The sequence below is a fragment of the Dunckerocampus dactyliophorus genome, chromosome 6 (assembly GCF_027744805.1).
Source record: "Dunckerocampus dactyliophorus isolate RoL2022-P2 chromosome 6, RoL_Ddac_1.1, whole genome shotgun sequence".
NCBI lineage: Eukaryota > Metazoa > Chordata > Actinopteri > Syngnathiformes > Syngnathidae > Dunckerocampus > Dunckerocampus dactyliophorus.
Genome location: NC_072824.1, coordinates 8,381,411 through 8,525,589, shown reverse-complemented (window position 1 = coordinate 8,525,589; position 144,179 = coordinate 8,381,411). Strand labels below are relative to the sequence as shown.

The following is a 144,179-nucleotide window of genomic DNA, read 5'->3' as shown; positions in this document are numbered from 1 at the left end:
TCTGTCTGCCCCAATGCAAAGTTACTTTAAAAAAATTCTGAAGTGATTAATCTGTGGCCATTTTTTACATTGTAAAAAACAGACCTTTTTTTCAACGGGGTGTGTATACTTTTCATAGCTACTGAATGTGTCTTTAATTTATTGATATTCTGGGTTTGAAGATGCCACTGCTCCATATAGCACAGAAAGGACAGGGAGAGCTGACAGGAACAGGGAATTCATCCAAATATATCACTATAAGAATGTAATCACTGCTAGATGTATTACAAGCTTTTTGTTCCACCACAAGCACCATCTCCTGGATCTGGTGGGGCACTGTCCCCGTTGCCCCTAATGTTAAATGACCATAGCCTAAGCCTGACTCTGACGAGGGTTTCGGTGCTAAGATACAGGCTGTAGTCCATCCCAGCTTTAGGGCGTATGGTGGACTACTCCCTGGACTGGTCACTAGTGTGGAACTGTGAATGGAACGCTGAATGGGAATTGAAACCACGCCAACTGCACGGAAGTCAACGATGTGAAACACTGCGCTACATTTGCCTGTTATATGACTTTAGGTTGGTTCTAGGAAGCAAAATTGGTTTTTGATGTGGGCTACAAGCAACCTTTACACAAGAAAAAGTCTACGTGGTGTAGTATAGGGAGTAAGGGGTGGATGGGTGGCTGGCTGAGGTGGTTAGGGGCGGCGGTCATGGCGTGTAATAATGGCCAGTCATTTTTCATCAACATTCTCCACCATGCATGAGCCAGAACACACTGCAGAGAAATACATCACTTGGGGTCAGGGGGTCAAGCGTCATTATTGCAACTGGCGGATGATGACATTCAAGACCCTGTAAGACAGGGGTGGTCACCCCAACCCCCCACCCCACCCGACCATCTCCTCTCCACCGCTGGAACCTCACTCTTTTTCAAATTAGATCTAATCAGAGACAGCTTGGCATTGTGGGTGGAAAGGAGCCGCAAACCTCATCTTTAAATGGCTTCTGGTTGTTGTAAGGGGACGCCCCCCTCAGCCTGCCCCCGCTTCCCTTGTTATGTTGACTGTGCTGGTGGTGGATGGAGGTTCTGTTGACCACATACTGGAAACAGGACCACACAACAAAAGATGATTTCCAACACAGAGTTTGTAGGAGACTTCATTATCTCTGTCAAGTACAACTAGGAGATCGGCTTTTTACAACAATGGGTTTATTTATCTGTTTGTTTGTGTCTGGGATTATGCAAAAACTGCTTTACCAATCAATAAATATTAAATTAGGTTCTGTTTAAGTTTTTTGCCTTATGCCGAGGGAGTTTTTCTGTGCCTCCATTGCCAAAGTGCTTGTGGTCGTCACTTGGTGTTCTTTAATGTACAGCGGTGTGAAAAAGTGTTTGCATGTTTTTTTCACACTTAAATGTTTCAGATCATCAAACAAATTTAAATATTAGTCAATGACAACACAACTGAACACAAGTTTTTAAATGTGACATTTTATTATTAAGGGAGAAAAGAATCCAAACCCACATGGCCCTGTGTGGAAAAGTGATTGCCCCCCCATTAAAACATAATTTAAGTGAGATTAATTGAGGGCTATCACTCCAGCGAACCACAGTGAGAGCCATTATCCACAAATGGGGAAAACATGGAACAGTGGTGAACCTTCCCAGGAGTGGGCGGGCAACCAAAATTACCCCTAGAGCACAGCGACGACTCATCCGAGAGGTCACAAAAGACCCCACAACAACATCCAACAAGACACTCAGCAAAAATGGCCTACATGGCAGACTTTGTCTTGATGATCCCCAAGACCTTTGGGAAAATAGTCTGTGGTCTAACGAGACAAAAGTTGAACGTTTTGGAAGGTGTGTGTCCCATTACATCTGCTGTAAAAGTAACGTCGCATTTCAGAAAAAGAACATCACATCAATAGTAAAATATGGTGGTGGTAGTGTGATGGTCTGGCGCGGATTTGCTGCTTCCGGACCTGGAAGACTTGCTGTGATAAATGGAACCATGAATTCTGCTGTCTACCAAAGAATCCTGAAGGAGAATGTCGGCCATCTGTTGGTGTCCTCAACTTGGGTTCTGCAGCAGGACAATGATCCAAAACACACCAGCAAGTCCACCTCTGAATGGCTGAAGAAAAACAAAATGAAGACTTTGGAGTGGCCTAGTCAAAGTCCTGACCTGAATCCTATTGAGATGCTGTGGAATGACCTTAAAAAGGTGCTTCATGCTGGAAAACCCTCCAATGTGGCTGAATTACAACAATTCTGCAAAGATGAGTGGGCCAAAATTCCTCCACAGCGCTGTAAGACACTCATTGCAAGTTATTGTAAACGCTTGTTTGCAGTTGTTGCTGCTAAGGGTGGCCCAACCAGTTATTAGGTTTAGGGGGCAATCCAAACAAAAACTCCCATCCATGAAATCTAGTGTGCTATTTTCTTCTCCTTCAGTTGATTAGTGGTTGCTAATAAACTTAGTAATGCACATTACTGCCACCTATGGAACTGGAGTGGAATTTTATTCATGAACTTCTATTAACAGTAGTTTTAAACAACTTTTAACAATTTTAATTGAACTTGGCCTGTCTTTCTAATGTAATATATTAAATTATCTGCTAAGCTAGGAGGTCTGTGATATGAGTGTTTAGTTGTTGGCAGAGGTCTGCACTCTCTGGAATTATTATGAAACAAAATGTTTTCCTAATATTATTGTGGAAATACAGAAAAAAAGGGAATGTTTGCTTTCTCTGGTCAGAATAAAGGTGTTTGGTTTTAAAACGTGCAAAATCCAAGAAATCCTGAATTCATCACAAGCCACGTGACACAGCTGTGTTCTCTTATTGGACCGCAGGATCAAAACAGGAAGAAGAGTTCGCTGTATGAATGAATGAATTGCTAAGAAACACCAGTGATGTGTGTTTTCGATCCGATACTGAGTAAAATTCAGGCTGGTATCGGTGATACCGATCCGATACCGATATTTTGTACAAATTCACCTCATGTGTCTGGTAAATATTAAAAAGTAGTGTATACAAGACATTTAATTAATTAATGTATTACATAAATGCATTATTAATTTAAATAAATGAATAATTAAAACGTAATTTCATTTAATTATTTATTTATTTATTTAAAACCCTGAAGTATATTGCGGTAGCGGGGTGATTTAAAATACAGTATAGCCAAGCTAATGTCTAATAACAGAAAAAACAGAGGACTGAATCATGTCAAATATGAAAATAAAAAAAGAAAATACGTAAAATATTATTACGAACTACGATAACAGTGAACACTTTATTCACAATTCACACATGGCTCAGTTTATGATCGGTCATCAGTTTACATGACCTCAAATGACTGAAGTATGAAAAGTATCGATATTTGGATGTGAGAATTGATTTAAGAGCATGAAGAGCTGGTGTTGTAAGAATCAAAATTTTAGTACGAATCTGCTCATCACCAACAAACAAAACAAAAAAGATGACTGTACATGCTAAGCCAAAATCGGTAAGTCTCATTTGGTACACTTTACGTCTGTTTTACATCATTTAGTAGCAAACCCGATTGGTTAATTTGCCAGCATGACGCTAGTGCTAGCTGCTACTACTAACTGTCGGGTGTTGGTGTCAAAACACCTTAAGTTGCTGGGATGGAATGCACTAAAAAAAGCAGACCCCTCCCTTTGTGATTATGACTTTTAGCATGGAAGCATTCATTTTGCTCTCAGTCGTAACACAATTCATGTCTTCTAATGACACAGTAGTTTGTGCTACCGGCCTCCTGCTACTGCACCACCTACACTGCTAATTCCACAGCTGATGGCTCCGTATTTAAAGCTCATGGAGGGTGAAACTGGAGGATGAGCAAGCCAGTTATTACATTGCGGTGTGCAAAGTGTGATTCGGGGCACTATGTGAAGGCTTACAAGTGATACCACTTCTCAGAAGTGCATGAAATGGAAATGTAAAAATGTTCTTGTCGACATAGGCTTATCTGAAAGCTTATCTTCTGTTGTTCAGTGGAGAGCAAACGATTTATACCACTTATCCTCGGCTCCTGTCTCGTTCCGTCCGGTCCATGGTCATATTATTAACGCAATCGTTCCTCCTAGTAATAATAACTGCCACCTTGCACAACAAAAATGAAACAGAACAACTCAAAATAATCCATAAAGTCATAGCCAACAGCTACGCTTGCACATGTACCAGCACACATGCAACGTACTGTATGTGTCATATAACAAATGCGATCGCACCTCCTGCTTGTCATTAATGACAACTGCCACCTTACACAATAAAAATACACAATTGAACGACTTGAAATAATTCACAAAGTCAAAGCCAACAATAGGCTTGCTCATGCACAAGCATATGCGGGATGTAGATGCGTCATATAATTAATGCATTTGCTCCTCCTGCTAGATATTAATGATTAACCACCACCTTGCACAACAGAATTTGGCAGAATGACTAGAAATAATCAACAAAGTCATAACCCACAGAATGCTTGCCCACCCAGAAGCACATGCGTGATGTAAATGCTCTCGGCCAGTGGTTCCCAAACTTTTTATAGCGGTGTACCCCTTCAGACATTTGACCTGAAGTCATGTACCCCTTATTTCTGCACACTTAGAAAACATAACTTGAAAAAAAAAAACATACAACCAGCGATAAAGCCTCCTTTTACGGGGAACGCCCACTCACAGTGATGGGTTTTTCACCGCTGCGCCGTGCGGGGATTGGAACACAAATATCAATGAAATCTTCAAGATGAAACACTCTTAATGCACAAAATAATCATCAAACGTACTTATTTGTTCATGTGAGGCACACAGAGCAATGAACAACTTCATGCTCTGTATCGTTGCTCCTCTGTTCTGCGCCGTGGGGCATTCAGGCGCACTCATAATTGTGAGTGTTTGGCGCTAATTGTTTTTCATTTTTATTCACAACTGGCGTACCCCACTTTGGGAGCCTAGGCAATAGACCAACACTGACATCTACTTTGGCAGCTCAAATAAAGTGAATAAAGTGTACGTAGTAAAGTTTGTCATAACTCAGAGGGGAGGCCCTTAAATAACGTGTATGTCTTTTTTCCACACGTATGGCTCTCAACTGGAGAATGTTAAGCATAAAAGCGCTCGTTTCATCTGTTGAGGAGGTTCACAGATCAGAAGAGCCAGGCATGGAGAGTGAAGCCTCTTAACGGGCCAAAAACAGCAAAGAACGCCTCACTGTCACTCACAGTCACCCGCCGTGACTCATGGGTAATTAGCCAGAGACGCTTTCGCCACCGCGTGCTGGCTGGAAGACAAAACAAGCGCTCCGCGAGGAGGGACATGATGGTCGGAGGAAGGATAGGTCACACTTGGACCTCATGGGAATGACGTCTCCACATCTCGTCGATGAACAAGAGCTGTCATTCATTCCGCACAAGTTTCCACAATTTCGGGAAGCACGGTGGCGCGTGTGGTTAGCACGTCTGCTCACAGCCAGGTTGAAATCCTGGCCCAGACCTCCCACAGTTAGGCTAATTGGAGACTCCAAATTGTCCATTGTTTGTCTATAACTTCCCTGCCATTGACTGGCGACCAGTCCAAGGTATACCGAAATGAGCTGGGATAGGCTCCAGGTCACCCATGATGACTAAATGAAAATGTGGGTTATCCTGTGTTTCCTCCCTCTGGTGTCCTTGTCAGCTGTAAACGCTCCCGGTGGACGTTAAACTCTCCCGCCTGCACATCAGTTAATCCTCCTCCCATTTTCTCCGCAAAACAAAGCTCTCCTTTCACGTAACGCCGCCGACCCCGCTGAGCAAATAAATGTCTTCATCATCCTCATGCGTCTCCACTCGATGTTTTCTTTGCATTTTGCAGTTGCTTTGATTGACCTGTGGACATCATGGAAAATATAAGGGATATGAGAGGCCGAGTTTTTGTTTTTTGTTTTTTTTTGTACAGTATTTGCAGGGATGCCGCCGGGAAGACCTGACATAGGAGCGCAGGGGGAGTGCATGGAGGGATCGTCTGGGATCAAACTGAAGATATGAGTTTGAGCTCGCCCTGCAAGGAAGGGGGGTTGTCATAGCAATGGTGAGCGCACGTCTTTCCTCTGGCCTCTTGATGTTCTTTAGCTGCCAGGAACCTGCAGAATCTCACACAAGTGAGTACAAACCACACATTTCAGTCAGCCGTATATCTTGAATGAAAGCTGGATATACTTTAGCGCTTGTATGGCAGTATAGCTTTACTATGCACTGAAAATGAGTCAACAAACAACCATTATGGGTAAAAAGCCCAATGTGTCATAGCAACCAACAGTCACGAATGGTGGTGGTAGTGTCATGGTCTGGGGCTGCACGAGGGCTGCCAGCACTGGGGGAACTGCGATTCATTAAGAGGAAAGATAAATTCCAACATGCATTGCGACATTGTGAAGCGGAGCACCATCCCCTCCCTTGGGAAACATGATAAGGAGCCCAAAGAGACCTCCGAGATAAAGTGCCTTGCTCAGGAAGCCGAAGCGCGGCCAAGAAGACCTGAACCCAATTGAACACCTGTGAGGCATCCTCAAGCGGAAAGAAGGATGGTGTAGGAGCGCGAGGTGTCTAACATACACCGGTGAGGTCATCATGGATGAGGCGAAGAGGATTCCATGAAGTCCATGCCCAAGAGGATTAAGGCAGTGCTAGATCACACTAAATATTCTCACCCAGGACGTAATTTGGACATGGTAACTGTGAGGTGTTCTCGCAGGTGCTGCCACCTATAGATGTTTGTGTTAGCAGAGGAACAGCCAGACCAACTACATGTTTTTACACCGTGGTAAACTGTGACTTTGTAAGACGATATAACACTACACTTTAGCGCCACGCTGTCAGGGCCCGTCAAGAAGAACTTTTTTTTTTTCAAGCAAGTTTTAGAGAGCGTATTACAGTGTTTTAACATCATTTAAGTTGCATATCTGTGAGATGAACAAAGATAGATGCAACTGTTACTCCACGTGTCCACTATTACCTAAGGCTATACAGCGTTTTAAAGTGAAATAAAGATACTGTATCTGCACATATACACAGCGTCCCACTTCACTTCATACATCCATGCAGGATTTACAGGGGCTCATACATTCACAAGTTAATGTCTTCGTTAAAATCATTTTGAAAATCTTCAAAGCAACGTATTTAGTTGTAATTGTATTGCATGTTTTGAAAGCAGCTACATTGTGAGATAAAATGTTGTTTAGTCCCTTGTATTAAGTCTAAGTAGCGTGATGGATGTTTAGATTATTTCTTATTTTGTTTGTAGTCAACTTTTTTTCCCACTTTTTAACGTGGGCTTCAGCGTTTGGTTTTGAGCTGTTTGCAATTACTCAGTGGCTGCAGACAGAACTTTTTAATAGCTAGTAAATATAACGAATCGAAATTGGTGAGATGTTTTTGTAAATAAGCCTTTCATAAACACATACTATACTGTATTAGCTTAAAAACACCTGACATTAGCCTATGTATGATCACTTTCATCCCAATGCAGCCACTTCTTTTTATGCTAAAATGGTCAACCTATAGTATATCAAATTCTAGGCTAATGACCAAAATGCACAAAATGTATATATCTTAATTTCACAGGCAGAGGGGAAGAGTAAGGTGTGGAGCCACTTCACAAAAGATTCAACAAGTGTTACTTTAGATGCAAAATGTGCAGTGTGTAACTTAGCCAGGGCTTCACCACCAGCAAAGCATAGAACACTACAAATTTGTGACAACACCTGAAAGTATGTCACAAAAAGACATGTCCTTGTGTTGACAGTCTTACTAATTAACCTTCCTTATTTTCACTTAGTAGTCTTCTGCTCCTTCGTTTTGAATCGTATTTTGGGTATTATAAGAATTTATCTTCATATACAGTATATATCCTGCCCATATCAACTCATATATCAGCCGATATATCGGTTATTGGCCATTATATGGTACAGTACATCAGCTTTTTTCAGCCCCCAATATGGGTATTGGCTGCAAAAATCCCATATCGGTCGGGCTCTACTCACTTGTGCTACCAACAGTTTATACAGTAATGGCTGTGTTGACTCATTTTTAGAGGACAGTAACTCTGTACCGCTACACAAGCTGTACACAGACTGCTCTAAATGATATCCACGTTTACGTTCTGTAGTAATATCCCTTGACAAGGTACAATACAATGCTTGTTGAAATGTGAGGGGTGTACTGACTTTTAGGAGATACAAGAAGCTCCTTTCTGAGAGAGAGGCTTCTTTAGTGTACCAAATTAGCCGTCACGTCATCATGTAATCAAAGGTACTATGCAGGCTAACCAGGGGAGGTATCGCACTCGGTTTCGCTCTCTGTCCGACTTGTTACCTTCTTCTCTTGCGCTGTGTGATTAGGCCCACGCTGTGATCTTGACTCAGCATCAAGAATGTTCGCAAATCCCAGAGAATGACATCATCTTGTTCAGGCAGGGAGGGCGGCGGGAGCAGGGGGCGGCACCGAGTGCCGCGTCCTCATCCAAAAACCCTCAGCAGTCACTCACTGTCTTGCGCCAACAAACCTGGACACAAGCGGAGACAAATATGCCAAATCCCCCACCCCGTGCTCGTACCCCTCTATTATTCCTAACCCTGTGTCTGTTCTTAAAAGCGTGGTTACATCATCCTCAGTGTCTACATTTCAATAATGCCTCTGAAATCTCCCAGAATAAGCAGGGAGGGAGGAAAGGGGAGCAGGGATGGAGAAAGACAGGAGAATGTGAGACAAAGGACAAGAAATTTAAATTTGGGGGAAAAGTTTGGAATATGCCACTTCGTTATCCTTTCCAAGCGCTCAGGCTCTCTTTTTCAAGCCCCCTTTCTCTCAGCATGAAGGGCCGGGAGGAAGAGTGGTGGTGGTGGTGGTGGGGGGGTGGCAGTGTCGGAGTCCCATGCGGGCCCAGCCATAGCAGACATTTTTGTGGTGAAATCATTAAACCCACGTGCAGCTCTCCCTCTGTGGTCACTGGGGGTCGTGCTCCTCTGCCTTTAGCTGAATAAATCATAAAGTTTGCCGGGGGGACCACACAAGAAGCCCTCCCCCCCCACTCCACTTACCGCCTTCCACCCCCACCCGGTCCAGCAAGCGCATGCAGCCAGCACTGAACACATGCACACGCTCGGCCCCCGGACCTTGTTATGGCTTCCAAAAAACACACAGCGAAGAAGAGTGGAAGGGGAAACAGGGAATATGAGGATCATCTTGTAGGGATTACACGATATTGAAATATAGTGGCATTTTTGCATTGAGGGCAGTGCCTCGCCCCAGTCAGCAGACGGCACTGGCTGAAAAAAGGGTTCTTATCTTGCACTGGAGATTGGCTTGCGAGATGATATCATTTTCACATATTTTCATACTGTTGCCATTGTAAAACCTTTATGAATGGTCGAAGCATTTTCTTAAAAGTAATCTTTGAACATTTATTTTTAAAATTGTAATTTAATTGTTAGAATTGATTTATCAGATAGACTTTGTATATAATTAAGTATTAAGTTAAATTAATGAATGCATGGATTTATTGATTTTAATATTGGCTGTCACACATACGTACAAGCCTTTATTCATTCTAGACACGTTTGTTCAAGTAACATGAATTTTTTGCATTTTAACATTCCTAACTGTCATGTCAAAACATTTAACTCTAGTGACATTTTAACATTTCTATTTTTCAAATGTAATAAAAATGTTTTTTTGAATTAATATTAATATTATATGTATGAATTGCATTTTAACGTTCTTAACTGACACACTTGTGTAAAAAGAAGTTACCTGTAAAACATCAATGCACCCCAATAGCAACAGCAAGAATGGAAAGGTGTGCCTCTCACATCTCATTTTTTAAGATTTGTAAGTGTAAAAAGAAGCGAACTGACCACCGTAAAAACCATAAAACTGCCATAACTTTGACAACATGTGGTGTCACCAACATGTGACCCTTGAGTCTGCTTACGTAAACGTGTACAAAGGTGAGGATTTAGTCATTTTTGGGCACGTTTTATAAATTCACTGTATGGCTGTCCACCTCCTTGCCCAAAGTTGGTACACTCCTTTGTAACAGACTTTCTAACAGATGTTGTATAGTCCATATGAAAAGACCGAAAGGCTAGGAAAGTTGCGGTAATGCAGTGTTATGAAGTGATGGTGTAAGTAAACATGTTTAAAATGTGCATAAGTGCAGGACGCTGGGAGTGTGGATTTTCTGTAGTATAACACATTTCAGCAATAGTATTTCAAAACCATTAAGAGATGCAATATTTTCTTCCTCTTTGACAAACAGATGGAAATGTGCATTAGTGCCCCCTACAGGGCTTGAGTGAAACAACAGTACAGTGAGACCCTACAGTGGCTTACATTTGACCCTGAACATATGCCTTCAGGGAAAGCAGCAGACGCAGGGAGGCAATGAAAGAGACAAAAAACAGAAGCAGATGATATAAAATAAAGATAACATTTGCTAGTAACATCAGTTTCCTGAGCGGGCTCAAGAGCATCGTGGCGCTTCCCGCTCCGTCTGGACCGGCTCGCCAGACTGATCCCAGACAAGACCCGACTTAGGCCAGGAGGAAGCACTGTCCTGTCTGAGGATTGCACTCTGTCTCGGGAACACTTAACCAAGACCGGCTGTGTGTATGCGTGCGTGCGTGTGTGTGTGTGTGAGCATGTGTGTGTTTGCAGGATGCACCAATTAATGCAATAAATTGCTCCAACAGATCAACAGTAAAACCGTCAGTCATATTTTAAAGGGGATGTGTGGTTTGTGGACATCCGAAAGCAATAACAGATGAAATGTTGGGTACACCTGCATGAATGCTTTGCCTTTCGATATTGACTGACACTGTCACAGAGGTATTAAATCATAACAGCGACGAGCATTAAGTTAACGTTGGGGTCTTGTATCTTGTCTGCTTGCCTGGATTCTAAATTAGGTAGCCTGTCAGGTACATTTCTGGCCCTTAAGGTACTACGTTGCACACAAATGTGCCCCACAGGGGTCATTATTGGACTCCAAGCTAACTGTACAGCATGCAGGTAAAAAAAACGGTACAGTATGTTCCTAAGTCAAAACCCTTTCAAGCAGACACTGCAATGTAGTAGTTTTATACCCCAAAAGCTACAATAATGGTGTTTTTATGAGAGTGTGCAGTTATATGTCAGTCGGTGTATAGCTTGTAAGGTAGTATAGATTTACTATCCACTGAAAATGAGTCAACACAACCGTTATTGTCTAAATAGCTGGCAACGCAAGTGCGTAGCGATATAATTGGGTCTTGCCAACAGTCTCGCATCATGGCCGTGGCACTGACACTGGCGAGCTGTGGTTCTTTGTGGAAAACGTAAATTCCGTAGCTGGTAAGACAGGTGAGTTCTTCTACTTGTACTTCCTCTATGATGACGTAACTGGTGGAGTTGGTGGATGCTGGGCTCTGCCACCCTGAGCTCTTTCACCTTCCTTCCTTCCTTCTGCTTGAGGATACCTCAATTGGGTTCAGGTCTGGAGGACCCATACTTGGCCACTCCATCACACACTGACACTTGTCATCTTTGAAGTGTGTTTGGGTTCCTTATTATGTTGGAAAACCCAGTTTTTGCTTCACAGTGCCGCAGTACAAGTTGGAATTGATGTATAGAACGCAGCTTCCCAGTGGCGCAGGACTCGTGCAGTCCCCAGACCCTGACGCTACCACCACCATGATTGACTGTTGGCGAAACACCAGTATCTTGCTCCTCACTTGTGTTGCCAGCTATTTAGACAATAATGGCTGTGTGTTGAATCCTTGTGCAGTGTATAGTAAATCTATACCGCTATACAAGCTGTACACTGACTACTCTAACGCGTATCAAGGTTTCAGTTTGAAGACAGTACAGTACAGTACGTACAACGGATGCCGGCCGAGTATGTTGCTAAAACCTCACTCCCTTGCGCCTTAATAGTCATGCTGGACGTCAAGATGACCGCTCTGGCTTTTAGCTCGATGCCTATCTCTCTCAAATCTCATTCAGTGGACCGCTGTTTAAGCCCTGGTTACATATTGTCATAAAATGTACGTGCAAAAATACGTTTTACAATGGTAAGCTTACCGATGAGTACTGTACTTACTTTAGTCCTACTACTGTGATTACTGTTTCCCACTTGAGACCGGCTGTTTTAACTATGTTGTTTTTTGTGCTCACTCGTTCAAACAGTGGTAAATGTGGTAAAAAGTGAAAGTAGACTAGCAAATGTGCTGGAAAGCCTTGCTTCTACCATCCAGGTTTACAATGATAGGTTGTTTTATTTCACTATAATTAGTTGTATTCTGTTGTAGCATGGCTTGTTCTCATAGCTCATGGTGGTTTGTTGTCTCGACTTCCATGAAGGCCTCCCTCCATACCTGACAAAATGTCTCGGGGGGGGTCGTCATGCGTGTCACGCTGAGAAATGTAAAGCGTCAGGGGAAGCCTTCAGGAAGATGAGAAGGTGAGGCTGGAGGCTGAAACCCTATAGCCTCACTCGCCGTTAACGGAGGCCCGCGGCACCTATCGACCCCCCCAAACCCCTCTCCTCCCCCTCCCGGGCCACACATTTGCACGTGAACTCTGACCCTCCGTGACCACCCCGAGTCTCTCACACAGAACAAATCGTCAGACGCCCTCTGGCTTCCAAGCAAGCCGCCATTACCTGGAGATTGTATCAGTGTCAGTTTGTGGGAGGGGGGACGGGGTGGGGGGGACCCTAGGGCCTGATCTCTCTGTGAAATGTTAATGTGGAACAAAAGGATAAGAAAGTGTATGGCCTCTTGCTTCAATCACAAGGTGGCTTTGAGGTTCCAGCGGCCTCATTAGACAAAAATCTTCCATTGATGCTCATTAGAGGCGGTCGTTAAGGTTTGATGACAGTCAATTGGCCGAGGAATTCCGTTGAGTCCTTATCTCAGAAAGAAAGCAGGGCTCTGGAAGTGCCTCGCTTTTGTTTTCAGTTTATCTATCTCATAATTGCACATTGTAAAACTGTCGCTCCGGGATTCTTGCAATCCCCAGTGGCCATTGGAACCATCTGGCCCTCGCAAAGATCTGAGCAGGAAGTTATGTGAGACATCAGAGGATAGGAACTCTGATAATGGACATCTAGCCTCACATGGAGTCGGCGGGATTTTGGACATTCCTCGAGTGTCTGTTAGCGCACCGCCTACTGGGATACATCGATGAAAGGTGCCACTGAGGAGTGGATAAAATTTTGAAAAGGAATGATTGTACCTTTTGGGGGGTACTGGAAAGGCTGTGATTGATCGGATCGGTTAGATTTTTACATTACATTTTACATTTTTACATTACAGTCGTGCCTCGTTTATTGCGATTAATTGGTTACAGACCTGACCGCGATAAGTGAATTTCCACAAAGTATGATTCAATAGTTTTGTAGTTACAGCATAGAAAACTTGTTTATGACTTTCGAAATATGTGTTTTAACATTATCAGAGCCCTGCAGACATGAAATATCACCCTAATAGCCACTTTTACGCTCCTATTATTCTTTGTTTACCTCACATTGAGGTAAACAAAAACTAAACCATAAACTAAACCAAAACAAAACATTGCTCAGGCTACGGGATCACTGCAGGGACAGATGTCCGCCGCTTGCTAACTAGTTAGCCTCTCCAATTTACTTATTCTAACCTTCAGAAAGTGTTTCAAACTGAGTGGGGAAGGACAAACAACCCCAAAACTTGTAATTCTGCACAAACACACTGAATGAGAGGATAACCTTTTTTTCATTCCGTCTCAGCCATGGCACGTTGGCCCGGCTCTGCTGGCTTAGTAGCCAGTCTCCGTGCAGTGTGAAAGGTAGTAATCTAATGTCATTTCTCATAACATTACTGATGCCTAGTGACCACAATACTACATGTAACGTGTCTTTCAATATTTTTTGACTAATGATAGGCCATAGTCAACTACGAAACAGTGATTATTTATTAATTCTTAACTTTTTATACATTTCTGCTTTGCTTTGCTTTGTTTTGTTTTTAGTTCTGTTTATTTTATTTTAATCTGCCTTCTGTTCTGTTTGTTATTTAGCTTTATATTGTTTTTATCTTCCATTGTAAAGCGTTTTTGAGTACCTTGAAAAGCGCTATACAAATAAAATGTATTATTAATTCATTATTTTTTGAAAAACGCGATATAGTGAGGGAACGATAGTCAAAATGCGATAGAGCGAGGGGCGACTGTGTTTCCAATGTGTATACGAGTTGTTCAGTGGGGGTTCACATCAACATTGGTCACGTGCTCAACCCCATCGAAGATTATAAAGGGTCAAGACCAATGAACAGAACTACTCGGAAGAATTTTTATTTTTTTATTTTATTTTCATTTGTTAATAAATGTTTTCTTTTATAATTTGATTTCTCTTTTATATTCATATTTTCAATTTATTTGCATTAATTGTATTATTTTTCTTTTATTTTTCTTTTATTTATTTTTATTTACAAAATCATAGGGATGAACATTTACATTTTTATTGGCCCATTATTGGCACATTTGTAGAAATATAATGAAACCAAAAAAAAAAATTTTAAAGAAAGCAAAATGTTGACACTAATAACTAATAATAACACAAAAATTTGTCTTTTTTCAGCATTTTTAGAAAATTTTAAAATACTGTACATAAAAATATAAAAGTGGCCCCTCGCATGCTTTGATTTTCAATATGCGGCCCTTTGTGGAAAGGTTCAGACACCCCTGTTAAAAAAAAAGAACCTCCGCCGTGTAACTCTTGTACTCCTGAACCGCTGCACACAAAAGGGTGCAAAACATGCACTCCTTCTGTGTTGGCTGTGCTATTATTTTTTTGGTAAATAAACCACCTGGTGGCGCTGTTATTAAATCCCATAAGTCGTATTGACTTGACATTTCTCACTCAGCTCAACGCACTCTACAAAAACACCCACTCTAACTTCAGTGTGTTTATCTAAATTGCCATGAAAGTTGGTACACAACTTTAGGGGACTGATGAGCACGTGTGTAAAGTACGGGTAGAAAAACATGGCTGCCATGAAGCAAAACATATTTGCAACGACACAGCCAGGACTTAACAACTAATTGTCCATGATAAGTCATAGAGCATTTGTCTAATGATCACAAAACTTTGAGAATATCTGTATTACATGTATGCTACCATGTCTTAAAAATAATCAAATCAGCTGCGGACTTTGGCCCCCCCTGCCTTACAGTATCTGTGACAGGGCCTTGTAAAAGTGCAAGGGCATCATGTCTTCACCCCACTGCAGGTGTATGGACAACACAGCCTGGTCATTGTGCGTTATATCCCTGCTGTAATTCCACTCTGGAACACCTGCTGCTCCGCATGTCACTCTCTCCGAAATCACTCCTTTCATTATCTCGCTTTGATACGACCCCAACGGTGTCACTTGTGGCAGCCTGCAAGGTTATCAAGACACGTGCACTTTGTCTGTTGCCGTCTGGTCCCCGAAACAATAAATCACTCTGTTAACGCGCAAGAGCAGGTGGCGGACACGAGGTGCTCAGCATCTCCACCCGCAGGCCTGGAGACACATTAGGACAGGGAGAACCCCCAGCCGCCCCCCCATCCCACCATCCGCTTTTAAAACAGATCCCTCCTTTATGCTCCTGTTTATTATTGTCGCCAGTAAGCCATGCCTGGTGCTGTGCATATGTCAACATCTTACTGGTGGTTTGCAGGGCCTCCAAACAACAGATAGGGTGCACTGAACCTTCTGTGTAAACTTTAGAAAACACACATGCAGCAGAACTATAATTATTTACCATAGCGGAGCATGGGAGTAGTTTTAATAGGGGTGGGAGGGAGTGTGTTAAATGAAAGGAAAATGATAGCTTTTTTGTCAACATTTGTCAACAGTGTTTTTTGTGCCTAACGGGAGGTTCTGCAAAATGTTCTCCACCTTTCCTGGCGCGGCACAAACGGCTGCAGGGTTGTTACAGAGGCAAAGTGGAGGGGGTGTTGGTGGTGCTGGGGTGGGGGGCTATTTTTGTGAGCACCCCTACAATGCTCCACCTGTGCCTCAGCCATACCCCGGAGGACCACCCACTTAGGGAGAGAGCGGGCCACGGAGGATCCTTATAACCTCGTTGGGTGGGCAAGAAGGCCTCGCATTGAAGCAGAGCTGCAGCGAGACAAGTGAAAGACTCAGGAGGAACGATTCTCAGCAAACACTATCACACCACCAGCGAAGAATTGGCAACTGTTGCGGGAATTAAAAGAGGCTGCGTGAGAGAGTGCGGAGGGGGTGTGTGTGCTGACACGATCAGGACGCTAAAAATAGGTTTTTAATCAGCATCCAAACCACTTCAATATACACCAACAATGACACAACGTGATCAATACACAAATTCTGCCTTCACAAAGATAATATTTTTTAATTTTGGACTGACACGGTTAGAGAAGAGCAACTGAAGGGATTTGAATAAAATGTGCTGGCTTCTGTGTGTCCCAAAGACAGATTCACATTTAATCATGATCTGTATTCACATGTGGAATTAGAATTTGAATCATTTTGGGAATGTGGATATGACTTGAGAAATTTTGGTCAAATTTGGTGTTTTGGTAGCTAGTATGTCTATATAGCTACTCCGTGTGACTGACCCAAGGAGTAGCGTTTAGTCATGATCTGGATTTACACTGGATTCAGATCATTTTAGTATCAATGATGGTATTAACAAAACAAATTGGTGATTTGATTGATTTGGTACCACAGTATGAGCTGTCACTCATGAGCCAGTTCCGCATCAGAATAATCCAGATTTGGTGAAATTTGGTGTTTTATTTGCGACAGTATGAACCAAACATTGACGCATGATCCAGATCCATGTCAAGAACCTGGATCCAGTTCATTTTCGGAACACGGTTTTAACTGAAGAAATTTGGATGGTTTGTGATGTTTTGGCATACCTGTCAACCCTTCCGTTTTAACTGGGAAACTATGATATTATGCCCTTTTTTACACAGCGCCCTCCTGTTTTATTAGTTTCCCGTATTTTTCCTGCATTTTAACTTTAATTGTCATGAAAAAAAAATTATTTGCTGTTCTGCCGGAACACAGCTTCTGGTCTGCTCGGCAACACTCGCGCAACATTGGCGTAATACATCCTGAAGTAGAGCTACTTTTACAAAATGAAAATAGCCAAGAGCTACTCATTTTTGTAACATTTATTTTCAGAGCTTACTTTAAACCCAAACAAAGCGAATATGCTTGTTTTACCAGAACATGAACAAAATGCTGGTATCCACAACTCACATTTTGTATTTCAGAATGCATTTCTTTCTACTGTTCTTTCATTATTAACTGAAAACCTGAATGAAAAGCAGGCTTGCGGGCACCTCATGTGGTCGTGGGGGGCTACCTGGTGCCCGCGGGCACCACGTTGGTGACCCCTGCTGTAGCCGGTAATGTCAGGCCTAGAAAATAAAAGAAACACACTCGTAAAATAGCACGATTGCACCACAGTAGGCAGTGGGGTTGGTCAGAAAATGTCCAGTACAGTTTGTGTTTTGGTGGCTTCAGTATGTCCAAAAAAATAGTGATATTTGATACATTTGTTGTTTCTGATGTGCCAGTGTGACCCTTGGACAAAGGGCCCTTGGAAAAGTTTCAGGATCTGGATTGTGTTGGCATCATGAACATAACCCAAAGATTTGTCTGGAATTGTGTCTGTTGGTAGACTCAGTATGACCCGTGAAACTGATTAACTTTAGTGTTTTGGTTTCAGGATCTAGACTGGCATCTAAATTTGGATGGAAATTTGTCTGTTGGTCAAATCAGCATGACCCGTCAAATTGACCCATGAAAATGATTCACTTCAGTTATAGTTTTATAGGAATCTGGATCTGGATCATTTTGGTATCACGGGTATAACTCAAGAAATTTTGAGGACATTTTGTGTTTTGGCAGCTTCAGTATGACCATCGGGCAAACTAACTAGTTCAATTTCAGGCTCTGGATTAAAGTGATTGACGCACTGACAAATGTAAAACCCTCAGGTCCGCAAAAATACGGTTTGATTCGGAACGGTATAGTATGCATTTTTTTTTGGCCATTTTCACAAACAAAGTTTATCAAAATATCTGAACCGTTTGCTTGTGTCACGGTAACTATCCTTGTAGAGTTGCTGTATTATGCTATTTACGTAGCTGATCCAGTTATCGCAGTGTAAACACTGAAAGCCTGATTAGAATTTACATACCTATGTTTTGCCTTTCATAGCAGAGGCCATGGGTTTGATTCCTGGTTGCATCAGGAAAAACATCCAGCATCAAAACTAAGCCAAAACCATTCATGCAATTGACTCGCTGTGGCGACCCCTGACAGGGTGGATCCATCAACCAGAGTACTTGGGTTGATTCCTAAAAATGGGAATTTTTGTAAAGCTGATACTATGAACTTAGGTCCATACCATGACTATTTTGACAGTCAGAGAAAATATAGGATACTGCATTTCAGTGCTTGCTAATCAACCTTATTTTTCAGCCTTCCGAGAAGGTTTTCGTCCTACCTACAGTACCGACAACTTGCGTCTGTGTTTACTTGTTATCCACCTTTGCTTATGTATCTGTGAGTGATTGATGACTGAGGTGGAGAGGTGAAGCTCTTCCTCTCCCGGTGGTCCGGCTGGGCTCTTAGCCACTGTGCAACGGGTTGCCACTGACCCACGTCGCCAAACCACTGACACTAAACCGACCACCAATCTTCCTTTGGCCCGTCGCTGTTTAGATGGCGGCCACAATGTTAGTAAAACATACAGTTTGTTTACGTGTCGTTATTGTTTCAGCCTTGAAAATGTGGCACTTGCCAATCCTGTGGTGGGTGTGTTAAGTGGCAAACACAAGGGAGAGGGGGGGATAAAACAGCTCAGGAACACTATCCCATGTTCAAATAAACAGAGGTGTGTGGGGTCTGCAGCACAAACACACATTAGGTGTCTCCGTTAGGCATTTATGCACTTTCTTGTTATCTCTCTTTTTTTTTTTGCAGAAACCTCCCAATTAGACAATCAAACAGCGCCACTGACCCTTAGCTTCTCTCTGCGATTGGGAGTCTACACTCTGACATGGGGCTGCCCATTCCTGTTTAGCCGAGCAAGGCAATCTGATGGATTGTATTGTTTGGCCGTTGGCAGCCATAATTGACTGTGTTGTATAGGTTAAAGCTGGGGATATATTCCGCAGACCCTAAACATGCCACACATGGCCTCTGGGCCAATAACACTGGTATCAGCCCAAGGCCCCCTACATGGTAAAAGGGTTATGACTGAGCATCGATGACAGTGGCTATGACCTCACCATCTTAGTCCTGAACCAGAGCATGGCCAAGTATGCCTCCCTAACATACAGCACCCCTTCCCAAATCACCCAATAAATATTTACCCAGCCAGTCCAAACAACCTACTAAACAATTAACATTGGCATCATCTGTAATACAGCATGGCTCCTTTATTTGGGAGCCATGTGTCAACGTGTACTGTTGGCCTTGAAATGCATCAAGCTGTGAAGCCAAGGAGCTCATGTCGTCGCTGTAGTCAAATTCAGTTGGTACAGAAAATATAGTAATTGCAGTAATTTAACCCACCCCTCCCCTTCCATGGAGGGGGGGGGCATTTTGCACAAGGGGCCCGCAAAGGCGCAAAGAATGGGTATGCATCACTGCCATAAGGCAGACAGTGATTGACAGGACACTGCAGAATAAGACAAACTGGCACGGGCTCCGCTGGTTGTGTAATAGTACAGCTGCTGACTTTTAAGGCAGATGGTGTGGGTTCGATGCCAGTCCTGAACTTTTTTTTTTCTAAATTCTGTTCATTTGTTAGAGGCCGCAGATCTGGGTTCGATTCTCCGCTTGGGCATCTCTGTGTGGAGTTTGCATGTGCTCCCCGTGTGTGGGTTTGCTCCGGTTTCCACCCACATTCCAAAAACATGCATGTTAGGTTAATTGGCAAATTTTATGTATTTTTTGCCCATATTAAGCATTTTCCACCATAAAAAATAGCTAAATGACCTAAAATACATACTGTACACATTCAAAGATGCTGGTTACTAGGTGTCGTCGTGCACTCACGTTCGGTGAAACACAAACGCCAGACTTGATTGCCAGAACAACAAGCTTTAATTGCAGGTATGAATGACCTCACTGCAGGCACAGTAATCCCTACTAAAAACACCGGCTACTGTTGCTGCAGTATCTCACGCCAAGGTCAAACTCAACTCTGTACCCCCAACGTCACTTCCTGTCCACCCGCCACTCATCTCCCCTGAGGGGAACACATTTATAGTAACACACATGAGCAGGAGTCTTACTTATACAGTATATGTCTTATATGGCTTATACAAAACACAAGACATGTAAGAATTATATGGCTTATTTACTCTTATTACAATATATCTACTGTATTAAAGGTAACTGTAGGGGAATTAGTTAATGTCTAGAGGGCTCTAATAATGTTAAATACTGCAACTTTAGAAGGTCGTAAACAAGTTTTAGGAACTATGAAAATATTCAATTTCTAAATAAGGAATCCTACTTCGTGGAAATTCACTTATTATGGTTAACATAATTAACTGTGATAATCAAGGGATTACTGTAGTATAAAAATAGCTTTTAATGGGTGAGCTAGGTCCTAGAGATGTGGTGACCAGAGCTGTCCGTGTGGGACCCAATGTAATTTTTTTCATGGGGTCCAGAATTCCTGACGGCGTCCCTGTTTGTCCATCCATCCTTCCATTTTCTATGCCGCTTCTCCTCATTAGGGTCGCGGGGGTATGCTGGAGCCTATCCTAGCTGACTTTGGGCGAGAGGCGGGGTACACCCTGGACTAGTCGCCAGCCAATGGCAGGGCACATATAGACAAACAACCATTCACACTCACATTCATACCTATGGACAATTTAGAGTCACCAATTAACCTAACATGCATGTTTTTGGAATGTGGGAGGAAACCGGAGTACCCGGAGAAAACCCACGCACGCACGGGGATGCCCAAGGGAGATTTGAACCCAGGTCTTCCAGATCTCCTGACTGTGTGGCCTGTGTGACTGTGTGCTAACCACTCAGCCACCGTGCGACCGTGTTTGTGATACAGTCATTTTGTAATTCAGGTGGTGGTGGGAGCGGCCTCTAAATAAAATTCTGCTTACGGCCCCGATTTAGCAAGGGGCGGTCCTGATAGAGTGTACTGTAAAACAGCAACAAAAAAAAAATCCCTTTTCTTTGTGACAATATGCTGATTTTTGTATTTATTCATCCATACTAGAAATTACGCCAGTAATGATGTCAGTACAAAAAAATTATACAAGTGAGTATTCATTAAATAATGAGTTTGATATAAAATGAATACCATTTTCAAATATTTATTAAAGATACTTAAGTGAGTTTTACATCCAAATGCGAGCATTCTGAGTATCCGCAGCCTTATCTGACCTTACAGGTGCACAATATTCCTCATGTAGCTTGCCGTATTAATGTTCTGGAACAGGAACATGGAGTGCGTTGGCTCCCTCTGAGCAAATACAGAATTAAACTCCTCAGCGTGACAAAACATTTGCGCAAAACCGCGGCAGTCAGAGTTTGAGCATATTTTTGAATCCCATCGCTGATGGGATCCAACCTCAACACGGCTGTCCAGATGAGCATACACATATCTGGAGCACGCCACAAAGATGCTTGGCAGCGTCCTCCTTCTTTGAACAAGTATGCGAGATGCAGCCTATGAAAGATGTGGGGGGGGGGTGTTCACTCTCCCATGGAACGATGGGTTTTGAAATGCATTGAATCACAGTGCAGTGCATACTTGATTTATGAGCCTGTGTTGCTTTGGTTTCTGTTTCCTTCTGAGTAGCATTATCTGTGTTATTTGTCTGTATATGAATTAATACTTTAGTCAAATCTCTACATTTTCTTAAAAGTCATACAATTGGGAGTCAAATGTAAATTTGGGGGGAAAATATGACTTAAATATCAGAGAAATTTTGGACCATCCTAGTATGTAACAGCGGCATATTCCGCAACCATCTCACCTTAACTAGACCTCATTTTAGCTAGCATCAAAGCTTTGGTTTCTTTGGCTTTTGGTGCCACTCTTAAAAGAAGAACCATTCGCAACAAGAGAGGAAGAAGGATAAACACCGGAAGTTACTGTGAAGTACGTACATTCAAAGTGTTTGAATGAGCGTTGTGTTTCAGTGCTCGGGTAGGTTCTGTTCAGCCGTTACTGGTTTTATTTTGATGATTTTGTTTTTTGTCTCATTCCCATTAGCTTTATAGGACTTTCAGACAGCTTTTTGTGCATAAAGGACTCCAATTTGGTTCTTGTGCGACGGGTCTTGTGCATTTCAACCCATTTGTTTGACAAGAAGTAAAAATATACTTTATCAAATACTTCTTAGTTGCATGCATGTATTTATTTATGTACTGAAACATTTGTGCTCTTACCTTTTTGCACCCTATTCTTTGCCAGGAAAAACTCTGATACTTTGCTGTAAAAGTCTGATCACCCCCTGGTGAGTTTAAGTATATAATCCTCCGTATTGGCAGTCAAATTCATTCATTCATTTAGCAGAGCATAAAAATATTTTGCATTTGACTTGCTCTGCTGCTGCTCTGCTTTCTGTTGCTGCTGCCCCTTCAGGATGAGGAGAGTACTGCAAACACCTCCCGTATGACATTTCTCTCCATGTCACAAGAATAAAGATGTCACACTTACATTAAAGACATTACACAGGCTGTAGAAAGTCATTCTGCAACACTATATTAGTGACAACATGCTGACAAACAGGAGATCGGGAAGACCTGGGTCCAAATCTCCACTTGGGCATCTTTGTGTGGAGTTTGCATGTTCTTCCTGTGCATGCGTGAGTTTTCTCTGTGCACTCAGACGGTAGACAGCATTTGCGCGCTAAGCCAAGAAGACAGGCTCTTGGCAGCCTCATCTTAGGTTTCTGCCCTGTATATGAAAAGGAAATGTGAAAATTCAGCAATTCGCATTCAATAAAATGTTCAAAAACGACTGGAATCAGGAAAACACATGAAAAATACAGTTCAATGGAGAAATATTAATATTTATTTTATATTATCATTATTTGTTTTTACAGTATGAGCTGGTGAGCTGCCTTCCCTGACTGCATGTCACTGGTTTTAACATTGAACATTCCTTTAGTTGCTGTTTTTTGTCAACAGTACTGGGATGAAGTAATCTTGGCAATAGTATCAGAGCTGCAACAGAGGCGCATGTTGCTTATGTGAATGAGGGATTTCGGGTCACTTTGTGAAATCGCACATAAATTATATTTGTGGCCCCTCCTATGGGTTGTGTTCAAAATGCTTTGGAAGACTTGTTAGCATCCATGGAATATAGATTTCCTCAAAGTTTTATCATCATTAAACAAATGGCTAATGACTTATGGACAATTCGTTGCTAAGAAGCAAAGACCTTTTGCTTGGTGGTGGCCATGTTTTTCAACCAATTTTACACACATGGGTTTGTCAGTCCCCTATAGGTTTGTACCAAATTCCTATTTCAATAAAGTCACAGTGGGTGTTTTTTGTGGAGTGCACTGAGCTGTGTGAGAAATTTCAAGTCAATCCAACTTATCGGGGTTTAATAACAGCGCCGTAAAAACCATGCCGTACGACTTTGCCTTAACAGCCTTGTTAATAATCAAAGACATTATGTCCAAGGATTCCAGTTGTGCGCTCAGTTTCACACTCCGTTTCCTTTTTTATGTTCTTGTGCCAAAAGGCTGAGTCAAGCTTGCACATTTTTTACAACGTATCAGCAGACTGTATGTCCAACCAGCGTCATGCCTGTTTCACTGCCGACCACCACTGAAGCTCACAAGTACCTTGAGCATGACTTGAGCATATTATTGACTTCTGATATAGTACATGACCCCTAACCCCATACAAATAATATATATCGGTATCTCAGTAGTTTGTGTGGCCCCCACGTGCTTGTACGCATGCCTGACAACGTCGGGGCATGCTCCTCATGAGACTACGGATGGTGTCCTGGGGGATCTCCTCCCAGATCTGGACCAGGGCATCAATGAGTTCCTGGACAGTCTGAGGAGCAACCTGGCGGCGCCGGATGGACCTAAACATAATGTCCCAGAGGTGTTCTATTGGGTTTAGCTCAGGTGAACGTGGGGGCCAGTCAATGGTATCAATTCCTTCATCCTCCAGGAACTACCTCCATACACTAGCCACATGAGGTCGGGCATTGTCGTGGACCAGGAGGAACCCAGGTCCCACTGCACCAGCGTAGGTTCTGACAATGGGTCCAAGGATTTCATCCCGATACCTAAGAGCAGTCAAGGTGCCATTATCTAACCTGTAGAGGTCTGTGCGTCCTTCCAGGGATATGCCTCCCCAGACCATCACTGACCCACCACCAAACCAGTCATGCTGAATGATGTTGCAGGCAGCATAACGTTCTCCACGGCATCTCCAGACCCTTTCACGTCTGTCGCATGTGCTCAGGTTGAACTTGCTCTCATCAGTGAAGAGCACAGGGCACCACTGGTGTAGTTGCCAATTCTGGTGGTCTATGGCAAATGCCAGTCGAGCTCTACGGTGCTGGGCAGTGAGCACAGGGCCCACTACAGGACGTCGGGCCCTCAGGCCACCCTCATGAAGCCTGTTTCTGATTGTTTGGTCAGAAACATTCACACCAGTGGCCTGCTGGAGGTCATTTTGTAGGGCTCTGTCAGTGCTCATCCTGTTCCTCCTTGCACAAAGGAGCAGATACCGATCCTGCTGAGGGTTGAAGGGCCTTCTCCGGCCCTGTCCAGCTCTCCTGGAGTAACTACCTGTCTCCTGGAATCTCCTCCATGCGTCCAGGTACCACAGTGATGCCCTGGTCCAGATCTGGGAGGAGATCCCCCAGGATACCATCCGTAGTCTCATTAGGAGCATGCCCCGACGTTGTCAGGCATGCGTACAAGCACGTGGGGGCCACACAAACTACTGAGAATCATTTTGAGTTGCTACAATGACATTTTGGCAAAATGGACCAGTCTGCTGCATCATTTTGTCACTTTCATTTTTGGGGTCCCCCCTCTATAGGGTGATCATTTTCATTTCTATCAAATGTGGCCCCACATTGTATGTGGCATCATTTTGTTACTAATACATCACCCACTTATTATCAGGAAAGATATTCAAGATCATTTTTCCCCCAGTTTAGATCTGATGTGTTTTCAAAGTGTTCCTCTAATTTTTTTGAGCATTGTATATATATATACAGTATGTATGCTGTGACAGTATGCGACTCGTATGCTGTATACTTAGTAGGTATGAATTTCTCTTGGAGATAAATAAAGTATCTACAGTATCTACTCCACACCGTGGTGTGAAAAAGTGTTTGCCTCCTTCCTGATTTCTTGTTTTTTGCATGTTTGTTATACATTAATGTTTCAGATCATCAAACTAATTTAAATGTTAGTCATTGACAACACAGTTAAACACAAAATGCTGTTTCTAAATGAAACTTTTTATTACAGCGGCTATTAACTTTCACTAATACTGTGTTGTGAGGATTCTGATAGTGATAGCCGCTGACAGCTATCAGCTAGATCGATGCACACTGCAGACGAAAGCTGAAGACGAGTGACCGTGATTGTTGTTCAGTTAGCAATTTGGCATGAAAACCCATATTATTATTCTAATATTTGTTGTACACTCCTGATCAAAATCTTAAAACCAGTTGAAAAATTGCTAGAATTAGCATTTTGCACATTTGGATCTTAATGAGGTTTTAAGAAGAGCTACAATATGCAAAAACAAGAAGGGGGAGTGAGACAAAAAGCACTTTGAAGAAGTAATTTATTGGAAACGGCAATTAAACTGAAATAGGACGTTTATCAGCTGATCAGAAGTTTAAGACCATCGCTCAAAAAAATAACAAAAAACTCTCCAAACCAGAACAAAACATTTTCTCAGTAGGACTCAGTAATGAGTATCTCCACCGTTCTTGTTAATCACTTCAAAAATTGCTTTGGGCGTGCTTGATGTGAGTGTTTCCAGGAGGCTAGTGGGAACATTGCTCCAAGTGGTGAAGATGGCTTCACCAAGGGCATCAACTGTCTGGAACTGATGGCCATTTTTATAAACCTCCCTTGCCATCCATCCCCAAATGTTCTCTATGGGATTGAAATGAGGGGAACATGCAGGATGGTCCAAAAGAGTGATGTTATTCTCCCTGAAGAAGTCCTTGGTCAAGCGAGCATTGTGAACTCCAGCGTTGTCCTGTTGAAAAACCCAGCTGTTACCACACAGACGAGGGCCCTCAGTCATGACGTAAGCAGTCACCGTTTGACGACCCTGCACCACCTGAAACTCCGGTGTTCCACTGAATGAAAAAGCACCCCAGATCATGATGGACCCCCCCTCCACTGTGCCACAGAGAAAACATCTCAGGTGGGATCTCTTTGTCATGCCAGTAACGTTGGAATCCATCTGGACCGTCAAGGTTACATTTTTTCTCATCAGAGAATAAAACTTTTTTCCACCTTTCAATGTCCCATGTTTGATGCTCTCTGGCAAAGTCTAAATGGGCAGTTTTGTGGTGTTGAAGGAGATGAGGTCTTTGAATTATTTTGGGTTTTTTTAAAACCCTTTTCCCACTGTAAGATTTCCAGTTGTAAAAATGGCCTCTTACTAGCCCAGGATAGCCGTAGCATCTGAAGTATACACCAGAAGCTGAGGTTGCGAGCTCATCATATTTATTCCAGGTACCACAAGACAGTCCGACAGCATTATTTTTATTTTTATTTTATTTTATTTTATTTTATTTTATTTTATTTTATTTTATTTTATTTTATTTTATTTTATTTTATTTTATTTTATTTTATTTTATTTTATCCCCAGCACACACAACAGGCCACACACACCAATTCAACCAGACCCTTATATATAGTGAGAGCCCAACCATAATTGCTTAATTGGAGGGTGAGGTAGTTGCTTCACAAGTCATATTTACATTTTCCAAATCCTTCCTTTATGTTACAAATGCATTTTAATGTTAGTTCATTTAGGTTTTAATTTCTGTATATGTTAACCTCTTTATTATACAATATGTAACTGCATAGTTAACCCTCCCCTCCTCCAGGTGAAACTTGGGAGAGTCCAATCAGGGTGATGACATGCACCTGGCCTGCACTCACATGGGCGCGCTTCCATGCTTGTGCCCCAACCAATCACCTCAAAGAAAGGAGAAACTGATGATAAATTAGAAACAACCAATAAGTTCTGTGTGAAAAACTAACTAATTAATGATCCAATCATTAGCAGTTAACAAAGATTAATTGGCAAATAGATATAATATAAATAAAGGACTAACCAAAATGCCTCCCTCACACCCACAGATGCCGTCTGATGGTTTTTGCGCTGCAGTCGGCACCAGTAAGGGCCTTAATGTGGGTGAAAGACCGCCCTGTGTCTTGATGGACAGCCAATCGGATTGTCTGGCTCAGCGCAGGTATAATTTTTTTTTGGGTCTACCACTTGACTTTTTTGTTCCATAATGCTCAGGATCTTCCAAAAAATGTAGAATGACTGATTTACTGCTCCCAACCTCAGCAGCAATGGCACGCTGCGAGAGGCCTTGCTTATGCAGCTCCACAATCCAACCACGTTGAAAAAGAGAAAGCTTCTTAGCTTTAGCCATCAGGAGGGCATGACAGCGTGAATGCCTGACAGAAAATGAACATTTTGAGCAGATTTTGGCTTTTATAGCCTGTGGTCTTAAACTTTTGATCAGCTGATAAACAGCCTATTTCAGCCTATTTTAATTGTTGTTTTCAATAAATTACTTTTTCAAAGTGCCTTTTGTCTCACTCCCCCTTCTTGTTTTTGCATATTGTACATAGCTCTACTTAAAAGCTCACTGAGATCCAAATGTGCAATATGCGAATTCTAGCAATTTTTCAACTGGTCTTGAGATTTTGATCAGGTCTGTAATGCGGCAGTCAAAGATGACCCTTTGGTTTTATTTCTGCACTCTACAACAGGTAGCACATTAACCGCTATGCTAAAGCGTCATAAGCAAGCCAGTTAGGAATCAACACTGCATTAGCCGCCAGCACTAGGCTGGCTTCTATTGAGAGTATTAGTAGAATAATTGTGGAATGACTTACTGCCACCTTGGCACACTTTTCCACGGTCCAACATCTTGTGGGTTTTTGATTTATTTCCATCTGCAGGGAAGTACTGAAACATTGCAGGGTCATCTGACAAGGCGAATGGTGTCTTTTAGAAATGTGAACAAGCTTACTCCGTCTCCTAAAAAAAAAGCTATCAAACACAACGAGCAGGCATAACATAAAAAATATTTAACAAACAACAGAAATTCATCCAGAACTGGACCATAACAGTGAGGTAGCATTGGAGTGGACGGCAGCTTTGGGATGGGACCTTCTAGTGTGACTTGCTCCTCCTCCTCCAGACCCGGAAGAAGTTACATTGTTACCACAAACGACAGTGTCATAATTGTTTGAATTTAACAATGTGTTTTTTATATGTCATTTCTATACAGATGTAAACATTTTTGTATGTAGAGCGGTACCTTGGTTTTTGTTATGAATTCGTCAGTTGAAACGCAATAACAAAAGCAATTTTCCCATAGGAAATCATGTAAATCCAATGAATCTGTTCCAGACACCCAAAATATGAACAAAAAATACATTTTATCAAGAATAATTATAGTTTAACATGCGAAATTCATACAACAATACAATAGTTTGCTATTCCCAATATTGTACGACAACCGAGAATGTATATTTTAGAACCATTTTTTCATCAAAAATCATACGAAAACTGTATTTATCTGTGTAATGCAACTCTTCTACTCCTGAACAGCTGCACACAAAAGGGTGAAAATTTGGCAAAAAATGCACCCCCATTGTGTTGCCCGTGCTATTATTTTTCTGACAAATACACAGTGCAGTGGCGCTGTTGTTAAACCCCAATGGGTCAGACGGACTTGAAATTTCTCACACCGCTCAACGCGCTCTACAAAACACCCACTGTATCATTCGGGCGTTTAGCCGAAATGCCACGAAATTTGGTATGCACCTTTTAGGGGACTAGCGAGCACACGTGTATTAAATTTGAGCAGGACTGATTGAAAAACATGGCATCAAGAATCAAGCAAAAATACTTGGAGACCAATTGTCCCTAAGTCAATGACCAGTTGTCTATTGATTCTAAAACTTTGAGGATATCTGTATTACATGTATGCCAGCATGTTTTCCGAAGCATTCTGACCACAACCCATAGGGTCATTTTATAGTCGTGTGAAAAAAAAATGAGGACACATTTTTTTTGACATGGTGACATAAGAGATTTCTGTCAGTAAGGCTTTAAAGCATTGTCCCACAATGACCACAGGACGGATGAATTTATATAAACTGGGGCCACATTTTATTATGCTTGGCACATAAAATGCAGCCAAATGTGCAGATAATTAGCAGTTTTACATTACCACATTTTGGTCTATTTCTTCTGTGGTTGGGCTTCACTTATATTTTAAATAATGGAATAATGGACATTCATCTAGAACACGTAGGGGATAAACAGGAACAAATAGTCCAGTAGCTCACTAAATCATCTCAAGGGACAATACTAGAAGTAAACTTGTATATACTTTAGAGTAGTCAGCGTCCAGCTTGTATAGCAGTATAGCTATAGAGTCATGGTGGTGGTGGCGTCACAGTCTGGGGCTGTATGTGTTCTGCAGCACTGGGGAGCTGCGGTTCATGTTCTGTTCTGCAGTGAAAAATATACTCACAATAATTATAATAGAATTTGAAGTGTTAACTGTGCTGTACGTCTTAGATTATTCTTCTTTTCTCAGTGGAATATACAAGATCATAATAAGTGTGAAAAAAAAGGGTCTTGCAGGACCACCGGCGGGATTTTAACTTCAACATGGCCTTGCTGATGGAAAATCAGCAGGGGGAAACACTTTTATCAGAGTCCTTTGTACATCTCCAGACGTATACTTGAAATCCATGGTGGTCTGACGCTGTTATCAGCATGTGGAATGTAGTCGAGGCCTACGTCCACAGAAGGTCCTCCTCTGGTTCTCTGTCTTTTCTTATTTTATTCATCAAAAAAAGCTCTTTTCCCACCAGAATATGGAGGCTGTGTTTATGGTCACTGACCTTTTTAGCTAATGACAGTGACTTGTGACATTTGTGTTATGACGGCGATGACAACTTTTATGGGACATCCTGTCCGTTGAGGGGTCACTGTACGGATTGAGGAGGACAGCATACAGTGTTAGATCGGGCAGTGACCCATTTGGAATAAACTGCTGGGTCCACCTTTGCAATTTTAGAATAGTTTGTATTTCTCAGATAATTTAATAAGTTAAGCTAAATTAAAAACTGGCACTAGAATCCAACAGACATATAGATTTGTGTAGTGTGTATTATCTAGTTTTCCTGAAATGTTATATACACTTCTGATCAAAAATAAGACCAGTTGAAAAAGTGCAAGAATTTTTTGTTGTCGGATCTTAAGGAGGTTCTAAATAGAGCTTCAAAATGCAAAAAGAAGAAATGGGAATGAGAAAAAAAATGGCAATTTATTGCAAACAAGCATTAAAGTGAAATAGGTTGATCAGCTGATCAAGCGTTTAAGACCATAGCTAAAAAAAAAACTGAAACCACCCTAAAAATAGAAATAAAATATTCAAAACAGGACTCAGTAATGAGTAGCTGCGCCAGTCTTGTTAGTCAACTCAAAAATTGGTGAGGGTATGCTTGATGCGAGTGTTTCCAAGAGGCTAGTGGGAACATTGCTCCAAGTGGTGAAGATGGCTTCACAGAGGGCATCAACTGCCTGGAACTGATGTCCATTTTTGTAAATTTCCCTTGCCATCCATCCCCAAATGTTCTCAGTTGGATTTAGATCAGGGGAACATGCAGGATGGTCCAAAAGAGTGATGTTATTCCTCTGGAAGAAGTCCTTGGTCAGGCAGGCATTGTGAACTGCAGCGTTGTCCTGTTGAAAAAGCCAGTCATTACCACACAGACGAGGGCCGGTCAGTCATTAGGGATGCCCCCTGCAACATCATCACATGGCCAGCTGCCGTTTGACTCCCCTGCACAAGCTGAAGCTAAAAAAAATAAAGGGAACACTAAAATGACACATCCTAGATCTGAATGAATGAAATACTTTTTTCTTTACATAGTTGAATGTGCTGACAACAAAATCACAAAAAAATGTATTTATTGATTTATTTTTTTATTATTTGTATTTATTTATTTATGTTGTCGATCTGTGTTGAGCAATATTACGTGATTGACTTGGAGTTACAGTACATTGTGCTGTTAAAGTGCTCCCTTTATTTTTATGAGCAGTGTGTATTATATATATCAGTCAAAGGTTTGGAACCTTTATCTGGTCATGTACATATTGAATAAAGGAAGGTGTATAAATAATAATAATATATACAATGCTAGTCAAACGTTTGGACATGCTATGTCATACAACAGCATGAAAACGTGTGTCCAAAAAATTGTCTGTGACTGTATATCTTTCTGTATTTTTTTATATGTTATTTTTATCATATATTTAATAGGGATGTCAATCGATTAAATTATTTAATCATGATTAATCACATTTTGGCCATAGTTTACTTGTAATTAATCACAGATGTTTTTTCAAAGTTTGTATCTTTTGAAAGATCATCGTAAAGCTTTTAATACACCTATCAACACAAGACTGGAGAATATGTTTGCTTGATGCAAATGTTTGTTTATTAAACATTCTGTTTTTTTAAGCAGCTCAACAAAAAATGGACCTTAATGTATAACAAAAGAAACACAATGTACAACAAGTAGACAATGGTAAGGTAAACTGTCCATCACTCACATATCATTCTCTTCAAGCAAATCATCTCACAAAATATAATTGTGGATATTACAAATAAATCCAACTAAGTGAAATAAAAACAGGATGATAGTAAATAAATATTAACAACTTACAAAAAATAAAGTTTACAGAACTATGACTGCACCCATATACTGTAGTGCAGCCAGGCTATAGCTTATACTTCACTTCCAAACACTCTTTTTACAGAGACATACACACACACACACACACTTTTACACACACTTTATCACACTTTTCTTGGTCTGGCAACTTCAGCTGCGTGGAAGCACGACACTGCATGTCTTGCAACATGCAAGTTTTATTCTGTCCTCTTTGACGAGCACAGCAGCTCAAGCACAAACACTAATAAATTGCTAAGAAATGATTATAACAGTAATAAATTTTCTCATGAGCCTTTATTGCCATCTCATTGATGCTGTGTCTGTGCTCGTTCACTTACGCTTTTGTCCCCACATGCTAAGGTGACGCAAGCCCTCCAAATAAGCTGTCTTCGGCAATGCCTGCCGGTAACTAGCAGCTCGTAACCCAAATTTTAGCTTGCAGCCGAGAGACAACTAGTATCTAAAAAAACACTTGTTAGTTGGGATACTCGTATGCCTCATAATTATAATTAATATTAATCATGCGTCAAAAACAATAGTTGGCGTAAAAGGGAATTTCCGTTAACTCGTTATTATTGCGTTAACTGTGACAGCTCTAATATTGAATTGTCTATTATCCGTCCCGTTAAGCAATAGTGAAAAAGGTATGTTTATAAAATTCCCCCTGAAAAACATTATTATGTTATTATTATGTTTCATTTGAATTAAAAAATATTACGACTGTCAAATGATTACCAATTTTAATCAAATTAATCATGATTAATCACCATTTGCAACTATGTGTAAACTATTCCCATTTTATTGTATTTTATGAACAAAAAGATAACTGACAGGACACAATTTTATATATTTGTGTGTATTAACAGCTCCAAATGAACCGAAAATTTAAATGATGCTAAAGATAACACACGTCTGTGTTTGCCCAACAATAGTCTCTTCAACACGAGCAGAACATTTAACTCACACTTTAACCATGTTATTATGAGCCATGAGGGGTTGCGTACAAAGACACCACATCATTTTTTAAGTTGAATTCACTGTTTTGAGTATAGATGTATTTTCAGGGTTTTCCGAGCATACTTAAATGCATCAAATTGTACTTCCGCAGTAAGAGCTACACTAGTGAGTGGTAAGAATATCCACTTACTGTTTTTCTTTGCCTTTCTATTTATTTAGACTACACATAGACACATAATAAAAATGTTGTCATGATGTTCGGTGTGCCCCTGAATGCACCTCGCTGTTGTCTAGTGACAATTAAAAGTGACATCAAAAAGAGCATCCCGGCGGCAACTGTGGACCCTCTACAGTTTGCATATCGCCAGAACCGGTCCACGGATGATGCAGTCCACACTGCCATCCACACAGCCCTTTCTCACCTACAGGGCCAGGACACATACGTCAGAATGCTATTTATAGACTATAGCTCTGCTTTTAATACAGTCTGCCCCCACAAACTCACAAATAAGCTCCTCACACTTGGCCTGTCTCCCTCCCTCTGTAACTGGGTGTTTAACTTTCTCACAGGCAGGCCCCAGTCAGTCAGAGTCCACAATCGCACATCCAGCTCAAGAATTGTGAGCACTGGGACCCCACAGGGGTGTGTGCTGAGTCCACTCCTCTACATGCTCTTCACCTACGATTGCATGGCCTCCCAGAACAACACCAGCATCATTAAATTTGCGGATGACACTACAGTCATTGGCCTGATCACTGGTGGTGTTGAAACATCATACAGAAGAGAGGTGGCGGACCTCATAGCTTGGTGTCGTGATAACAATCTCCTTCTCAATACAGATAAGACTAAAGAGATGATCATTGACCCAAGAACAAGGGAAAAGGAGCCGCATAGACCCCTGTTTATTGATGAGACTGAGGTGGAGAGGGTGAAAACCTTCAAGTTCCTTGGCACACACATCAGCGAGGACCTCACCTGGTCTCACAACACCCACCAAATTATGAAGAAGTCCCAAAGGAGACTGTACTTCCTGAGAAGACTGAGGAAATTTGGCATGTCCACCACAATCCTTAGTTGCTTCTACAGATGCACTATCGAAAGTGTCCTTACCGCCTCCATCACTGTTTGGTACGGTAACTGTACAACACGTGATAGGAAGGCACTCCAGCGGGTGATCAAGACCTCACAGAACATTGTTGGTGTAGCCCTCCCCTCACTGCAAGACATTTATAAAACTAGAGTCCTACGAAGAACACACAACCTCATCAAGGACAGCACACATCCACAACACTCATTATTCACACTCCTACCGTCAGGCAGACGCTACAGGAGTTTGAAGTCCAGGACCACAAGGCTGGCAAACAGCTTTTACCCACAGGCCATCAGGCTCCTCAACGAAGCACTCGCACACGCCGCACGCAACACACGCACACAATCATAGCACTCTATTTATTTATTTATTTATTTGTATTATTTACTTGTATTAATGTCTCTTCTGTTGTTGTTGCTTAATTTCTTGGTATATATGTTTGTGTTTATGTTTCTTATGTTCTTATTCTTTCATTTGTTTTCTTTCTTTTCTTGGGAGAATGAACAGAATAAGATTTTCATTGCATGGTATAACTGCTGTTTTACTATGCACATGACAATAAAACTCTCTTGAATCTTGAATTAGGAGGACTAGAGGCGTGTTTGTGAGTTGGAATTGCGCTACTGTTGATGTGTTCAGGCCAGAATAAAGTTATAAAACAGCGTCAGCCTCTGTGCGGAGATGCTATTTGTGAGAGGAGAGGGGTGGCTTTACATGGTGAGCATGCCTTAATTACGCAAAAAATGTGAACGTAGTTAATTAAATGAATTAGTTATTGTTAACGTGCTATTTTTGACAGCACTAACAATATAATTTTTTTTTTTTACCAAGCTTACTAACAAACACTAAGAAACCCATTAAAAAAATGAGCAGAAATGTCAGCATGAAGGTATTTCCTTACTTTTGGCTGCACTGCTCTGCACTTTTGGCCTGGTGAACTGCGGTAGGTTGCCGTGTAACTGAAGTTGGAGGTCTTGAACTGATAAACTCTCAGTAACCTGTAAGTACACATGGTCGAAAACTGCCTCCAATCTTACATGTAGACCACCTTCAAACCTGGTCCTAATGAGAACCTGACATCTCAGAGGAGGCATTTGGGGCTCCATTATGCATGAGCGAGACCTTGTATGAATAACCATACGCAAGAAAAGCGGAAATAATAAATAATGAAACACTTTGACATAAGACTGTGTTTCGAGGAAGTGAGGAGGGGAAGCCCAGCGGTAGCAAATCTGGCACATTGTTAGGATGTTGCGTCAAAGCCACCATCATCCGTGGTTAGTGTGAGAGACCGCAGTTTGACTGACATCCATAAGGCATTGTAATAACCGGGTATGGAATGGAACAAAAACAGGATTTGGTAATGACATCCGAGACACTTTTTGATATAAAGAGGCTGCAAACGGAAAATATTCAACAATAAAGCAGAGCGCTTTCCAAACCAATCTTCTCAATTCACAATCCCCCACCTAACGGCCTTCGTGGGACCGGTCTGTTCCTGTCGTCTTTTTCCTCTCCTAGTGTAAAACGATCCCCAGCGCGGAGACGGCGTCACCTGGTCTTTCACATGAGACCACAAAGTCCTGGGAAAATCATATAACGTCCCAGGGAGAAATTGTACAGCGCTAAGCTATCAAACCAATCATCCCTCCTAACTGAAATCCGAGGACCACCTCGGAGTCCAAATAGAGGAGGAGAAATTGTTTTTTGAGAGGGATTGGTTGATCTGTCTTTTTGTCGTCATATTCACCAACTCAACACTGCACAAAGCGGACCAAATTAGAATTTTAGATTCAAAACCGAAGTAATCTATGAATTTGATACTGTGCCTCCTTTCCCTCTCGGAATACCTGATGGAGCGCCCGAGAGGCCAAGCGGGAACAGATGGGACGATGACGGCGGGGTACTGGGATTGTGGGAGTGAAGGGAGGGTGGGTGTTGGGGGGGGGGGGGGGGATTCATCGACAGTCAAGGACCACCATCACTGCTGCCCACGCCAGACCACAATTCCCACCACCATCATCATCCCCACCCTGAAATTCATTTGCAGCGACCGTAATGGATCCGCAATTTGCCCACATGAGTGAGGTGGCCAACATGGTACTACTTTGGGACCTGCCTGCGTAACCTGATGGAAACATTTTACAAAACGAGTGACTACCAAAGAGTCGTCTTTGCTCTGTATTAACCTCTTACGTGCCTGCAGGGGATTGCACTAATCTCTATTAGAGGCTTGAGAGGGGACCAGAGAAATGTGGAGGAAGTGGTCCCTTTTAAAGACCACTACAACAGCAATTAGCCAAGCGCTAGCAGGACTCAACTGGTCACTTCATGATGTCTTTTTGATGGATGTGAAATGAGCAAGAAAGCAGAAAGCCTTGAAAGGTAGCGTGTCCGAGTGTTCCAAAACTGGACAGGTATTCTGTGGATGGGGCCTTAATTGGAAGTAGGCGATACTTGGCGATACTGTTATTTCCAAAATTTAACTTGAATAATGGTTTGAAGTGCATGAAAAAGTGGAACAGAAAACATAGCTCTCTTTGATCACATGGTCATTTATGAACAGGGCACATGCACAACACAGCAACAACAGAGCCAATGTTGTAATAATAAGAAGGAGCAAATTGCTCAGCCAGCAGTAATACCACTGAGGAATGCATTATAAACAACAGTACAGCATGTGTAAGACGCATACGTTTTTTAACACAACAGCAAAAAAACCAACAGCTTAGTGCTGTTTTTTGACCTGCCCCTAATTAGAGACAGGTGGTTGTTTTCTTTTGTAGACCACTCACACAGAGACTATAGAAGACTTAGTGTTAAATTGAATAGCGGCCAAAAAAAACAAAAAAACATTGAATAGCGGCCTTGACTGGGGCAATGTATGGTTTCTCTACAGCAGGGGTGTCTAAAGTGCGGCCCGCGGGCCATTTACGGCCCGCAGCTGTTTTTTTATTTGCCCACGTCATTCTAAAAATATAATTTAACAGGAAAACTTTTTAATTTTACAAGGATAAAGTCAAAATATGAAGAAAAAGAAGTTGTAATCTAACAAGAAAAATTCTTGATTTTACAAGAATAACATCGTTAATCGGAAAAATGCCGATTTTAATAATATAAAGTAGAAATATTAAAGAAAAATGTATTATTTTTAACGCTGTAAGACAAACAAAACCACAAATAAAGTTATAATTTTTGAACAGTTAGGTTGAGGAAAAATGTATAATGTTACGAGAAAAGAGTTATAACACGGGAATAAAGTCATAATTACGAGGAGAATATTTGCAAGAAGAAAGTTGAAATAGTTGGAAAATTAAAAAAAACAACAGCAGAAATAATTAAAAAAAACAGCTGTAATTTTACGCGAATAAAGTTGTATTCTAACGAGAAAAAAGTGACAATTTTACAAGAATAACATCATAATATTATGAGGAAAAATAATGTAATTTAAGTATCACAGTGTTGAAATATTAAAGAAAAAATACCTTTTATTTTTGACTGTTGTAAAATTATGAGAAACAAACAAAACTAAATAAAGTTGTAATTTTTGGAACATTTGGTTGGGGAAGAAAGTCAAAATATTATGGCAAAGTCATGATATTTATGAAGATTGCTTAAGAAGAAAGTTGAAAAGATATGAAACGCAAAGACTAGAAGTTGATCATTATGAGTCGCTTTTTCACCTGTACTGTATCACAAAGCTGAGAGTTTTTTCTCTTGAAATATATATAACTTCTTGGCATATCTACATGTGTTGCTTTACAAAATATCAAAGTAGCCCTTGCATCCTTTCATTTTTGACTATGTGGCCCTCGCTGGAAAAAGTTAGGACTTACCTGCTCTACAGCACACATGTAAAACTTAGGCCGTTTGGAAAATAGCATTGAATTGGCCTGCATCACAGCCCTCTGCAAACAAAAGTGTGTGCAATGGTCTGAATAATCTAGTAAATTTTCTAGTATCCATACTCCTCTGCCATTACATTTGTGTTATCCTGTTCGTCCCGCAACCTAAAGTAGGCTTTTGTTTTTGTCCCTCTTTGCGATTGAGTTTGACACCCCTGCTGTACAGTACAGTATTAGGTCAGTTTCCCCATTCACAATGCCTATCAAAGCTGGAAATGTTGCCCATTTTCCCCCGTGTCGTGGTTCTGTGTGAAAAGCTTTTTCAGGCATGATAAAAGGCGCTGCACATGTGGCACCCTGCCTTTCTTAGAGCTCTTATAGCATTTCTGAAGTGAGGGTCAAGTTGACTTCATCCCCTCCATTCTGCACTTTGTTGTGGTATCATTTGCAGTAGTACTCTATATGGCACCGGGCTGTTGATTGGTTGACAAAGAATTGTCATTTCTGTGTGAGGATGAAAATGTAAGAGTGTGACGATAGAAAAGAAGGTGCTTTTCTACCATCAAGGTACTCAAAGCGCGTTGACACTGTTACCACATTACTGATGACACAGGAGCAACTGCTGGTTGCGTCAGGATACTTCGACACGGTCCCGGGAATGTACACAAAGTGGCGCACTGTACCACATTTATTGTCATTGTTGAATCAAATGATCATTGCTACACTTGCTGCTATGATGTCATTCTGTGGAAAGCCTGATCAGGACTTACCGGAACCATACCGTACCGGACCAAACTGAATTGTACCACCTAGCGTCTCTGACCTACAAGGAGGTATAATATTTTGTTCCCAGCAGTGCTCTCCCTGAAGCTGTGTCGCCTTGTTTGTGTGTACTTGCGGTATATGCATCAGGCGGTGAGTAAACAGTTACCATAAACTTGCGCAATCGCTCTCAGCATCTGATGGCACCACGCGAGACAGCCCTGGGTGGCTTCACTTAGTCATGCCATGTGTACACTCAAGTCAAACAAGGCCTAAGGACGCTCCCGGGTGGTATAGAGGAAGCGCAAGGGAGGAAGCTAAAGGTGAGCTCATGTGGTCCGACGGTTGAAGCCAGTGATTTAGTGACTGTTGACATCGGGCAGGCGGCCCGGGCTCCGACGCTGACTCACTCACAAAAAAAAAGGGTCATCATGATCGGGTACATTCGACACAGCTGGAAATGGCTACTGGCTACTACCCACCCCAAAGCTTTCGTAAACAGATGGCCAAGGCTCATTAAGTTGTTGTCAGGACTATTAATGGACTCTGCGAGCGCTTTGCGAGCTCTCTGGATGCCAACGCCGGGCCATTAAACAAGGTGTGAGAGTAATACAATGCTGCTGTGTGCTGCAAGGTGAGGGATGGATGCCATGCAGGGAAAGCAACACTGCTGTGGGATGACTGATTGGTGATGTCATGTTAATGGCCTCCTATAAAATGAAATAATGGGATGAGATTTTCAGCAATAGACAACAGTGAGAGGTTTCAACCCCAGGACAACAGTACATGTGTGCTCGTTAGTGAGCAAGCATACCGTGGGCTTTGACTTTATGGATTATTTCAAGTATGTCTGTTTGTTTTTACTATGCAAGATGGCAGTTGTCATTATTCACTGGGGGGAGGAGCATGTGCATTGATTAGATCATTTGATCCTGTAAATCGACGAGTACTTGGATGACGACTATGCCGTTTGTTGTTGTTCACACAATCGCAAAATGCAGTCTATGACGTTGTTCTTGCATGTGCTCGTGTGTGAGGAAATCAACCGTAGTATTTGACTTTTTGTTTATTTCTTCTATCCAAGGTGGTGGATATCATTCATCACCCGTGGGAGCAACAATTGCGTCAATATGTAAAGTAACTTGACTATGTTGTCCTCTCCTGCACTTTATGCTTGGCAGAGGTAAAACAACAACAACAGCTGACATTTGAAAAATGACTGAACATCTAACAACAAGAGAACAATCCAATTTTACCAAAGTTTTGGCGTCTGACGGATGAATCCATCTTGACCCGCGGCTGTGTCGGCCACCTTGGTTTTTTGTGGAGTTATGATCTGTGAGCGGCGAGGTTGTGGTTTTGCTTGCAAGGGATGGAGAGAGAAAAAAAAGAAAACACGAATGGTGCTCTGTCATCAGTCTCGCTGCGTGTCTGAAACTCTTTGAGTTATGAGGCAAACAATACCAAAAAAACAGAAGGATCAGAAGGAGCGTAAACTTGTCAACATTCTTTCAGTCTGGGTGAGCTGAGCTCTCATGTTGTTGATACTTCTACGGGTACAAGCTAACCATCGTCCCCTGGGATATCTTCACAGGGTCACAGACTGAGTGCAAGAGAATTCCCCCACTGAGGCAGCACAAATAAGACAGCAGCGCAGGTGTTCTATGGAATAAGTCAAAATAAGTCGGTATTATTGCATCCCACCAGGGGACTCCCCCATGAGCATTTTTGGTGGTTCCATTGCATCAAATGGCCAGAAGTAAAAAAGTGAAAATTCAAGAAGTGGGATATTTGTGTTTTTGGGTACTTCCACATGTTAGTCAATTAGGACTGGGTGGAAAAAACTCTACCGTTTGCACTCTAGGGTGGGGGGAACAGTTCTATTGTTAAATGGTGACAAGAGAAAATCACTTCCTCTAACGCAAGTGCGAAAAAATGGAGTGTATCACCCAAATTTTTACTTATTTTTGTCTCTGCTCCGGTTCTAAACAAAAGGATTAGGATTAGCTGAAAAAGAATAAGACAAGACCATTTGCAATTGTGACAACGGTGGCAACGGTTGCTTTGGAATTCAAACAGTGGAAAAGAAGACAGATTCTCAAAAAAAATTAAGAAATATGGAGTGACATGCTGTATTTTGGTTTGTCTGTCTGTATATTTCTTCAGGATTAGGCGGACAAGCGACCAGTCCAGGGTGCACACCGTCTCCTGCCCAAAGTTGCCTGGGATAGGCTCCAGAATACCCCTGTGACCCTAGTGAGGATAAGCGGCATAGAAAATAGAAGCATGGATGGATGGATAGGCGGACAAGACTCCAACATTAGCGTTCTAGGGAACGGAGAACAGTTCTTAACTAATGCATGCGTTGAAAACAATGTAAAAAAATAAGCACAGCATCTGAGTTTTACTTGTTTGTTTATTGTGGTTGTAGAGAAAAATGCAAAACATTAGGATTTGATGGATAACAATCTACTATTAGCATTCTAGGGCAGGGGGAATGCTTCTACCATTATTCAAACAATGAAAAGAAAAATTTGTTCAACCATAGTGGGAAAAAAAGGAGCAGAAGAGCCTTTTTTATTTGTTTGTCCGTCTTTATATTAGTTTGCAAAATGATGCAAGACATTAGGATTAGCCGGACAAGACTCTACCACAAGGGTTCTGCAGCAGGTTGAACAGTTCTTTGCCAATGCAAAGGTTGAAAACGGTCGATTCAACAATAAAATTGAATTGTGTAAAAAATGTGGCCGAGTTCGTCTGCTCAGGTTCTGGAGAAAGGAGCAAAACATTAGGATTAGGCGGACAAAATTCTAGAGCAGGGGGAGCATTTCTAGCATTATTCAAACATTGAAAACAAACATTTGTCAAACAAAAGGGCAAAAAATGGGGCAGAACAACTTTTTTTTATTTTGTTTGTCCGTCCGTATATAAGTTTGCCGAACGACACAAGACAGGATTAGACAAGGGGTGTCCAAACTTTTCAATCGAGGGCCACATACATACTGTACATCTTCTATGCTGCTTATCCTCACTAGGGTTGCCGGTATGCTGCAGCCTATCCTAGCTGATTTTGGGCGAGAGGCGGGGTACACCGTGGACTGGTCACCAGCCAATCGTAAGGCACAAACATGCCGAAGAAAACCCACGCATGCATGGGGAAAACATGCAAACTCCACACAGTGATGCCCTCAGATTCGAACCTAGATCTTCCCGATCTCCTGACTGTGTTGTCAATATGCTAACCACCGTGCGGCCCTGGGTCACATCCAGAAAAATGTAATCATGCGCGTGTCAATTTGATACATTTTGTACATTAAAGATGCGAAAGCCAATCCAATGCATGATGAGCACCATCTACACATGGCTGGAGAACCCGGTGAAGTTTGAGAAGTCTCACGGCATCAATAACACACTGGATAAGGAGATTCTCCCGAAGTCTGACCATAAGGAGGAGACTCACATCCTCATTGTGGAGGGCTTCCTGCTTTACACTTACCAACCATTGATCGACGTGCTGAACCGGCGTTACTTTATTTCCATCCCGTATGAAGAATGCAAAAAGAGGAGGTGCTCATGGAACTACATGGTACCAGACCCCCCCGGCCTCTTTGACGGCCACGTCTGGCCCATGTACTTGAAACATAAGAACATCAGATCACTTAGGTCTAAGTGATCTGAACAAAACATCAATATCTGACTTTTGTGTTATAGCTGACAAAGCAAATTAGTAGGACTGTATTCAGCTAAGGATTTTCATAGTCGAATCTGATTCTCTAGATTTTGTTCATAGTCAACTAATAGTCAAATATACAGTATATATATATATATATATATATATATATATATATATTGGTGTGGTAGGGTGGGGCCTGGTCTCGCTCACAGGACCACCTCTGCTGCCCCGGCCTCCATGGGGTGGGGGGGGGGGGGCGATACCTCCTCCCTCCTGTGGCAAGGCGATCCTGTGTCGGGGGCCAGGCATGAGGTGGCCTGGGGCGGGCTCCCTGGGGGTGTGGGTTGGCATAGGGGGCTGACGCTCCCGGCTGTGGGCAGAGCGCTGTCAGAAGTTAAAATAAATATGAAACCATGCATTGTTCGATACAGGGGTCACTGTTCGGTACGCATGTGTATTGTACGGTTCAATACAGCTCCATGTATTGTTAAAACCCTAATATATATACAGTATATACTGTATATATACATATATATATATATATATATATATATATATATATATATATATATATATATATATATATATATATATTAAAGAGCACCACTAATGTTGATCCTTACAAATATCTAATACTTTGGTGGTGCAAAATCCAATATCCAAAAGCTCTTGGTGAATGTAAGATGTTAAACCAGATTCAATATGAACAAAATAATAACTACAAAACTACAACATTGTGACTACCCTTATGTAGTCACAATGGTACAATCATGATCACATGACATTTTCATATGATTCAACGGCGAGATTGATAGTCGAATCACACTCCTCTGAATCGAATTGTTGAATAGTGGAAGACACTACTACAAATTAGTGTAATATGTATTACTATATCTCAATAATAACAAATTCATAAAATTATTATAGGACTCTACCATTCACACTGTAAAAACACAAAATGAATTTCTCTTATTCTTTGTATGTTTATTTGTGTGTTGGAAGCAAGACGTTCAGGCGGACGAGACCGTACCATTAGCGTGCTCAGGCAGTGGCGGGGGGTAACCAAACGCAGAGAAGCAAATTCAGAAATAGATTGGGTTCTTGTTGGGTACTCGTGCCACTCCTCTATAAACATTAATTGAAATCAGTTGCATAAGCCTGTAAACAAACAAACAAGCAATACCCCTCGCTCCTTGTGTTACTGTGGTATTGCTTTTAAAAGGGAAAGCAAAAGTCAGCTTCGGAACTTTGCCCACACACATAAAAAAATTTAGCAATTGCAAATAAAACTGCAAGAATGAAATTGTTTTGAAATTGGGAGTTTTGCAAGAGAAGTTCAATGCTTGTTTCTTTGTGTGTGTGTGTGTGTGTGTGTGTGTGTGTGTGTGTGTGTGTGTGCGTGTGCGTGCGTGTGTGTACACGCTCGCTCTCTCTCTAATGATCTATCTCTCTCAGCAGATGTGCTCCCCTCTGCTCCACAGCTGCATCCCACATGTTTTTTTGTGCAGCCATTGTCTGCACGGTCTTTCCACAACCTCCGTACGCTACACGTCGCTTAAACTAGCTGGCTGACATCAAGAATGCAGAAGGTGGGACCATGGGGGGTACAGCTCATAGCCAGTCATTTCCATAATTGCCCACAATCAAACCAAGACCCCCCTCCAGGATTCTACCCATCCCAGATTCCTCAAGATAAATCCAGACCCCCAAGTAAGAACAGGTGCTGCAAATGTAGTTCCTTCTCCAACTAAAAGGTGTTGTTTCCTTTAATTGCCACGGTTCGGGGGCATCACCTCTTGGATTGCCATGGCGTGACTTGAAGGGGGAATGGAAGGAGACTTGTCCCACATTGATGGTGATATCAGGAGGCTTTTGTCAAACAAAGACCCTGTACAGAGTGGCATCCATTGCCAGTCTTGGGCAGGGTCATCAGGACTGGAGTTGATTGGAACAAATCTTTTTTTAGACAACATTTAGAAAAGAAGTAAAAAAAAAAACAAAAAAAAACGACAAGGTGATGTAACTTAATATTCCCTCTATCCTTATTTGCAGAGGAGCCTCACCCATATCAGATGTCTAAGAGAGACATATTTGACTCAGAACAATGCTGGTGAAAGGTTAAGTATGTCCAGTCAAACGCCCCAGATTTCGATTGATTTTGATTGCCAAAATTTTCCTCTGGTTATCGTACAGTATTGCACTTGACAAACCAATCTGTTTGTCCTGTACTGTAACGTTCCACAAAGTCATGTGGCCAAACAAAGGACCCTATGCGTTGCTGACTCACCGTTTGTGCATTTTTTTTGTATTGAGTGTGACTGCTAAATAACCCGCTATGGAGCCAAAACAAGTTTGCAAGTGGCAGTAATTTGATAGCAATACTGCTGAATTCAAGAAAGAACTCATCTCAGAGTACTAAGAGTACCTCCCCTCCTCTTTCTCCGCTCCTCACCGTCCTTGCCAACGAGTCTTAATAAAGGTGAAAATTATGTTAAATTAATTATTTCAAATAAAAAAAAACAAATTATTCTCCAAAAATGTATTTGGGTGTCTGGAACGGATGAATTAGATTTACATTATTTCCTATGGAAAAAATTGCTTCTGTTTTTGTAAGTTTTTGGATTGGAACACATTAATAATGAAAACTGTGGTACCACTGTATACGTAAATTAAAAAGAGATAGTGCAGGGGTGTCCAAAGTCCAGCCCAGGAACCATTTGCAGCCCACAGCCCGTTTATTATTGGCCCGCAACATATTTTATAATTAAAATTAAACACAGCCTGCATCAAAACATTCCAAAAGAGGGTTTAGGTCACACCACAGTGAAGAAAAATTGACACCCCTGATATAGTGGAACCTGTAAAGCTGTCAATTTGGAATAAACCAAATTTGAGGAAAATAGCAACAACAAAAAAATTGCCGTTGGAACCACCTTAATACGTGATGTGGAGACTAGTGATTAATTACTGCTGTACAAATAATGTATCTCTGTTCATCTATCTATACCAGCGACCTATAGTGACAGGCAGAACAATTAAATGCTCTTCCACTAGATGGCAGAAGTTACAAAATGAATTAATATGATTTGTGGACTTTAAAGGGACCCAATTCTGTTCATTTCAGAGGCTTTTAAAATGATATTGGATCCCAGTGGGGCCAGTTTCTTTTCATAAAATACTCCACAAATATTAAGTTGTGCACAAGGTAAATCTGCATTCTTCTCCTCTTGGCCAAAACGTTCGGATTCCGCAGACTGCTCTCCTGACCACGCCTACTCCGTTGCCATTGGTCAGGGGTCTACGGTCGGCCCCAGGACCCTGCTTGGCTGCATAGAGACACGCCCTACTAGATTGGTTGGTTTAACTAATGGTTATCAGCAAACAGTAACAAAGAATTGGATATGGATATAATTGGATGAATATGGGAGAATTTGGCATCGAACCATGCTTTGTTCACTAAACAGCTGTTTGTGAAGTGGCGAGAGCAGAGGAGCAGTCACCTTGAGGTAGGTCTTTAGCTCCCCAAAAACAAAAAAATCTTCCTATTGCTGACTTACTCGGGTATAGATGTACAATTATTACAAACAAAAAAAACACTGATGCCAAAATGAGTGATTTTTTATCACAAAATTCTTGTTGAGCTGCAGCATCTCATGTTTTTGCCAAAAATGCAACACGTCATTTCCAAAACAATAGCGGGTGTGCCCTTATGTGTGCACCCCCACCAGCCAGGTGACCGTCGACCTCGACGTGGACGCGCCTGGCCCCAGAATGTGTGTGAGTGTGCGCGCGCCCCCGCCGACTCACATACGTCACGGTGCTCTTCTAGCGCGCTAGTTAAAAAGGAGGAAAGAGACCAAAGACAAAACATGTGAGCACTTCTGGTGACTTTTTAGTGTGGGAGAAGAAGAAGAAGAACTTTTATGTCTTGCATGCTACCTTTTTCTTGGCTCCATGCATCCACACAGCGAGGGATTACATCTGAAAGGAACGCCAAGACTCTTCTTTTTGGGGCTGCACTTTTTATGTTCATCTGGATAAAATTGTAATATTGTTTTTGTGCAGTTTTTTGTGGGGGGAGCATGGTATTTATTTTTAATACATTTATTAATAGATTCCAACTCGCGGCACCTGCTTTTATGTGCAGCATGTTTTTACTTTTCTTCTTGGCTCACGTATGCAAGCTGTAAATGTAATAAACACACACATATATAGCCTTGATATAACATATTTCATTGCAGACAAGGAGAGCGGTGGGGGATAACTTGTGGAATAATTTTATTTTTGCTGGGTTTTTTTTTATTATTAAAAAACAAGACAATGAAGCATTTGCAATTCGTGCTAGTGCTGGCCATCGCTGTCAACGTGTGGGAATGCGGAGATGCGAAATTCGGCGAGAGGGGAGCTGAGCTGAGCGCCAGGAGGCGACGGTGTTACGACGGCAGCCTGCCCAAGCGCCTCAAGAAGCGGGAGAGGAAAGTCCTGCTGGACGGCACCGGCAGCGGGGACGTTTGCCACAGGTTATACCCGCGGGTGTCCTGCTGTCCCACCAGGAGAGCCGCGTACCAGATCGCTCACCGCAGGGATGCCCGGGTAAGAAGGTTAATAAGGTCCATTCATTGGCTTTTCAATGCGCTTTTTTAACAACCTTTGTAATGCTGCCTTATTGTCAGAAGCGGCTGGTGGTGGTTTATAGTGGTGCTGGTGGGTGGTTTGCCTGCAGGCTGCTTGCAAAGCTCCACGCAACAAAAACATAAACAAGATGTGCCGTAAAGTGACATTATTGTTGTTATTTATTGTTTGTTTACGTCACTTTCTCGCCGTTTACGATACCTACCTTGTAGTTGGTGCGTACCGAAGTTATCGTATTCTACTTGGCTTTATTTTAATAAACCATGTCCGGTGCGTCACAGTTGTTACCATGGTCATTTTACACCGACGTTTTCCAGCTGGGGAGCCGGTGTTGGACTGAAACGTCCCGGCAAAGGTAGGAGGGCAACCGTAAACCCTAAACCGCTACCACTTCTTAGCAGTTAGCGATCACCTTTGCCTATTAACTGTTAGTTTACGTCTGTGAAGTTTCTAGAATATTCTGTTGAGGGTTCTAGTTTTGTGGCATCTGTTATCTTGCTGACAGTGATGTAAAGTTTCCAGAATTTTCTGTAAGGTTTCTGTCTTAGTGGCATCTGTCACATTAGTGCATGGAAGTCCCAAAAAATTCCGTAACTGTTACGGACCAGGAACTGTCACGTGAAGGGTACTGTTTTCAAGGAACAGTAATCATTTCATAATATTCCATCATGTTCTAGTTCAGCTGCATTTTACCTGAAATCTTACGGAACAGGAGTTAAGTGACACGTTCATGTAACAGTCACAAGGAACAGTTCTAGGTAATGTAGTTCATCTGATCTGTTATCATACTGTATGTGTTTAAGGAACAGTAAGATAAGGACCATGAAGGTTTTCCAGAATAATCCATAAGGTTCTGGGAAAGCGACATCTTAACTGTTGTGTGTCCATAAAGTTCCAGCAAAGCAACACCTGTTGTCTTACTGTATGTGATGTAATTTCAGACTATACTGACATCTTATCTGTCATGTGTCTCAGGAAGCACTCATGTCAAGATTCCAGTATTTTCCATTAGGTTCTAGCAAAGCTCTAGCCCAGTTGTGGTGTGTCCACAATTGTCCGCAAAGCGACATCTTATCTCATGTGAAGTTTCCGGAATATTTGTTGAGGCTCAATTAAAGCAACATCTTATGTGTTTAAGAAATAGTCCTGTGAATCTTGTAGAATATTATGTAAAAGCAACAAAACATGTAACAATGACTTCACCATGCATTATTTCCATGTAAAACCCTTGCTGCAATCATTCAGTGACTGGGTGGTAGTAACCCAAAAGACAAAAAAGCCATGTTGCATAATTTAATTTCCTCAAGTCATGCAAATTGGGGGGGGGGCTTGAGGAGACTGAATAGGACCAAGTCGACTTCTCCTCCCAGCTACACTGCCCACACACGGAGCTCATTCTGATTATGGCCAAAGAATAACAACGCCATTGTGTTTGTTGGTTTGGCTAATGGGAGAAGCTGGAGAACATCACCCCCCTTTTACTCGTTGCAGTCAGCAGCCCTGTCCAAGTGTTAATGCCCTTGGGAGGGGTCCTTCACTTTATCCCCCCCCCCTTTGCGAACCAACATACACCTATTCCCTGAGGACAAGTGTTTTGTTGGGGCTTAGTGTTGCCTACATGGCTGCTTTTCCCTCCCACTGCTTCTTTAAGAGGTTTGCAGAGCATCACAGATTTGCTGCAACTGAATGACAAGTGTTCTTTTCCACAAAAAAAGTCTCTCCTTGCACTGGATGCAAACCTGCATGAGTTAACCGTCAATGACTTTTACACTGTAGCTTGACCCTTCTCTCAGCTGAGAAGCAAAAACAGCGCAAACAAAGCAAGGCTTGTTCTGCTTTTTTGGATGATGGCAAAATTGGAGGGTGTCCCGGCAACATATGGACACAGCGCACGGCCGAGAGCACACAAATGCTACTCAAAGTGGAGCCGGTGCCAGCTCGTGGCACTCGGAATCACTAGGCAATTTAGAGCAGGAGGGCAGGCATGCCCACATCGCTGCATGACATTATGAAGGAACACGTGCAACCTGGAACTGCCTTTTTTGTGACAATACAGTACCTCCTAATTTACCACCATTTGCATCCTCTCATCAATTCTATACAGTGGAACCTTAAAGGCCTAACACCAATCCAATTGGTTTGGTTTCTTAAACATTTTCCCTTAGGAAATAATGGAGGTTATCTATTCCAGGGTGTAAAACCTTTGAACCGTAAAGGCTTCATCTTTAATGAGGATTGATCCAATTGTGATGTAAATTGAATCGTTTCACAGATGCATCTCACACAAATCTCATTTCAACAGTCTTACAAGTGTAAAAATACTCAAACCACTGTGAAATGTTACAACAGTCACAAGAAAGCCATAAATGTTTAAAAATAAGTTAGCCTGCCGTACCATGAGTATGTTAAAACGATACAACAGGGTGCAATGAAAGTGCAAATAAAAACACTCAACCTTTCACAAGAGAAGATAAGTATAGCAGCAAGTCAGTCAGTGCCTAGCAGCTAACAGGTAATGTGAACGCCGCTTCCTAGACTTCAGCCTGTACAGTTTTGCTAAGCTCACTCATTCCCATGGCTGTTGGTCAATTGCTGTCTTATGAATAAAAAAATAAAAAGCCAAAGAAAAAGCAGCACTTTCATGCTCTTTTGAGGTATTTTGAAACATTGTGAGATATGCCATAGTCTTAAGTGATAAAACACCTCCATAGCAAATTTAAGGTTTCTCTCATGTTTTTATGAATGTAAACACATTGAGTTTGGTTCCTAACCAGAGGATCTAGTACCTTTTTGGGTCAACACTTCCAAATAGTCTTTTCCTCAGTAGCAGTTTGTTCCGTACTCAGGGAGTGCAAGTGTAAGGTCTCCTTATGTTAGCCTTGGGTCCTCTGAGCTAATTGACTTCGACAGACTGCTAATTTGTTGATACCAGAGAGGGAATGATGTGCCTGTCTATCTCTAAATTTGTGTTTACACATGGACCTCACACAGAGCAAAGTACTGCCAGCCTGCTTTCCTGCCTGCTTGCCTGCCTGACTACCCAAGCGACACCGCTCTTGACCTAAGACAGATTACACTGTGTTTTATTGCAGCTAATTTGTTACATAAATAATTCTTCTCATTTCTTTTTTTGAAGTAACTCCCTGTGTATTTTTGCATAATGAGTATACATTCGTCGGACCTCGGAGTTGTAAAAAAAAAAGACTTTTCCAGTCACAAGGGATACTCTCCAGAATGGCTAATTTATTGTCTTTATGGGGGGAAAATATAAGATTTAACGCTACCTGTAACATTTAGTGGTGATTTGTGGAAGATACAGTATGATGTATGTATCATTATATGAAATAGCTGGCATTTCATCTAAAGAGGAAAAATACACTGATGCTTCATATGTTATAGTTTATATATTTGAATGTGCCATGTTGGAAAAAGACGTCAGTAATATACAAGTGATGTCTGAATGTGTTGTACCTTGACTGTCTGTCTGCTTTGGCTCATTTAGTCCATTTCCATTTGCTTGTGCAGTTTTTTGGTGTTGGTACAATCCCCCAATTTAAGCCTGACTCACCTATTATTTAGTCACTGAACTGCAGAGAATACCGGAACTTAATTATTTTTGTTGTAGGGATGGACATTTGACTAAATTTCCTTAAAAACTACCCATTCCAGGGTTTCCTCTAGGATTTTTTGAAGCTGTGGTGGTGGGCTGCATAGGAGGGCGGACTGTTGCCGCTGTGTCGTGGCGTTGCTGCGTCTGCAATTAAAAAACAAAAGACAAATAGCAATTTTTTTAATGGTTTATTTAGTATTTACAGCATTTAACTTTTTTCAACCACAAGCCAAACATGAACCGAGAACATTGCAAACCTGCAAATTTAATGTCAAAGTTGCTGGGAGCACTGCCAACATTTAAATGGCACTTTATTTCTCCACTGAGTGTGCTCATTTGTCATTAAATACAGCTGTCATGTTTGCATAGAACACTTACAAAAATACTAGGAGGTGAAGCAAATATTTTTTGGTGAACTACTCAACATCAGCTACTGCTGGCTTACGTGCTACCTGTTGGAGACCCCTGTGATAGCGTCACTGTCTAAAGCTGTACACACTACGTGTTTCAGGTCCACAACTTCGACACGTAACTAGTGTTTTGAAGACAAGCCATAAGTATTATAATGATAACAAGAGAGCAAGATTGTTAAGTGGCACTTTCAAAAAGTAAGTTGTGATGATAATCGATGATTGATGTATCCTATGAACGTAATAGCCACTTGTAGCTCTTAGCTAGCTAGATGCCGCCAGCCAGGTATCAGTGTAATGATATTGAAACGTGAGCGATCACACACGCTGGCATATTTTACGGGCTATTGTTCATTCTCCTGATAATGAGAAACAAAGTGAAAGTCAACACAAGACGTGTTGCAATCTGATCACTAGTCAAGTGCCAGCAAGGCAGACAGGCAATTTTGGTGCATGCTTATCAAAATAAAGTGCAGTGAAACATTTTTATGATATTTTAAATCATTTTCAAACTAATTGTGGTCAATATGTGTACAGATATAATAAGCCATATATGTATGTGTATAGCATATATATGCCTTCATACAACATATTACTTTAAATTGTTTTCAAGTTTTTAAAAAACCCAAATTTTTAAGGTGTGGCGGCTTTTATTTTGTAGTGGCGCATCGCCGCGATCAATTATATGTCGTGGAAACCCTGCATTCATATCATCATTGTGATATATGTATATTATTTTACTTTGAATGTTGTGAACATCTGTTTGATGTCCACACAGGATATGACACAACTTCCCATACCTGACATCATGTCGTAGCAAACTACATTATTTCATTTTATACCAACATGATAAAAGCTACTGTCTACCTTATCCCAAAACCTTTTTAATCCAATGATGTAATTTTTTTTTTGGTGTGTGTTTATGTGTGTGGTGTCCAGATTTTCTCCACCAACAACACAGAATGTGGACGTCTGCTGGAGGAGATCAAGTGTGCCCGCTGCTCCCCCAATGCCCAGGTGTTGTTCCACTCCTCAGACACAGACAAAATGCCACACAGGGAGCCGGACCTTCCCCAGCTATGCCAGGACTTCTGCCGTGAGTTCTACTACACCTGCAGAGGACACATACCAGGTAATTTCACATTTAAAAATGTCCCTGAATGTGACTTGGATTTGTTTTTGATAGTTTGCAAGGCAACACACACGAAGCAAATCACAGAGATTCACTTGTTGGCCTTGTAAGATGTTCAGTGAATATTTATTTATGCAGCTCTTACCTCATCTGACCTCACCTTCATTTGTTGCTGACCACCCCTCATGTGTTTGCTAGCTTGTCCCTCTTTGCTTTGCTTTTGCTCGTCAACGCATCCGTAACGTTTTTCATTAGATTACACCCCTGCTGCCCTTGTGGTGTTTTGTTCTGCGTGTTTGGAGCTTATTTTAATTAGCATAACAAAATACGGACATGTTTTCCAGCCTGGACTGTCGTAGCCACACACAGACTTTGGTTTACATGTGCGTGGAAAATATTCCGCTATGGTGCAGGTGGGTGTGAAAACAAACTATTACAACAAAAACTAATAACAATAAAATAAAATAAAAATCAACACCAGCCCAGGCAGTGGGGCTTGGAAGCGGAGCAAAATGGATCAAATGACCTGTTCCTGGATACCAGACTCAACTGCTGGAGTTGATTTTCTACTCAGGACACATGTATCCTCGTGTGGTCCAGACATGATTCCCTGGCACGAAGCCTTTCTCCGACATGGTGCCTTTGTAAATACAGTCACATTATAACTGATGCTATTTGGGATTGCCTGATTAATTGACTTTGATTAAGCACGGCATGAAGCAGTTGAGTCAAAATGGAGTGCACTACTTGGCTGCAACCAGCAGAGGCGCTGTTGATTCACTCTCAACATGTTTGTTGTATAAAGAAGAAGATGCTGATGTCAGCGATGAATCTGTTTGCCCCAAAATAATATTCTTAAATTATAGACATTCGCTTAGAAAAACAAACTTTACGTAGTATTTGAAAATAACATTTATCCGATAAGTATGCCGTTCATTTTCCGTAATGGCAATCAACGAAATTTTGTCTGTCATTTCTGTTGATTATGTTAAAGATGAACAGTTTTCCTTTTCAAACAAAACAAAACTTTGCTTAAAACATGCTTTATTGGTTGACAATGTGTCATAGTGTAAAAATGGTAATGGTTTAATTTTATTTGAACATGCATTCAAGTTACAATGGAATACATCACATCATTCAATTTACATTAATGTCCAAAAGGAGTAGGAAGAAACCAAGTTTATTTAATCCTACCCCCCATTCGTTCCACATCTTTTACAGTAACTTTTATTCACTTCCTGTATTCCATATGTGATTTTTTAATACATAGAAGAATGATAAGGTAATGTAACAATATGATGATGAAATTATGAAGATTTTTTTCACAATAAATAGAAATCATTTATAATAATCAGTGTAATAATAAATGAACAATAATATACAGAGACAAGCGTAACAAAACAATTTCAAGACTCTTCTTCCTTGTATTTTGCAAACATCAACTGCTTGTGTTGTTTCTTGAATTCGCTCATCTTGGTGCATTGTTTGAGCTCTTACTCAATCCGTAAAAAATGCTCTTAGCTGTTTACACTGCATACAAAAAACATTGTGAAATTTTTCCTATTTTAAATTTACTTACAAAAAAACCCTCTATTTTAAAAACACAGTTACAGTAAAGCACAGTAATAAAAATAGTAATTTCAAAATACATTTCTGGGTTAGCATTAATGTGGAAATTGTGTGGAATTGTAGAGCCCCAGTAATGTATTGCAAGGGCATTCAAAGTGCAACCTGGGGGCCATATTTGGCCAGTCGCTTGTTTTTTATTGGCCATTGGCATATTGTAAAAATAGTATGAATTCTTTATTAATTGAATAAATTCAATTAAACTGCCTACATCAAATTGTTTTTTGTATCTTTCATGCCCAAATATATCCAAGTGGCCCACTGCATCCATCAAACTGTCGGTATGCAGCCCTCAGTGGAAAATGTTTGGACACCCCTGATGTGTGAGCTCTGTTCTGGGATTGAATATAATACATCCAACAAGGCAAAAAAAAGTAGTTGATCCAGCACTTGTTGTAATGTGAAATGTTAAAAGGTAGGAAACGTTGCTGTTCAAAAGAATTCTTTGCAACCTTTGAAGGGATGCAAGATGACCGCTACCTGTGCCTTCCTGAGTGCATACCAAATATGATCAAACACCCTTCCACAGCAAACCCTCCTCTGGCTTAAAGTACTCCTTCAATGTCTCATGGCCACAAACTGATTAAAATCTACAGAGGAGATTCGCAAACACCCTCGTCGCCAACCCGCCCACCCACATATACGGTACGCTGCAACACGAGTTGAATATCAAACATGCAGCATTCCAACATAACCCATTCTTGTCTGCGCCTAATGCTGCGCTGGCATCCTCGCTTGCTATGACGCTGCCGCACTACAGCGGAGATCATAGTGCAAAAACGTCTGGAGTTGCGTTACTGCCCAGGAGCTGACACATGTGGGCTCAGGGAGGAGTGCACCCCCCAGCCCCTCCTTTCCTCCCCTCCCAGTGTTGTGCTCCTCCGCCACAGATCAGCATATGTGGTGACGAATGACACATTTATTTTTCTACAAAGCTTGTGTGTATGTAAAACTGCTGAAGTGCATCAAGATGTCAAGTGCTTGGGGTGGGCCACCCAGGTTGCCTTGGAAGATAACCAGATGGAAGCTTCAGTGCTGGGGAGCCATGAATATGGACACAGCTCTGTCTCTACTCCCTGCTCTCCCTCTTTGCCTCTCGTCTGCATGCTCGAGCTCTCTTGTTAAAGATGCATTTGAGAATATTTTTAATTATACATTGTTTTGGACAGTGTTTTTCAAAGTTATTCAAGCGGGAGGCAGGGTACACCCTAAACTACAGTAGTTCCCAGCCAGTCGCAGGGCACCTATTGACAAACAATCATTTAAACTCACATTCACACCTATGGACAATCTCAAGCCTCCAGTTAACCTAAAATGCATATTTTTGGAATGTGGGAGAAAGCCAGAGTACCCAGAGAAAACTTACTCACGCACGCACGGGAAGAACACTCAAACTTCACACAGAGATTCCCAAACGGAGATTCGAACCGTCATTCTCCTAACAGTGAGGCCATGCTAACCCATTTCGGTTATGTTTAAAGGCAACAAAACTAATTGATTTTTAGTTCCTGCTGTGAGAGAAGAAACAGTCTCAAGTGAGTCTCCAGAAAATACTTTTTTGGGGGGAGTGTCCGATGATGTCCCCCATGCTGCATCTGAAGCTGCTGCCTCTCCAGTTTGCACCAGTCACTGGGACTGCAGGCCTGTGCACTTTGGGAGGTGAGCACTCTTTCTCGCGACTAGCCATCCCATTTCTGACACCAACTGTGGCAACAGGAGGGACACGAGGGACCTGCACAGGGGCCGGTGCTAAGCGCTGGCGGTGCCATTTTGAGCCCGTTGCAAACTGTCACTTTAATGAAAAGACATTAAGATTCAGTTTGAATTTGAGAGAGTGCAAAACAACGCAGCACAAAAAAAGTTCAGCAACATGTTATTATCCACAAATTAAAAAAATATTTTTGTTTGTGTGAAGATTATCAAAATGTTATAGCTGGGGAGTTGAATCAGAGCATTTGCACATGGACCTGAATGAGAAGTGAAACAAGAAGTTAAAAATCACGCAAGTCCAGTTGCTAATTGAATAATAATGAGAGGACCGATTCTTCTGTAGACCAGCCCTCTGCCTGGACCAGTAGATTGAATTGGATATTAAACAGTACCGCCATAAAGAATTTCCCCACGTAACAGAACATCAGCTATCGCTTTATGCCACACTCTTCTCCAGTAGATATGTAGCTGACTAACTGTGTGTCAGTTGGACAGCACCTTAAGTCCACACTCGATGTTGTGCCCTTCCCGCTCAAGCTTGACCAAGTCATAAAGATGGCAGGCACCTCTTACTGGCGTAGCAAGCGAATAGCACAGACGCAAGGTGCGTTCACGGACTGTGGGTCATTACTAAGGGTGTCACGAGACACCCTACTCTCGAGACAAGATGATGCATGCAATTGGATCCACCAGACGAGACGAGATTCTAACATTAATTTTAAGGGAAGTACACTGAAAATTTTTTTTTATTTGACCAAGTCTCAAAACAATGCAGCTGCGTTTTCAAATGTTTATGGTCCAGCAAATAATTGACACTAAACAATATTTTTTTTAGACTAAGTAAGCCACTGTTATAATAATAATAATAATGATATATCATAATAATGCAATGTTTTCTTTAATATGTCATCTTTCATGCTGTAAAGTTGCAGAATTGGCTTTGTGACATGTATTTTCGCACAGGCAATTCGTACCGTCTGTCAAACGTTTGCATTTCTTGAAATGCTGGCTTTTCAACTGTATTAAAGAGCAGTATTTCTTTTGCGATGACTTTCTGTGAATGCACACCATTTTGCACTGTTCCGTTTGTATTCACTTTGCCACCTTAACGTCTCCATGAGTGTTGACTGTTGGGACGGAGACGCTGCTTCACAATGTGTAGTTTTGGTCCCAGATGGGAAAACTGGGTCGGTTGGGTATGTTTGAGGTGGACAAGTTAGTTGGATTGCCTTTTATGATGCTACCACTTTGGAACAAATCCGGCATACTGGCCTGTTCATTTTGATGGTCTCACCTTGCTCATTAATGTTCTCACACGGGGGCTGTGGCATTTGGCTTTGCAAAAATCTTTTTTCCTCTTAACTTGTAAAACGTTACCTTTTTATTGCTCCTGACGAGGCTCCTCTCTTTTGCTTTGTGTATGCTACCATCATCTCCTCCCCTGCAGACACAGTGCGATTGCATGACTGACAGGAGGTCTCACTCTGTTCTCCGTTGTTCTATGAAACAGACCCGCATGCACATGGCAATATTTGGAGGCCGGCAAAATGATCAAGTTCATTTATTTGGTGATTTATTTATTGATTTATTTATCATCACGAGACAGTTTTTTCTGCTCTGAAGCATTTGTCATACGTGCAGTGACTGTACTGCAGCCATACACGTCACGCTGCACTCATCAAACCAACTGGACCTTGATTAGTTTGACGTTTACTGGACCTCGCTCTCACTTCACAGCCCGCAGGCCTCCCACCTTTCCACCACTATTCCTCTTTTTTTCCCCCTCTACCTTCTTTCCCTTGCACTCACTCCCGACCCAAAGTCCCACGCCAGCACGGTTAAGATAACTGCCGACACAAGTGGGTGGGTGGTATAGCCCGAGCTGTGTTCCCTATGCGCGTTTGATCTCCATGTTGTGTTTAGATGTTCAAGGGGGATATCCTATCACCTCCACTATTTGCTGCGGTCAGCCCTTGTGGTCGCAGGCTGTGTGGCATGAGAGGTAGATGAAAGACGGAGTGGGGGGGGGGGGCCTGTTTGTGTTTTTATCGCCAGTGGGTTTGCTCCCCTCTGTCCTCTGGGTTCCACTAAAGGAAACAATATTGCCAAGATTGTTTTTAGGTCGCAAAGGGGGTTTCATGAGGTGCCCTGCTCACTTTGCATCTTGCTGGGAATATTGTTTGGGCAGCACTGTTTTTTTTGTGTGTGCGGCTGTACAATCTGAATGCCAGTCAAAGAGGAATGAGAAACATAAAAAACACAGCTCTTCTATGAAATATGCTGCTCTTAGTAGCTTTCCATGTTTCCTCATAGAGAGGCTGGGGACTTTAATTTCTTTAACCGCAAAGAATACTAAGCACCTACCAGGTGTAGGGTATTTTTTAGGGGGAAGACCTCGATATGTGCAATTGCTTTAAAAAAATGACATATTATTGAATAGCAGCTTTGCTTCGGCGGCGTGTCATGTAACATAACTTTTTTTTTTTTTTTTACCTTAAATATGAGCTTAGCAGATGCCATGTTGTTCGCACAAAGCACACATTACAGCCTGGAGGCAAAAAATAAAGGCGTCTATTTCGAGGTGCAGTCAAGTTTTTCGGACAATATTGCGTGCCCAAACAAAGCACGCTATGTGTTGCTGATTCACTCATTCTGTCTGTACATTTTTTATTGAGTGCAACTAACCCTCCATGGGGCCAAAGAAAGCTGCAAGTGGCAGCAATTTCATAAAGAAGTTGAGAAACACTGTTGAATTTGATCTTGCCAGGCTGTACGGGAAGTCTGCATCAACAATAAGTTGTATGCATTCATCATTTATAAATATTTTGCATTGTTTTTAACGATAATTATTCTCTATAAAATGCATTTTTTGTTAATATTTTTGTGTGTCTGGAACGGAATAATTTAATTTACATTATTTCCCATTAGACAAATTGCCTTGGTTTGGATGAGGCTATGAGGCCATTAGTTGAAGAAAAAATGGTACTGATGTTGTTTCTAGCAGATAATTTTGGGCTTGTATGATTAATTATAAATAAAAAAAATAGAATAATAGGAGTTGATCACAAAAAGGTTGGCTTTTTGATCATTTGAGCTGAGCTTTCGGTTTATCCCAAATACAAGTTATTTTGTTTCCATTGATTATACATCGACAGGGCAACTCGGTTCAGCCAAGAATCGACCGCACATTGAGCCAGTTTACTACATGATATGTTTGTGTGTACGAAGAATATTAATATCCTAAACATACTCAGTCCTGTTTAGTATATACTGAAGGCCAAACATTTTGAGTTCCTGGGGTTTTTTCCAATTTCCCAAAGACTCCCATGTCTCGTGTGCTCACCAGGAGACGGCATACATTTGTATCAAACTGACAGTTGGTATACGTTGTCAATAAATGTTTGTAGCAAAGTCAAGTATTTATTATTTGATACGCACAAACATTAGAGCATATGCCAAAATCATGTCAGTGTAAATTACAATCCAGAATGCATCCCCACTCTCTCCATGGACTTTGTAGCCTGAAAAAATCTTGTCCACATTTGGTTTGGCTTGATGTCTCCTTGCTCGTTCCTCCCTGTGGTTTGGTTTGACCCATCTCTCTCACACGCACACACACACAGTACATATCCTTTTTTTCTTTCTGTCAATTATTCATCTCTTCTCTCTTATCCAGTATATAGATACTGCACACACAATTACCAACTCATACGCCACCAAACTAAGTTTCACTCCACGTCATATATCATTGCACAAATCTACCCACTCGTATCTTTTTTTGTGTTTGCTAGAATTGTTCCAGGCTGATGTGGACGAGTTCTGCCAATACTATGGGAGACGAGATGCCAGCCTATGCTTTCCAGATTTTCAACGAAAGCAACCACAAGGCCAAGATTCCAACTACTTGGGAGATGAGAAAATAGAAGATATCAGCAGGTTTGTGGCCAGATGTTTATTCAGTGTGGAATATGCACATGCATGCTATTGTTTTTGGAATAGCTTTCTCCTTCGGCCAACGGAGATCAGTCAGATTCATCACATTCAACCTTGATTTGCATGTTCGTGTAGAAGCAACAGGTGGAGTCACATGCTCACTGGCCCGTTCGTACACTTTTGGAGACAGCGCTCCCCGGTCTAATCCTCAAGTTTGTTTAGAGTGCTTCTGCTCAGCTTTGCTCACACAATAGAAATGCATCAGTCTGGTCAACTCATCACCATTACAAGCTGTGACCTTTTTTTTTTTTTTGTCCAAAGAGGGGCGGCCTCTCATCTCCATTTTCCCTGAGGCTAAAAGACCTGACTGCACTGCTACATGAAAAATCGTCACTTGTTTGGCTTATACAAGAACAGGTCCAGTGAATGGCAATGAGTAGCAGAAAACTGCACATATGGACTCAATGGTCTTAATTGATTGTAATAAACTGGACAGCCTTGACCTTAATTTGTAACTCACTGTGGAGTTTGTCTGGAATGTTTAGCTATTTTCAATATGAATCATTTAAAGTCTAAAAGTCTTTGATTGGCTTTATTGCTATATACTTTGAGCAAAGAAAAACGTAGTACAGTGGAAGACAGACAAGAGACAAGGACAACAGCAGCAACAACAACAATTGTGACAACAAGAACAGAACAACAGAAACATACAGAACGACATCAGCAAATAAATGTCTGTGACAACTATAAAGACGAACAAGGACTTAAGGACAAAGGACAAAACAATATCAACAACCACAATGACAACGCTGTCAATGACAATCACACATAATAGTAGTCATGAAATGATGAATTATGATCGTGATCACAATGACAATACTGCATTGAAACAGTCACACATAATAGCAGTCATGAGATGATGAACTATGATAGTGATCACAATGACAATACTGCATTGAAACAGTCACACATAATTGTAGTAATGAAAATGATTATCCATGATAGTGAACAGAATGATAATTACTGTAATGCACATCATTGTAAAAAAAAAAAAAACTATAGTCATACTGCTGATATCACCGTCGCTGTAATAAAACCAACAACATAATAACACCCTGGTTAACTCAGTGAGTAATGTGGGGAAGTACGTATGTACTGTGAGTGTGCATAAGTACAGGTATCTCTGTATGTGGGTAAGACTTCATATATATAAAGGTGCAAGAATGTGTGGGTGTCTAATTGTCACTGAGAATGTATGAAAGGAAAGGGGCCGCCTTCCACCTCCCAGAGAGCCCCGCCCCAAATAGCCAGGCCGAGCCCCCGCCGCCAGAAGGCCACCAGGCCCACAGGGGCAGGCAGCACAAAGATCAGTGCCCTAAGAGCCAGCCCAGAGAGCCCTCCCCCCCGGGAAGACCAGCAAGGGGCCGAAGAAAGGGAATCCCAGCCAAGGACAGGGCGCCGGCGGGCCGGAAGACTGCCAACCCCTGAGACCAGCGAAAGATCACACCCCACAAAGGCAGACGAGTACCGGGGGCCACAAACCGGCAGGCCCAGAGACGCCCCCACAACCAGAAAGAAGCCCGCCCGCGCCGGAAGCGCCAATCCCCGCCACCCCCACCCCCAGGGAGCGGAGCCCGGCCCGCCCCGGGCCAACCCCCGCCCGACCCCCGACACAGGGCCGCCCCGCCCAGGGATGCAGGAGGCACACCCTCCACCCACCCGGCAGAGGCACGGGCGGCAGAGATGTATCACCCAGCACTCGACCCCACGGAGCAAACCCATGTATGCCCCCCTCCCCAAAAAATAAATAACTAAAATAAATAAATAAATAAATAAATAAAAGTACACACACGCACGCACATACACACTCCAACGCACCCACACGCACGCACATATACACACCCCTAAACCCCCACGCGCACGCACATATACACTCCAACGCACTCAAGCGCGCACACCCACGCACGCATGCACACGCACGCATACACGCGCGCGCGCGCACACACACACGCACGCACACACACAGTGGTCGACTGCCCGACACCCGGAAGCCTGGGCGGCAGAGATGTATCACCCAGCACTCGACCCCACGGAGCAAACCCCTGTATGCCCCCCTCCCCAAAAAATAAATAACTAAAATAAATAAATAAATAAATAAAAGTACACACACGCACGCACATACACACTCCTACGCACGCACATATACACACCCCTACACCCCCACGCGCACGCACATATACACTCCAACGCACTCAAGCGCGCACACCCACGCACGCATGCACATGCACGCACACACACGCACGCACACACACAGTGGTCGACTGCCCGACACCCGGAAGCCTCACCCTGTCCCCCGTTGGTAACCCAAGGAGCAGCGGAGCCGGGGATCCCGGGGTCCCAGACATACAATCCAGAACCCAGGCGCGGAGAGCGCGGACCGCCGGGGAGCAGGTAGACACCAGGCCACACCCTCCCAACGGTAGGAGGCCGCCAGCAAGGCAGACAGGGGAGCCAGCGAGGAGGAAAGCGGGAAACCGAGCAGGCGGGCAGGAAAACGGGCGAGCAGCCAGGCGAACCACCACACAGCGCCAACCGACACCCGCGGGCCAGCAAACACCGAAGAGGGAGCGGGAGCACCGCACCCCAAGCCGCAGGGAGGCCAAGCACCAGAGCCGAGAAGGCGAGACCAGCAGCAGACCAGCCGACGAACCCCACAAACCACCAGAAGCCAGACCAGCCACATGCCACCAGAGCCGACAGCACACCACCCGCGCACCGGAGCCCCACCCCCGACAAGCCCGCAGACAGACCGAGGGAGGCGAGGACACAGACAGCGGCCCAGCAGAGCACAAAGCGCAACGGCGACAAACGCCCAAGCGCCCGACAGAGCACAACCCCCCCCAGCGGGCCCGGCCCCAGGGCAGCAGCCGCCCCCAACCCCCACCCTGCCACCCAGGCCCACAGTACCCGCAAGCATGACCAAGCCCCAACCCACCAGCCGGCCCGGTCCCCCCAGCAGCCGCCACAGCGCAGCAACCACCAGCCCCCGCGGCGGCACACGGGCCACCCGCAGCACCAGCACCGCCCCCCGGAGACCGCCGAACCCGCCCCAAGAGCGCAGAGGCGAAACAGCATAATTTATTAATGAATATAGTTTTGAAAAGAGTGAAGCCGTGGAACTTGAAGCGAAGTGGCGAGGGATGACTGTATATTGTTTTCAATATAATACATATTATATTTATGAGTTGAGGTGTAACGATTCATACTACATTGATATATCGATTTATATTCCTATGATTCAACTACATCGATCTGTGTTCGGCAAGTTGCCATTCCGGACGACAAATATTGATCTAACATTGTTTAAAAGGTAATCAATCGGTTGCATCGATACTAGAAAATAAAGCATTGGATTTATGCACGGCAGGCTTAATATCGATGTGTGTGTTTTTTTGGGTTTTTTTTAGCACTTTTGATGATAAAGACGTTAAACGTTACTCGATTCAGTCTGCCTGTCTGTGACGTCATCACCATGCGCCAGCAGACCACAAAACGTACCATGGTAGATGGCAGAGGACAAGTCGGCGAGGTAGAAATAATTAAGCCACCATTGCGGTCCAGTGTGCGGAAACACTTTGGCTTTTGCAAAAAGGGAGATGTACTAAATAAGTCCAAACAAGTCACCTCCTTGTAAGAAGAAAGCCTTAGATGCACTGTATGGCGATTCCTTCACCCAAAGAGAAAGAAAATCCACAAGCGAGACAGCCAGACTGGAAATGCCATGAAGTGGTGGGGACCCCAGGAGAAAGAGCTACCTCTACTTTCAACCCTTGCTTAATGGTACCTGTGTATTCAGAGCGAGTTTTTAGTACTGCTGACGACGCTGAATGCACAGAGAAGTGTTCTGTGGCTAGATCATGTTGATTAGATGATATTTTTGAAAACAAATCTGTAGAGTCATTGAAGAGTAGTTGGTTACACTTGATCTTTTGTTAAACATTAGTGCACTGCTGTTTGTTTATTAAAATGAGAGAAGTAGCAGGTTCAACCACGGCTTATTCAACCTGAAGAGATGTTGGTTGCGCTAATTTTTTATTTTTATTAATATTGTATTATTTTTATGTTGAAAAACAAAAGCAGAAGTGACAGGTAAACCTACTGTTGAAGTGTTAATTGCACTTAGTGTACTTTTTTAGAACATTTTTAGAATATTGAAAATGAGAGCAGAGAGCAGTAAATAAAATGTGAATGTGTTTGCCATTAATTGTTGTTTACTTTTTTGTTTATATCCATAATTAATTTATACCTGATTCTCTTACAAAAAACAACGAGAATCTAGAAACTTCACCTGCACTGTCCAGTATCCAGGTATTTATTACATAGTCACACTGGTTGGATTTTTGGCAAAAAACGTACTGAATCTATTTAAAGTTACTGAATCATTTCGGGTCGTATCGTTCTAAAGGAACAGATATAGTCCTTGAATCATATTGACAACCACACATCATGATACGAATTGAATCGTTATTCAAATTAATTGTTACACGCCTATTTGTGAGTGAACTTATAAACAAGAAATACAGCAACATGGTTTAGTCTTGTCATAAAATGTCTTGCTTGTCCAAATAAAGGCCCCTACTCAAATAAACATCTTACCCCTTTGAGGCCTGGTACGTTTGGTGAATAAACACACCTGGAAATGCACTGGCATAATATCACTGACATAGGTGGAAAATGTTTGCTTCTTTTATCATTGAATGTTAATTCAAATTGTGAATCAACAAAAAAAAATACAGTGATACCTCGGTTGGACGAAAACCAAGGCAATTTTTCTCATTGGAAATAATGTAAATCCAATTCATCCATTCCAGACACCCGAAGATATTAATTAAAATATTATTAAGATTATAGAGAATAATAATAATTTTACCTGCACAAAACAATGCAAAATACTCAGAACTGACAAATGAAATGGAGAAATGAACATTTAAGATCACTTTACCTTTCATTGAAGACTCTTCTTGGTGAAGTCGGTGAAGAAGTAGGGGAGTGGACACCATCTTAATACTTGGATTTTCAATTTTTGTTGTTGTTGACTTCCATAGTGTTTCTCACCTTCCTTATCAAAATGCTGCCACTCGCAACTTTCTTTGGCCCCATGGCGGGTTATTTAGCTGTTACACTCAATAAAAAATGCACAGACAGTGAGTCACCAACGCGTAGGGTGCTTTGTTTGTGCACTCGATTTCATGGAATGATACAGGGCAAGCTGCAAGTTTGTTTCGCCGCCATATTGTACGAGAACTTTTACCAAAATTTTCATCAAACCCCAAATCATACCAAAACTGCGACGTTCAAAAACTGAGGATTGACTGTAATTCAGGTCATTTCTTAATGACAACAAATAATAGCAATGAATAATTTTCATGTGAACAGTAGTAGTAGGAATGGGTTTCAAATTAAAAAGAGAGGTGTTTAAATCAGTGGTTCTCAACTGGTTTGGTTGCGGGACCCACCATCACCCCTCAGTGACAAGTAGTGATCCAAATTGTGGGAATTTTTCAACTCAAACCTCTGCGGACTGTCTTTATGGCGCGCTGTTTTCCAGCAGATATCTGCAGTTGTGTATTGAACGAACGGCACATTATGTCTCCAACTCGATGTCCTTCATCTCCCACTCAAGCTTGACAAAGTCGCCCAGAAACATGACATGCATCTCGCAGAGGTGTAAAAAGCAAATAGCATAGGCAAGAATGTGAGGTGCATTCACAGACATTGGGTCATTACATTATTTTGTTTTGTTTTTTCTAGGCAAAGACCTGCAACCCACTTTTGGGTCCCGATACACCAGTTGAGAACCACTGGTTTAGATTGTCTGTTATTAAATCATGTACACAACATTCACATTGTGTACTAGTGGCCTTACACTTACTACCCTTTCCCTTTCTCCTATGCCCTATTACCGTCAAACTGCATTGCTCGTCCCTGCAGTCCCTCCTCTCTGACCTTTCTGTATCTCCGCCGTTGCCCAGGAAACACAAACACAACTGCTACTGTGCCCAGGAGGTGTTGAGTGGTCTGCGGCAGCCGGTGGCCGTTGTGCACTGCGGGGATGGATCCCAGCGGCTCTTTGTCCTGGAAAGGGAGGGATTTGTCCGGATACTGACCCATGAACTCCAGCTGCTCAAGGAGCCCTTCCTGGACATCCACAAGCTCGTGCAGAGCGGCCTGAAGGTAGGAGGGAGTCACGAAAAAACACCTGCTCTCACAAAGTGGACATATTTGTATTTCTACACAGATTTACTATAAAAGTGTTTGCACTTATGTAAACACCAGCACTGCTAATGTTGTTGACCGTGAGGAACATCTCTGTGCTGAGACAAATCTCTTAAAAACGGTGCCTGCTCACTATTAGTCTTCAATTATATAATTGCGGCGAACAAGAGCTCATTCATCAAACATGATCGCGGCCAATCATTATGCTATTTTCTGCTAATTAACTGTACATACAGCTCGCATTGTGCTCACTGCTAATTCTCACAAGATGGGTTAATGGCTTGCCTAATCTGTCCCACATTGTTCCATTACGGCACACAACAAATTTCATGTTACAGCATCTCTGATGAGCTTAGATCCATTCTTATTACAATGAAGTGAAGGGGTTCACTCCCTATATGTGTCGATATAAAACACAAGTTTTGTAAAGGAATAGTAATATTTACCTTGTCTACCTGACCTCCTGTCAGCGTTATAGTCAGCAGCCTCGAATGGGGAAACTTGGCTGGTTGACTGGGAGCCAAGGGGTATGCAAACACGTGTTCGAGTTCTATTCAGTTCCTGGCCTGCCTGCGGGGTTGAAACACGGCGGTACCTCTACATCCAAAGTTTGTACAAATTACCAATAATGTGTGTTAAATATATGCCTTAAAAGTTACACTTAGAGACAGTCAGGAAAGATGTTATGATGGTGACAGTTTGACCCTGGAACAGATTAACTCCATTACCATTGTAGGCCAGTGTACAACTCTGTGCTCTGCTTTGCAAGCAAGAAGTGATGCAGAGTTTTGTTTTTTTATTTCAATTGTTTAGAATTCTTCAGATTGCATGAGGAGATGTCATTGCTGGGATATTTCGAGGGCACGCTCCCAGACAGGAAGTTTGCCCCTCACGCATGCCACCATTCACAATTTGTTTACAAGGAGTCAAAGCAAGTGTGGCATTTGAATATGTGACTGCTCCCAACGGCCTGCTCTTCTCTCTCTCTCTCTCTCTCTCTCTCTCTCTCTCTCTCTCTCTCTCTCTCTCTCTCTCTCTCTCCCTCCCTCTCTCTCTTCCCCTCTGTCCCCCCCCCTCGCTTTCACTCTTATCATTGCTCATTCTCCACCGGCTCTGGATAACGTGATTATGATGGTAGTTAGGACGTGGCTCAGTCCCAGGAGTCTTGTTCTGTGATCCTAGCGGGCAGATGGGTGACACCCCCACCCCCCTCAAGCCACACAGGGTGGACGCAACTGGGGGGCTAAGGTGTTTACCGGCGGCATCAACAGGATGGAGCTGCCTTCTATACAAAGGCCCCCCCAGAGACAGGCCAGATAACAGGTTTATCATCAGTACCACGCACATGCTTTGATTGTAATGTCCTGTGTTTCCTCCTCTATCCCCCACTCCTTCTATGCACCCCCGCCTCCATGTGCCAATTAAGCAGCATCGAAACAATGCTGTGCTGCTTTGGTGTGGGGCTCCATGCTGCACTGTGGGTGTTCTTTTGTAATTTGATCTCTGTACGCTTGTCCTACCACAAATGCACACCATCCAAGTCATCCTCACCGCTGTGGTCTCCCCGCAACTGTTTGATATTTTCCCCCACTTCCAAAGTGATTGGACAAGACTCTGACTGAGTCAGCTCCAATATATTTACTTGACTTTCAGCAGTTTTTAGGGGTGCATATGCAGTTTTTGTGGAGGGATCTTCTTCTCATTTATGTAAAGCATTTTCTAATTGAAGGCAGAGTTGTGTAAATCATTACAAATTCCATGCTTGACCTTGCTTCTTTAAAAAAAAAAAAAAAAGGCCTGTGCAACATTAGAACAGACATGTTGCGTGTCTTTTCCAAATGAAGACATCTGTGAGCCACAAGAGAAAGCTGACAGACCACTGACATGTATCAGCCTTTGGATCAGTGGCAATGAAGTGATATATCATAGTTTGAACAAATAAGTCACAGCATGTTATCCTCTTTATCTCTGGCTGCCATGACAGCTGCAGACAGAAACGCTGCAAAAAGGGCCAACATAGTTTCTTTGAGTTTTATGGGCCAGATAAAACCATCAAGCATCAACTCTTGTGAAATGTGTCTTTTAGTGGACGCGGGTCGACAAGAATGAGGTCTCGGGCTGGATTTACATCTACATGGTTGAAGTGGTACAATGATTTGATTTGCTTGCAAAGTATTGTTTTCATCCATTATTGTAGCTGCCCCATGTTTTGGGGCAGGCACATGATTATTGCATCAGGTGTTCAGTAAATGTTAATACAGCGATATCAGATTTGTACAGTTGTCCCTTGTTTATTGTGGTTAATTGGTTCCAGACTTGACCGCGATAGAGCATAGAAAACCTGTTTATGACCTTCTAAAATTGTTTTTTTAAATTATTATAGCCCTCTAGGCATTAAATACCACCCCTGTAGTAACCTTTATAATCATATTACTTAATATAGTAGACATGATAAGCAATAATAAGACAGAATGTAATGAGGGCCGATCGTGTGGCATTTTAAAAGAAAAAAGGTCGACTTCAGCCTATCATCCATACTAACTATGACATTTGTCACTTAATTGATATACAGGACAGCCAGTCTAATATTAATCTGCCATACATAGACATACTGTACATGACGACAATACTGCTAGCTTTGTTTCCATCACATTGCGCACCACTTGTGCGCAGGCTACGGGATCCCTGAAGTGACACAAGACGGACACCACTTTAACAATACCGTAGCAATCTACTGAGCTATCAAGTTAACCTCCAATTTATTTTTTCTAAGCCTAAGAATAGGTTTGATGGCTGACTTAATGCAGGTAATGTCCTATCAATCAGAATCGGCTTTATTGGCTAAGTATGCTTATACAAACACGGAATTTGGCTTTGGTTAAAATAGCTCTCTTTGTACATGTACGCAGACACTCAATAAATAAGGAGTAATTAAGAAAGTACGATTAAGATGTGCAAAAGGGATAATGATATAATGACAGTGCAATTCAAGTACGTGGGTGTGTCATTAATAAGCCGGGACATTATGTGCATTGTAACAAAAAAACTGTATATACTGTACTTTAGAAAAAATAGTACTTCAACTGTGTTCTGTTGAATAGAGTGACGACCTGAGGGAAGAAAGTGTCTCTATGCCAGGACGTTTTGGCGTACAGTGCTCTGTAGCACCTACCTGAGGGGAGAGGTTTGAACAGTTTCTGTCCAGGGTGTGAGGGGTCTGCAGTGATGTTCCCTGCCCGCTTCCTGGCCCTGGACCAATACAGGTCACATATGGAGGGAAGGTCGGCGCCAATAATTTTTTTCTGCAGATTTGATGGTCCTTTGTAGTCTGTTCCTGTCCTGTGTGGTTGTAGATCCAAACCAGACAGTGATGGAAGTGCACAGAACAGACTGATTGCGGTGTAGAACTGGGTCAGCAGTTCCTGGGGCAGTTTGAACTTCTTTAGTTGTCGTAGGAAGTATAACATCTGCCGGGCCATTTTTCGTGCATTTTCTATGTGGGAGGACCACTACAGGTCCCGAGAGATTGTGGTTCCCAGAAACCTGAAGGTGTCCACATTAGACACTGTGCTGTTGAGGATTGTGGTTGGGGGAGTGCAGGGGACTTTCTCTTGCAGTCCACTGTCATCTCCACTGTCTTGAGCGGGTTCAGCTCTAGATGGTTCTGACCACACCAGAGGACCAGCCAGTCCACCTCCCATCTGTATGCAGACTCCTCGCCATCCCGGATGAGATAAATTGCTGTCATGTTGTCTGCAAACTTGAGGAGTTTCACAGAAGGGTCCCCTGAGGTGCAGTCAACGTAACATTACTAGTAGTAGCCTAGTAGTGACCAGAATACTACATATGACTTGTCTTTCAATATCTTTGACTAATAATAGGCCATGGTCAACCATGAAACAGCGATCAATTATTAATTAATTACGTTTTGGAAAAACGTGATAGAGCGAGGGAACGATATTCAAACTGCGATGGAGCGAGGGACGACTGTCAAAAAAAAAAAAAAAGCACTAAATCAGAACCAGACACAAACTACATTGTTTTGAAACTTCATTTACATGACAATGTAATTTTGGAGCCTGAAAATGCAAGTATTTACTGGTTAGCCACGCTTGTCCAATGTCAGGCTTGGGGGCAATTTGCGGCCCGCAGCATATTCTAAACAATTACAGATCATGAGACCAAAATATGCTATGCGCAAAGCATACATTTATTTGTTTTTAATTAAAGTAAACAAAATGTGAAGAACCTCATATAAAGTAATCCCCCACATCTTTCTCATTTTTCTCTCTATGTGGCGCTCTGTGGAAAAAGATTGGACACAGCTGATGTAAACACTCAAAACACCAGGCCCAACATGCATATGATAGTATTTATGATCATTTTTGGAGGGCCACATGCTCAAACATACATGATGTTACCAGGCTGTCATCATTCTAAAACCGAGACAAGGGTCAAAGGCACAATGAGATGCTTATGATATAACCCCTCCTCATCCTCGCACTTCATTTTTCCCAACATTCTGCAGAGTTTTGTGAGTGCGCTGACGCCGCCAAAGCCGGCGCCCCGGAGAACACAAGTGGAGGGAAGTGAGGAATGCAGCAGCGGCAGGTGTTTGCAACAAATGAAAAGATAATACCTCGAAAGATTCATTCCGCCCAACTGGAAGCATGTTGACAGAGGCTGTATTTAGTGCTATATCAAGGGACGGCTATTGTAATGAAGCAATCCAAGGAGTTATTAGCAAGGGAGCAAATAGTTCCGTCCATTGCAACACTGTTTATCTTGAGTGTCACCCTTGGCCTTGGATCACGGCCTCTTTGGAATTGCGGTTACTTTTAGTTTATTTTAGGGATATGGGTCGCTTCACCTCCACATTCAGCATGTGCAGCCAGCATCTCAACGTGAGGCTCTTCGGACAATAAAACATTCTGACTTTCTCCTGGCGCAATTTAATCACCTCGCCTCTGACACGTTAAATACCTCCCCTTTTTATTTGAATTCAGCCAGCCGCTATCTAGTCGGCCTCTCTGCAGAGAAATGTTGCCTGTTTGGGGTTTTCTCAACAGCTTTCACAACAGTGCACTTAATATTCAGATTGATAGAACCCCTGTGGCTTATTGTGTGGGTCTCTGCTGTTGCTCATCGCTACTTCTGATGCATTCCTTTGCAGCGAGTCATCCCTTTTTGATTCCACATGTGGCCCGTGTCACTGTCTGCGCCTGACAACATCCAAACAGAACTGAGAGTTGCAGTAAACCACTAAATGATGTGTAATCTCTGGTTTGTCACACCGACTGCACCAGTCCAATTCATGCGCTTTTTTGTGAATTATTTCAAAACCTGCTTGAACAACAATTCCCATTTGATGCGGCAGAAGCATTTATCCCGGATGTGTTGCTTGAATTTTCTCAGAGAATACGAACCTTTGAGGTTAATATAAATACGCTGGCATGATGCTGGTTGCTGATTTTCGAAACCCTAGTCAATCATAGAAAGTTATCATCTCTGGGGGGGTCAAACTGTCATAATCATAAAACCTTTAACTCTACACAAAATATCTAAAGTAACATTATAACACTATCAATTTAAGGATGCAAATAAAGTATAACTGCTGTAGGGTAATCTTAAACTAAAATAAAATTACTCAACCTTTGATGATCTATATGTCACATTTTGGGGAAATTTAGTTTTTACATTCGGTCATAAAAATGTAAAAATAAGTTAGCTCTATGGGCCGTTCTAACAATAAATAGTGATTGAACCCATGGAGAGAAGTGTGCCTAAGGAGCGAGTCTCTTCACTTAGGGACATAGCTGAGTTTATAGTAGAGATGGGGCCGATCTGATTCAGCATCGGTATCGGGTTCCGACACCAGCGTAATTTATATATCGAAAACTGACAATACCATCTGCGGAGATTTCCGATCCATGCCCCATGTTTGTGAGTTGCTGTAGCTGTCTCCACACATGCACTGCAGCCGCCCTCCTCACAAACACACAAGTGCTCCGCCTGACAGTCACATCACACTTAGCTCTTAACCCGCACTCTTAACACTACACAAAACTTCTGGGTCCTTACAATAATCATACACCCAGCAAAAACACATTTGTTTCTGCTCCCATTTTCCATGAGCTGAACTCAAAGATCTAAAACTATTTCTATGTACACAAAAGGCCTATCTCACACAAATATTGTTCACAGATCTGTCTAACTCTGTGTTAGTGTGCATTTATCATTCATGATTAATTATCTATCCCCCTCATAGGTGTGGCATTTCAAGATGCATGAATATTGCACAGGTGTGCCTTAGGTTGGCCACATTAAATGGCTACTCCAAAATGTGCAGTTCAACTGTATTGGAGGTGGTTCAGAGGGGTCAGAAAACCAGTCAGTATCTGGTGTGACCACCATTTGCCTCAAATCCAATATACACCGAAGTATTATGTGTTGCCCCACAGGCTGAGTGGTTGTGTGCGTGCGCGGTACTGCATGTGTGAAGAAAGCTACATTCATTGATATTCTTCTGGCTACATTTGCTGATATTCTTTTATCTCTGGTATCAGAATAGTATCATTATCAGTAGATAATCCAGGCGTCTCGATCAAATCGGAAGTTGAAAAACTGGATGCAGCCACAGTTTGTTGTGTTGTACATTCGACCTATTGTCACGTACTGTGAGCTATGTTGTACTGAACAGCCAGGACAGATCCTGTGCTTTCATTTGCTAAACTACATCTTTGGTGCACAAACATTCATTTCTGGTCCTATGGCTATCCTTACACTTGTCCTCTTTGCCAAGGCCAGTAGCGGATGTTGGAGCAAAACAAACAAAAATCGAAAAGGGCTTACTGAGCTGAAGTCTCGCAAGCGAAATCGTGCTTGATGGCCGTTCAACATTAAACTTTTAGTTGTATTTTTCCTGAAATTTTCAATTGTACAACTTTGGTGGGGTTTAACTGAAGATTTTCAGTTTCATGCGTGTATGACGGTCACTTAACTCTCTTTTTGTATGTCTTCGCTGAAAGAGGCAATGATAAAGGAAGCACAGAAAGCCATCAAGCACTTTTTTCTAACCATTCTTCACACCTAAAGCCCGGCATTCTGTTCATTCTTTTGTCAAGAAGAAATAGTGAGGAGAGCGCAACATAAAGAAGGGCCGAGCTGTCTCGCCTCGCCTAGGGAACCAAATGCTATTGCTGATTATTACAGCTAACTATGATGGGAGGACCACCAGGGTAGTGACAAGCCATGCCGCTGCCTCCGGGGGGTGAGACAAAGGTTTACATATTACACAAGCAATTTAGATGTTTTATAAACATGTTGCCAAGACAGTGGAAGTTGGCAGCCCTTTTCCTTATTTAGCTTTTTTACTCCCCTGTCCCTACCCGTATAAGCCGTGAAGTTTGCATGCATTTTGTGTAAACCAGGAAAGAGCAAGGAGGGGAGGGGGGCAAAAAGCAATGGATTTGAAGCACTTTTTGTGCTCTCTATGAACTGTGTGTGAGCTAATAAATTCTTTGAGCCACTCAGCCCGGCATTCACAGATATCCCCCAAAGATTACACACACAAATCACCGCACAATGGAGGCCACCTTGAGGGCCCAGGCGTCGCAGGGGACCCCGACCCTGAGGACAAGCGCGCATAAGCAAACTGCAGTGAGAGGAGGCGTAGGAGGTGGTGGGGTTGGGGTTGTGGGGTGTGCAACTCCACTCAGAGTCAAATGCTTTATAATGGTTGGTAATGGTATATTCAAGGAGGTTGGTGAAGGTGTGAAGTGAAACAGGCGAGGTTTGAAAAGGAAGAATGAGAGAATGCTCGGGGTGTCAAAGGCAATGTGATGGATAAATAAAAAGAGGGATTAGAGAGGTTGAAGAAACCAAAAGGGGGCTGTAGGCTGATGGGGGGGTTGCACATGCACGGCCTTGGCCATGATGAAGATGACCGATGGGAGGGGAGCTTCAGAGCTTGTGGAGGGGGATGATTCCGAACCCACACGACCAAGCAGAGGCTGAGGAGGGACATAATTAACTCCTGGATCTTTTGTGCTTCCCATCTGACTGCAGGGAGGAGATGAAAGGGGCCTGCTAAGCCTGGCATTCCATCCCAATTATAAGAAGAATGGCAAGCTCTACGTCTCCTACACCACCAACCAAGAGCGCTGGGCCATCGGGCCGCACGACCACATTCTCCGTGTGGTTGAATACACCGTGTCGAGGTAATGGGAGAAGTGTGAGCACAAGCTAACTTTTGATACCAGTTAGCAGACTGAATGGACAGCACAACCTCGATTGCATCACTAGAAAGCTAATTATCTGCATTTACACTTAGCTTACATTTTGACATTTTTCGAGTGCACTGTAAAGTTATAATGTGCAACTTTTACAGTTTTAAAGTGCAAATTTGGTTCATTTTCATACACTATTAATGTTCCGAGTTGACCTTCACTCAACATAAACCACATGTTTTTGTGCTTTGACTAACAAAATACTGCCATGGTGTATGAGAGCCACAACGAAAACACAAATAATGATGTTATGGGAAAAACAATGTGTAATATGAGAATAAAATCATAATTTTTCATTAAATGAAAAATAATTTAAAATCTAACAATTTTATGACAGTAAAGTTGTAATATTAGGATAAAAAAACTAATAGTATGCATAATATTATGATGGGGGAAAATTATTATACAAAAATAATATAATATTTAATATAATATACAGTATACACACACACACATATATATATATATATATATATATATATATATATATATATATATATATAATTTAACAATAATAAATAAACAATGTGTCATGTTAGAAGACTGAAGGCATAATATTATGAAGGAACATCATTTAATAAATAAATGAAGTCATAATGTTAAGAGAAAAAATTACTTTAAAAATAAAAATTGAACAACAATAATTGAAAACATGTAATTTTATGATAAGAAAGGATCAACCACCAGTTTTTTTAACAAATAAGGAATTCTATATTTTCTCATAGGATTACAACTTCTTAATTTTTTTTTCTTTTTCTCTTAAATTTACTGCAGTGTGGCTTTAATACTCCTTCATAAAATACAGCTACAGTGCATGCAAATGGTCATAATTGTGTATTAAGTGTGTATGGAAACTTTGTTGCTGAAAAGTTGTAGTACCGGCCAGTACACTTATATAATTGTAAACCCATACTGAAAAGCGAGGCATTACAAAATCCTGGACTGATTTTCATACGATTATATAATTGCCGATAAAAATCCCCACACCACAGATTTAACACCATTTCTAAAAGGAGGTGTTAAGGAGCGTTGCGCTGGATTTGGAAAGTGGGTCACAAATCTCCACAGACTCACTGTCTATGTGTGTGTAGTATTGCTGCTATATATGTCAGACTTCCATGCTTGCTTGTTGTGGTGTACATTATTTGCAATGCAAAAACATCCTTTCACTCAAACTATTTTGCGAGTACTTTTCACTTGATGATCTAATCTGGATTACCGTTTTTGTCTTGCACAGGCCTTAATTAAATAATAATTAGTTAGAGGATATGATGGCACTTTTATAGCGTCATTATTTTTTGGGGAAAACCACTTTTTTTTTCCAAACACCCAAAACAACTACCCGAAATGAAATGTTCCTAGAAAATAGACTGCATGATGCCATCCACGCCTCTTTTGTGTTGCTTGTTTCCTCAGGAAAAATCCAAACCAGGTGGACACTAGGACCATCCGGGTGCTGATGGAAGTGGCGGAGCTGCACCGTAAACATCTTGGCGGGCAGCTTCTGTTCAGCCCCGAGGGTCTCCTGTACATCGCTTTGGGTGATGGAATGATAACCCTCGATGATATGGAGGAGATGGACGGACTCAGGTGAGGTTGAGTTGAAACAGTGGTTAAATGTGCTCTTCCCGAGATGGCAAACTTCCCAATGTCATGTTTTCTTGTTCTGTGTCGGCAGTGATTTCACAGGCTCCATGCTGAGGGTAGACGTGGACACAGACACTTGTACAGCCCCCTATTCCATACCGCGGGATAACCCCTACTTCAACAGCACCAACCAGCCGCCTGAGATTTTTGCTCATGGCTTACACGACCCAGGCAGGTTCGTTAAAGGTCACACTTCAAGTTGTGTGTACTGTACAGTATTATGTAGTTCTTTTGTGATCATTCTTGGCCTTCTGTGTTCTTTAGGTGCACGGTTGATCGTCTTCAGACTGAGAACGGGAGTCTCCTCATGCTCTGTACGGACGCCAGTGACAAAAACTCCACAACTCCAAGAATATTGGAGATTTCCAAAGGGAAAGATTACGGTTAGTTGTGCAAGTACCATTGTGACTTATTGTGTACGTAGCATGCACTACCAGTCAAAAGTTTAGACACACCTTCTCATTCAACAGCATGGATAAGCATCTCCAAACTTTTGGCTTGTCATGTATATTCTTGATGTAAATATTGTTTGACAAGGAGCACTTCAAAGCCTCAGAACAACATACAAACTTACACATCTTGATATTTGTGTATGAACACAGCGTTGTGGGAACAAGTTGAGAAATAATCTGGGACTCCTGCCCAATATAGTGAAGGTTAAAGTGTGAGCTACAGAGAGATTCCCCCACCGCGTGGAATTCCGATATGCCAAAGGGAATGCAAAATTGCGTCCGCACGTAAGATTTAGAGCTGTCAACAGTAATAACCGCAGGGGTAGCATTGTTGAAAACTCTCAGAGGGGCCCGCTCACAATGAGGAAATGGATGGCGACGTCTCTGACAATTTTTTACCCCACTTTTCTTCACAAACAAATGACTGGTGTGTGTCTTAATAACGATGACTTTGGCAACTGGAGTATATACTTTGCCCCCCTCTGTGAAGGATGGTCTGTGACATTAGCCAATTATCCAGACTCTAAAATGATTACCGCTGGGAAATCAGTACGCCACCCTCCATTCATATTTCCCTTTGCCAAAGACAACTGCAATCCAAAAATAAAGTCATATTACATCAGTGTCAAACTTGTGGACTGGTGCAGCAATCCGCCAAGGTCCGTGTCGTATGGCCCTGAGATGTTGTGGAGAATGTCCAATCACAGAATTTCTTGGTTTCTTCCACTGTCCTTCTCACAAACCTATTACTTTATTATTAATATTATTATTATTTTGTTCTAGACAGCCCTTTTCTAGATACTCAAAGATGTATTACATTGTCAGCCAACAAGGTTTGTTACTTATAAATGTTCCTTTTGGGGTGGGTCAATGTATCCATATCACCGCATATTGCATCATTATCTCTCATGATACGGTATCAATACACCAGCATTTACTATCGATACTGTTGATGTCAGAAAATCACATACAAATTAAATTGATAAATGAACATTTAACATGACTTTCACCTTTACTGAAGACTCTTGTTGGAGAAGACAGCAGAGAGCGACGCCATCCTTTGCAATGAGTTTTTTTTTACAATTCAATAGTGTTTCTCACCTTTGTTATCAAATTGCTGGCAGTGGCAACTTTGTTTGACCTCATAGTGGGTTATTTAGCAGTCCCACACAGTTAAAAAATGTACTGACAGTGAGTCAAACTTTGTTTGGGCATTCAGTTCCACAGAATGATACAATGCAGGGCCAACGCACAGTTTTGTACAATAACCGAGATAGTGTACGAAAAGAGAGGCGTTCAAAAACCCAGGTTTGACCGTATATTGCAAGTTCAAGGATACCCTTAGCTTACGCTGTTGCCATATTGTCCACTTTACTGCAGCGCTTCGCTTTCTTATTGCCCTCAGTCTCCTTTTGGATTAAATTCTTACTGTGGTACTATTTTAAAATGAAACCAAAGCAAGGTATTTAGACACTTCAATGTCAATCACACGGAATGGGTCACACGGCAACTTGACTTTAATCCAAAATTTCATCTCCTTTGCCCTGTGCAGAGAATGAACCATCCGTCTACGACCTGCAGTCCATTGGAGGAGCACCACCAGTGGGGGGCTTCATCTACAGGGGCTGCCAGTCGAGGAGATTGTATGGCAGTTACGTGTTCGGAGATAAGCTTGGGTAAGGTAACTGTAAGTGCTACAGCAACCTGTACACCCTGAGCCTTTGTCGTTTCTGATGACTGGATGATTTGTACATTAGCAGTGCAATTCCGGAATTTACTGAGATGAGCACAGCTTGTCTCTCTCTCTCTCTCGTTCTCACCCTATTCAGTCTGTCCCTTATGTCGAGCTGTGCCAGAGTCAATACAAAGTTCCAACCGCATGAGGGGGAAAACAGGTTTTGTGTTACTTTCACCACAGCAGCACAGCCAGTTCAGTGTAAATGGAGATTAGACATCCTGCCCTGTGCTGTTCACACTTTTCTTTGGTTTGTAATTCATCCTTGTTTGCTGATGTCAAACAGTGACGCTCGAGTAAGCAAAGGAAGTAAATAGTAGGAAAAAATTCACTCTCAGGACTTCAGAATTGAAACAATGTGCGGTCGGCTAATTACCAACGCCAGCTTAGAGGCTTGTTGTTTGTGGTGGCTAAATGAAGGTTTCACCATGATGTTTGTGTAAAACCAAACAACGAAGTCTCAAGTAACACCATGTAGGCTAGCGGGGTGGACAACTAAATAAACCGATCAAACATTTCTTAATGTAACAAATGAAATAAATGTCCAATAGTAACATATTTCCGCATATCGTGCCCTGAAGTGTTGACCTACTCGACTGCAGAGAGTACCAGCCATATTTTAGGGAATAAGGGAGTTTTTAAATGCAATCATTGTCACCTTCTTCTTTACAGAAACCCCGTCTGCACTGTGTGGCAGTGTGTGTTGTTGTAAAAGTGTGACACATCGTGTATCAGTATCAATTATACTTATGTGAGGTGGTGCATTATTATTGCTTTTCATTTATTTATTCAAGTCAATTGCACACCCTGCAATTTCATTGAGGCACGTTGTCTATCAGAGTGGAGGCTACTATTTGAATAAATAGAAAATGTCAATATTGCATGACCATACACACTCAACAGTGGCTCTGATCTTATGTGTTTGTGTCAGCAACCTGCGGATTCTCCAGAAGTCCTCTATAACACCATCAGCATCGAGTGACCAGTGGCAGGAGAAACCACTCTGCTTGGGCACAGCCGGGTCCTGCGGCTCCATGCTTGTCGGACACATCCTGGGATTTGGTGAAGACGAGTTGGGTTAGTATAGCAATGAAATGTGTCATATGGGTTGTGTATCGTTTACATATTAGCCGATACCGGTGCTAAATCGGCACTTTTGAAACGGTGCCAGTGCTTAAACAGTATCTAAACTGGTACTTAAATAAGGAAAACACACATTTTGTCCACAAACAAGGCCTTTTTATTTCTACAGAATTTTGTGACATGCAAGTTGAACAGAATCATAATTTTATTACTTCAATAATCTCAATAAAATGATAGTTAGGTAATAAATTCACCAATACGAAATAAAATCCACCACAGATTGTCATGATTATCACAGCAAAGCCACCAACACAAATTTGTGTTGTATTGTGATGTTCAGAATTTTGCTGTTCGTGAATGCACCTTGCTCGCTATGACTGTGTTTGATGGATAATGAGGAAGTGTTGTGTTTCTGTTGTGGAGAGCGATGACGAAACCTGTGTGTGGAGTTGGAACTGACCTCCACTCTCTGCGTGCTAAGGTCGGCAATAAAGTTTAAAAAGGTTATCTCTTGTGCGTCTGTCAGGATGCTACATCACTCACAAGACGTTACTTGCACAATATCACCTTCAAGTGCTTGTTACAGGTGGCTTAGTCTGCTTTAATTTAGCACTGAATGAGGTACCAATAGCTACTTAGTTTTTTGTCTGGTTACTACTGTTTACATCAGTGCCATTACGATACCAAGTTTTGGCACGCAATAGCCATATGTTCCATGAGAGCCCATTCTGGAATAGTACTTGTATTACTTGCAACATGCTTGTTTCTAATGCCTGTTGCTTGAATTATACAAAAGAAGACTGACTTTTAAGCTTATATTGCTTTGACGTTGGTGTGGCATGTTCCCAGCAGGATAATAAATGTGTACTTACTCCTGGATTAAAGATCTTGTCCATAAAATAGCACGGCGAAATTCACAGGCCACCTACAATGCAGAGTTTTGCGTGGGTTGTGTGTTGCCTTTAACTTAGGAGCACTAAGATCAAGTCGGGTGAAGTGAGGTGAGTGCCATAATGTGATACAGAGAACATGATACCAGCTGGACCCCACCAGTCACCTCGCGGGATTATGAACTGTCAGCTCCAGTGTTTCTGATTAAGTCGAACACTCACTCAACGACAGCCGTCATAAATGTGTGATCGCAGCTCTCGCCAGCTGTCAAGAGTCGTTGTTTTAAGGAGGTCTTTCAGATTTGCCGCATTTGATCGTGATTTGCTAGCGGTGCGAGAATCACGTCGGGGCCAGGGGTGGCGAGCGTTTTGGGCGGGCGTGTGCCCCACAGACACATGTTTACACTTTGTCCCCTTATGGAATTTAGCTGTGGGTTTGTTCCTCATTAAATTACCCGCATGAGTGTTCATGAGTGTTCAATCCACCCGTAAAAAAGTCTTTCACAGATGGATCGCCTTTTAATGTGACCATTTCGTTTTATTTCAGGTGAGGTCTACATACTGGCGAGCAGTAAAAGCATGGCACAGTCGCACAGTGGGAAACTCTACAAGCTGGTGGACCCCAAAAGGTAAAATCTTGCACAGTGGAATCTGATATGGAATATGATGATTAGGAATCTTTATCAACTGTATAATGCTTTAAGTAACATTCTAACATTTCTGTCATTAAAATTATACAGTAATCCTTTGCCACGTTGTGTTTCAGATTTTGCGGCTTCATTCATGTCATGTTTTTTTCCAAAATGTATTAATTAATACATTCTGCTGTTTTGTGGCTAAATGCAGTTTATTGTTAATCCAAAAAATGTACATATTTTTTTCCTAAATTAAGCATTTTCAAGCATAAAAACGGCTAAATGAGGTAAAATACAATATAAGGCATTCAGAAGACACATTCCGAGACGTTGTGCTGATAAGTAGTATTAGACACTGCACACTAGGTGTCAGTAATGTTACTATAATATTCAGTACCAACACCAGACTTGATCACTGGAACAAGAGGCTTTTATTGCAGGTTTGAATTATCTCACAACAGGCACAATAATCCCTAAAGCGGGCTACTGTTGCGGCCATAAGGCATGCCAAGCTAAAACTCAACTCTGCGCCGCGGTTGTGACTTCCTGTTTGCGTCACCGGAACACATTTGCAGCAACACACACAAGCACAAGTCTTATTTATATCTTGGAGACCTATTTATGTCTTAAATGGCTTATTTTATCTTCACTACTACAGTATATTGGGTAACACAAGTGTAAAGATGACTATAGGGGTGTTATTTCATGTCTAAAGGGCTCTAATAATGTTAAAAAAAACGTATTACGAAGGCTGGTAAAGAGGTTTTCTATGCTCATAACTGCGATGATATTTGATTTTTAAATAAGGAATTCTACTTCATGGAAAGTCATTGGAAACAATTAACCATGATAAATGAGGGATTACTGTATAATAAAACCAAAATAATGTAAAACCACTCATCCTTTGAAGACACATTATGTGGAGGAATACTGTCGACTTGTGGTGTTGTATATGTTGTATGGTGTTGTCTGGTGTGGTATTGTACTGTATAATAAGAGTACTTACATGTGCATCGGCTTGGTGAAATGTAACTGATTAATGTGTTGCTCACATTGTACTGAGCAGCCATGTCACACAATATGTTGCATTTCTGGTCATCTTTCATTACACTTTTTATACTTTTCTGTGGCATCACAAAAAGTCAAAGAACAAGCAAAACACGCCTAGATGCTCGCCAGTTTTGCTGACATTTCGCATGATGATGGGTTCAGCTATCATGTTTTTGTGTTTTTGCTGACTTAAGCACTTAGGCCCTAAGTGTGGTTAAATATCTTTGAAGAGGCAGAATTAGAGGCGAAGCTGCCATAGTAGAAGCATACCCAATAAAACGACTGGTGGAGACACGATCCGGCGACTGACGCTGACGCAACCCGCGAAGCTGCAGTTAATCACGCTCCTCTTAAATCCTCGCCACTTCCAGCTTTCCCTTCACTCCCGTGGGCCAGCAGCTCGTCACATGGCCCACCTGCCTCGGCCAAAGCAAATGCGAGCGCCTGTAACGGGAGAGCAAGCGTTGCATTGCGCTATGTTAGTGTCAGGTATTGCTAACAGCAACACTGGGGAGCTGGTGGGATTCATGCTGGCAAATTACAGCGCCCTGGTTATTTTCAGAGCATTTGACAGCAGGTTTTATTTTGCTGAGAGGAAGGAAAAACACCAAGGCACCTGTTGTCCGGCCCGGCTTCGTTGACACTTCATTTATTTCAGCTCATGCACAAACACATGCACATATATGTGTACACATATACAGTAAAGCCCCAAATTATTCATAATATGAGCATATTTAGTTAAAGTGAATTTTTATTCATTGATATCATGACAGAAACTATGATATATGAGCAAGTATCATTGTATTAACTTGGGTTTGAGTGTTGCCATTCAATTATCAGGTGTTTATTCTGTATGTATACACTGTATCTACATGTGTATCAAACAGGGAAGGATCGACAGCACCCCTCAGCACACAAGAAGAGAAACTATGTTCGCACCACTCTACAGTTTCAAACCAAAGACATTCTGATTCTTTTCTTGAAAGACGTTTTAAAAGATTTTTTCGAGTTGTCCTCACTGAGAGTTGTCAGCAAACGGGTCAAGTTTGAACTAAGAGCAGCCAAAATGCTTAACACAAAAGAAACGGCTGGAACGAAATATCTCCTGTTAAATTAAGAGAGACAGATTAAGTAGAAAAAGCAGACTGGCAATCACACTTGAAATATGTATGCAGCTGATCAGTCGCGGGTGACGACAGTGCCACCCAAGTGTTAGTGCAATTAATTATGCCGCAGATGTTTCAAAGGGGCCCAGATGACTTGCTTCTTATTTATGTTTTCTGGCATGAGCCCTGGATGCATTCACCCCCCCCACCCCCATCCCCCATCAGAACAATTCTTTCCACCGTCAACTGGACTTGTTTAGTCTGCAGAGCCTGTGGCGTTGGAGTCTTGACTCCTGACACTTTCAGGCTCGGATAATAGGATCTTCTCATGAGCAGGTTGCCAGCTAAAGTTTCAGGGTAGCATCCTGCGCTGAGCAATGAGCTTTAAAGTCGGGAACACAGAGGGTAAAACGAGGAACCGTTTGCTAGAACTGCTAAAAAGGGCCCACAGGGAAACATTAGCCATAAAATCCCTCAGCCGTGTTTGTGTAAACATGTCATGGCCAGATGACTTCATTTTGAGGTATTTGTTTGTCAGTTGAAGTGCGCCTTCAATAATAAATAGGCCACCATGCATTGAAACCTGCTGAGTGTGTGGGGTTGTAAAACAAAGCGAGACAAACAGCAAGGCTGTTGGTGGTTGGTGGTTTCTCAGTGTGATTGAAATAAGCACATTCTGATGATAGTTAGGCTTTACAATACAGTATGTTCCAATTACCTCCACATCTGCATACCCCTAAATCCATCAGTCTTTTTCCATATTACCGCGGAAAACTCAGCGTCCTTGTCCAGAATTCTAAACTCCGGGGCCTTCCCAAAACTACATTGGCCATCCAGCCATCCATCTTCTAACACTTATCCCGCTTAAGATGAGGAGCCCAGGCTCTCCCTGGCTGCCAGCTCCTCCCGGCAGATATTGACGCGTTTCCGGGCAAGCTGTGAGACAAAGGCAATGTTCACACTGCATTTTTTTGCTCCTATGTGACTTTTTCAAGTGCGACTCGGGCCTCGTTCGTCCATCCATCCCATCCATTTTCTATACCGCTTCTCCTCTTTAGGGTCGCGGGGGCGTGCTGGAGCCTATCCCGGCTGACTTCGGGCGACAGGCGGGGTACACCCTGGACTGGTCGCCAGCCAATAGCAGGGCACATATAGACAAACAACCATTCACACTCACATTCATACCTATGGACAATTTAGAGTCTCCAATTAACCTAACCTGCATGTTTTTGGATGTGGGAGGAAACCGGAGTACCCGGAGAAGACCCACGCACACACGGAGAGAACATGCAAACTCCACAAAAAGAGATGCCCAATGGAGATTCAAACACAGATGTTTCTGACTGTGTGGCCAACATGCTAACCACTAGCTAACTTTTTCCCCAACCTAATTTTCCAAATATTACAACTATATTTAGTTTTGTTTCTCATAATATTATACAACATGTTGGCCAACATGCTAAACACTAGACCACCGTGTGGCCCGTAGTCGTTTGTATGTCGATATAAATCATATATGTATCCAAGCTACAGCACTCTGAATGGTCAGGTTGCGTATGTCTAACATATACAGTACGTCATTGAAAGGCATGTTTTGCCTTACTTACCAAGACTTGGATAAAGATACTCGCCGATGTAGGCAAAAGTTATACTAGTTAAGCGGCTCACGTCGATGTCCCACCATTCCTGGCTCCGACATCCACCCACACGCACCTCTGAACAGACACTGCAGCAAGTTCTCCACAAACTGCCATAGTCAAAAGTCTTGCCCTCTTTCTTCTTAAATGTAATCATCTGGTTAAATGTTGACTCCTATCGCACAAAATCCTTGAAACGTGCTGAGGAGAGCACAGATTGAGGCAATGTTTATTTCCGTAGCAACTTCCGTAGACACACGTCAAAACATGTGACGTTGTGCTTTTGTGTATGCGCGTCACTTCCCAGACACTTTGCGTCTACACTGACATTTTTTTGGTAATGTGAACTACCACATAAAAGATTGGCTTTTATCAAAAAATCCGAATTGGGCATCATACCCTGCAGTGTGAACGTAGAGCCTGAGTCTTCCCCAAGGCCTCCTACTGGGCACATGTGCCCTGAACACCTCCCCAGGGATGCCTGAGCCACCTCATTGGCTCCTCTCAATGCGGAGGCGCAGCGGCTCTAGTTTTTCCCGGATGACAGTGTTCCTCACCCTATCTCTATAAAGGAGAGCCCAGCAACCCTGTAGAGGATACTCATTTCGGCTGCTTCTACCCGCAAGAATGTCCTTTCTTTCACTACCCAAAGTTCATGGCCATAGGTGAGGGTAGGAACGTAGACCAACAGCTAAATCGAGGGCTTTGCATTTTGGCCGAGCTCTCTCTTTACCACAACGAACCGATGCAGAGTCTGCATCAAAGCAGACGCCGCACCAATCCACCTGTCAAACTTGTGTGCCATCCTTCCAAAACTATGCCTTACTTGGGTACAACAAGAACGACATGGGAGCCAATCAGAGGCACCCAAAAAACACCTAAATCAAATGTGCCAAGTAACCTACACTGACTGTTCTTACTGTATTGTTCAAACTCCATCCCTGCAGAAGAAACTTTTTATTTCCACATTTGCTACAATGTAAATCATTAGTTCTTTACTCAAAAAGACCACCGGATACCAAACCAATTCAGTTGAGTTCTTTCACACTAGCACCCTTTAATCTGGTTTAATCAAACTCTCGTTCCTTTCCTCCATCGGTGGGGTTTATTTGAACAGGTGCGAATACGGGAATGGAACTTGGGTGCAGACCAAATTGACCGGTCTGATACACGGAACTCTGGTGTTGTTCGGTTCTAGTCCGATCCAACGAGACTTGACCCCAAACTTTATTCTGAATTCGTGTGCAAACGGGTAAGAATGTTGAATTCGGTTTAGCACGCAGGCTGTTGCCGTGCATGCCGTGTGGTAGCAGGACATCTTCTTATGCTTGATTTTACAGATAATTGTTGAAGTTCCCAATTCTGTTTCAGAAATGGAAATGGAGTTTTCATGAGTTGACAAACTCAACTGATTGAGACCATTAACTATATTTGTGAACACACCCTAAGACAGATTCGATCACTCGATTGGTTTTACAGTTAGCATAACGTACTTTTGTACGTTTTGGTGGTTTTGAAGAAGGGAAAGTGGTATATTTTACGTGTTTGCATGGGAAGGGGACTACAGCTAGTTGTTTAAATGCAGTATGTATTTATCTAAGTGCCTCTGTGTTTGCTGTGTACAGATATAAACTGTGTGGGTGGTGGGGTACATGCGAACATGCACATCTGTGGGCCTGTGTGAGCGCACGATATGCTAGCTCCCAGCATAGTGTAGCAAAAAAAGCCCTTTTATTTTGCTGTCCCTCTTAAATCTTCCTCCATCTCCGCTATTGGTCCTTGCCTTGACAAAGCTGTTCGTCTGTCCGGCCTGAATAGCCCGAACTCCTACAATACACAGTAAATTTCTTGCACAATTAAAATAAGGAATGAAGCTACAAAAGACAGGACCCCTAACAATGGTCGTCCGATGACAAAACGCCAAAAGAGACCACACGGGGACATTTGATGAACCCATTGTTGGGAGTGCACAATATACATCACTCCACTGCGCTTTTCTCACATTCACCTTGCGTCAATCAAGCACATCCTGATATCAGAAAAGCTAAACACATGACAGTATCAGAGTCACAGCAGTATTACTCTTCCTATTACATCTAAATCAGCTTTTGACGTATTTTACGTTTCATGCTCCTCAGCAGCATCATCATCATCAAGCTTCATGTTCATGTAACAAGCTCCTGTGCAAGCACCGTGGCCCCCTTCTCCCACTCCCTTGACTCTCACACATCCAGCACCACCCCTCCCAAAGTTGATAAATTCCCACAGTGGCTGTTGACCCAGCTGCCTTTGTCAAGTGGCGCTACCAGCAGGTGCTGTTTTCACAGCCACCCTGGCAGTCGTACAGACTGTTTAGTTGCGCTGCTGACCCCTGGCTGCTATTAACAGTGTTAGCCACAGCCCCCCCACCCCCAACCCACACAATCCTCCAGGGAGTCTTTCTATTTTTCCCATCTTTCCTGATTGGCTTCCCTTCCTTTAAAAACTACGGCATGCAACGACAAAAGCCAGCCTAAGGGATGTAGTATGGAGTTGGGTGCTGATGGGAGCATGAGAATCTACCCCGCCTCCACCCTCCATCCTCCCAAATTTAAGACAAATTTTAAGAACACAGTTTTGTCTTGGGGTAGGAATCGCACATACAGTATACAATATTAGTGTGTTTTTTTGTCAATGTGATTATGCAATAACTATTATACCATATCGCTAAGAAAATCCGCATAGAAACAGTCTTCTTCCACCACAAGCATAGAGAAATGACATAATTTCATACAATACACCTTGCTCTTATTACATTTTCTTAATAACTACTAGGGTGACACGATAATTAGCGGACCGATAATTATTGATTGAGATGATATGAGGAATTATGACATATCGATAAATCCTATACATTAAAAATAGCTCAGATTACCGATAATTTTTTTTTTTTAACTATCCAATGAGGCGAGATTACCCGTACTGTGGCGTCTGTTACTGGGCTAAGATGAGCAAATCAAGCGATCCTTGCTGCACAACTCCCTTGAGCTCACTTGTAAACAATCATTGCGTTGATCCTGTGGGACTTCCTTACCCTGTCAGTCACCTGAAACGCCAGCATCGTTACAACGGTGTTTTGTTCTGCGCTGCTAAAGAAAGCTGTTGTTGAAGATAGCGGCTTTTGTCGGCGAGTAAACCACTTAGAGCCACGGTTTGTACTTCTGAGCCACCGCTAGTTTTTGGATGTATGTTTGCCAGCTAAATATGACATGATCGCCACGTTCCTGCAGACACTGATAGATGGAAATAAGGACATAAGCTTCACTATTTTTATGGACGTGTGATGTTAGCCCTCTTAGCTTGCCAGGTCTGACAGTGCAGTGGCTGGATATGGAGTTTCTTACTTCCAGGTGTGCACAAATTCCAGTTAAATCTAAATTTAAAAAAAAATTAAAAATATATAAATAATACCACCTGTATAGATTTTCTGTCCAGGAGCCACGTCTGTGCTTTAATGTTGTCAGCAAACTTAGCTACAAGAATATCAGCAAACGAAGCCAAAAGAGAATAAGCAAACATAGCTGTCTCCACACATGCACTGCAGCCATCGTCTCCACTCGTGCCGCACACACCTACGCACGCACACACACAAGCATTCCACCTGGCATGTTCACAACCACACAACAGTCGGACATCTACACAACACAAAACTTTGACTTCAACATCATACTGGCCTGTACAAAGGAGTTTATTACAGCCTCTTAAAAAATCAACAATAATGATAAAGTAGCGACCAGGAAATTATGTGTGATGTTTACAGTTCTGTGTTTTCCAACTGCCTATGAAGCTGTGAATGCGTCAGGATGAGCGCTTGCGAAGGCGTTTACGTTTGTTGATATTTGCATTTGCTGACATTCTTTTGGCGTGGTTGCATTTTAAAGCAAACAGAGCTCTGGTATCGGAATTGTATCAGTATCAGCAGATATCCAAATTCCTGTATCGAGGTCGGCTCGAAAGTGAAAAAATGTAGATTGGTGCTTTTCCACTTTTTGTAGACACAAAGTAACTTGATTGCTGTCATTTGGTTTGCATTTGGTTTGTTTTGTTATAGTAAAAATAAATGAGGTAGCAACGCAACACACGAACAGTATGTCTGACGTTTGTTGTGCTGTTGGCTAGCAACTTTTAATTGTGTGTCTGGCTCACAGACACTAACTGCGGTATAACAATAAATGCAGTTAATATGATAATTTTGAAATTACACCATAACTGGGGTTTATTGATAAACCATATATCATCCGTAATAGTAACCGTCCAGTAGTTTATTGTATACAGTATATTCAGTTCAGGAAAAAAATGTTCACCACAAGTCCTACTCAAAAACACAACACGAATGACAAGTCGGGTTTATTTAAGCAGACTTGCGCTGCAGAACATGTACATATAAAAGCGGCAGGAGAAGACATCCCTATTCAAAGATTTCTTCAAATTTAGCCACTTGGTTAAAAAAATAGAATCTTTTTATTATCACATCAACACATTGCTTTTATTATCCAAGTTCATCAGTACTTATGAGGACAAAGTCATGACGATCCGCCCCATGCTTGACGGTGTTATGACATTTTGTCCAAACAAAATGAACAGAGCAGTGAGTTGCACAGCAGTTGTTGAATCGTAAAAAAAGAAAAAACACACACACAATAAAAAACACACAATAAAACATGTCTTCATTGTTGGTTATGCAGTGTTGACAGTACATCAAGGGAAATACCACAGAAATATATTGTACTGTACACAGTACTGCTAGGAATAAGGATGCAATATATTGGTATTTTGTCCCAAAACTTCGTATTATCACTGCCCTTGTTAGTTCATCTTCCAGAACATTTCTTGTCAAATAAATGCAAGCATTAGCACACAAAAAGAGAGTCTACCGAATTCTTTTGGTGATTTTATTTTTTTTTTAAGTGCTTTAGGTAAATTAAAATAAACGCTGGCGCCAGCTTTAATCTACAGCAGGATCTATCTGGTCGTAAGGTCTTAAATCCTATCTTGACTTTTAGCGTCGACTGCTGCAGAGTGACCATTTGCTTGCACACCCACCCCCTCGCCCCCGCCCTCCACAGCGGTGATTGATGAAGCCTGTTCTTGCGGACATTACTCACCACAATTCATATACTCTCACACACCCTGACGTCACCGTGCTGGCCTCCTGATACCAGTGTCAGTACACAGGAGTCCAGTTACCATTCCTGGGTATTCGTGTTGCCGCCCCATCCCCACCCACCTCCACCCAGCGTTGCCTCATTAGCCTTTTACAACAATGAATCTTCTTCTTCATGTCACACACACAGACAAACGTGTGTGGCAAGCAGGCAGGCGCTGACAAACGTTTCACATTTGAACGTGATTATGCACTTTGCCATATTACTTCCAGATTTGTACGAGCGCGTGATAGGGAATAATTATTTTGCTGATGTGCGTGTCTTAGTGTTTTGTCTTAATACGGAATGATCACAACATGTCCCTGCGCTTTTTTTTTTTAACCGAGGCTTTTAACCACGTGCTGCTGTGAAGTTGGATGTGTGGTCGCCTGGTTTATAACTGAAGCCGCTTGCTTTTAATGCTTTTTTTTATTATGCTGTAGTAGGATTTCAGAATGGCGCAGCTTTGGATGATACAAGTGACATTTTAGAACACTGATACAAGGTTATATTTCATATAGTTCATAAAGATGACCCTGTCAAGCCGATCACAGTTCGTTATATATATAATATAACATCAGTATTAAACAAGATGCTGCGTATTTCCTACAGCACCTCTCCAAGCAAATGTGTGGAATTGCCATGCAAGTGTTTGATCGACCCGCTCATTGCTTTTTGTGTGATTTCATGTGAAGGGAGGGGGGTATTTTCTTCCCCCCAAAAAATCATTACGCATTTTCACGAAACCTGAAACTGGTGCGTTGTTGTTGTTGTCGCTCTGTGGGTGGTGCATCCTGCTGAAAGAGACAAAATTCTCCTCAGGCTCATGTAACGTAGCGTGTCTAAAAGACGGAGGCCATCCAGCCAATCAAACACAATACACCCGTCGCCAACTTTGCAACCACAACGTACTGAAGTTCTCGTACAATAATACGCTTTACTAGTTCGGCAAAGGGAAAATGCACTGAAAATACTATTATATATGATGTGTCTACACACACTGATAGCCTTCTAGATCAATCCGGATTTCTTTAGTATTATTGTAATGGGCTGTGAGAATCTGTGCAAATGTTCTGAACTCCTGATTCTGCATCATCGCTGCGTATTGCAATACAGTCATCCCTCACCACATTGCGGTTCGAGCAGTGCACCCTCACTCTATTGTTGTGTTTCAAGAATTAATAAATGATTGCTGTTTTGTGGTTGAATATTGTCTATTATTAGTAAAAAAAAAATAAAAGAAAATTGTACGTATTCATGACCTACATTAAGCATTTCCAAGCATAAAAATAGCTAAAACAAGAAAACACAATTACAGTCGTCCCTCATTTATCACGGTTAATTGGTTCCAGACCCAACCTCCCTCCAGAGAGAACAAGCGACTGTATGACTGATTCGAGATCTCACACGTTCATTCAATTTCAACCTCTTCCTCCATTTGGAGGCAAGAGATGATAAAAACACACATGCATGCATATGGCAATGCAGTGGTCCCTCATTTATTGTGGTTAATTGGTTCCGACCGTGATAAGTACATTTCCTTCTAAGTAGGATTTAACATTAATAAACTGAATATATGTGTAGTTAGAGCAAAGAAAACCTGTTTATGACTTTCTAAATATGTTTTTTTACTATGGATGATCCGGATACTCGTTTTAGACGAGTATCCATTATGGATCATTCATTTTTGCCGAGTACGAGCATGAAACGAGTAAAGCTCGTCATTATCCGTGAACATGATGAAGGAAAATCCTAATTGGGTAACTACTAATGTATTCACTCTTCACACTCTGTGATTGGCCAGTCACACACAGCGACCTCCCCTCTGTAGACACGCCCTACAGCCTACAGAGAGGAGTATACGGTGCATTTGAGAAAACAGAGTTGAAAACGGCTCGTGTCGCGTTGGTCACTGGCTCTACTTCGGACAGGTTTTTTTTAGGTTTTGCTCAGCTCAGCTCATATCTAAAGTTACTTGTTAAACTTGTTTTTTTATGTACGTGGTGCATTTCACAAGACAGAGCTATAAAAGGCTTGTGCTGCGTCGGTCACTAATTTGCGTCTAATTTGGCTGGTGAAATAAAGTCAATTGTAAAACTCTGCTCGTAGTACTGAATGCGGTACTTTTGAGAAAGCTATAGTGAACAAGGCCGACAGATTATTTCCGTTTGCCTTCACTGGATGTTTGCATGAATCACCAACTTGGCACAGATAATTAAAAAATAATGGAATAGTAAAGTCTTACTGATCACTTACACCCACACAAAGTACACATATAGCTGAACAATAAACAAAAAATGTAGCAACTTCTGATCAATCCGTGTCAATTTCAGGCTTAAAATAATGTACTTATTTATGCCCCACCCATTTCAAAACACGCACACTTCTGGTTTATGCCCCACCCACTCCAAGTACAGATACGGATACTGATCATTTAGATGGGTGAACAGATACAGATAGTGGTGTACTCGCTCATCCCTAGTTTTTACCATAATTAGAGCCCTGTAGACATGAAATAATACCCCGATAGCCACCTTTACACTCCTATTATTCTTTTTTTACACCACATTGTGCAGGCTACGGGATCATTGCAGGGACATGAGAGATAGCCGCCGCAAGCATAACAAGCTACTGAGCTAGTTAGCCCCTCCAATTTACTTATTCTAAACTTAAGAAAGTGCTTCGTATGGCGTGGAGAAGACAAAGTAAGTAAAAAGACAAAAACTTAACACTTCAATGGGAGGAGAAGTTTTTTTCACTGTATAATGTCGGACATGCCCTGGCTGACTCCATGCAGTGTGAAGGTCATGTAATACAAGGTCATGTCTCATCAGCATAACATTACTGACGCCAAGTGACAAAAAGACTACATATAACTTGTCTTTCATTATTTTTGACTAATAATAGGCCATAGTCAACCACGAAACAACAATTGTTTATTAATTAATACATTTTTGAAAAAACACGATAAAGTGAGCTAATGATGTTCCAACCGCATGCTAGCCAGGGAAAACTGTGCAGTATAAGGCATTCAAAAGACGTGATATGAAGCGTGGACTGTTAGTTGAGTGCTAGCAGCTGGTTAGCAGTGTAGAGACTGGCCGACAGCAGCTCCTGTGTGAATGATTGTTAATAAAGCGATTGAAGTGCATCGTGAGTCTCTCCTAACCACAAACAGCGGCAGTAGAGTAGTATTCTTCACTGGTCTCATTATATTGATGAGACAATAGCCACCAGGAAGTACACTGTCAATACTAACGATTACTATAAAGGTGACTATAGGGGTGTTATTTCATGTCTAGAGGGCTCTAAGAATGCTAAAAACTGTATTTAGAAAGTCATTAACAGGTTTTCTATGCTCTAACTATGAAAATATCCCATTCATTAATATTGAATCCTACTTTGTGGAAATTCACTTATCGCAGTCGGGTCTGGAACCAATAAAGGAGGGACGACTGTACTCCTAAAAGCAACTTAAAAATGTTCTGTCGATAGTGTTCCTCCCACACACACAACACAACACACACACACACACACGCACAAATTGACTTTTTCCTCCCCTCTTCCACTGTTCCAGGCCCCTGGCCCCCAAGGAGTGCCAGCGTCAGGTGGAACCTCCAGAGCTGCTGATGACAGCTTGTTCCCGGCACTGCAAGAATGGACACTGCACTCCCACCGGCAAGTGCTGCTGCAGCCCCGGCTGGGAAGGGCCCTTCTGCCGCATCGGTGAGGGTCTTTTGGGGCTTCTTTTGTTTTTTTGACATCTTCTATGCCAATAAACACCTTTTTATTTCAGAACTCAGACAGCAGACATCACTACTATCTACAGGACACGTGTTTTGTACAGCTAATGTTTCTCTATACCAAGTCTTCTGAAATAGTGGAGCGGGCTCCCCTGGGGGGACATTTGTTTATTTATTTTTGCTTCTCAAATTTTGTGTGTACGTGAATGGACAAACGGTTGCACGATGTGACAAACAAATGTCAATATTGTCGTAGTACGGGTCCAAAAGCCTCAATACAAATAGGCAATATTCCTTCCATCTTCTATCTTCAAACTATCTTCTATGTTGGCACAAGAACCTTGACCATAACATTGCCACCTTTGTTTTGTCTTTGTCTCCAGCCAAATGCGAACCGGCCTGCCGCAACGGTGGCGTGTGCATGGAGCCCAACAAGTGCCTGTGCAAGAGCGGGTACTCGGGCGGACAGTGCGAGAAGAGCGAGCGGGGCATGCCCAACGACCAGGAGAAAGACGGCATACTGGACCACATCATCGACATGACCTCGTACCTCCTCGACCTGACCAGCTACATCGTATAGACGTGACCACTTTCAAACCCAGACACAAATCTACCTAGCAACACCAGCAGACTCGAACGAGGTCTCCTTAATTTGGCCCACACACGTGCAAAAACACAGGATCACCCATCACAGCTGCCTTTCATCCACATCACCAGACTTCAAGTGTCGTCATTGGCCTCGATAAGCTACTTGCGGGCTCCAGAACCAGAACAGTCCTCAGAGCCACATGATTTGACATTTCTGGTCTCTTTCTGCACTCTGGACAATAAAAAAACAAAAACGCCACAGAGGAGCAGCCATGTTTTCAAACCTGGAGACTATACATGGCGATGACGGTGATGTCATCATGACTTTAGTAGACCAGAGCGTTTCTCGCTACAACTGCAGACTGTTGGACATAGAAGAAACCTGACTCTTACGACCTGCATGGACTCACACCGACACGTCACTTTTGCACAGTTCCGGTTCTAACAAACTTCCCATCACGGCAAGTCACACACTGAAACTCCAAACCGCAAAAGGGAAGAGGAGGTAGCCTGGCCTGGACGTATATTCCCCATAGAGCTTACTAAGTACTACTTAGCATTGCTAAAAAAAATTAAAAAAGAATAAAAAGTTAAAAAGTATAGCATTATTGTTATGATAGAGGAGGGTTTATTTTTGTAAGTGTAATAATATATGGGAGAGAGTGATGTTTATAGGAAGCCGTTTTACACTAAAGCTTTTTGTGTCATTTCATGTTCTTGTACTTAACACACATGCATCTCCATATTCTGTTCTTAAACGCTTCCCCAACATGTTGGCGTCATTACCGCCGTCACTGTCGTTTTTGGACAATACCCTCGATTCACAGGCCGAAACCAGTGGAACCACCGGACCTGTCTCTTGGAGGTATGTTTGAAAAGGAGCAAGTTTGCATCCGTTTGTTACCGTCTAATGCGACTGCGATCATCTGGATCCACATCACAAACAGCTTCACCTTTTAAAGTGCCGACTCCACTATTGAAGTATGGCTGTGATTTGCTATAGTTCCACGTTTGTTTGTTTTTTATTCTAAGATGTATTTGTTGTTCACCTCGCTCGTGTTTTTGCTGACATAAATCAAGTCTACCTGGTCTGAACGAGTCAAAAATGGAATTATAATGGAAGGTATATATGTTTTTTTTTTTGTTAGCACTTAATGTGAACGTTGCATTGTAGCTGCTGAGACGGCATGGTGTGAATAGAATAACCATTTTTCATTATTTAAGTAGTTACACAAATGAGATAATTATTTAAGTTCTCTGTCATTGTACTGTATGTGACCATTTTTGTATTCATTGTATTGTAAATAAAACTTAGCGGGTAATGTTCTTTCTCTTCAGAAATATCAATATGTCTATTAAAATTTATAGCATGTCTCAAATATTTGTCTGTTCTGATTTTCATCAAACGTCCAACATAAGGCAAGAACCCGACAGATTTTACAAATGCAAAGCTTGCAGTGGCAGAGCTTTTGAAAGGTAAGTATACTGTATTTCCTCATAGTAAGTGTACTTACTCAACTGCAGAGAGGAAGAGGCATCTATAAGGGGTAAGCCTTTATTTCTCTTTAAATGTATTTATTACCCATTCATTGCATTTGTATTTGGACAATGTTTTTTACAATATGTTTTTCCTCACATCTAATTAATAATAAGGCGAAGGCATTTATTCTTTTTTTTGTTGGTTTGTTTTTTGTATCATCCAAATCCACTTAATAAATCCATGTATTTGAAAAAAATGATCTGGGGTATGATGTTCATGAGGTATTTTTTATTTATAATACTATTGTTTCAGTATTTTTGCAAATGTATTTTTATATTTTCAATACATTTTCCCATAACCACCTAATACGTAATTTATGAGTAAGGAATTTCATTTATTATTATTATTTTTTAAGTATTTGTGCAAACAAAATCACAGCACTACCCCACCCCTTTTTTTACCCTGAGACAAAAAAAGGAGGTGTCTATTTGAGGTGTGGCATTTGTTTATTCAAGTGGACGACATTTAAATGAGGCACAGTGTGTTACTGTTATTTTTATATTCTCTACTATTATTGGAAGCTCCAGTTTAAGCAAATCCAAATAAATATTTTGGTAAGTATAAATGATTTACCTTTCCTCGATTGTTCATTTTTAATGATCATAATGATGTATTTTCCCCTCCAGCCATGTTGGAAAGGATGCTAATAAACATACTTAAATGGAAAAGAGTGCTGGCTGATCGTTTTCCACTACACTTTCCACCCCACCCCCCCATTTTCGGAAGTACACAAGCACTTCAACGCATGCAGCCACACACACGCATGATGGCCATATTAATTTCCTTCTCAAAATACCAATGAGGTTTTGGCTTGTTTAATGATAGTGAGTACAGACCACCCACCACACTCCCTCACGCTCCCTCCATCACACACACACACACACACACACACACACACACACACACACTACATTATTTGGAGTAATGCAACACCGAGTTGTCAGTATTCACATCCAGTCCAAATTGCATCAAGTGGAACTGCCCAATCGTGTTATATGATGTAAACTTTATACACTATCTGTTGCATGAATCATTACTTTTCATTTGGAATCATTCTGTGTTTTGTTCCCAAAGGGGCCTTCGTCTGGCTATCTTTCCCAAACAGTGTAACCTAGTACTCTGAATAAACATGACGAGGCTGTATACCAAATATTTGCAGGACTCAGATGGCTGGAAGCGCAAGCAGTAATATTGTATACACGCTAGCGAGAGAGACCGCACCAGCAATACTTATAGGGTCATGGACAGAGACCATCGTGCTGTGCTGTAAAATAGACACGCACGTTTGTTTTATTGGCCTTTTTGAGGTGCTTAAGTTGGCAGGCTTACAAAAAAAATGCAGATGTCCACAAAACTTTGTGCAATTTGACATATTTAGCTGGAATTCCAGATAAAGGTGCTGATACGTTGATTTAAAATGGTTAATGAACTAAGAAGTAGCCTGTTGGAGGTCTGCGCTTTGCGAGTTTTGCATTGTACTTTAAATCCGCAATTAAAATTTAGTAGGAAAGCATAGAAAAATGTTAGTACTATATTATGCAAGCCACATTTCACTGTTTCCCAGAAACAAAATACAGAGTGCATATGTGGTGCTAAAAATATATATATAATTTGTGAGCCACCAACATTTTGCCTGAATTTTAAAGCAGTTTGGAGGTTTTTAGAACTATACAGTGGTGTATACAGTATATAGAAACTACTTTTCGTGGTGTGAAAAAGTGTTTGCCCCCTTCATGATTTTTTTTTTGTCACACTTAAATGTTTCAGATCATCAAATAAATTGAAATTTTAGTCCAAAATGACCCCAAGAGCACAGTGACTTCTCATCCAAGAGGTCACAAAAGACCCCACAACAACGTCCAAAGAACTGCAGGCCTCACTTGCCTCAGTTAAGGTCAGTGTTAATGACATAAGAAAGACACTTGGCAAAAACGGTTCCAAGACGAAACCACTCATGAACAAAAAGAACATTAAGGCTTGGATGAATTTTTCCAGAAAACATCTTGATGATCCCCGAGACATTTGGGGAAAGAGTCTGTGGTCTGACGAGACAAAAGTTGAACTTTTTGGAAAGAGTGTAAAAGTAACAGCGCATTTCAGAAAAAGAACATCATACCAAGAGTAAAATATGGTGGTGGTAGTGTGATGGTCTGGGGCTGTTTTGCTGCTTCAGGACCTACAAGACTTGCTATAATAAATGGAACCATGAATTCTGCTGTCTACCAAAAAAATCTTGAAGGAGAATGTCCGGCCAGCTGTTGGTGACCTCAAGCTGAAACCAACTTCGGTTCTGCAGCAGGACAATGATCCAAAACACACCAGCAAGTCCACCTCTGAATGGCTGAAGAAAAACAAAAAGAAGACTTTGGAGTGGCCTAGTCAAAGTCCTGACCTGAATCCTATTGAGATGCTGTGAAATGACCTTAAAAAGGTGCTTCATGCTGGAAAACCCTCCAATGTGGCTGAATGACAACAATTCTGCAAAGATGAGTGGGCCAAAATTCCTCCACAGCGCTGTAAGAGACTCATTGCAAGTTATCACAAACGCTTGTTTGCAGTTGTTGCTGCTAAGGGTGGCCCAACCAGTTATTAGGTTTAGGGGGCAATCAGTTTTTCACACAGGGCCATGTAGGACATACTGTCAAAAAAGACGTACGTGAGCCACAAATATTTAGCCAGAATTTTAAAGCAATTAGTCAGTCTTTATTAGAGCACAGTACAGTACATTCCACATAAAGTGACAGACTGAAAAAAATAGGGAGTGACGAAATATTTAACTAGAAATGTATTATTCATATGTTTTCGGACAAAAACAAGCTTTTTCTTTTTCACAGAATATGATCATTTTTCTACTAAATAGCATGCATGCATTTCTGTATGAAATCACACTGAATTCTACTCACACTTGATATAATACTTTATTTTCTCAGATGTTCCTTTTTAGAATTTAGTTGGAAATCATTCAAAAGTTAAGCACAATATTATGTCAAAACTTAGTCGATTTACAGTTATGCATACAGCGTACTGACATACACACACTAACTCCCAAACTTATGCTGGTTTGGGCCTTCATAATATTTATTGATTTATTTTCAAAAACAAGCTCTGCCTTGTAACCCAGAATAAATCATCATTATATTCTATTAAATATGATGCGTTTGGGCCACAAACGTCTAAGGAAGTCTACATTTTAAATGTGTTGATGTTTTTCTGTATTGACTTACCATTTATTAGATTCAGTTCTGTCCTCTTTGGCCCCGCCTTCCTCCCCTCTGCCTCTCAGCCAATCGTCTTTCTACCTTCCCTTGCGTTCTCTCAGCAGTGCCGTTCATTGTGTGCTCTTTCATCCTTAAAATGTATTTTTTGCTTTTTTGTTTCTGCTATTAACTGGTTGTGCCTTTCATGACAAACGCTTGCCAATCAGCATTTGTATGTCAAATGTAATTGTGCCGTTTTTGTATAATCCTGTTACTAAGGTACCTAACATTAGTAGACAAGATGACCTGATGATGTCATAAAAAACGTGCAGCTTGTGTCAAACTATGACCGCCTTTGTTTGAACGCCTGCAACAACAAATATCGAGGTTGCTTGTCTACGGATTGTCTCACGAGCCCTATCATTGCGAAGCGTGACCTCGTGTGTTTACTCAGCGATGCGGTACGATGACGAAGATGGAGGTTTGCTGCTGATTCGCCGTCAAATCAACTTAAATCTTCTTTTCCGTTTGCAGATTTGAACCTTTCTGTCTCCACACGTGTCTCCCATTCAGAGCTTGTTTACTTCGGCACTGACTCCGTGTCCATGAAATGATGCAATTAAGGTTCCCACTGAGACTCAATCTGTCGTGAGATGGCGTGCTGAGACGCGCCCCCCCACCCACACACACACACACACACACACACACACACCCACACCTACACTTACACTCGTACACCTGCAGACAGTTGAGAGAGTTACAGGTAAGACTGACCGGGGGTGACATACTGTATATGATACCTGCACCTTTTTTTTTTTTTTTTTATACAAGCCTCTGTTCCCATTTGTGAGTCATTAAAATGCATATTCATATTCATTTTTTAAAATTATTACAAATAATAACAATAAATATTGAAGTATAATAATTAAATATTACATTTGAGAGCTCTATACTATAATGTGAGACCATTTTAAATAAAAATAGTGCATATTAAAATAACATAATGACATCAAAAATAAAATAAAATTCAGTAAACGTGGGTTGATATTAACGTATATGTCTAACAATATAAATTTATACTGAAAGGAACAATATGTGATTTTGATGCTTTTTCAGTAGTAGCACGGCAGCTACAAACCTGTAGGAACATACAATAAAAATGTATTATATTATGGTGTTTTTAGGGCTGTCAATTCTAAGCGATAATAATGACTTAATGGACATTCTCGTTAACGCCACAATTTTTTTGACGAGCAATAACGTGCACACGTCATGTTTGACCCTCGGCCCACACCGTAGTTTGAGAAAACCCAGCGGCACTGCAGCCAATGCCGAGCCACAGGCGGGAATAAACATCGAGCAGAAATAGACAAAGAAACCCTGAACGGCTAGCCTAGCTTCAAAGCCCCAGCAGATGGTATATTCTGCTTTTAACACCTGTAGTTGAGGCGGCTCCTTCTTTTCGGATGGAGTAATGCTCAAAACCCGAAGAAAAAGCAAAACACGTCTTCGTTGCAAGTAAAATGTTTTGCGCGGCTGTTTTGCGGTCAAATTCCAAGATTGTACAACTTATCTTTTGAGGTTCCATCGTAATGGGTCAAGGACTAACATGCTAAACTGCTAACACGCTCACCTCTTCCCAGCGCTAATACGTTTGCTGCGAGATATTTACAGAAATATTGGTGACTCGGGCATCTGCTCAAGATGCCTAATGGAAGAGGTGTTCAGAGCACGTCCGACCGGTAGGAGAGGCGTTGGAGAGACTATGTCTCTCAACTGGCCTGGGAACACCTAGGGATCTGCCAGGAGTAAAGTAGCAGAAAGAGAAGTCTGAGCTTCCCTGATTAGGCTACAGTCCCCACGGCCCGACCTCGGATAAGCAGAAGATGATGATGGATGGATGGATGGATGGATGGATGGATGGATGGATGGATGGATGGATGGATGGATGGATGGATGGATATTGCGACTCTGGGGGGGCCGCCATGTTGCATTGCAGTGACTTCAACCAGTTACCAACCATGTACACGACACAATATATACACAAAAGGATTGGGTCACATGGGGATTCCACCTACAGGAGGTAAAGAAAATGCGTGTTTTACTACAGCGCTTCAAAGTCAAAAGTTATGTGCGACATTCCAGACATACAGTAAAAAATGCGGTAAAAAGTTTTAGGACTTATCAGACATTCCACTATCAATCATGGGTCAAGGACTAACATGCTAACGCACAAAGATGCTAACAGTCTAACATTCTCACTTCCCGGCTCCGACTAATAAGTGAAAAGTTTGCGGTTTTATATAAATATTATGAAGTCAAGTGGTTCCATTGATTAGATTAGATTCAAGATTCAAGAGAGTTTTATTGTCATGTGCATGGTAAAACAGCAGTTATACCATGCAATGAAAATCTTATTCTGTTCATTCTCCCAAGAAAAGAAAGAAAACACAAGAAAGAATAAGAACATAAGAAACAAACACATAAACATAAATACCAATAAATTAAGCAACAACAACAGAAGAGACATTAATACAGATATAAATAAATAAATAAATAAATAAATAAAGTGCTATGAGTGTGTGCGTGTGTTGCGTGCGGTGTGTGCGAGTGCTTCGTTGAGGAGCCTGATGGCCTGTGGGTAAAAGCTGTTTGCCAGCCTTGTGGTCCTGGACTTCAAGCTCCTGTAGCGTCTGCCTGACGGTAGGAGTGTGAATAATGAGTGTTGTGGATGTGTGCTGTCCTTGATGAGGTTGTGTGTTCTGCGTAGTACTCTAGTTTTATAAATGTCTTGCAGTGAGGGGAGGGCTGCCCCAACAATGTTCTGTGAGGTCTTGATCACCCGCTGGAGTGCCTTCCTATCACGTGTTGTACAGTTACCGTACCAAACAGTGATGGAGGCGGTAAGGACACTTTCGATAGTGCATCTGTAGAAGCAACTCAGGATTGTGGTGGACATGCCAAATTTCCTCAGTCTTCTCAGGAAGTACAGTCTCCTTTGGGATTTCTTCAGAATTTGTTGGGTGTTGTGAGACCAGGTGAGGTCCTCGCTGATGTGTGTGCCAAGGAACTTGAAGGTTTTCACCCTCTCCACCTCAGTCTCACCAATAAACTGGGGTCTATGCGGCTCCTTTTCCCTTGTTCTTGGGTCGATGATCATCTCTTTAGTCTTATCTGTATTGAGAAGGAGATTGTTATCACGACACCAAGCTATGAGGTCCGCCACCTCTCTTCTGTATGATGTTTCAACACCACCAGTGATCAGTCCGATGACTGTAGTGTCATCCGCAAATTTAATGATGCTGGTGTTGTTCTGGGAGGCCACGCAATCGTAGGTGAAGAGCGTGTAGAGGAGTGGACTCAGCACACACCCCTGTGGGGTCCCAGTGCTCACAATTCTTGAGCTGGATGTGCGGTTGTGGACTGCGGTTGTGGTTGTTTAGAACCCTGCGCACATCAGCTGATGTCACCATGAGAGGTGAGTCCTGTGTGCTCCCCAGGTTCAGCCACCCTCTCTGCTCATCAGGAGTTTGGGTGTCAAAGCGGGCATAGAACTCGTTCAGCTCATCAGGAAGTGTGGTTTGGCTGGACGTGGCTACGCTACTCTGCTGTCGATAGTCTGTGATGTGCTGGAGCCCCGCCCACATGCGCCGAGGGTCTGAGGTGGAATAGTAGCCCTCCAGCTTCTGTCTGTACTGTCTTTTGGCCTCCCGTATGGACCTCCTCAGGTCATATCTGGCCTTTTTGTAGTCATCAGCGGTGCCCATGACAAATGCAGTCGAACGAGCACGTAGCTTAGCCCTTACATCACAGTTCATCCACTGTTTTTGGTTAGGGTATTTTCTGTAATACTTGGTGGTGGTAACAGTCTCTATACATGTGCTAATGTAGCCAGTAACAGCAGAAGCATATTCATCCAAATCAACAGTACAATCTTCCCTCCCCGCTGCAGTTTTAAACACATCCCAGTTTGTGCAGCCAAAGCAGTCCTGAAGTACTTGATCAGTTTCTTCATTCCACACTTTAACTGCTGTACGTGCAGGGGGAGCTTTTTTAAGAAGTTGTCTGTATGTTGGATAAAGGAATATAGAGATGTGGTCAGCCTTTCCAAAGTGGGGTCTTGGAACAGCCTTCAAAGCACCTTTCATGTTGCAGTAGACTTGGTCCAGGATGTTATTTTCCCTTGTGGGAAAGCTCACATGCTGGTAATATTTGGGGAGGACAGTCCTGAGGTTACAGTGGTTGAAATCGCCAGATATAATGAATACAGCGTCTGGGTGTTTGGTCTCGTGTTTATCAGTGATGTCATGCAGGAGGCCTAGTGCATTAGCAGTGTTAGCTCGTGGTGGGATGTAAACAGCAGTTAAATACACAGCGCTAAACTCACGAGGTAAATAAAAAGGTCTGCATTTCACCATCAGCAGCTCAATGTCCTGCGAGCAGTGCTTTTCCATCGTCTGTACGTCTGTGCACCACCGTTTGTTTACGTAAACACAGACGCCGCCACCTCTGTGTTTACCAGACGCTAAAGTCCGATCTCCCCGGTAAGCAGCAAATGATTCCAACTGGATCGCCGAGTCCGGTATATCCTCCGTCAGCCAGGTTTCTGTGAAGGTGAGGACACAGCATTCCCTGATCTCACGTTGAGCTGTAATCCTTGCTCGTAGTTCGTCCATCTTGTTTTCAAGAGAGCGGACGTTGGCTAGCAGCAGGCTTGGTAGCGGTGGCCTCGTCGCTCTAGCTTTTAGCCTAGCATGCAGGCCGGCTCGCTTGCCTCGTTTACGCCTCGGATGCTTTGCTCGCCGGGTATTCAGCTCACCGGACCCGCAGGCTGCTGCGTTCTCCCGGCGCAGAAGAAAGGCAAAGTCTGAGAGGCTAAATGAAAGTTCATGGTGAACCCTGTCGATGTTCAAAAGTGTCTCCCTGTTGTAATGTACTGCGTGAGTGTGTTGAATGTCCAAAATGAACAATAAAATAGCAAAAAATAGAAAAACACGGGAGTGTGTCACAGAGACGTCTGCCACGGAGGGCGCCATCTTTGCATATGATTATGAAGATTAGCCTAGCTAGCGAGGTTAATCGCCCTGTGCAACTAGTCGATGTCATTGCAATGCAACATGGTGGCCTCCAGGGTCATGATATTTCTTTAACTATTAAAAAATGTATATGCAGTTGTCCCTCGCCACTTCACGCTTCGATTTTTGCAGCTTCACTCTGTCATGGTTTTTCAAAGTACACTGCCGGTCAAAAGGTTTAGAACACACCAATTTTTCCGGTTATTTATTGAAATTCAAGTAGTTCAAGTCCAACAATAGCTTGAAATGGTACCAAGGTAAGTGGTGAAGTGCCACAGCTTTAAAAAAAAAAAGGTAAGGTTACCCAAAATTGAAAAATAATGTGTATTTCAGAATTATAGAAAAAGGCCTGTTTCAGGGACCACAAAATGGGTCACCAACTGAAAGCTGTTCTGCAGAAATGGAGGTTGATTAAGCCTTGGCAGTTGGTGCAACTAATTCCTACAGGTGTTCCAAGATCTGGAGTACTTATTACCGCCTATACTACTATACCCTCGTGAACACCAGTTGAACACCATTGTACTGGGGAAAGTAATTTGTTGCTACAAAAATGGCAAGAAAAAAGGGAATTAACAATGAAAGAGAGACAGACCATCTTAACACTTCAAAATGTAGGTTTTTTCCTCCAGAGAAATCGGAGTGTTCTAAAAATTTTGACCGGTAGTGTATATACATTTCCAAAATCATTACTGTTTCATGGTTTACTACGGCCAATTATTTGTCAAAAAATATAAGTACTGTGACTCTCCCAAAGCTCACATGTGTAAGTCTAAGTTGTGTCTTATTTCTGCCTTATTTTCTTTTATGTCTACTATATTGGGTAATACAAATGTAAAGGTGACTGTTCTGTCAAATGTGGCTCATTTGAGAATATTGTTAAAAATAAGCGTCACATGACTGTACGTGTATTCATCAAAGAGTATGAGCTCAAGCAAGGCACAAAATCCCACAAAGCACTCCATCGCTTTTGTTCGCGCTGGTGAGAAGCCTCAGCCCCGTCCAAGGGCGCAGGGAGGGCTTCTCTCTACAGCAAGAGACTGGCAGCTCCTGGTCGACCTAGGAAGGCAGTTGAAGTTCCCAGACATCATTACCCAGACCACACTCAGGCCAGACGTTGTCCTGATGTCCGGGGCTACCAAGCATGTGGTGATCTTGGAGTTGACAGTCCATTGGGAAGACAGGATGGAAGAGGCACAAGAGAGGAAGAGAGCCAAGTATGCATCTCTGGTGGAGGAATGTCGGAGGCAGGGATGTAAGGCCCGCTGCGAGCCTGTGGAAGTAGGCTGCAGGGGCTTTGCAGGGCAATCCCTGTATAGGGGCCTGGGTCTCTTTGGGATCTGTGGGCAGCAGAAACAAAGAGCCATCAAGAACATCTTGGAAGCTGCTGAGAAAGCTTCCAGGTGGCTCTGGATAAAAAGGGGTGAGGAGTGGCGGAGTTTTGCTACCTAGACAGGAGTCGGGGGCTGATCATCCCCGGCTGGGTCGCCTGGAAGAGGGTGTCTGGACCTAAGACCCAAAACACCCGATGACGCCAGGTCCGTTCACTGACGATGTGTCTAGGTTGCACCTCAAGGTGTATTATATCACTCACCTGAGAATTCTTATTCTCATGACAATTATGATGCAAAAAGTGTGTCTTTCGAACCCCTGATAGAAGTTATGTGGCAATTATGACAACTTGTTTAATAACCACGTGACAGAACTATCAACTAAAGAATTAAAGTAAACGATTGGTAAAATGGCTATGCAAGTATCTTTGTCACAACTATTCAAATGATTGTAACAAGAGAAGACCGGAGAGACCACTAGCATCTGACAACAACTGTTGTTCCTAACTTATAACCTGTCGATCTCGCGTTCCATCCTTCCCTCACTCGTGAACAAGACCCCGAGGTACCTAAACTCCTCCACTTGGGGCAGGATCTCATTCCCGACCCGGATATGGCACTCAAACCATGGACTTGGACTTGGAGGTGCTAATTCTCATCCCGGCTGCTTCACACTCGGCTGCAAAGCGATCCAGTGAAAGTTGAAGTTCACGGCTCGATGAAGCCAGCAGGACCACATCATCTGCAAAAAGCAGAGACTCAATACTACAGCCACCAAACCGGAACCCCTCAACGCCCTGGCTGCGCCTAGATGTTCTGTCCATAAAAGCAGTGAACAGAATCGGTGACAAAGGGCAGCCATGGCAGAGTCGAACCCTCACTGGAAACGGGTCCGACTTGGGTCTGACACCAGCTCTGACAACGGTCATACAGGGAACAAACAGCCTGAATTAGCTGGTCTGATACCCCATACTCCCAGAGTACTCCCCACAGAATTCCTTGAGGAACACGGTCGAATGTCTTCTCCAAGTGCACAAAACACATGTAAACTGGTTGGGCAAACTCCCATGCACCCTGAAGGACCCTGCTGAGAGTGTAGAGCTGGTCCACAGTTACACAACCAGGATGAAAACCACACTGCTCCTCCTGAATCTGAGATTCAACTATCCTCCTCTCCAGAACCCCTGAATAGACCTTATAAGGGAGGCTGAGGTGTGTGATTCCACAATAGTTAGAACACACCTTCCGGTCCCCCTTCTTAAAAAGGGGAACCACCACCCCGGTTTGCCAATCCAGAGTACTGTCCCGGATGTCCACGTGATGCTGCAGAGTCGTGTCAACCAAGAGACACTTACAGTATCCAGGGCTTTAAGGCACTCCGGGTGGATCTCATCCACCTCCGGGGCCCTGCCACCGAGGAGCTTTTTGACAACCTCACAACTTCAGCCCCAGAGATAGGCGAGCCCACCGTGGTGTCCCCAGGCTCTACGTCCTTACAGGAAGATATATCGGTGGGATTGAGGAGGTCTTCAAAGTATTCTTTCCACCAATTCACAACATCCCGAGTCGGAATCAGCAGCACACCATCCGTCCCATACACGGTGTTGACTGTGCACTGCTTCTCCCTCCTGAGACGCCGGATGGTGGTCCAGAATCTCTTCAAAGACATCCGGAAGTCGTTCTCCATGGCTTCTCCCAACTCCTCCCATGTCCAAGTTTTTGCCTCAGCGACTTCCAGAAAAGTAAACCGCTTGGCCTGCCGATACCTGTCAGCTGCTTCCGGAGTCCCATGAGCCAAAAAGGTCCGATAAGACTCGTTCTTTAGCTTGACGGCATCCCTCACCACTGGTGTCCATCAAGGGGTTCTGCCACTACAGGCACCGACCACCTTACGGCCACAGCTCAGCTACCTCGACAATGGAGGCACGAAACATAGCCCATTCAGACTCAATGTCCACCACCTCCCTCAGAACATGGTCGAAGCTCCCCCGGAGGTGGGAGTTGAAACTCCTTCTGACAGGGGACTCTGCCAGTCATTCCCAGCAGACCCTCATATTACGTTTGGGCCTGCTAGGTCTGACCGGCATCCTCTCCCACCATCGGAGCCAACTTACTACCATGTGGTGATCGGTTGACAGCTCCGCCCCTCTCTTCACCCGAGTGTCCAAAACATATGGCCGCCAGTCCGATGATATGACCACAAAGTCAATCATTGAAGTGTGGCCTAGGGTGTCCTGGTGCCAAGTGCACATGTGGACACCCTCACGCTTGAACATAGTGTTTGTTTCGACAATCTGTGACGAGCACAGAAGTCCAATAGCAAAGCACCGCTCAGGTTCAGATCAGGGGGGGCCGTTCCTCCCAATCACGCCTCTCCAAGTTTCACTGTCGCTGCCAACATGAGCGTTGAAGTACCCCAGCAGAACAAGGGAATCCCCTGAGGGAGCACTCTCCAGTACTCCCTCTAGAGACTCCAAAAAGGTGGGTAATCTGAACTGCTGTTTGGCACATAAGCACAAACAACAGTCAGGACCAGTCCCCACACCCGAAGGCAGAGGGAAACTACCCTCTCGTTCACCGGGTTAAACTCCAACACACAGGCCACAAGCCGGGGCGCAACAAGAATTGCCACCCAGGCCCGTCGCCTCTCACTGCTGGCAAAGCCAGAGTGGAACAAAGTCCATCCCCTCTCGAGAGGACTGGTTCCAGAGCCCTTGCTGTGCGTTGAGATGAGTCCGACTATATCTAGCCGGAACTTCTCAACCTTGTGCACCAGCTCAGGCTCTTTACCTACCAGAGACGTGACAGTCCATGTCCCAAGAGTCCTTGGGTCCCTGCCTTTGGCTGCCACCCAGCTCAATCTCCACCCGACCCCTTTGGCCCCTCCCATGAGTGATGAGCTCATTGGAGTGGGGACCCATGTCGTCTCTTTGGGCTGTGCCCGGCCGGGTCCCATGGGCATAGGCCCGGCCACCAGACGCTCGCCATCGTGCCCCTCCTCAAGGCCTGGCTCCAGGAGGGGGCCCCGGTGACCTGCATCTGGGCAAGGGAAAACATGGTCCGATGGTTTGTTTCATCATAGAGGTCTATTGAGCCACTCTTTGTCTGGTCCCTCACCTAGTACCTGTTTGTCGTGGGTGACCCTACCAGGGGCATAAAAACCCCCGACAACTTAGCTCCTAGGATCATCGGGACACGCAAACTCCTCCACCATGATAAGGTGGTAGCTCAAGGAGGAGAACTTTTCAAAGAAAAAAAGAATTAGAATCGTAGACAGTCTTGCAAAGGAAGAGGTGCGGTGCAACACATCAAACCCCTTGGCGAGAAGAGAACTTTTGAGCCAAGTCACAGGCCTGCATCGGTCTTGACACTCCCATTAAACAGAAGGGAGCAATCCCTGTCAGGAAAGCATTTGAAGAAGCTGGTGGACGGAAATCAGCCCATGACATGTGGGAGAAACTGCTTTCTGAGGGTCTAAGAAAAAGCTATTAGACTGTTCAAAGAATAAGTTCAAGTAGCAACAAATTTCCCCAAAGTTTAACACCAGTCAACTGGTAAGGAAAAACGATTGGAATCACATTCTCAGACGGAAGTGATGTACTTCAGATGGAATACAGACAAGGGGGTTCAAGTCTGACTTGTCGAGTTGAAGGCCAAACTGACTCCACTAGATCAGAAGGGGGACGCCGTCAAAGCAGAAGTCTCTAGAGCAGTCTTTGCAGCACGACTCAGGAAATACATGGGAAAACAGAGCAGACTGAAGGTTGACCACTGGTTCCACCTTGTCAACAGCCAAACCGTCCAAAGGGCTATTCAAAGAGACAGCAATGGATACCAGACCTTCCTTGCCAACCAGATAGGAGAGATTCAAAAAGCTGGACCGCTTGGCGACTGGTGGTGGATTCCCGGAGACCTCAACATTGCCGACATCATCACAAGAGGATGCACCCCTGACGATCTAAAAGAAAACTCTGTGTGGCAGAATGGACCTGAATCCTGAAATGGCCGCTTGAGGTGTGGCCTACGAAATCTGCAGAGGAAGTTGTGTCTCAAGCCAGAGAAAGAGTGGACAAACTCCAAAGAAGAGCGTTCTCAGGCTCACTGCTGTGTCAAGAGGCAGCATCGACTGATGGAACACCCGTAGGTGAAGCAGCCTTTCCAAGTGGGTAAAAGTGATATGGTATGACAATTGGCTAAAACATGGCTCAAATTGAGAGAAGGAAAAGGTGCTGGACCAAAGTGTGAGGTGGCTGCTCATACAGAGGGAAAAGCCAAAAAGATTGCATTAACAGTAGAAGAATGTGAAAATGCACTGATAGACCTCTTTCTTTCGGTCCAAGATGGCAAAGAGTTTCAGACCATAACTCTCCATAGACTAGTAGTTTTCCAGGATAGAAGCTCTAGTCTCTTAATGTGCGGAGTGTGGAATCAAGCATTTAACAAAGACAGACTGCAGTCCCAATCTTGCCCTACGAGACTTGGATCTCAACACTGATTGCTCGTGATGCCCACAATGTAAACCTCGAAGGCATTGCAGGAACCCTCCTCAGGATGAGGAAAAGGGCATGTATCATAAAAGGCCATAGACTTGCATTGAAGGTAGGAGATAATTGCTTGTAGGAAAAAAAAATTGTGCAGCAACATTGTACAGCAGATCATGGGTGATCTCCCGCCAGAACACCCTAACCCTGCTTCTCCCTTTCAGTTTACGGTACATCTCGTTTGAGCCTTAGAAAGTCAGGGATGAGGTAAAAAGGAGAGTCAAAATCAAGGTGTGGGGAATTGTATTCTGCTGCATGGCATCAAGAGCTATACTATATATCATGGTGTGATCAACTGTGGTCAGACAGTGGATCAAATTTTGTTGAACAAAACCTGCGCTTGAGGAGCTCTATAAGTTTCACGTCATCCTCAAATCGTCCAACATTGAAGAAGAAGCCGCGAAGAGTGGCATGGAGTGGTCCTGGAAAATTCACCCAGCAAACTCACCCCACAGGAATGAAGTAGCAGAGGCTGCTGTGAAAATAGTAAAGCAGACATTTGTTAGGCCGCACGGTGGTCTAGTGGTTAGCACGTTGGCCAATACAGGGACAGCCTAGAGATCGGGAAGACCTGGGTTCGATTCTCCCCTTGGCATTTCTGTCTGGAGTTTGCATGTTCTCCCTGTGTGCGCGTGGGTTTTCTCCGGGCACTCCGGCTTCCTCCCACATTCCCAAAAACATGCAGGTGAAATTAATTGGCGACTATAAATTGCCCATAGGTATGAATGTGAGTGTGAATGGTTGTTTGTCTACATGTGCCCTGCGATTGGCTGGCGCCCAGTCCAGGGTGTACCCCGCCTGTCGCCGGGGTTATCAACCTAACCTGTTCTCCTGTAAATTGAAGTGTGAAATAAAACTCAAGAAAGTCTATTGGAGTTGATTTGATAAAGCGTCCTCTGCGATCTTCTCAGCCTTTTCAAGTTCAGGCCGGTCCTAAAGAACTCGACAGTGACTATAGGGGTGTTTAGAGGGCTCAAATAATGTTAAAAAAACGTAGTTACCAGGTCGTTAACAGGTTTTCTGTGCAACTGTGAAAATATTTGAGATATAAATACAAAATTCACTTATCACAGTTGGTTCTGGAACCAATTAACGGCGATGAATGAGGGTAGTAGTCTGATGGGGTCTTCTATCATATAAAACTGGACTGTCCAACATGTGGCCTGGGGGTAATTTGTGTCCAAACAAAAAAAAAACAGCAAAATGACCCAATGTAACACTCTAAAGCTAAAAATGTTATTAATAAAATTACGTTTTGTAATTTTGCATACTCTCACTTTTCAGTATGCAGCCCTTGATGGAAAAAGTTTAGATAATATATAATCTGTCCTTTTAAATAATTCTTTTCAATTAGTCAAGACAAGCGTTTCTGGAATTGACACTTAGAAAGGCAGCAAAATGCTTGCCGCACCAAAAACAGAAAGATGTTTATGGCTGTGCTGTAAAAAACAAAATGCAAACCCACCCACACACAATCATTCAAAGGCATCATTCGTGAGCGAGCACTCTACAAAATGAATCAAAAATTAATCCCCAAAATGGAGGTCAGCCATTCATTCCTCCACACTGGGAAATATTGCCTATTCATTCCTTGATGGCGATACCGCCGCAGTGTTTTTGTGGCGACGCCTTCGCCACAGTGCTAATCCTTGTTTTGGTACACAGGCTGCATGTGCTTGCTAATCTCTGCAAAGCTCTGTGTCGAATGGCTGCACCGACACCCCGTACGCTGTGTACCGCCACACTCACGCTATCGCCAGCTAACAGCCATGGCGAGCTGGTGGAACGAAGAGACGCCTACGCCACCGTGGAGGAAAGACAACCATCAGATTTACACTCATTTTCTCTTTTTTGAATATTTCTTGGAGATAAATGAAGTATCTATCTCATCTCATGAAGACTCAGGCAAACGAGCATCTCATATTACAATATCAGTATCTATAGTATCCAAACATTTACTCTCCCTTCAGCAGTGATTAATGGTCTCCACAGACATTATTCAGCATTTTTCATCTTGGTTGTCAAATATCTATTTTTACTTATTTAATGTATTTGTTTAATATTATTCACTTGTCTTTCTTCACCCATTAAAAAAAGCTACAACTTTAAATACATACATAGGTTTCTGTGTGACTCGAGTCTATTCTTTTAAGAAAATTGTGTTAGATTTCACACCAAAAAACTCACTAATTAGTTGAAATGGTACACATTTTAGGGCTTAAGTTTTTAAATCAATTTATCAGTGAAGGAAGTGTCCCCTAACCACCTCAAATTATGGAAAAAAATGCTTTTTCTGTTTATACTGTAAATTTCCTCCTGCAACAGAGAATTTCCCCAATATGGGATGAATACAGTTCATCTATAAGCAAATAACTTTTGGTCTTGTGTTAAATAACTACCATATCAATGAAAATAAATGGTTTTTTCACTTTTCGTAACAGTCTTGCCATGGCAGAGGTATACATGTCTGTGCTATAATACCTTTCAGATAATATTATATTATAGTAATAATATAATTTTTTTCTTTTTTTAAACTTGATGGTGTTGCCTTGGCAGAGGTCTACAGGTCTGTGCTATTATGCTTGTCAGAAAATATACAGTGGTGTGAAAAAGTGTTTGCCCCCTTCCTGAGTTCTTTTTTTTTTTTTGCATGTTTGTCACACTTAAATGTTTCAGATCATCAAACAAATTTAAATATTAGTTAATGGCAACACAACTGAACACAAAATGCAGTTTTGAAATGGAACTTTTTATTATTAAGGGAGAAAAAAAATCCAAACCTACATGGCCCTGTGTGGAAAAGTAATTGCCGTTTAAACCGAAGACATTCTCCTTCAGTATTTTTTGGCAGACAATTCATGGTTCCATTCATCACAGCAAGTCTTCCAGGTCCTGAAGCAGCAAAACAGCCCCAGACCATCACACTACCACCACCATTTTTTACAGCTGGTATAATGTTCTTTTTCTGAAATGCGGTGTTACTTTTATGCCAGATGTATTGGGACACACACCTTCCAAAAAGTTCAACTTTTGTCTTGTCAGACCACAGACTATTTTCCCAAAGGTCGTGGAGATCATCAAGATGTTTCCTGGCAAAATTGAGATGAGCCTTAATGTTCTTTTTGTTAAGCAGTGGTCTTTGTTTTGGAACTCTGCCATGCAGGCCATTTTAGCCCAGTGTCTTTGTTATGGTGGAGTCATGAACACTGACCTTAACTAAGGCAAGTGAGGCCTGCAGTTCTTTGGATGTTTTTTGGGGGTCTTTTGTGACTTCTTGGATGAGTCATTGCTGTACTCTTAGATCATTTTGGTTGACTGGCCACTCCTGGGAAGGTTCACCAATGTTCCATGTTTTCGCCATTTGTGGATAATGGCTCTCACTGTGGTTTGCTGGAGTCCCAAAGCTTTAGAAATGGCTTTATAACCTTTTCCAGACTGATTGATCTCGAGTAATCTTACTTCATGCTTCACTTCTTACTTCACTTCGTCATGTTTTAACAGAGGGGTAATCACTTTTTCACACAGAGCCATGTAGGTTTAGATTTTTTTTTCTCCCTTAATAATAAAAAGTTTCATTTAAAAACTGCATTTTGTGTTCAGTTGTGTTGTCATTGACTAATATGTAAATTTGTTTGATGATCTGAAACACTCATGTATGACAAACGTGAAACAAAATCAAAAATCAGGAAGGGGGCAAACACTTTTTCACACCACTGTATATATTTTTAATTTTGCCTAATTCTCCCCACACACACCAAAACACGTTAATTTAGTTATTTAGTTAATTTAGGCTTTTTTCCTGTGTTAGATGTGTGCTCCAATGTTGAAGTATTTACAGGTTTTCACAGTTTTTGTCACTTCTTTCGGCACTGGAGAAGGAGGAGTAATGATGTTTACACAAGAAGTTCCCACCCGGAAGTTATTGTTCATTCCAATGCTTTCTCAATCGTTATGGGCCAGTTCTGGATTCATGTCTGTTGTTTGCTGTATATTTTTTTATATATTATGGCCGCTCTTTGTGTTGAAGGCTTTTGCTGGAACACTCGAGGAGATGAAGTAATTTCTAAAAGACGCCATTCGCCGCGTCAGATGGTTTGGCAAACTTTGTGGGACAAATGTTTTGATATTGCCCCGAAGATGGAAATAAAAAGTCCAAAACCCACAAGGCGTTGGACCGTGGAAAAGCGTGCCAAGGTGGCATTAAGTCAATGCACATTTTTCTACTAATATTCTCTATAGTAGCCAGCCTCGTGCTGGCGGCTAATGCAGCATTGATTCATAACTGGCTTGCTAATGTGCTATCTGTGATAGCGTGCGACAATAAATCCAAAGGGTTGTCTTTGATTGCAATGTCACTGTAAACCTTAGAATAACAATGTGGCTTTTCATGCCAAATTGCTAGCTAAACAACAATCACGGTTACTCGTCTTCAGCTTTCGTCTGCAGTGTGCATCGAGCTAGCTGATAGCTGTCATTGGCTATCACTGCCAGTAAAACATACCATACTCCTCACAACACATTATCAGTGAATGTTATTATTGTGTTATTGTTGTGAATATTTCGCTTACTTCGCATGTGTTCATGGCTGTGTTTGTTTGAACCTGGTTCCCGGCTGGAAAGTGCCCTCGATGTGAATTGCTGGCTAAACATGGATCGCTGTCGCTCGTCTTTCAAGCCTATCTTGCAGTCCATCTGTCAGTTTTGGTAAGTAAATCTATATTTTTTTTTACTAGATCTATTCTACAAATCTTAGAATAATAGTATGGGGTTTCATGCCAGGGCTAGATAATCAGCGATTGCTTTTGTATTTTGCAGTGTGTCCCAGCTGTTGGTGTCACTTACTGACAGTCAAAAAAACATACTTGTGGCCAATTTTGTGTGTGTGTTATATCATAGCCATCACAACACAATATCAGTGAATGTTATTATTGTGTTATTGTTGTGAATATGTCACTTTCTTGGCTTGGCTGTGAGTTCATGGCTGCATTTGCTTGAATCTGGGTCCCGGAACATGTCAATCACAACTGAGTGAGTACTTTTTTCAATCTTTTTTCGGTGTCATGAGCACTTTAAGTAAATTATTTTTTTCCAAACTTTTATAAACTTATTAAATTGATTTCTTAAAATGAATAATGAAATTGAATAAATGAATAAGCAGTAAGAGCATTTTTCATAAAATTCTACATAGATTACATGTACATAATTACATTTACATTTACAATTACATAATTACATAATCCAGCATGCAAACAAACAATTAGGCAAATTAATTTTTTCATTTCTGTTGACTTTCTGACCTTGGCTGAGATCTGCAGGTCTGTGCCCCTATGCTTGTTGGAGAATTTAATATTTTTGTATGAGCCTTAACAAAAAAAATCAAATACATTTTTTTCAAAATGTAACACAGTTTTTAAAACTTTTACTTTTTTCCCCTTTTTTCTTAATAGTAATTCAATTATAAAAAATGTATTAAAAAATATTTTGCACTTTCGCTAGTAACCTAGTTTCCACATAGATGCCGCATGCCTGACCTTTACCCTTTGCTCTCTTATATACCTGGGGGACTCCTTTACCGCCCCTCTCTGAACTCTGACCCCTCAAGGTCACATGGCACAAAGAGCCAACTTTAATCATCACAATAAAGTTCTCGGTTCACACAGACACTTTTACATATTTTCATTTTGTTTTTGGAGATACTTAGCAGGAAGTGGGAGAGAGAGTGACTGGACCCAGCCCCACCCTTGTGTCCCTGTAGGGGTCAAACATTCAGAGTCTTGGTGGTACTTTGCTCAGGTATTTCCTCCATTTATCAGATATCTTTAAGGTACATTTTTTTGCTTATGTGCACCTGCGTGTATATCAGAACCAGATGTACTTTGACGCAATTCAGACCACCGTTACAATAAAAACAACAAAATCCCTCTCGCAGCAGCAGCAGGTGCAGAACCCCATTGGAAGGGAAATCGTTCAGTTTTGTATCCGTTTAATAACGACTGCAAGGTTCCGCCAACTTTTTATTTGATATTCTTGTTGCAAAAGACGAGAAGGGTTTAAACCAACTGATGGATAAGGATGGATAAGGACCCACAAGTGGGTTGCACAGCCATTTGCAGTGGGGGAAAAAAAAATCAAGCAATAATGTAATGACCCAATGTCTGTGAATGCACGTCACGTTCTTTTCTGCGTTATTCGCCTCCTACACCGCCACGAGCTGCGTGCCGTGCTTCTAGGCGATTGTCGATCATGAGTGGGAGAAGAAGGACATCGAGTGGAGACTTAACGTGCTGTTCATCCGACACAGTTGCAGATATCTACTGGAGAAGAGTGCGCCATAAACAGACTGCAGCTCAGCACTGCAGCTCATGTTGTGTTGAAAACAGTCCCTTAAGCTATAAGTTCAAGTAGAAAATTTCCCGCAATTTCATTGAGGGGTGATGGTGGGTCCCGCAGCCGGACCAGTTGAGATACACTGGTGTCAACCATTCCAAAATGAATGTACTTGAAATGTTTCTCTGCGGAACTCCCACATTTTAAATTGTATTCTGACTGGTTGTTTATTTCGATGTATTTTGGAACTTCCATTGTGCAAAATCAAACGGATATTTGAAGGATTTGGCCAAAAACATGCTCAAAAATGAAAAAATAGACTTGAATTAATACTGTCTTGTCAACAGGTTCCACGTACAGTCAAACTTGTCTATAGCGGCCACTAGAGGGAGTCTGCAAAAGTGGCCGCTATAGACAGGTGGCCTCTATAGACAGGTTGGCGTCCAGTTTGAATGTTGACCAGTAGAGGAAAAAAAAAGAAAAAAAAAGGGAAAATAATAATAATAATAATGTTGACCAGTAGAGGGCACTGCAGACTGCAGATAAAAGTTGTACAGCACTACTAGGCTTGTTATTATCATGGTTCATGGTTTTAATTCATCCTGAACATGCATATGAGTCAAACAGTAGCACATCACATAGTACAATTCACAATTTTGCATGTCCAAAAAGGAGTAGGAAGAAGCAAAGCTTATTTAATCCTACCCCTCATCAGTTTCACATCAGTTTCAATACATTTGTTCACCTCTTGTTCTTCCAAGTGTACTTTGTAGGTCTACATGACAATGTAGTGCAATCATAGCCAAGGTTTTTACTTACTAAAAGGAAGCTAGAGGCTTAATAATAACTGATAGAATATATCCACGACCCACAGAACAAAGCTGTGCTAGTAATGTCTTACGCTTGTTTTTAATATTTTACTTTTTATACAGCAGAGTGTCATTACAGCTTTAGTTCATCAGGAAGTGGCGGTGGGCGTCCCGAGAAGGAGAGCTAGGCTCAGTGCTAGCTGTGAGTTTCGAGAGAGTTGGGAAGTGTGTTTATGTTGGCGTGGATGTAAAGTCCTGCAGTGTTCTCCGCTGTTAATAAAGCCATTAAAGTGCATCGGCGACGTGAGTCTCTCCTTCCCCACAACAAGCGGCATTACAGTATTGACCAGTGCACACCAGGAAATAAACGGTGCCATTTCTTATAGGCATTGGCTGGACAGCTATGTAGTGGGGCTTGTTTAACCTTTGCCTTGTGGGCAAGCAGGAAGGAGAGACGATGCTGAGAGATGTGTGTGTGTTCTGAGCTGCTGTCTGGTGGCCGCGTTCAGTAAAAGTTCAGTAAAATCCTCCGCCGCGTATGATCGATGGTCAGCAGGCTTACACTGTGAAGGCTATTTTGGACTCTTGAAGGAGGGGTAGAGGGTTTCAGTATCTGGTCAACTGGGAGGGGTATGGTCCTGAGGAACGTTCCTGGGTTTGCGGCTCCTGTATCTTCGATCCATCACTCATCCGTGACTTCCACCGTCTCCATCCTAATAAACTTGATATGCCGCCACGGGGCGTCTTATAAGAGCGGGGGATACTGTCACACTCTGTCTGTCGCTCTGCTGCCGCCTGTCTGCCTTTTGTTTGCAGTGCACTCCGTCCTGCAGAGGCGGAGACTCCTGAGCACACCTGCAAGCAATTACCTCAGGACCTTCTTAAGCATGGCAGCAGCGATACCTCATTGCCAGATTGTACTTCCTGATTACCTGTTACCTGCTTTCTGGTCCCTGTAGATACTTACCGTGACTTTTTGCCTTGAACTGTATCTAGCTACGCTTGTGCTATACTCCTCCTGCTTGGGTTTGCCTGCAGTGTTTTTGTTACCTTTGTGCTAGTTATTTTTCCTGTCAGCTTTTTGCTGTCTGCATTTTCTGTTTTGCTGTTTTTGTTTTTGTTTTTGTTCCTCTGCGCTGGGATTCACGCTTTATTTTGGCTTGCGCCAAACGTGACACAATTGTTGTATTTGTGCTGTACAAAGCATGAATTAAAACCACGCTTTCTCCCAAAATACCCCAAGTTATTCGATGCTTAAAGTTAAAATGGTGTACAGTAAAATTACAAAAGTTTGGTGCGGGGGTGTTTTTCTCGCAGTTTTTGTGAATTTTTCCTTTTCACAATGTGACTTCAAATCTTAATTTTTCACAAAATATCCAATGTTCTAATCTGGTCAAAGTAAAACCTATATAGTGTAGAGTCAAGGTGTTTTTTTGTGTTTGTTTGTTTTGTTTTTACTGTTTTTGTTGGTCTAATTTTCCTTGAAAATGCCTTAAAACCTTACTTTTTCACAAAATATCCCATGTTAAGAATATATGTGTAGTATACATAATAAATACTGTGTAACCTAGGTTCCCAAAGTGGGGTACACGTACCCCCAGGGGTAAGCCAACTGTCATGGGAGGTACATGAATAAAAAATGAAAAACAATTAGCGCGTAACACTCACAATTACGACCGCACCTGAACGCCTCATAGCACCGAGCACACCGTCTTAGCAGAAAGAAGGAAGGAGACCCGGCATTAAGTTCTTCACTCTTCTGTGTGAGTGAAATTAAAAAATAAGTCGATGATCATGTTGTGTATTAAAAGTGTTTCATCTTGAAGGTTTAATTTAAATTGGTGTTCCAATCCCCGCATGTGAAAACCTGTCAATGTATGTGCGTGTCAGGATGAGACTGGATATTCCCCAGAAAATGAGGTTTTATCACTGCTTGTATGTATTTTTGTACTTTTGATACTGCTTTCAATTTCCCCTTTCAATTTGGTATCAAATTAATATGCAGATTTAAATCACAGCGATTGCAGGTGGACAAAAGTGAAGCTCAAATTAATCCCATTGAAACAGAAGGACCCCAACTTCCGGCTGAAATAAAAGATATGTAGGATGAATACTTAGCTACTTTATTCATCTCCAAGAGAAATTCACATTTTATCTATTTATCGGTGCGCGTGTAAAACTTTTATCAAAATTTGACCATGCACAATACACATTTCTGAACCAGATTTACTTACTTACTATAAAATGCATTAACCAATTATTTATGTTTAATATTTCAATTTAATGAAATGTAAAAATGTTTTTTTAAGTGTGCAGCAGTAGGGGGTACATCGCTTCAAGTCAAATGTCTGAAGGGGTACGCAACAAAAAATTTTGGGAACCACTGCTATATAATATAATAAAACGACACAAGTCAAACTGTTTGAGTTTCGATTTTTTTACAGGTTTTTGTTTAACGTACAAAACGGGACTGAAAACATGACCTTTTTACAAAATATGCCATTTCTTCAACTAACAAAAAATAAAAACAGTCCGCCAAGTTCAAACGTCAACTGTCAAGCTCAAATGTTCCTCCAACGTGCACAACAAACAACCCAAAAGTAAAACATTTAAATGCGCTGCATATCTGTCAACCTACCATGCTGTCTGTGTACTTTGTGTTTTTCAGGTTGTCTTTCATTTGTGCTGTGCTGCCAGGTGAGCACACCTCCACCACCCTGCAATTACACCATGGCACCACCCCCAACCTGGTCCCTCCTCAAACACCTGGGGCCTTGTGGTTGACGCCTGCAGACTGCCTTCTAGGCTCTCAAGTGTGGCCCTTTGCGCCACACCGATGGTCTGCGGCTGCTATGTTCTTAAAGGCTTCTATGAAAAGCTGCGGCGGATGAAGAAAATGAGTGGATTCAGGCGGCGAGTCTTGGTGGCGATGGTGCACCTCGTTACAATCTCACTGGCTCGTCATCAGCTCAGGTAATTTCTCAACATTTCTCAACATTTCTCAACAGTTCTCAACATTATTGTTGAGAAAGTCGTGTGTCCATTTATGTCTTAACATCTTGCTGCTGTGAATACATGAGCCTCCATTTCCAGGAAAACCTGAAACTTATTTTTGTGTACACACAACACATTTTTTTTCCACACACCATAAGTTTGGCAAAACGCTAATTTAGGGTTTCTGAAATGCATACATTCTGGAAGATTGAAACAAAGTAGAGTGCACTGCTTGGCTCTAACCAGCAGAGGCACTGTTGATTCAGTCTCAATTCGTTGCTGTCTGGAGAAGTACAAGAGCATGACTTCTTTCTTTCAACTCTCTATTTATTTTAGTTGCTCTGTGGAGATGCAACAATTAATAAATTAATCTGTGATTAATCGATTATCCAAATAATCGATAACTATTTTGGTATTTGATTAACTGTTTTTTAAATTTAAAAATGTAAATATATTTGATTTCAGCCTCTCAATTTCCTTGGTCATCCATGAAAGCAGACCTATTATCGAAACAAAACAAGCTATTCACACGCATCTGCTTTGATTTTAGAAAGCAGTGATGAACATTTTTGCCTCTTTTCTGATATGTTGCAGACCAAACCACTAACTGTTTATGTTTGGTGCCTAGCCATTACTCGATTAATTGAAACCACAAGTTTCAGACTAATCAATAATTGTTAGTTGCAGCCCTTTTGCAGCATCACAACTCCTTTTTGGAGAGCATGAATCTGGCATTGGATTCTGTCTCTTTACAAAAACAAAAAAATGTATAATTTTTCCCATGGTTGATCAAGGAAGTTTAGTCCATCCCAAATAGATCATGATGCTCAGTTTTGACTGGCACAAAAATGTTATTATCACAGAGTTTTATTTCTATATATTTTATTTGTATTTTTTTGCTTTTATTTTTTATATACACATTTTTATGTATTTTAACATATTTTTAAAATGTATTTTAACATTTTTGTCAATATTTTCTAATACCAAAACCAGGTAGCAAAACCAAGCATGTTGATGTGTGTGGTGTCCCACAGGCATATGTCCTATGCCCTACCGCATTTTCACTTTCACATTTTCCTCCCTATGGTGTTCCAAAGAGTGTTCTACTTACCTGGGCTGGAGCCATTTAGCCACTCGCTCGTTCTTTGTCTTGATAACATTTTTCCTAAGCAGGTCTGACGAGGATGGGGCGGGGGCACCTCCTTTGGGTCAAGCCCAGCCGGGGCTCTGCAGCTACGGGCAGACCACTTCTTGTTGCCTGGGATGGAGGAACGTGAGCGGCGTTTGTCAGCGTAAGTCAAAACCAGCCGCCATGACACATCAGTCACAGGTTATCACAATGAACCACCACCAGTGGCTTATGTATCTCGGGTGGCTTTGTTCTTCCCCTGCTGTCAATGGACTTTACCAACTAAATAGAAATAGTCAAGGATTGTATTTTGTAGGTTATTGTACTTTTTTTTTATTGTTTCTGTTTGATGTGGGAATATTTTACTATATTATTTGTTATAAGTTCTGCTCACTTTAACTGTATTTCAGTCTGTATTTTTTCTGCCAATTTTCGTGGTCATGCAACATGATTTCTACTTGTTGCTATGCAGAATTCATAGGGTTTCATAGGGATTTGTCATCTGCGGCAAAAATTGGCCATTCTTTTCTCTACAGGTCTTGATTACTATATGAGACAAGTTTATCCTGTATTAAATATTAAAGATACATATATTAGAAATAATATCGTCATCTGGCGGGGCACTCCTCACCAATCTCCTGACTATCTTTCCGTACGATACTACTACTAGCCCTAATATAATGAGGTATTATTTAATTATTGGTTCCAGTGTGGGAAACAAAGTAAAAAAACAAAAAAAATACTTAAATTAATGTAAAAAAAAAAATACATATAAAAAAAAAAATTAGGACTCTCTAATTAGCATACAGTTAAAATAATGTTACCATGGTTATTTTGTTTATGTTAATTGTAAACTTGTTGTCCACAGCACTGTGCAAGCAGTCTTGTGTTCATGGACAATGTGTGGGACCAGACAAGTGTTTATGCCATCCTGGCTATGAAGGGCCACGTTGTGATGAAGGTACTTGTTGTTGTACCCTATTTATAATCATCCTTTAATTTGCTGCTCAAAGGTAAAATAATAATGTTTCATGCATCCAGATGCGAATGAGTGTGGTTTGTCAGCACGACCGTGTTCCCAGCGCTGCATGAACACGCAAGGTAGCTATCGCTGTTACTGCGAGCCTGGATACACGCTCAGTGTAGACGAACACACCTGCATCAGTGAGTTCCCCCTCTTCAATAGAACATTCTGATACCTTAACTCATTCAATCCCGCCCGTTTTTCAAAAAACAGCGACTTCAATACCGCTTCGTATGATTTTGACTGATCTTTCAAGGCACACGGAATATTGTGTTCTATGGCTATATGAACATTGAACCTACCAAAAGACAGATTAGACTCTCATCTTTCATCAGAAAAGAAAGTTTGTTTGTTCGTTTTTAGGGCATAGGTACGTTTCAGGAAAATATCAGTTCCCGACAAGAAGGGAGAAAACCAGCTTTTTGTGAAAAGATACATTTCAAGCATAACTTTCATTTTGACACAAATATTTTTTTGCTTTTGTGACAGCTATACCAACATAAACAACACAAAAAGGGGTTGTTTACATCAAAATAATGTATTTACAAATATAGAACACCAAGAACTGGTTACAATTTTCATATTTGGAACTGAAGTATGTGTGTGCGCATGTGCATGCGTTAAATTTTCCCAACAATACGTAACCCTCTGCACGCTACTACACTCTTCCATGCGCTCTCACGTTCTCCTTTGTGCGTGATTTGTCCGTTAACATGATCCCTGCCGAGCTCTTACCAAATGCACTTCTGCCACCATGTGGCCGTTTTTATGGCGTAAAAGTGCTCTGAAGTGAAATGCATTAGTGGAGAGTTGCATCATCACCTCCTTATGCCTCTCACACACAAAACCATAAAGGACATATAAATAAGTTGTTGGGATCGGGCGTTAGGGATGATAAAAACTTTAACTAAACTAAGCTAACTAAAAACTAAATACGTCTTTGGTATTGAATGAGTTAATAGGCGCTTGATTACAATCTTGCAAGAACTATATCACTTTCAAAATTGACGTGTTTGTGGAAGATTTGTGCATAAACCATGGCAGCAGCACACTCACAAAATTATATTTTTAATAAAAGGCAGGTACTCCCGTGAAACACTCCACAAATATGGCCGACGCGCTGCTCAGAAAACATTACAATATGCCTCGAAAAGGTGATGTTTCTCTTTAATTTCAAAGCCATTAGGGCCAGTCTGTGAGCTTAATGTTAGCGCATATGAATTACATTCCAAAAAAAGCTTTTTCAAGCCAAATCCAAAATGTGTTAGTTTTCTACTAATTACAACGCACTTTTCTCACAAAATGCTTCAAAATTTTGACATTTTAACATTTCGTAAAAGTCAGTTTTTTAAAAATGAATGAAATATATATTAAGTTTGTGTACTCCAATATTGTGTTGTTCAAAATAATTTAAATAAAATAAATAAGACAATAAATGAGGATAAGCGGCATAGAAAGTGATGGATGGATAAATAAGATAATACATTTGCCTGTGTGTCTTCCAGGAAAAGCCACATGTGCCTCCCTGCGCTGCCAGTTTGGTTGCCAGATGGATGGAGGAGGAGGACCTGGAGGAGGAACGGTGCGCTGCTTGTGTCCCCCCGGCCTCCACCTGGCCCCGGACAACAGAACCTGTGAAGGTGCCTCTTTGAAAACATCCCTCAACTTTGCATAAAATGCTTTCCTATAGTCCAGTTTGTCAGTATGGCCTCCTATGGACATGGCATGCATATTGCAGAACTGTATTTGTTTGGAGGTGCGTGTGAAAAGAAATTGTTTAAAAAGACAAGAGCAACAAACAAAAGACAGTCTTTTTTTATGACTGATGTCTTGTGTCCAGCAACCTGTCCCCAATCCAACATCACAGACAACTCCTGTTCTGTAATGATGACACCTCTCCACCCACTCCTCCTGTCCCCAGTCACACGACCATTAGGGACATTCTTACACTGACACATAGCTTCTGGTGGGAACAATCTGTGAGACAGAAAGAAAATCCAAATATTTACCTCAATGATACACAACTGCAGTATGTTTTAAAAGTAGCTTGTGTACTTGTCTATTAGACACACGTTGCTTCAGATATTTTATGACGTTCTCCCAAACATTCCACAATCTACCACATGTGGGTATATATTTAAAATATTTTCAGCATTTTTTGTCAATTTTAATTTATGTGACACTGACTTTTTGGAAACTGAAGGAAGGGTTTCAAATGGAGTGGGCAAGAAGGACAAAGTAAGAAGGCAAAAACTTACCACTTCCACACCGATTGGGAGGTGAACTTGTTTTCACTATGTCATGTGGGGCATGCCATGACTGACTCCATGCAGTGTTAAGGTAATGTCTCATCACTGTAACATGACTGATGCATAGTGACCAGAATACAACTTATGACTTGTCTGTCAATATTTTTTGTCTAATAATAGGCCATAGTCAACCACGATCAAGTGATCAATTATTCATTATTTTTTGAGTGAGAGAGCAATGTTCGAACCTCAATGTGGCGAGGGACGACTGTGGTGCTTTTGCCCAGCTTCTGACAGCTTCTCATTGTTATATTGAAAAGTAGCCCTGCAGCTGCCTGTAAACAATCCTAAAAACCAGAATGCGTCCATCGTTACTTTTATTTACTTTAGGGGTCAATGTCAGGAATTTCAAAGAGGACATCAGGCATTTGTAGTCCACCCGAGGGAGACGTGTTCTGGGTGTTTTGGGTCATTGCTTGTTCAAAGACCTTTTCGCTTCAAAGCACTGCTGTCAAGGTCAGGGTAGTTATTTGGGCCTTTGTGGGGCATGGGGTGGATGGAGGGGGTAATTGTTGTTGAGTGTGTGCCTGAGCAACTTTCAAAGTCACTGTGATGGCACCCAAAAATCAAATTTTCACGGTTTCTTACTACAAACATTTACTAAACCTTTTAGTATTTATTTGTTGGGATCAAAAACATGACATGCAAAGCTCTTGGTTGGAATGACTTCATGCTAGTGTGTGTGTGTGTGTGTGTGTGTGTGTGTGTCTTGTGTTGTGTTGCAGACGTGAACGAGTGTCAGCTCCATGCCGACATGTGCCCACCCCGGTGGAAGTGCAAGAACACATTTGGCAGCTTCGTGTGCGTGTGCCAGGAAGGCTTTGTGATGGGGACGCTGCAGGGCTCAGTGCAATGCAGAGGTGCTTGTCTTATAGTTTAAAGCAATAATATGAAACAGTTGGCTCTCAAAATGACAGCACCCTCACCCACAGATAAGGACGAGTGCTTGACTGGGTCCCACGGGTGCAGCCGCCACGCTCAATGCATCAACACAGAGGGTTCATACACCTGTCGGTGCTTGAAGACCTACACGGGCAACGGACACACCTGTTTGCCCAGGAGAGCCGCCCAGTCCGCTGAGCCCCCGTTGTATTTGAATTACAAACTCTCCAAAAGATCGGGGGCTTGGAGATCCTCGTCATCATATCCCAACATCTATGATCTCATCAAGAGAGGATCAAAACAAAAACTTTGAACTTCGACACTTTCGGCACACTTGCAACCTGCTGGGGAATTTTGATAGGTACAGGCACAGTATGAGGGAGGGTCATTGGGGGTGGCGCATGGGGTAGGGGGGGGACATGGGTTGTAGCACAGGAGAGGGGTAGTGGGTTTAGTGGCCAATATGATCAAGCTCATAGTGGGTGGGGTGCAAGGGTGGGGCTTGGCAGTATCAATGTGATAGTCAATGTGAGACAGCCCCGGTGGGGGTGGGGTGCCTGAAGCAAATGGGGCTACCCATGGTGCGTCGGCCAATGGCGATCAAGTCCATCTGAAGCGAACCAAAGGGGTGGGGTGGTTATTGAAGGCCAGCCCATGGGGATGAGTACTAAGGGGCTTCCCCGTAAGGGGTGGCACATGGGGTGGCCCCCCCCCAAAAAAAATTTCTAGTTGAGTTATTCAACTGGCAAAGCCACCATGGGTTCACATATATGGTTGATATTTTGATAAATGACTGACTATCAACAAAAATAGAGGAACAAATAAAACCCTAAAGTCTTCATCCATTTTGCAGTGCAGCAGCTTGAGAAACTTGCTAAACCACCGAATACAGCTTTAAAAAATGAGAAAATTAGCTAAATTGATACTAATAATAAGCTTTTTCACCTATATAAAATATTTAAACTTTCATCTTCATTAGTTTTTCTCCTAATATTATATATATATATTTATATATATATATATATATATATATATATATACACAAATATATATATATATACATATATATGTATATATATATTCTGTGTGTATATATATATATATATATATATATATATATATATATATATATATATATATATACATACATACAATATATATATATTGCATATCAAAGTCTGAAGAGTTTGAGCTTAAGATTTTGAATCTTATATATATATATATATATATATATACAGAATATACATATACTGTATATATATATATATACATATACAGTCAAACCTGTCTTAGCGGCCACCTGTATAGAACAGCCACCTGCCTATAGCAGCCACTGAAAAATCCCCCCCCCAGCAAATTTACATGTTATAGACCCTGTGTATAGCAGTCACCTGTCTAACGCAGCCAGCGGCCACACATTTTGTCTCCCTTGGTCAATATCTGACTGCATATAGCGGCCAAATTACCAACTCAAGTAGAAGCTTCATGCACGAAAAAGTTTTGTTTTTCAATCAATGAAGCCGTCGTGTGTAGACTTTAATTACTGAGTCCTAGCTCAGTCACAATCATTCACAAGATCCACACAAACTGTCAGTTGTTCCACATAAAAAAGCCGTCTTCTTTTGAGCTTGCTATTTCCTGGTGAAACATGTAACTTTAAGAGCATTTGCACCAAAACATTACCGCAAAGTAGGCTGGGAACAGGACGTGCTCCCAGCGACGCTACAATAAAAAAAAAACATACGCTAGCGTGCATGCGGCAGCGGGAGCAAAACTGAGTTCGGTTGTACTTAACTGAAGTATTTTAGAATGTACTCACGTTATTTTTCATCAATCCTCATCCACAAATCCACCAAAGTCCTCATCTTCTGTATTCAACACAAACAAAGCCGTCTTCTTTTCCGTTCGCTACTAGTCTGTTAACTTGTCAGTGTTATTCAGCTCCGAAGCAAAGAAGGAAACTTCTCCTGTTGCTTCTGCCAACTTTATTTATTGAACGCGGCCACCAGACAGCAGCTCAGAACACACACACATCTCTCAGCATCGTCTCTCCTTCCTGCTTGCCCACAAGGCAAAGGTTACACAAGCCCCACTACATAGCTGTCCAGCCAATGCCTGTAAGAAATGACACCGTTTATTTCCTGGTGTGCACTGGTCAATACTGTAATGCCGCTTGTTGTGGGGAAGGAGAGACTCACGTCGCCGATGCACTTTAATGGCTTTATTAACAGCGGAGAACACTGCAGGACTTTACATCCACGCCAACATAAACACACTTCCCAACTCTCTCCAAACTCACAGCTAGCACTGAGCCTAGCTCTCCTGCTCGGGACGCCCACCGTCACTTCCCGTCACTTCCTGATGAACTAAAGCTGTAATGACACTCTGCCGTATAAAAAGTAAAATATAAAAAACAAGCGTAAGACATTACTAGCACAGCTTTGTTCTGTGGGTCGTGGATATATTCTATCAGTTATTATTAAGCCTCTAGCTTCCTTTTAGTAAGTAAAAACCTTGGCTATTTTTCCTGACAGCCTTCTGCTGTCAGTGTTTTGTGTTTCTTACCCGTAGTGGATTTTCCTTTGTTTGTACTTTGCCTGTTTGGACACCTTTTGTTATTAAACTTTATTTTTTGAATTTGGAAGTAGTCCTCGTCTTGCTTTGGGATCCTATTTTTCTTGCTGTGGCATCCGCCACTCCTGACAGAACAATCTGGCCAGGATGGATCCCGCAGACATGGAGCACTTCCAATCGGCCCTGGCACATCACGGCCAATTAGTCGGAGGCCACGAGAAGACTCTCCACGACATCATGGAGGCCATCTCGGTTCTGTCCGCTGGCATGGACGCCATAAACCAACGACTTGCCAGCACCTCCTCTCACCCGCCACCAGAGGTCGGTACGTCCCCACGCGCCGTAGACACACCTAATGGCGCAGCTGCGTATGCACCTGTTCCTCATCAGCCGCGAGAGCCTAATATCCCTCACCCCTCTCACTTCTCTGGAGATTCGGACTCCTGCAACCAGTTTTTACACGAGTGTTCTCTCGTGTTTGACCAGCAGCCCACCACATACTCATCGGACCAATCAAAGGTAGCATTTATCATGAGTTTACTCTCGGGTAGAGCCGCTACGTGGGCTATGGCCGCGAGCACATCTATGCCTGTCATACGCACCTCCTTACCCAGGCTTCTTGAAGAAATCAGACGAGTGTTTCATCATCCCATTCGGGGAATGGAAGCGGCTAGTCAAATACTAGATATGAAGCAGAAAGGACGCTCGGTGGCGGACTTTTCTATTGATTTCCGAGTGCTTGCTGTGGAGAGTGGGTATCCCGATACCGTCCTCCGAAGTATTTTTCGCGAAGCACTCAATGTACATATTAAAGATGAGTTGGTGGCCAAGGACAACACGACTTCCCTTGACGGCCTTATAAACTTAGCCATTGAGTTAGATAACCGTATAAAGGAGAGAGTGAGAGAATACACCAAGGAGGGATACTACGGCAGGGTGTTGATTCCTACGAGGATACCACTACCACCTCCTGAGGGACAGACGCTCGAAACCAGGACCGGGGACGCCGTGGCCGCACTGCCAGAGGTTCCCATGCAGCTTGGAGGACGCCGCCTCGCCGCCAAGGAAAGAGCACGTCGTCGCAAGATGGACCTCTGCCTCTACTGTGGTGATCCGGGGCATCGACTCCTCCAATGCCCCATCCGTCCTCCTCGTCACCAGGGATCGACTCCTGGATCATCAGCGGAACTCAAGCCAAGATCCAGGAGCCACCAACCGGTTCCTGAGGACAATTCAGCCATGGGTAGCTGTGAGTATACCCAGAATTCAGCCACTACAGCTGAGGAGGGTCCCTTCAAGAGACTCCAAATCAAAGGAGAGGTCATACTGTAAATAAGGGTAGAAGTATTAACATAGCCGCCCTTATTGACTCGGGCGCTGATGACTGTTTCTTGGACACAGCGTTTGTTCTCAAACATAATATAAGTATGATTAAGTTACCTGCTACTAAAGAGGTCTTGTCTTTGGATAGGCGCTTCCTGGCGGCCATTACACCAAACCGAACCGCTTATGCTACATCTCTCCGGTAACCATTCCGAGACCATCCGTTTTTACGTCATGCCCTCCCAGTCCGCGCCACTAGTTCTGGGGCTAATCTGGTTTAAGCTTCATAACCCACTCATAGATTGGAACAAGTTGCACGTCTCCAGTTGGAGTCCATTTTGCCACGCTAATTGCCTCCGTTCGGCTAGATCCGATGTTCCCTCTTCCATATCTCCAGAGGAAGTAATAGAGCTTACAAGAATTCCTAGCGAGTACCATGACTTAAAGCAGGTGTTCAGCAAGGATCGCGCTCAAACACTTCCCCCTCATCGACCTTATGACTGTGCCATAGAGTTACTTCCTAACGCCACTTTTCCTAGCGCCAAACTGTATAACATTTCAGCTCCAGAACAAAAAGCCCTCAAGGAATACATATCCTCCTCCCTAGCAGCCGGTCTTATTCGACCTTCTTCCTCGCCACTTGGGGCGGGTTTTTTCTTTGTTGCCAAAAAGGATAAATCTCTACGGCCCTGTATCGATTACCGGGGGCTCAATAGCATTACTGTCCGCAATAGTTACTCCTTGCCGCTTATGGATTCTGCCTTCTCCGCCTTACACTCTGCGCGCATTTTTTCTAAATTAGATCTCCGCAACGCCTATCATCTTGTGCGCATTAAGGATGGAAATGAGTGGAAGACCGCGTTTAACACACCACTGGGGCATTTCGAATATCTGGTAATGCCTTTTGGTCTCACTAACGCCCCGGCGGTGTTCCAAAATCTCATTAACGACGTCCTCAGCAACATGATAAATCAATTCTGCTTCATATATTTGGATGACATACTTATCTTTTCCAGGAACCTTCAAGACCACACCACTCATGTCCGACTAGTTCTCCAGCGATTAATGGAGAATAGGCTCTACGTGAAAGCGGAGAAGTGCGACTTTCATGTCACTTCAGTGCCATTTCTGGGGTACATTGTGGAGAAGGGTCAACTGCGTGCCGATCCCGCCAAGATCCAGGCGGTGGTCGAGTGGCCTACTCCTAAATCAAGGAAGCACCTGCAGAGGTTCCTCGGGTTCGCCAACTTCTACAGGCGATTCGTACGTAATTTCAGCAGCAAAGCAGGACCTCTGACTAGGCTTACATCCCCTAAGATTCCGTTTGTATGGACCCCAGAGGCTAATTCTGCTTTTAACACACTCAAAACCTTGTTTACATCCGCTCCGGTTCTGGTACATCCTGATCCTAATTTACAATTTTCTGTTGTGGTTGACGCTTCTGATACGAGAGTGGGAGCCGTGGAGCCGAGGATTCCAGTACCTGGTTGACTGGGAGGGTTATGGCCCTGAGGAGCGTTCTTGGGTCTCCCGCTCCCTTATCTTGGACCCGTCACTCATAAGCGACTTCCACCATCTCCATCCTAATAAGCCAGGTAAGCCACCAGGAGGCGTCTTATGAGGGGGGGACATACTGTCACGCTTTGCTTGTCGCTCTGCTGCCGCCTGTCTGCCATTTGTCCGCAGTGCACCTCAGCCGGCGTGGGCAGAGACGCCGGAGCGCACCTGCGGGCAATCAGCAATCTGGACTCCTCATAAGCAAGGCAGCAGCACCTGATCCTTGCCAGATTGTACTCTCTGACCTCCTGTTCCTTGCTCCCGCTCAGTCCGGCTCCACTACCCTTGCCCTGCTCTCTGGCTCACACCTTTGCTCGCATTTACCTGCTCTGTACAATCCTCGAGTTTTCCTGTTGGTTTGCCTTCAGTGTTTTTTTGTTGTTACTTCTAGTTTTTTCCTGACAGCCTTCTGCTGTCAGTGTTTTGTGTTTCTTACCCGTAGTGGATTTTCCTTTGTTTGTACTTTGCCTGTTTGGACACCTTTTGTTATTAAACTTTATTTTTTGAATTTGGAAGTAGTCCTTGTCTTGCGTTGGGATCCTATTTTTCCTGCTGTGGCATCCGCCACTCCTGACAAAGACCATCACTCAAAAAATAACAAAAAACTTTCCAAACCAGAACAAAAAATGTTCTCAGTAGGACTCAGTAATGAGTAGCCCCACCGTTCTTGTTAATCACTTCAAAAATTGCTTTGGGCGTGCTTGATGCGAGTGTTTCCAGGAGGCTAGTGGGAACATTGCTCCAAGTGGTGAAGATGGCTTCACCAAGGGCATCAACTGTCTGGGACAGATGGCCATTTTTATAAACTTCCCTTGCCATCCATCCCCAAATGTTCTCCATAAGATTTAAATGAGGGGAACATGCAGGATGGTCCAAAAGAGTGATGTTATTCTCCCTGAAGAAGTCCTTGGTCAAGCGAGCATTGTGAGCATTGTCCTGTTGAAAAACCCAGCTGTTACCACACAGACGAGGGCCCTCAGTCATGAGGTAAGCAGTCGCCGTTTGACGACCCTGCACCACCTGAAGCTCCAGTGTTCCACTGAATGAAAAAGCACCCCAGATCATAATGGACCCCCCTCCACTGTGCCGGGTAGAAAACATCTCAGGTGGGATCCCCTTGTCATGCCAGTAACCTTGGAAGCCATCTGGACCGTCAAGGTTACATTTTTTCTCATCAGAGAATAAAACTTTTTTCCACCTTTCAATGTCCCATGTTTGATGCTCCCTGGCAAAGTCTAAACGGGCAGTTTTGTGGCGTTGAAGGAGACGAGGTCTTTGAATCCATTTTTTGTTTTTTTAACCCTTTTACCGCAGATGGCGTCTGATGGTTATTGCGCTGCAGTCGGCACCAGTAAGGGTCTTAATGTGGGTGGAAGACCGCCCTGTGTCTTGATGGACAGTCAATCGGATCCTACGGCTCAGCGCAGGTGTGATATTTTTGGGTCTACCACTTGACTTTTTTGTTCCATAATGCTCAGGATCTTTCAAAAAATGTAGAATGACTGATTTACTGCTCCCAACCTCAGCAGCAATGGCACGCTGCGAGAGGCCTTGCTTATGCAGATCCACAATCCGACCACGTTGAAAAAGAGAAAGCTTCTTAGCTTTAGCCATCAGGAGGGCATGACAGTGTGAATGCCTGACAGAAAATGAACATTTTGAGCAGATTTTGGCTTTTATAGCCTGTGGTCTTAAACTTTTGATCAGGTGATAAACAACTTAGTTCTTTTTTTTTGTGGTTTAAATTACAAGTTCCAAATGTTTTTTGTCTCACTCCCTCTTCTTGCTTTTGCATATTGTAGCTAAGATTTTGATCAGCTCTGTATATAAAATGACATAAAAAAAAACATCGTTTGTCTTTAATAGTTCAACCTTATGCCACTAAAACTATTTATTCATTATTTTTCAGTTTCCCAATGTGTTACAACTTTTTAAAAATAAGGTATTTTTCTCCAATATTACAACTTTCTGCTGCTAATATTATGAGTTTGTTCTCAAAAAATGTTGACTTTTTTACTTTTTTTTCCTCTTAATATTTTGACATTATTCTCGTCTTAACTTTTGCCCCAACCAAATTTTTTTTTAATTACAATTTTATTTTGTTTTGTTTGTTTCTCATAATATTAAGACATAATATTAACAACATAATATAATAACAGATTTTTTCTTTACTGTTTTAACTTTCTTTTTTTCTCAGAATATTAACTTGTTATTCTTGTGAAATTACAACTTTTTCTCGATACATTACAGCTTTTTTCTCTTCATGTTTTGACTTCATTCTTGTAAAATTACTGCAGAGTTTTCTGGTGAAATTATGTTTTTAGAATGTAAAAAAACAGCCACGTTCTGCAAACGGACCCCGGACCGCAGTTTGGACACCCCTTTTATAACGTATAAAAGCTAGCATTAGTGTGTGTGTTTATTGTTTCATTTCTTGCTCAATTCTCCTCGGTTCCATTACAACAACGACAAATCTGCCCGACCAATGACCAACTCGTAGTAAGAGCAGAACCATGTAGAGCCGAGTAGGTACTATGTTTTGAACTTTTCCCCATTTTTCATCATAATCTCTCAATAAAAGGCTGCCCTCTGGTGGTGGACACCTATGCTAACTCTAACCTGTTAAAAAAAACAAACCTCCGGACTGATTTCATACCTCGCCGTCTTCTGTTGTGTCACAGGCAGGCCAGACTACCACACAGCGAGAAAGCGGGAGCGTAGACAGGTCAGATCTCTTGTCTGGAAAAGTTCTTCCTGTGTCGGGGAAAAGAGCGCACGGAAATGATTGCGAAATTTGTTTTTGATGTTCCTTTGAAGGGGTGGCAGTAATAACTGTAATGAGGGGCGGCGTTGCTAGGGGGCACTATGTGTGCTGCGTGGGGGCTCCTGGCAGCTGCTGGAGGGCCCTGCCACTGACCCTATTCATCCCAACAGCAGGTGTCACATCGCGTTCCCCCCCTGCCTCACACACACACATACACACGCACTCAGATAATGTGTGTGTGGTGAGTCGGGGGGGACCTGGAACTACTTACAGAGAACAAAGAGGCAAATCAGGAAAAAATGCAGCCTCCTCGAATAAATCTCACCACAATGCTGAGAAAAATCCCCCAGCTCGCCCTCAGAAAAGCAGGAAAAACCTGGTTTCTTTCTCCCAAAAGCGCTGCACAAAGTGTCTCCACAAAGGCAGAAATAGAAAACATTTTAGATAAAAGCAAAGCAGCAAGCAAGGCCCCCTCGCCGAAAAGGACCTCACACCAAGATGGGTGTAATTCCAAACAGAAACCCCAAAAAAACGTCAGCAACAAGTAAAGAACAACAAGTGAATTGTGGGATGGAGTGGAAATGTCCCTATTTTTATTTTTATATGTGCTTGTTATATTCTACTCAGCTGTTTACATGACACGACACATTTGGCGCGGAGTAGTAGCTACGACAAAAGGAGGCGCCAGAGCAGCCTTTGCCAAAATAAATATCTAAAATATTGATACTAATATCCTGCAGTCATGTTTTCTTAGTCTTGTTTTATTTTTTTCTTTCATGTAGGCCAGTGGTTCTCCCTAGGGGGCGGCGCCAGTAGATTTCAGGGGAGGTGCAGCAGCTTGAGAAAAACAAAGAAAAACATTTTTTGTTAACCTGTTATGCCAGCTTTAGTTATGTAAAAAAAAAAAAAAGAAAAGGGAAAGTAGGTTGCATTTATATGTAAAATATTGATGTCTATTATTCTATTTGTATTATTTTATTCTATTTAATAATTGTATGATATTGTTTATATCAAATAAAATACTGCAGAAACTATATAATAAAATAACACAATTATCACACATAATATATTTTATTATTTTTTTCAATGTTGAGGCAAATAGTCTACCATTTTATTTGTATTATTTTTTTAATTACTGTAATAAAATCACAAATAAAATAAAATTCAAATGGTAGTCACACAATATATTTGATGTATTATTATAAAATGTTGACTCAAATGTTCTATGGTTATGTTCATATTGTATGTTTTTAATAATTACATATTATTCTAACTATAATTATTTCAATAAAACCAAATATTAAAATTATGTCATTATTCAAACTAATATATGTCAATACATTATTTTAAAACGTTGGTACAAACATTCTGTAACTGTATTTGCAACATTCTTTTTAAATATATATGATATAATGTTTTATGATGTACATAATAAAAAAGACAAAATTATAAAATGATTCAAGATTAGATATTTTCCACATTTGAAAATGTTGAGGGATATTCTGTAATTGTATTATTCATATTTTTGAATAATGATAGAATATTATTTATGATAAACAAAATAATACATGTAAAATAATGAAATGATTCAAGAAAATATGTTTTATGCATTATTTTATTTGTTGTATATAATACATGATGATATATTACATCATATTTCATATTGTATATCATTATTATATGAATACACATGCTGTATGTATGCAAGTATTATGCACAGGCACAAAAATAAAGGAAAAAAAAGAATTTGTTTTCAATGCTGCGGAAAAACTAACAAACTGCGGAAGTCAAATCCGGCCCCCCCCCTGCCCTGTGAGATGGTCTCATTTGTTTCAGTTTTGGAAATGAAAATTAAGCCTCTTAAAAGTAACCCGCTGCAGCCAATTTGGTCACGGGGATAATCAAAGCTTCCTGTTATCTTAGACGCAGCCGTGCCCTCTGAGTCACTTTTAAATCACATTATATGGCCTCCATACATACGTGTGTGTGTGTGTGTGTGTGTGTGTGTGTGTGTGTGTGTGTGTGTGTGTGTGTGCGTGTGCGTGTTTGACCCTTGCAGGAACTTTGTCATTCCGACACACACACAAAAAACCAAAACGCATTTAAACATCAAGCTACCGTTTATCAGTGACCTTAATTCATGTTGGACGACTTTGAACTGTTTGAACATAGTTAAGCCCATCCCCCCCACCCCGTGTTCTCCCCTCCTTCCTATATAAGAGGAACAGCCACACGGAAACATGAAAGCAGGAGTCTTGACCTGAGCGGAATTCACTGTGCCTAAATCATTCTTAATATGAGAGCCGTGCTGCCTTGTTCGGGGCCGGATAATCCCTGATGAAACAGGAAAGATTTCCAGCTAAGCTATGGTGGAATGCCCACTCAGGGCAAGGTGAAGGGAAGTGAGTGGGACCAAAGGGTTCTTCTTGGAGAGCGCCGCTGCTTTAGTCTGACTTTGTGCGCCAATTACACACGAGAATAAATATCCCGTGTTTCCGCTTTCACTTTTTGCCAGTACCGAGCAGTTCATGTTTGAGGCTACTTCAACTGTTTGTAACTGCCACTGTTTCAAACTACTTTTTGTTGATTTAGATTGACTTTCACACTTTTCTCTGTCTGTCCCCTCTTAAACCAAGCATTAGTGCTGATGTTATCTGTGTCTTTTGTAATTGTTGCTTTTCGTTCTCTATTTGCTCTCTGTTTCTCGCACTAGAATGCAATGTTGTTGTGTCTTGTTTTTGTTCCCTCTTGTATCACTGTTCGTCCCCTCTTAAACCCAAATTGTATCGTTGCTTTTTGTTCATTATATTTTCTCTCTGTCTGTCCCCTCTTTGTTTAGGATAAAGCAAGGACTAGAAGGTGATGTTTTTGTCTTCTTTTGGTTCCCTTTTGTCCCTGTCGGTCCCATTTTAAACTAAAATGATACTGTTGCTTTTTGTTCTATATTTTCTCTCTGCCTGTCCCCTCTTAAACTATGCTAAAATGGGGAACAAGCAGGTGATGTCTCATTTTTGTTCCCTTTTATCTCTCATCTCTTGTTTAGGATAAAGGAATTGTTGCTTTTCTTTCTGTATTTTCTCTCTGTCTGTCCCCTCTTTGTTTAGGATAAAACAAGGACTAATAGGTAATGCTTTTGTCTTCTTTTGGTTTTCTTTTGTCTCTGTCGATCCCATTTTAAACTAAAATGATATTGTTGCTTTTTGTTGTATAGTTTCTTTCTGCCTGTCCCCTCTTAAATGATGCTAAAAAAGGATAAAGCCATTGTTGCTTTTCTTTCTGTATTTTCCGGCATTCTTTCCCCTCTTTGTTTAGAATAAAGCAATGACTAGAAGGTGATGTTTTTGTCTCCTTTAGGTTCCCTTTTGTCTCTGTCGGTCCCATCTTAAACTAAAATGATACTATTGCTTTTTGTTGTATAGTTTTTTTCTGCCTGTCCCCTCTTAAACTATGCTAAAATGGGCACAAGCAGGTGATGTCTCATTTTTGTTCCCTTTGATCTCTGTCAGCCCCATTTTAAACCAAAATGCTACTGTGACTTTTTATTCTATTAGTTCTATCTGCCTGTCCCCTCTTAAATGATGCTAAAAAAGGCCACAAGCAGGCGATGTTGTTGTCTCTTGTTAAAATCTTTTGCATCTTCTATTGCTGTCTCCAACCGTGTTCCATTATTGTCATTTTGTTTCCCCTTTTCTCTCTGTATGTCCCCTCTTAAGCTATACTAAGTAAGCACTGATGATGTGACGTTTTCATCTCTTTTTGTTCTCGTTTCTTTTACTGTCTATCCCCACATTTTCCAACCAGCTTCCAGCAGGTATTGCTGTTGCAGTCTATCTTTAAAAAAAAAAAAAAATCTGTCTGTCCCATCTCAAAGGACATCCTGTACTGTCCGATGGCATTCTGAACCAAAAATGTACAGCAGGAATATTGGTGGGCTAGCAACCGCAGCTAATTGGTCAGATGACAAGTTTGGGCGGCCACTTGCTGCTAGGCTGAATTGGCTGGGCATGATCATTGTTGGTCTCAAAAGGAAGCAAAGAAGCCAAGAAGACTGGTTGTCCATGTTGTACTAAGCAGCCTGGACAATGACATGTATGCACTGCTTTCATAAGTCACAATATAAGATACATTTCCTGTTTGATGGTCATCATCATCATCATCACTTTTTTACTCCTATTTGCTGTAACTGGTACCCTTGTGTGGCTGCAACAGGAAGGGTACCAGAAAAAAGCCAAAGAAAAAGCAAAACACCTCTGTGGAGTTCATCCTTTTGTTGCTGTCTTTGTTTCTTCTTATCGTTTGATTTTTGTGCGACTTTTGAGCCTTGAGTTTTGCCAAAAACCTTATAAAGCAACAAAGAAAAACAGGACCATCTGCTGGATGTGGTGGGGCACTGCCCCTCTTGCCCCTATCATGCACTTACCGGGTCTCTTCTGTGCATGTAAGTACTCAAAGCATAAAGATGGTAAAAATCGTAGTGTTTATTGCCTATTTTTATGTCTTTCCCCCTTCACTCCTGCCAGTTCAGGTGTCTGCCCACCCACGGGGCTCGCCATGCTGGCAACCACCCCCATACGGGGGCCCGCCTGCGAGCTCACTCTCCACCTGGCAGCTCATCAGGACCCCGAACTCACTCGGCAGCCAACTGCCTGTCAGTTAGTGTTGATCTCCCAGTGGCAGTGTTGGGTATCGAACATGGTGGTCGTGTGTTGTGTTGCCTTCATGTGCACTCTGGCTGGCCGCTACTCCACCCCGCTCATGACTTCAAACCTCCTCTGGCGGATCGTTTGCTTTGCTGTAATGCTCCAATCCGATTTGTGGGTTTGATATCCTTCCTTGTTGTGACACTTATGGTCAGCAGGATTTACACACAAACACGATCATTGACTATGCACTCAAGTCTCATATAAACACTCTCATGCTTGCCTGGGCACAAACCCAAGCTCAACGTCCACTTAAACTAAACCTGAGATGGAACCTGTGACCCCAAAACTTCACCACTGATGGTCCTTGTTGAGGTTTTCAGCCTGACCTATTGGCACGTGCATTGCTCCTCACTTGGCCTCCATGCAATCATGTGGAGCCTTTTTTAAAATTTGTATTTATAACGAAAGTCATGTGAAGGTAATTTGACGTTGTGTGTGTTTCTTCCAGGGCTGACAAAAGAATCTCTTCGACTTTTCTTGGAGCGGCTTTTGTCAGGTACAACACTGACATCTTGTGGATACTTGCAGGACGTACACACAATCACTGGACACGACATTAGGAACACCTGCACATACAACATAGCTACGTAGGTAGATTGTACGAGTCTGCATTTTTTTTTTTAAATAAATGATATAGTAACAGTTGGTATTGGTATAAAATTGGCATTTTTAACGTCAATAATGCCTTATATTGTTTTTTTTTTTCCATCCAGGATCCTGGTAGTCTTCAAACTAGTGCTGCAATGATGTCTATTTATCAATGTCAAAGTCAACATGAAAAAGTCAAAATGTCCAAATATTTTTTTTAGGTCAGTTTTTGTTCATTTGTAATACTGAAAGTTTTTTTTTTTTAATTAAATTGTAGTTTTTGTACTAGCCTGCATTAAAAAAGAAAAGATATAACAATAACTAAAACTACAAATATTTTAGAATGTTAAAATGTTATGTGAAATTTTACAATTTGTTAAATAATGATTTTTTCACAAGTCATAATTTAATACTAAAATATATAATAATGATAATAATAATAGAATTATAAATAATATTGTAAAGTTACAATATTCTTCACTTCTAATGACAATGTGGTTTTTGTACGATTCTGCTTTTGGTTTGGTTTTTCACACAAAACGTTAAAATGCTGTTATTTATTAAATAATGAGGATTTTTTTTATGTGTTTTAAAAAAACGCTCATAAATTCAAATTAAGAATAGGTTTCTAACAAGTCGAAGGTAAAACACATAACATGTTTTTAAATGCTTGATTTTTAAAAATATTTTAATATTTTTTCATAATGATAAATAATATTGCAAAGTGATTAGTATACCCATAGAAGATTTTAAGAAGATATTCAAAAATATGCTAAAAATATTATCATAATAAAATAAAATTATTAAAACAGTAAAAAAAAAAAATCTGCAGCATTTAATACATAAATAATAATAATATCCATAATTTATTCAACATTAACGGAAAACATGTCTTCACTGTTGTTACTGATGGCTTTTTGCCACTAGAGGGCGCTTACAGTGCACATTTAACTGCTGACTTATGACTTTTTTTGAACGATGCTTGATGCCACTAGATGGCCATCTGATGGCGATCTGAGCAGTCACAAAACATATTATTTCAATATTTCAGTCAAGTGTCCAATGAATTGTAACGCCACATAAAAAGTGTAAGAAAAATGCAAAATTTTGATCACATGATCTTTTAAAAAAATACATCCACTAATGCATTTTATGATCAGGGTGGTGGTGCTCTGACGTTTGGTTGATGGGTTTCCCCCTCCCTCCTAAGTGGAGAGTCTTTGAGTATCAACACATGACAATCAGTGACATGTTACGGGCGGACAAAGACGACCTGGCATTTTGAGGCCTCGGTTGTAGTGAGCGGATCGGTGAGCGGATTCCGTCCATCTATTATAATGTCATCAACGCCGTCCCCCCTTCAGAATACATCTGCCCTGGTCACATGACCCCATAACGGTGACCTCATGGATCATTTTAAAGATGGGTGACATCATCCTGCATCACACCATCTCTTTTGCCCACCCCCCATCCCACTAAGTGAAATAGGAATGCCACAGTTATATGACCATGTGATGACTCATTCTTGCTATACTTTTATATGTGCATTAAGTGGCCCACAAAACGGATTGAATAGCTATTATTATTATTATTATTATTATGCATATTACAGTATTTTTCAGCCATTTTAAATACAGGTCAGAGTTCCCACAATAGTGTATTGGAAGTGTGTTGTCCACAATCTAGCCGTGATGCTGGAAATTAGGCAGTTTAAAGGGAACGTGTCGTTTTGTGTGTCTGTAGCTTTAACGCTAATGAGCTTTGTTTTTCCTGTACTGCTCCAAGAAGCGCGATTGTGTATTTTATCCACTTTTGATGTATACACTGTAACACTGCGCTTGTCCAACATAATAATCACATACAACAACGTAACATTAAGGAGTGGGACAGGAGGACACAAGCGTTAGCAACACTGCCATAGCTATGTGAGCTACAGTGCTAACATTACACTCACTTCAACAGCAACATCATGCTAGGTTAGCCTATTTGCTGAAGAAAAACAAAAAGATCAAACTTACAGCTCACACGTCTGTAGAACTTTATTTTAAGATGTGTGGTGAAGCCGACTTTTTTTATATGCCAAGTGTGGGCATGTAACTAGGGTTTATCATGTCCATTAGGAAGGAGATTTTTCCTTCATGACGTCAAAAATCCACAACTTGAAATGCGAGAGGATAGATTTTTCTCATGTTTGAGGGAGCCATATTTCAGTTAGAACATCATTAAAAAGTCATTTATGCACAATAGGGGAGCTTTTATTTTAAAAAAAATCATTTTAATCCTTATTTTTGTACACATTATTTTGAAATACATATTTGTATTATTTAATTTGACAATTTTTATATTTACAGTGGTGTGAAAAAGTGTTTGCCGGCTTCCTGATTTTTTTATTTTGCATGTTTGTCACTCTTAAATGTTTCAGATCATCAAACAAATTTAAATATTAATCAATGACAACACAACTGAACACAAAATAAGGGAGAATAAAAATGCAATCCGACATGGCCCTGTGTGAAAAAGTGATTGCTCCCCCATTAAAACATAATTTAACTGAGATTAATTGAGATCTCTCAGTCTGGAAAAGTCATTTTTAAAGCTTTGAAACTCCAGCGAACCACAGTGAGAGCCATTATCCACAAATGGAGAAAACATGGAACAGTGGTGAACCTTCCCAGGAGTGGCCAGCCAACTAAAATGACCCCAAGAGCTCAGCGGCGACTGCAGGCCTCACTTGCCTCAGTTAAGGTCAGTGTTCATGACTCCACCAGAAAGAGGACACTGGGCAAAAACAGCCTGTATGGCAGCATTCCAATACGAAAACCACTGCTGAACAAGAAGAACGTTAAGGCTTGTCTCAATTTTGCCAGAAAACATCTTGATGGATCAAAGACCTTTGAGAAAATTCTTTGTGGTCTGACAAGACACAAAAATTGAACATTTTGGAAGGAGTGCGTCCCATTACATATGGTGGAGAAGTAGAACATCGTATTGCAAGAAAAGAACATCATACCAAGAGTAAAATATGGTGGTGGTAGTGTGATGGTCTGGGGCTGTTTTGTTGCTTCAGGACCTGGAAGACTTGCTGTGCTTAATGGAACCATGAATTCTGCCGTCTACCAAAAAATCCTGAAGGAGAATGTCTGGCAATCTGTTGGTGACCTCAAGCTGAAACCAACTTGGGTTCTGTAGCAGGACAATGATCCAAAACACACCAGCAAGTCCACCTCTGAATGGCTGAAGAAAAACAAAATGAAGACTTTGGAGTGGCCTAGTCAAAGTCCTGACTTGAATCCTATTGAGATGCTGTGACCTTAAAAAGGCGCTTCATGCTGGAAAACCCTCCAATGTGGCTGAATTACAACAATTCTGCAAAGATGAGTGGGCCAAAATTTCTCCTCAGCGCTGTAAGAGACTCATTGCAAGTTACTGCAAGTTATTAGGCTTAGGGGGCAATCACTTTTTCACACGGGTCCATGTAGGTTTGGATTTTTTTTCTCCCTTAATAATAAAAGTTTTCATTTAAAAACTGCATTTTGTGTTCAGTTGTGTTGTCATTGACTAATATTTAAATTTGTTTGATGATCTGAAACATTTAAGTGTGACAAACATGCAAAAAAAAAAAGAAATCAGGCAGGGGGCAAACACTTTTTCACACCACTGTATATATACATGTATACTGTATATGTATCATATCATTCATTAAATATAACATTAATAATTATTATTAATTATTAATATAACATATCATTCACCATATAACCACCTTACTGCCATCATTGCCCCCCGCCCATCGGTTTAACCTCAGCATCTTACCACCCCAGTTGTGTCACGACTGTTTAGAATGGCAGCTGTGTGTGTTTGTTGTCCTAGTCAGCCAGCAGACATGTGACACGGACAGCTGCTGTCATTATGCTTCCCACCACCCGGCACTGCAAGACCACCCTCCATATGCTCTGTATATATGCTGAGGGTGTAAATGCATTTCCCAAGGGTGTCTCATTTTACTACTTAGGATTTGGCTGAAGAAGAATACAGCATTGTCCACCAACAGTGTGTTGCAGATCATAGAAAGTAACTCAGATTCATTCAGTCAGCAAAACAACTCCACAAACATGGCCACGGCAATAGGTTACTTTTATTCATTAAATAAAACATATTTTACAGTATTCAAAGAAAAAAAATACTAACCCATGTAAAACATGTATCTGTGATGTTTGAGGTGTTTTTTTTTTTTTTACAAAATACATGTGCTATATGTGTTTTTCACTTGACTGACCTTAATATCTACCAACTGATATTGCTTACGTTGCTTTAGTGCGCTGTTTTGTTATACACTAAGTCCCCAAACAACGAACGCAATTGCTTCCAGACGACCGTTCGCAAGTTGATTTGTTCGTAAGTCCAACAAAAGGTAATTTACCAATGATATAGGTACTACATGTACGTGTTTACATATATACTGTACATATATGCGTATGTATGTAAATATGAGTTTGGATGCAGTAGTAATATTAAACGAGGATAATTAATGAAAAAAACAATAATAAAAATGATATAATAATACGTAATGATAAATGTTATTTACCTTTGAAGAGGAGTGGTCGAGCATACGTCGCTGCGGTAAAGGAGGAGTTATTGAAAAAAAAGGACAAATGGTCGTCGTCTTCTAAAAGAGGTAGTGTTCTGTGGGTGGTGTAGAATTAAGCAGGCCTATTAACTCTTTATAACTTTAATCACACGCTCTGTCCAGGTTGTATCCACTGATCTAAAAAAAAGACTGGATCGAGCTTCTATTGTTTTATTTTTGAAGCCAATGGAAATTTGCGGCGGCCATCTTGGTGAGACCACTTTGCTGCGAGACAACAGTATGGCAACGCACTGGTAAAGCTTCGATTGATCGTATAGCCACCAAAATCAACTGCTAAAGGTTATAACTACTCAGATTTATACGCTTTTGTGTCATTTATCAAGCTAGTAAGATGTATTTTAGCTTCGAGACGGACGAAAAATTGGCTGTGTGGCAGCCTGCAAACATTGTTTACGTACGGAATTTAAAGTCTATCTTTGTCTAATTATTTTCCTACGGTAAACCATTATTTTTTTTTTATCTCAGGATAAGGTTAAGGCAGGAAGAAAGCAGAAATTTTGTCACATGTCTTCTACCTTTGCGTGAATCATGTGTGGTATCAGAATTAATGTAACTTGGTAGTTGTGGTAGCTTTTAAAAAAGCTGTTTTTTGGTACAAAAAGACATTAGATAAGTGCAAATACTCAAAGCCTACTGTAAAAAACTGCATAGAAATAATTTTATCATTGATTGCTAGGCTAGGCACCAAAAAAAGGCCTAGTTGTTACAGGAAGGTGTAACTAGAAAATTCTTGCAAAACCACCCATCAAAGTTCATACTTTAACTTTTGGTTACATTTCGAGAACTTTTCAAAGCAAAGCCGTTCAAGTAGTGGCACATATATCAGGTCAAAAAAAGGTGCCAAGTAAAAGTACTTACGAGTGGAAGGTTCTTGGGAAGTACTTTTTAAGTTGTGTTTCCTCATCCTCGCTTCCTTCACTGGCACTCCTGATGTTTTTGATGATTTTTCACTAATTCTGCATTCGTATACCAGCACAATCACAAAGCTGTGGCGCGTAAGGTGGTCTCACCAAGATGGCGGCGATCGAAAAAATCTGGCTTCAAATTTTGGCGCGTGAAAACAATAGGTTGCTCGATCCAGTCTTTTTTTTAGATCAGTGGTTGTATCATACAACTCTTA

At 41.9% G+C, this 144,179-nt stretch overlaps 1 protein-coding gene across 2 annotated transcripts; it reads left to right on the top strand.

Moving 5' to 3' along the window:
• The first annotated feature begins 46,218 nt into the window (after positions 1–46,218).
• On the top strand, positions 46,219–95,126 carry hhip (hedgehog interacting protein). 2 transcript variants are annotated; one of them, XM_054778592.1, is made up of 13 exons: positions 46,219–46,974; positions 51,973–52,165; positions 59,293–59,437; positions 65,467–65,668; positions 73,778–73,929; positions 75,415–75,588; positions 75,677–75,820; positions 75,910–76,028; positions 77,650–77,773; positions 78,764–78,909; positions 80,353–80,434; positions 92,994–93,142; positions 93,543–95,126. In XM_054778592.1, exons 1-13 carry the CDS (start codon positions 46,702–46,704, stop codon positions 93,737–93,739), a joined length of 2,100 nt encoding a protein of 699 aa, XP_054634567.1. In that variant the 5' UTR covers positions 46,219–46,701; the 3' UTR covers positions 93,740–95,126. The 2 variants fall into 2 exon arrangements, with proteins under 2 accessions (XP_054634567.1, XP_054634569.1); XM_054778594.1 differs by lacking the exon at positions 46,219–46,974 and adding an exon at positions 47,198–47,368.
• Positions 95,127–144,179: the final 49,053 nt, after the last annotated feature.

What these genes read in the sequence shown, in the direction of transcription:
- hhip (XM_054778592.1), top strand. Translation starts at nt 46,702, where the DNA reads ATGAAGCATTTGCAATTCGTGCTAGTGCTGGCCATCGCTGTCAACGTG. An exon ending in GAGGAGATGGACGGACTCAG is followed by an intron (nt 75,589 to 75,676) that starts GTGAGGTTGAGT and finishes CTGTGTCGGCAG; the next exon opens with TGATTTCACAGGCTCCATGC. An exon ending in TTCCAAAGGGAAAGATTACG is followed by an intron (nt 76,029 to 77,649) that starts GTTAGTTGTGCA and finishes TGCCCTGTGCAG; the next exon opens with AGAATGAACCATCCGTCTAC.